This window comes from Sus scrofa, chromosome 2 (genome assembly GCF_054392235.1).
Source record: "Sus scrofa isolate SSC_HxYL_T2T_F1_AM1 chromosome 2, Sscrofa_HxYL_maternal_Yorkshire_Landrace_v2.0, whole genome shotgun sequence".
Lineage (NCBI taxonomy): Eukaryota > Metazoa > Chordata > Mammalia > Artiodactyla > Suidae > Sus > Sus scrofa.
Window position 1 is genome coordinate 136,409,901 of NC_139384.1, and position 144,179 is coordinate 136,554,079.

The 144,179-nt window shown below is 41.7% G+C and overlaps 1 protein-coding gene across 2 annotated transcripts; it reads left to right on the top strand.

The window, feature by feature from the left end:
• Window positions 1–10,439: 10,439 nt before the first annotated feature.
• SNCAIP (synuclein alpha interacting protein) lies at window positions 10,440–76,807 on the top strand (the record flags this gene model as incomplete). Of its 2 annotated transcripts, NM_001105053.1 has the most annotated exon segments (12): window positions 10,440–10,496; window positions 26,557–26,629; window positions 45,216–45,999; window positions 46,002–46,006; window positions 46,009–46,014; window positions 46,017–46,084; window positions 47,697–47,876; window positions 53,490–53,603; window positions 63,340–63,465; window positions 68,543–68,712; window positions 74,790–74,882; window positions 75,740–76,807. In NM_001105053.1, coding segments are annotated over 12 exon segments (2,744 nt in total), but the record flags the coding sequence as incomplete, so codon positions are not given.
• Between the last annotated feature and the right edge of the window lie 67,372 nt (window positions 76,808–144,179).

Here is a 144,179-nt window from a genome sequence, read left to right on the forward strand (position 1 = left end):
GTGAACTCAACTAACAATATATTCATTATTTACTCTGTGTAAGGTGTTGGGTTAAAAAAGCAGCATGTTGTGGAATCTGAGATTATACCTCCTAGCTGAAATCTTAAAGGTACTTAACAATAATTGCGTGTTTTTATCTTATGTTTTTCTTGAACTGCTTTGACACGTACTGGAAATACATTAGCTTAGTATACAGTGTTCAGTTTTTGCACTTTCAGTTGTGGACCTTATCTAATAAAGAAGCACGTTTAGTTCATGTTCCTTCCTCTAAGTGTCTTTAGTGCATTCAGGACAGATAAAAGCATAGGATTAAAGAAATAGTGCTTGCTAAATCATATTCCGTGTGTATTTACAGATGCGCAAATATTTGCTTACTATAGACATTTAGCCAACTATTCTTACTTAATCACTTAAATAGCAAACTACTCTTCAGAAAAAAAGGGGATTTTACAGATAGTTTAATTTCCTGTTTTGGTTATTGAATTGGTACATTTTAATTGGATGAATTGATAAAATATTCATAGTAACGTGCTTTCTGAATTTGGATTTAATAAAAAGAAGCATATTATAATTATAATTTAAAGTGTATGAGCAGTATTTTATTTTTTTATAGTTAGCCAGTGTAGCCATTTGGGCTGCTTCAATGAGTAGTAATTTTAAATATCTTATGATGCACATTTGTTGTATAATCATTGAATTTTGAGCTAATGCTTATTTGATTCTTGCATTTTTTTCTTTATTAGTAGACACGGGACTTATTATACTGTAGTTCTAGTGAGTAGATGTCCCTAAATCAAGATTCTTGCTCTGAACAGACTGCATCCTAACTTATAAACCTGGCTCTCATTAGCTGGAGAAACTTAGAACATCTTTGTTGCCATGAAGTGCTACAGAGAAAGGAATTTTTAAAGTAACCAGGGCCCAAATTTTGTAGGATTTTGTAGGCCAATGTCTGTCCCTTGTATAGCACTGGGAATTAAAATACACACACACACACACACACACACACACACACACACAAACTTAAGACTTTCTGAGGTTCCTGGGTGGTCTTCATGGGAAATGCTTAGTTGAGTCCACTGAGGAAGTTTAATCAGAAGGGCACTAGGCATGGATCTTATATAATGAAGTTAACATCTGTGGAGATGGGGGATGTGGGGAAGAGGTCACCATCTTTTAATTAAGTGCAGATGTAGCCAGGGCTGGGACCAGCCATTGATCTTAGGTAGTAGTTCTCAAATGTGGTTCTGGGACCCAACCCACAGATTTAGCATCATCTGGGAACTTGTTAGAAATGTAAATTCTCAGGCCTTAACCCAGACCTACTGAACCAGAAACTCTTGGGGTTGGACCCGGCAATTTGTTTTAATAAGGCTTTTGGTTGATTCTCATGCAGGCTGAACTTTGAGAACCACTGGGCTAGGGTTACTCAGAAGTTTAATCCTCACAAACGATGAGAGGTGTGGAAACAAAGCCAAGATAACTGGCTCCTGATGTAGTCTTTAATGCTCCCATGCACATTGGTGTTATGTCTGCTTCTCTCTAAAATGGAAATCAGAATGTCATCTGTGTTCCATACATTCTCAAAAATAATTGCCAAACAAATTCACTGTAGAAATCAAGCGATCTTTGCAAAATCAAGAGTAAAGCCCGACCAGTTCAGGTGCGCCAAAAATTTAGAACTTGGACTTGTAGAGTTTCCTGTACATAACTGAGTAGGGGATCCAGTTCCTGAATTATTCCATCGTTCCTTTCCAGAAGCCGGTGCAAGACACGGTTGGCGTGCTCCCAGGCTCAACGTCCCAGTGCTAGATATGTTTCCTTTTCCTTCCCAGATATTTTCTTTTTGTTTGGGCCTCATTAGGTCATAGTTTTGTCCTTGTGGAATTGATAAGTTTTCATCTACAACAGAGAGTAAATCATATTCTCACTGAGTGAACAACACTCCAGTTCACTTTTTAAAAATTCGTTTCCCTTTAACTACCTCTTTCCTTTTCTCTCCCTTAACCTCCTTATTTCACTCACATTCCTGGTGGGATCAGGGTGACAGATGAAATAATATAAGGGAAACTTCACAAGGTTGTCATGGTAGCACCTTGGAGCGGGCTCAGAATTGGTCAGATGTGTCCTGAGGTCCTGGTTTGCCACCACAGAGACCATCTCTCTCTCCTGTCCCGTGCAGGCTTCTCCTCTTCTTCTCCCAGAGGATCCGAGGATCCCTTTAAAATAAAATGAACAGTTTCTTGCTGGGCTCGTTGTGATCTTCTTAAGGAGCCAATTCCATTTATGCCTATTCCACATGTCATTATTTGCTGAGACTGGCATCCCTGAAACTTCCTCCAAGATCTACCCTTGAAGGCAGATACTCCTTTTACCTGATGGCTTTTTAGAGTCTTTGAGAGAGAGGAGTGCTCCTCCCTCCTCCAGGTTAGGTGTTTCCTTAGCTCTGTCACATGAGGCAGACTTTTCCAGCCGCTGGCTGTCCTGACTTCCTTGCTCCATCTTGCTACATTCCAGGTTTTTTTTTTTTTTTTCCTGTCTTTTTGGGGCCACGCCTGAGGCATATGGAAGTTCCCAGGCTAGGGGTTGAATCAAAACTATAGCTGTCGGCCTACACCAGAGCCACAACAATGCCAGATCCAAGCCGAGTCTGTGACCTGTACCCACAGCTCCTAGCAACACTGGATCCTTAACCCACTGAGTGAGGCCAGGGATCAAACTCATGTCCTCATGGATACTAGTGAGGTTCATTACCACTGAGCCACAACAGGAACTCCTATATTCCATTTTGCTTTGGCCTTCTTGAGAAGGGGCATCCAGAACTGAACACAATACACATTTTCTTGTGTTTACATGTGTTTATATTTTTTCTGTTCTACATTCTTTGAGCTTTTCTTACGCAGCTACTCTGAGCATGGCTTCTTCCCTTCCTCTTCCAAAAATTATTTTATTTTATTTTTATTTTTTTGCTTTTTAGGGCTGCACCTGCAGCATTTGGAAGTTCCCAGGGTAGGGGTCGAATCAGAGCTGCAGATACCGGCCTACACCACAGCTCACGGCAACACTGGATCCTTAACCCACTGAGTGGGACCAGGGATCGAACCCACATCCTCATGGATACTAGTCGGGTTTGTTACTGCTGGGCCACAATGGGAACTCTCCCCCAAAGAATTTTAGACATTAAATTCACTTTAAATCACAAACACACACACATGCATTTGAAAAGTACTTTTACCTTAGGGCTCAAAAACTAAGGTCCTTTCAGGCTCTGAGGTTCTGGTATAAGTTAATTCATTCTCAGTGTTAGATTTTAGAAATAATGAAATTACCCCTAAATCATTTTTAAGAATTTTAAACTACAGGCTCGGGCTCAAAACTACAAAAAGACTATATTGTAAATCAACTATACCTAAAAAAAAAAACAAACAAAAACTCTAAAAAGACCAATCTTTATGGGGATTTATCAGAACAATCCTGATCTCTAGAATGAGTTTCTTGAGTACAGCAGTCTTTTGCTGGCCTTTCTAATCAGACATAAAGAAAGGTGGTCATAATCAAATCTTCTCTGAAGATGAAACATTAAACCAGGTGGCTATGGAATATAATACTTTATAAGCCAGTTCAGGGATGCCTGCGGATAAGGCCAGAAGATACACAAAGGTCTCTATACTTTTCTTTCATGATGAAAATCATGCCTCCCATTCTCTTTAGACTCTGCTGGAGAGAGGAAAGTGCTGTTCGTTTGGAGTGATGGCTGGTAAACACCCAACGTGATACAAGCTCACGGAATTCTGACCTAGGTGGTTTAAAGACATGCCCAGGTTTCAGAACAGTCCAGGGGACAAATCAGAAGGGCTCTGGACTTGTTATTGGGAACTGGTTTGTCTGAGCTGGCTTTGCGCCTGTTTAGGTACATGACCTTGGCCAAAACCATCCTGAGTTTTGCCATCCTTAACATGGGAAGGATGTGATTGCAAATCACCATACACACCCACTGCCTCCCTCACAGAGCTGTAATAAAGTCAGTAAAAAAAGACTCGAAAAAAGAAAATGTTTGATATGTTACTGTACCACTGTAGTTTGGACAAGCTGAGGTAAAGGAGAAAAGCAGGTGTATCATCAGAAGCCCGGCTGGGTGTGAGGCAATTCCAGAACCGCTCTGAGCCTTGATTTCCCTGTGTCCACAAAAGAGATTGGAAAGGTATTTGTTTCCTGCGGTCTTTGTGAAACATAACTGAGAGGGCACAGATGAACGCACCCAGCGCGAGACCTTGGTGTGCAGTTTTGCGTCACAAATGGCTGTGGGCATTCAGACTGGAAATGCAGCTCCTCTCCCCCGATGGGAGCTGAAGTAGGCTCCGTGTATCACACTGAAGTTTCCTGTTAGAGGGCCCCTACTCATTTGTACTTTCTCTGAACATGCCAGAAAATTTGCTCTTCCAACTTGTGCTCTGTTGACCCTCTGGCTTTGGAACAACTCTCCTGACCACTGTGCTTGTCAGCCCACCGTGGCCATCACCCTTCAAGACCCTTTTTTTTTTGGAAGCAGAAACAGCTATGTTCAATCAGTGTTACCCATCCTTCTGGAAATCCCGCTTTAGAATTCTCACCGCTAGGCCTTTGCTCATGTGTAGCACTACCTGGCACACTTCCACCTGCCCCTGTAGCTCCCTCACTATTTGTACCCTCACCCTTCAGCTTTCAGCTGGGACCTCACTCGTACCAGGCACACCTCCCTCCTCTCCAAGGTCTAGGTTCAGGCTCTTGCATCTTTATTTGTCTTAACAATGACCACAGTATATGGCAGTGGCTTCTTTCCTTGTCTAGCTCCCCCTTGCACTGTGTGCCTGATACTGGCCTGGAGAGTAGCGTCAGTCTTACCCAGCAAGTACACATGGGAATATTCCATCAATGAAGAAGTGGGTGAAATCCACACATCTTGTGCTCTCCCCATTTACTCCTCATGTGTACTTCTTGGCTCTCCTTCGGATACCTCTTTCCAGTAGAAATTTCTTGCCTCTATCATTTTTCTGCTTCAAGACGAGGCGTTTAGTGACTACCATGCTTCTTGGCCACTGTTAAATCAAAGAGTGAAGGAAACTGAATCCAACATTTGGAATGAGTTACTTCCTTGCCAGCCAAGCTACTGAGCCAACTGGGGACAACATTTCATATATTCCACTTTTTTCCACCCAAGCCTTCCAGTACTTAGTTTATGATTTTTTTTTTGAGCTCTTATTATATGAAAGAAAGTTCAGTATCTATGTGTAGGCTTTCAAACTGAAAGTGCATCCACGTACAAATTTGGGTGTGTCTGTCTGTGTGTGTGTGTGTATGCACATGTATGTCTGAGGGTGTAGGCAGTTGCTGTGCTTTCCCACGAATTAGTGAATTAAAGACTAAAGAAAGAAGTTGTAATGCAAATCAACCGAAGTTACCTCATCACTGAATGTACCCTGCTCATTTATTTTGACAAGCCCAACTAACTTTTAATTACCAGGCCTCCTAGTACACTGGTGAATGTAGTAATAGTGACTCTGGCAGGAGAGGAGAAATCTGTGTAACATGAGCCTTTAGAATGAGTCCACGCTGACTCCTTATAAAAAAGAGTGAGACAATTCATTTTAAGAAGAATTTCAGTAGAGCAGTTGATGTGCTCTGTGACTGTAGTCACAAATCAGTGTGCCTTTTCTGAGCCAAGCACACCAGAATGTGTACATTCAATGAGAGTAGTTGCTCAAAGAAATTTTGTTGGCCACGCCAAGCCATTACCCAACAGATTCTTCAAAGTCTTCATTTGGAATTATTTTCAGAGTCCATTTTCAAGTCACTATTCAAATTTTTTTTGAAATGTCACCTGAAACTTATAATACTGGAGGGTGGAGGTTTATTTTAAAATTGGTGCCTACTTTTCATTTTTCATTTGGACTCCTAGTTACCTGGAGCTCTTTCCTGAGTCGAATCTTGCCTTGAAGGAAGCAGTTAGGCTGTCACTGAGGTCACTCATGAGAAGGTGACATGGTGTTGATAGACCCATTAGGGCGAGGAGCCCCTGCTGTATATTTTAATAGGCACTGAGGAGACTTCTGTGCTTGGCAGTTTATCAGAGCTCTGCAAGAGTAGCAAAAACCCTACAGACATAGTGCACACCGTTGATGTTCATTACTGCTTTATTCTTGTTTTCTCCTCTAGCCAGCATCAATTTGGAGTTTGGGTAAAGTTTTTCCCGGTGCTTTGGGCATACCAAAAAGAAGGGGTCACCAGTAGCTTCTACATGGCATGCAAGTCTCAGCCACTTTGCCCTGCATCCCCACATTTTAATATTTGTATTCTTTTTCCTTCCTATAATTTTTCCTACCTAAAATAGTAAAGCTTGGCCATTGGAAAATGTTGCCTTTCCCTTTCTCTGCTCTCCCACCTCCCTACCCAGACTCTTTCTTCACCTCTCTCCCTGCTTCATAAAAGGTTAAACACACCACATACCTACCTCAGTGCATCATAAGAAATTAAAACTTGCCAGTGTCAGTGAAGAGAAATTAAAAACCCAACTGAGCTTGAAATGGAATGAGTTCACCCGTCAGCAGTCCCTGAGGTAGACAGATCTTGTAAGAGGGGTGTGAGGGGAGGGGGAATCCATACAGAAGAGAGCCCTGGGAGAACCTGGGACAAGTGACTGCAGCTTGTGGGATGAGGGCCAGGGGTGAGGGCGCAGTCCGCATTCATGGACTGGGCTCTGAGAGCCCAGAGGGGTCCAGGGCCAACTATGATGTATAGCAATAAAAATCCCATGTAAAAGGTCTTTAGTGGGACTGCCTTTTCTGGGGAGGCTGAAAAATATTTTCCACTGAGGTGTCAACCCACTCTGGTCGGCCTGGAGCGGGGTTGGACTTTTTGCATCCAAGCTGCTGGTCTGGCCACATGGAGGAGGGTCTCCACCTTTTTTGGGGCTTGTCCTTGACCCAGCTTCCACCCTCCCCGCTCCGGTCACAGCTGTGAAATGGCACCATGTAACCGCGTGACACCAGTGACAACAAGGCAAGGGTCTCTCCTTCCTCCAGTTGTAAAATGAAGGAAACTGTAATCCCTACCTCGTAACATTTTATTATGTTTTGTGAAGGTTTTCTTTTACTCGACTAAGAGATAAAATGGAGGCTCTGGAAAAACTCAAATTGGAATATGCTGGTAGTTTGTATCGTATTTTGTTTTGCTGCTGTTGTGGTATGCGAATTTAAAACAATCGCAGAATACAGATGCAACATTCGAATACAAATGAACTAAATATCGTTTGGCAGGAGGCACCAGTAAGGAAATGGAGGAGGATGGCACTTAGTATTTCAAACTGAATTCCTTGGATGGGTCAAAGACTCAAGGGCCCCCAAGGCCAGGCAGGGAAGAGCCCATGGGGAGGGGGCTGGCAGGCTGGGGTGCCCGTGCTGCCCAGCCAGGTGGGGCAGCTGCAGTGCAGCTCCAGCCAGTTGTCATCATGGGGAACACAGACCTGTGCTGCCAGAGCTTCAGATATTTTTTGAAGTGAAGCCAGAGATCCAGAATTTTATGTGAAATCACCAAAGGTCTGCACGTTGGCAACAGATTCCATTTTGGGGGGAAACACTGCTAGGGCCAAACACCTCACATCTGTGGGCCAGACTTGGCTCATAGGCCTGTAGCGTGTGCCCACTGTAGCTGTGCATCCCACCAGAGCCTCTGTGTCTCTCAGAGAGGGGGGCTCACTGGTCCCCACTGTGAGCTGCTGTGTGGGGTGGGACACAGCCTGGAAAGCATAATGAGAGAAGCACCTGCAGCTCAGCTCGGTTTCCTTATCATGCCGGACCGTTGCAGCAGCTGCTCTAAACCTGACCTCATCCCTTGCCATCGCATCCCTAATTCCTCAGAAGGGAGTGCTAGAAGCTGCCATGTGCTCAGTGGAAGAGCAGATGGGGAAGGAAGAGGCAGCGTAATGATTGTTGGGACAACCATGGACTCACCTCACCCTCAACTGAAAAGAAGCAAGTGATGTTGGGAAGGTGGCCAGGATTGGTGAACAACAGCGATTTTGCACATTATACATAAGGATATAATACTTTCAAAGTGGCACCTTGAAAGAAATACACATTGAAACCAGACAAAAGGAATTGTGTTGTAGATAGAATAAGGCATTTTAAAGGAGTCACCATGGCTCCCCAGGTAGCCCCCCTGTGGGGGTCCATTGGGAAGCAAAGGGGAGTCCTGCCCCTCTTAGACCCCTTGTCTGAGGCTGGAACATCCAACTAGACAAATATGGCCTTTCTCTAATGGGCTGTAACTGTGATAACTCTTTTTTTCTGGCCTATAGAAAAAAGAATCTCACTACCAGGCCTCCATGTCCACATACAAAGATTTTCTACTTTACGAGCATGATTTATATTATCCCCTGGTTATGTTCCATTAGAATGGCTCTGCTCAAGTGGAAATCACTCTTCATGTTGTCAAGAACACCTCAAACAGGGACTCGATTATTTATTATTTTGCTTAGCTTAAGATGTGTTCATTTGCATTTTATATTTCCATATATTTAAAGATGCACTTGGTCTCCAGCCTTGACTCATGTTTTTCTACTTCATGTTGTGTTGCTGTGTTCCTGGTGATACTGTGTTGGCCCATACCCCTTCCTGACACCCAGAATCACCTTTGTGCTACCAAAGCCTTGGGAATAGACTCTGTGAGTCAGCAATTCATTGTGGGGTACAGATTCAGTGAAAATAAATTGGATTGGAAGAAAATCTGTTAGTTGACAAGCTGGAATCCAGTGTCTGGATTTTCTCAGAATCTACCAGAATGGAAGAGAAAGTTACTTTGAGTAATTTGCAAGTATGAATGTGCGTATTTTTCTAAAAAGCTTTGAGAGGATTAGAGGAAAAATGATAATTTTTTTTTTTTTTTTTTACCAGCAGTTTGCTTCAGGACCTATTTTTAGATTTCTATAATAATAAAATTTGGTATATAGATATCAAATGCACATTGGTTTTCTTTGTATTTTAAACCTTACTGTGATTTCAGAAGAATTTTTAGTATTTATTCTAAATGTATAATCTCATTTGCACACAGTAATCCTTTCTTGGATCAACTCTGTATCCACTATAATTAAAAATATGTAAAAATGATACATGCCTTTAGGAAGGGAAGGAAGGGGAAACACTGAAAATTGAGGCAAATGATGGATATGAGGTGTGAAATGGCAGGTGACCTTTCCCCTTTTGTTGTAATTAGGCTATTTGGGTGGGGTTTTTTTAAAACCTCAAAATGAGAAATTGATGCCTTCAGTGTTAGTTTCCTTTTAAAAACCAAGTATTTTTATACTCTTGATCTTGTACTGATAAGCTCATTTTCGTCAGCCTAGATTTATTTTCACTTCCCCATAATGTATTCCTCACACTTTGACAGAGTACCCCTTTGTTAGAGATCCGAAAGAGGAGAAAATAAATTATTTCAGTTACTCAAGTGTGTGTACATAAGACAGTTGTTATAATAAGAGAGCTCAGTTACGGGAAATGGACTCTTTTTTCCATATCTGAGAGTTTGCTCTGTAGAAGATAACCACACAGCAAGGCACTGCCAGAAGCTTTGTATTTCTGTTCTTGACGTCTGTAGGTGCCAGCGCCTCCACCAGTGGTGATGATGATAAGTGATGGGAAAATGAACTGGGAGATGATGTATCTTCCTTGACAGATTTAAAGAACTGCCACAGGCAGCCCCCAGGCAAGTGCTGACTCAGGACGTTCTGGCGCCTGTGTTGGGTCACTCTGGCACCGTCAGGCAAAGCTGTTAGAAGTAGAGGGCAATGTAATAACTCTGTGGTTTAAATCTGTACTTAGATCTTCTTGAGGCGAGAACTGGAGGTTGTACCACAAATTCTGAAATATCCATTGCTGTTGGCTAGTTGGTATCTGCCCTGTCCTTAATGTTGTTAATATGGAGATCCATGTTTCATTACTCCATACCCAGGATCCAAGGATATGCCCACATAAAACACCCGAATGGGCTTGTCCTAAGATTTCAAGGTTTGCTCCCCATCTGCGAAGCCCCTGTTTAAAGCAGGGTGTGGGCTGAGTCAATCTTAATATTGATCTCAAGGGAAGGGTCTGACATGAGTTAACTGCTCTAGCAAAGACAAACAGGTACAAATGACATAAAGCAAGGACCATGGCCACTCAGGGGAAGCTGCCAAGGGAGCCTGGGGGAGTGATGCTTACCGCTTCTGAAAAGCCAGCCTGAGGACGTTCGAAGGGAGGAAGTGTTCTCAAGCTCAGCCCTAGCACTCAATTAGCTTTCCTGTTTTGTCTAAATATTAGTACAATTTGGGATTATAAAACAGCTAACCTTTTTGCTTTTCTTTTGTGCTCCTATTTTGTCCAGGGCTTTATAAGTATTTGACCTTTACTCAAAATGTGCAGAGAAGAATAATGGAAGCCCCTGAATACCTTGATTTGGATGAAATTGACTTCAGCGATGACATCTCTGTAAGTATTGCTACTTGCAAATAATGCTTTCAGGGCGTTCTGCCTTCATCTATCTGGGCTCCTTTCTTTGCTGTAGTTGCTATACACCTAGACTCTTCTAACTATGTGTAGAAATTGACAGCAAAAATCCTGTTGTGGCAAAGTGTGGTTTTAGGGCCCCATGGCCCAGGAAGTGAATCCTACTTAATTTTTCATGAGCTTGGGTGAGAAAGGCATTTACCCCTACTGGACCTCCCCTTCCTAATCTGCTTTATTGTTGTCAAAATTATTCACTGAATAAATTGATAAGGTGTCTGCATATAGTAGGCACTTTCATTAACTTATCTATTTACAAAATTAACCCTATCAATGTCAGTCGCTTTTATGTGACTGGCTCTGCCACAGCCTGCATCCTCTAGCATTCACAAGGACATGGACTGAAGGATGACCAAGTTATTAATTTGTGAACAGTGAGAGGCATCCTTCCAGTCACGGGAGGTGTCAAAACACAGATTGGACACAGGTTGGAAATACTGAGGAAGAGTCGTGCATTGATAAGGAGGGGATGGGCTGACCACTGAGGCCCTACTTAATCTGTGGGCTGATGAACTTCTTGGTTCCCACAATAACTGCAAACTTCCTGCTGCCTCCAGCTTAACTCCTGGCTGCTACGAGTGGATCGTCTACCTGTACCTTGCTTAGAGCTGCTGGGCCACGTGGTCTATTCTGCCAGAGGCCAGCCAGCAAACATGGTGGCCTCTCACACCCTAGCTTAAGTGGGTTGACTCTCAGGGTATGTGTTGAGAAGGTTGTTGTTTCTAAACTAGTGATAGAACTTTTCTTCCCAGGAACACCAAGGGCATGATTTCTGACTTGACTTTCCATGGATTTCTCCATATTTTGCTCGCCACTGGCAGTTGTCTCAAAAACATGAGCTTTGGGAGTTCCCATTGTGGCATAGCGGAAACAAATCTGACTAGGAACCATGAGGTTGTGGGTTCATCCCTGACCTCGCACAGTGGGTTAAGGATCCAGTGTTGCCGTGAGCTGTGGTGTAGGTTGCCGACGTGGCTCAGAACTGGCGTGGCTGTGGCTGTGGCTGTGGCGTGGGCCGGCAGCTGTAGCCCTGATTAGACCCCTAGATTGGGAACTTCCATATGCTATGGGTGCAGCCCTAAAAAGCAAAAAAAAAAAAAAAAAAAAAGTACTCTGCAAGAATTGCATTACTGGGATGCATTCAATGTTATCACCTATTTTATGCAGCCATGGATGAATCTTCATACCTTTCCCTCTTTGTGAATTCAGCCTTTCCCTATTTACGCTTTCACACAGTTTTTATTAGTCTTCATAAAGACCACTAGGAAGTGAGGGTACCTCTCTTCTCCTCTCTCCCTTTTAAAATCATGATGTTTGACTTAAATGTGGATCAGAGCATGGTTCTTTCATAACCATTCCCCTCCACGTGTTTTGAGCTGAGTAGGGAAAAGCAAGGCAAGTGAATGATGATGTGGGAGTGGGGGTAGGGAGGAAGGTGTTTCAAGAAAGGGACACGTGTTATGATTATCAGTTTGGGGTAGCTCTCGGAGTCTATACAATGAAGTTACGTTTTAAGAATGCAGGCTTTAAAGGCACCAGTCTGGGCTCCGGCCTCGTTCTGACCTTTGCTGGAGGGAGCACAGTAACTTCCCCTTTCTGAGATACCCACCTGATTTTTAAAGTTGTTTTGAGGATTGAGTGAAAGAATAATATCTGGGAAACACTTATCTTGGCACAAGTAAGTTGCTCTTAAAACTGGTAGCTTTTGTTATTATTTCAATGAATACTACCATAATATTTATATGACCAATGGTGAAGAAAGAACTCCAGGGAAAAGACCAGGCATCATGTCAAGACTTAAAAAAAAAAAAAAAAATACAATAGAGCAGTTGTATTTATAGAGGAATCATCTGGCAGTAGCCCATAATTTTGATGAATTAGGAATCTCTACTTGAAAGATAATAAAACATGTTAAGCAATAACTGAAGCTGTCTAGCAAATTAGGACACAGGATTATGCAATAGTTGAGCTTCTATAACCTGACCACTCTGAAACATAAATATCTCCATGTGTAATTGTGTAACTGCACTTAAACTTTCCCCTCGAAATATATTCCTATTGTTTGGATCTTTAACCTGCATTTAGACTGAAATCAGGAGGGAAGAGCGTGAAATTGCATAGAATTGTTCCAATAATGATAATGATTAACACTTATTGAGCACTTCCCCTGGGGGATAGTCATTATCTTATTTAATTCTCACAACAATCCTATGAAGAAGGGAATATTACTATCTTTTACTGATGAGGAAACTGAGGTGTGGAAATGTAGTAGAACTTGCCCAGAGTCACCCAGCTAATTAGGAGCACTGTCTCTGGAATATCCACTTTTATGTCTTTTTTTTTTTTTTTTTTTTTGGTCTTATTTTAGAGCTGCACCCTCGGAGTATGGAGGTTACCAGGCTAGGGGTCAAATTGAAGCTATAGCTGCTGGCCTGTGCCACAGCCACAGAAACTCCAGGTCTGAGCCATATCTGTGACCTACACCATAGCTCACAGCAATGCTAGATCCTTAACCCACTGAGCGAGGCCAGGTTTTGAACCTGCACCCTCATGGTTCCTAGTTGGCTTCATTTAATCTGTACCACAACGGGAACTCCTGTTCTTTTATTTTTTTAATAATTTTAATTTTTTTTTCCATTATAGCTGGTTTACAGTGGTCTGTCAATTTTCTACTATATAGCAAAGTGAACCAGTCACACATACATGTATACATTCTTTTTTCTCACATTATCATGCTCCGTCACAAGTGACTAGGTATACTTCCCAGTGCTATACAGCAGGATCTCATTGTTTATCCATTCCAAAGGCAACAGTTTGCATCTCTTAACCCCAAGTTCCCAGTCCCTCCCACTCCCTCCCCTTCGGCAACCACAAGTCTGTACTCCATGTCCATGATTTTCTTTTCTGTGGAGAGGTTCACTTGCACCATATATTAGATTCAAGATATAAGTGATATCATGTGGTATTTGTCTTTCTCTTTCTGGCTTACTTCACTCAGTATGAGAGTCTCTAGTTCCATCCATGTTGCTGCAAATGGCATTATTTTGTTCTTTTTTATGGCTGAGTAGTATTCCATTGTGTATATGTACCACATCTTCTTAATCTATTCATCTGTCAATGGACCATATTGTTCGTGTATAATGACTTCATGGGGAAAGCAGTAGAGATAACCTCTAAAATATTGAAATACTTGTTCTTAGCCTGTTTAGGTAACCTAGGAGCAGTAAATTTACAACTGCCCTCAGGGCTCAATGGAGATAATTCAGATGCTAACGTTGAAAAAAAAACACCCAAAACCCAAAGATGTGTTCAACTTGCTAATTCACTGGTATAACAAGAAATGTAGTTTCCCATAAAGATGCCTGTATCGTTAGGATTCTGTAAATCTCCTTTTCTGGCAGCCCTTAAGCTTCTTCCCTGGTTTAGTGGCGGGAAGGGGGAAGAAGAATGCACAGTGCATTTGAAAAAATGTTTACTGAAAAGATGCCCCGGTTTAAAACTCCTCTTCTTACTCTCCAGCCATACCCCTTTTACGTATTACAGGGTTTCTGTTTCATGATTTTCCCCTCTGGTCCTGAGCCTGGTTCTTGTTTTAATTAAAACACAAGCTGTATGTTGGTATTAAAAGAAACAGCTAGAATTTTTTTGCTTTTACCTAATGAGACAAAACACAGAAGGCAATCAAATTATTTTGAAGTTTCCCAGACTCAAAAATAATGCTCATCTTTTGCAAAATACAGAGTTTAAACTATACATTCTTGTAACGCTGCCATCTGAAAGGGTGGAACCTTGTATAATAACTGAAGATCTGTGAGGGAGAGATGACGACACACATAAACATGGGGCTTTTCAAAGTAGGGCTTTTCTGTCACTGCAAATGTGTTTACAGATTTCCGTCTTTATTCCTATGGAACCAGATCTGTCTTAAAAAAAGAAAAATGCTCTGGAATATTATTTTACCATTGGGTTCTTAGTAGCCGTGATGTATTTATTTTATTAGGAGAGGCCAAATTTGCTCTTCTCAAAAATAGTATCATACATGGGACTGAATAAAGCAGAGGCCAAACCACAGATCCACTGAAGAGCTTCACTTATGAGCCATCAAATGTTGGCTGTGCCACATACCACACTGAACTCTTTAAATCGTCAGTCTTGTTTAAGCCTCGCATCAACTCTGCAAGGCAGGCCCTATTTTTATCCCATTTGGCAGATGAAAAAAAAAAATGAGAATCAGAGAGATAGTATGATTTTTCACAAGGTTACAAAGAGATAAGTGGCAGGGTCAGGATTTAGATACAGATCTGTCTGAGCGCATTACTCTCTCTCTTCTGAGCATCTTGGTTGAGTAGAATTATCCCTGGACCAGTCACCTCATCCATCACTATCCCCAGCTGTCACTGAAGCGATTGCAAACCGCTTCTTGGAAGTGAAGGAGTTGGTGTGTAGTGCAAATAAATAAAATATAACAAACTAAGATAATTTCATTGTTTCTCAACTTTTCCATCTGTAAGGTGATAATAATCCATCTCTACCCATGGTCCCAGATTTCATGGAGAAGATAAGAAAATGTATATCTATGTACATATGTAAATACACATGCTCATATTTATATACAGACACAAATACATGTATATGTATATGCATACCTACATGTACATATAAATATATACATGTACATGTAAATACATGCACACAGGCATATATGCACACATACAGAAATAGAATGAAGTGCAATGATCTATTCCTCAGCACAGGAATTTTTGCTGCTTTTCTGTGTCACCATGACTGCAGCTTTGGTGAAAGTTGACATTTTGGGGCAACTGCATAGCCTTTTTTTGGGTGTACATCAAATGAGATCAAGATACGTAAGTGTCCTTCCACCTGCTTACCCCCTTTGACCCAAGCCCTTGCAACCCAGCCCAATAGCACAGCCTTATGTGGATTCATTTTCCTAAGATGCTTAAACCACTGTCTGGTAGAAAAATAAATTCTTTCGGCAAATAAAATCACTTTCAGTGAGTTTTCACATTTTTCCACAGGGCATCGCTTGCACTAAAATACCTGCCCCCTCTCTGTTTAGTGTGCACCATCTTTTGCTCAGCTCATTCCACTGACACTTCCCAGATTTCATTACATTGGAACCAAGACCTTGAGAAAGGACATGTGGAGCTTATCATGTGGACTCAGGTACTGAGTTGGGGCAGGTAAAGAATACACCTCTTGTTCCAGTCTTAGGTGTGGAAAAGACTAGAAAGATGTCCAAGGTACAGAGAACCTGGCTCGTCTCCTCTCTAGCAAGGAATTGTCTAAAGCCCTGTCGTACTTTCCTCTGTGCTTCCTTGAAGGTGACCAAGACATTTGGTGGTTTCTTTTTTTTTTTTTTTTGTCTTCTGTTAGGGCTGCACCTGCGGCATATAGAGGTTCCCAGGCTAGGGGTTGAATCGGAGCTGTAGCCACTGGCCTACACCACAGCCACAGCAATGTGGGTTCCAAGCCGTGTCTGTGACCTACACCACAGCTCACAGCAACGCCAGATCCTTAACCCACTGAGCAAGACCAGGAATCAAACCTGCAACCTCATGGTTCCTAGTCGGATTGGTTTCCATTGCACCATGGCGGGAACTCCTAGATGGTTTCTGATTGTCTCCATCCCTTCCTCACAGCCCAGTCTGTCAGCCCTGCCCTCGAGCAGTCGCCGTGCTCCTATCTACATTTAAACTTTCCTTAATGTGTCTCAATATGATCTATTTTTGTCACCTGTTCAGAATGTCTCAACTTTTTGTGATGTCTTGTATTCAAGTCTAAATTACTTCTCCTTGGTCCCTTCCCCAGCTCCCCATTATCCAAAGCCCTACACTTGTTCTGACATTGTATGTGTTACCTTGTTTTCTTAATACCCACCAGGAAAGAAATTAGGGATAATCTCATTGAGACAAAATGAATTGTAAATTCATGTCCCGTGACTAGTGTTAGAGTCCAGGTCTAGAACCCAAGTCCCCAGACCCTGAATCTTGGACCTGACTGACATCTCTACCTGAGAAGAGATCTTTCTTCTAGATAGAGTGATTTCCAAGCAGAATGAGCAACTGCCAGATTTTTTTTTTCTTTTTCTTTTTTTTTTTTTTTTGTCTTTCTGCCATTTCTTGGGCCGCTCCCTCGGCATATGGAGGTTCCCAGGCTAGGGGTTGAATCGGAGCTGTAGCTGCCAGCCTACGCCAGAGCCACAGCAACTCGGGATCTGAGCCACATCTGCAACAGACACACAGCTCACGGTAACACTGGATCGTTAACCCACTGAGCAAGGCCAGGGATCGAACCCGCAACCTCATGGTTCCTAGTCGGATTCGTTAACCACTGCGCCATGATGGGAACTCCCAGATTTTTTTTTTAATGGCTCCTCTCTTATCCCGAAGGTAGCCCTGAAGGTTCTCATCATGACTACCCTGAAAGTAGTCATGGCATTCGTTAATTAGATTGGCTGTGCAGGTTATTTATACAGACAGTTTACCATTTATGAACAACTAGATTTTATATCAGTCTATTCAACAGGCATATAGTAAACATTTACAGTGCACCACGCATGGGTTTAGGCTTGGGGTAAGTGACACTGACTTGTTCTGTGCTCTCACAGAGTTTACAGTACTGTATGTTAACAATTGAACATATTATAAAATGTCAGGTTAACTTAATGGTAGGTCACATTTAATTACAATATCAAACTTTTCGCTTTCTTTTCTTTCTTTTGTCTTTTTAGGGCTGCACCTGCAGCATATGGAGGTTCTCAGGCTAGGGGTCTAATTGCAATGTCAGATCTGAGCTTCATCTGTGACCTAAACCACAGCTCATATGGCAATGCTGGATCCTTAACCCACTGAGCGAGGCCAGGGATCGAACCTGTGTCCTCATGGATACTAGTCAGAGTTGTTTCCCCTGAGCCATGATGGGAACTCCTCAAACTTCTTTCTTGAAATCAGTCTTTATATTTTGGTCGTGATTGATTATTGGCTCACAATTAAAACTAGACAATCATTGAAGTCAAAAAAGGTTTATAGTCAGCCTTCTGCCCTACTGCGAGATAACTTTCTTTTATAAATCTTCTATAATTTGTAATTTTTGCCTCAATATTTACCATTGTTTTGGCTTCATTTATTTATTTATTTATTTATTTATTTCAGCCACACCCATGGCACATGGAAGTTCCCAGGCCAGGGGTGGAATCTGATCCACATCTAAAACCTATGACACAGATGTGGTAGCACTGGATCCTTAATTTGCTGCACCACAGTAGGAGCTCCATCTGTTGAACATTTTTGTCAGTGTCCTTGGCTTCAGTTTTAAATGCTCACTTTTGATACTTTTGACAATAATAGTAACATTTATTGATACATTACTATGCATCAGACACTAGTCCTGATGTTTCACATTATTAGCTCATAATCTTCACAGCCACATTCTGATATTGATACGATTAGTACCTGTTTACAGATGAAGAAATTGATGCTATACAGAGATGAAGTCACTAAGATTAATTAGCTAGAAAACTTTGAAACCAGGATATAACATGTGCCGTCTAGCTCTAGAATCCACATGTGCAACTGCTGCATTAAAATTGAGTTCTGCTCGGTCACTTCTGGCCATTCTCATTCACTCACATCTTTTCCCATCTATGACTACTTCTCACAGTAGAGGGAGATCATTCAATACTGTGCTCTTATCAGCTTTACCCAAGTGGGTCTTTGGCTCACTACACATATTAGAGTTGGTCCTGGTATAGTCTTTTTTTTTTTTTTTTTTTTTTGACCACACCTAAGGCATGTAGAAATCCCTGGGCCAGGGCTCAAACCCTCATCACAGCAGTGAGCCAAGCCACTGAAGTGATAATGCTGGATGCTTAACCAGTGCCATAAGAGAACGCCCTGGAATACTCTTAATATGGTCAAAATGAATTACTGAGTTTTCCCAGATACCAACCACAAGCCATGTTTCAGCAAAAAAGACTTTGATGATTATTCATTTTTTTTTTGTACCTCTTGGAACATAAGATAAAAACAGAACAAGAGCAAAAACCAAATGCATTTGAAAATGGGAATGTTTATAATAATTTTCTTTAGATCCTGAAAGGGTAAAGAAATATATTTAAAGCAGACTGGAGGAGTTCCCGTTGTGGCTCAGCAGGTTATGACTCTGACTAGTATCCATGGGGATGCAGGTTCAAGCCCTGGCCCCATTCACCAGGTTAAGGATCCAGTGTTGCTGCAAGATGTGGTGTAGGTCGCAGATGCAGCTTGGATCTGGTGTTGTTGTAGCTATGGCATAGGCCAGCAGCTGGAGCTCAGATTCAACCCTTAGCCTGGTAACTTCCATATGCCATGGGTGCGGCCCTAAAAAGCAAAATCAATCAATCAATCAATCATTAAGACTGAGATAGATATTTGAAAATGTAGATCACCAACATCTTTTGCAGAGATGGAGGTTAAAACTGTGGGAATCATAAGGTCACTGTGAAACATGGAATGTGGAAAGGGAAGAATGTTTTAAAACAAAGGAACTGTACATCCCATGAGGTAGGAGGAAAAAGAGGCTTCTACAAAGGAGACTGGAAAGGAGTTTTCAGAGATTCAAGAGGAAAACAGAAAAAGAGGAGAAAGGATGATTTAAAGAATTTAAAGAAGGAAACGGTCAGTACTGAGAGATAGGTTGCTAGAAAGAAAAAGGTTTGAAAAGTGCCATTGGATTTTCCAGTTAAAACTCATTAGTGGCCATAGTAAGAGCAGTGCCCACAGGTGATGGCACAGATGCCATGCCATTGTGGCTGGAGGAGTGAATGCAGAGGGGAGGAAGCAGAGACAAGAACCAAGGCAGTCCTTTCAGAGAAGATGTCTGTGAACATAGGAGCAGGAAAGTCCACTCATGGCCCACTGAGGAGGCAGTGGGTCTTGAGGTGCTCAAGGTGCTTGTTTAATGTTATAGGATCAGAGCAGGGAACTGATATTAAGAAAGTAGCTGAAGATGGAGTTCCCATCATGGCGCAGTGGTTAACGAATCCGACTAGGAACCATGAGGTTTCGGGTTCAATCCCTGGCCTTGCTCAGTGGGTTAAGGATCCGGTGTTGCTGTGAGCTGTGGTGTAGGTCGCAGACATGGCTTGGATCCCGCATTGCTGTGGCTCTAGTGTAGACCGGTGGCTACAGCTCTGATTAGACCCCTAGCCTGGGAATCTCCATATGCTGCAGGAGTGGCCCTGGAAAATGTAAAAAGACAAAAAAGAAAAAAAAAAGAAAGTGGCTGAAGAGAAGGAGAGAAAAGGGGATGATGGCAGCGCATGAGTCTGATGAATGGAAGAGGAGGAGATCCGAGCACAAGCAGAGGTCAGCAATAAAGGGGTGGAGTGTTAACACCACATCCCCAGAGAAAGGAAAATAGTTTGATGTGCTGAGGACACCCCTTCCTGAATTGAATGGTCAGACCATTGCGGGGGGATCACAATTTTAGGAAAATATTGTGCTTCTAAAAATCTCACTTCAGGAGTTCCCGTTGTGGTGCAGTGGTTAACGAATCCGACTAGGAACCATGAGGCTGCGGGTTCGGTCCCTGCCCTTGCTCAGTGGGTTAACGATCCGGTGTTGCCGTGAGCTGTGGTTTAGGTCGCAGATGCAGCTCGGATCCTGCATTGCTGTGGCTCTGGCGTAGGCCGGGGGCTACAGCTCCGATTCGACCCCTAGCCTGGGAACCTCCATGTGCCGCGGGAGCGGCCCAAGAAATGGCAAAAAGACAAAAAAAAAAAAAAAAAAGAAAGAAAGAAAGAAAAAAAATAAAAATCTCACTTCAGCTGTGTGAGCTTTCACTACTAGGTTCACACGTACACATTTTTGTCATTTTATCGTGTGACCACGGAGATCCCTGCTCAAATTTTGGAAAGCTGGGTGAGAAATCCTGAATTTCAGAATCATTGTTTGGATGACCGTCTTAATTGTTTCTTTTGGAAACTTAATGAGACGTTAGTTGTCAAAAAAAAATCTGTAGCTTGAAAAGGTGCTTGAGATTTTAGTTCTTTCGTTTTCTGTGGCTTATGACCATTGGAGTAACGTCTGCTTGTTCACCCAACTGGCTCCACTTCTCAGGAGGAAGGGCCAAAGCTTTTCAGTCCTGAACAGTTTCTGGGGTGGTCAGAGATCCCCAAAGCCCAATGTAGAAATCACGGTCTGTTATTATGAATCCTGTACATATTCAAACTGTTTTGCATGGCAGGGTGACAACTTTGGCGTAAGCCAGAATGTATAGGATTGTCTTACGTCATAGCAGCTCTATGTAGTTTCCAAAGCTAAGGTTCGGTGTCTGGTCTTGGCCATGGCCTCTCTGGGATGAAGAAAGATGAAGGAAGCCGAATAATGTGCTGGAACAGGCTGGACTGTCCTTTCTTTGCTTCCCAGTCCCAGCATAGCCCGCCTCTTCCTGCCTCATCAGTTCTCAAGCCTTGATCTGCTGAGCTTCAAATCATGAGAGGGATGGAGTTGAGGAGGGAGGGCCTGTGGTACACACACGGAAATGTGTTAAAGGACCGGATCATTTAACATCACTTCACAACTTGCAAGTTGACTTCACATACATTATCTCATATGGTTATCTTTGTTTTCGAGATAAAGGAACTGAGCCCCAGAGATAGGCAATGATTTATTTGTCCAGAAATACCAAGTTAATCAATATCATAACAGGACTCAAATCCAGAGCTTCTGGCTCCAAATCCATTGTTCTTTATACAAAAAGCTAAGGCATCAACCAGCATTCGTGTTGTTACTGTATTAGAAGGGTTTATTCTTTTAAATATATCATGATTACTTTGCTAGACTGATAGTTAAGGGATTTTCTGAGAAGATTTGTGCTATATACATATTAACTACTATCATTATCTATTATCATTGCTACTAAAATTATAGGCTACACAAGAGAATTCATTTTACTCAGTTCAGTAATTACCTAGTGTCCCTGGTAAATAAGATATTGTCCACACCCTCAGTAAGCAGAGAAAGAAATTACACATATAGGTGAAATGTCGTGTGATAGATTCTTTAATGGACCCAACATAAGGAAATAAAGAGCAGTGGTTCTTAAACTTCATATGCATCAGAATCACATGAGTGGTTTGTAAAAACACAGATTGCTGGGCCCTGCCCTTAAAATTTCTGGGATGGGGCCAAAGAATATGAATTCCTAACAAGTCCCTATATGGTGTTAATGCCGTTCATCTGAACACCACACTTTGAAAGCTGGGTTAAGTTCTGTCTAGGAGGGTCAGAAAAGATATTGCAGGGGTATCCACAAGAAATTTAGTATGACTACAGTCAAAAGAGGAGCACAATGAGAGATGTGTCTGAGTTCATGGAGGGCTACATTCCATGCTAAGGTATATATGGCTCTTCTCCTACAGGCTATGCGGAGCCACTGAAGGATTTGAAACAGAAGCATCCTAGTCAAATTTGCATTTTAAAAAGCTTGGAGTTCCCGTCGTGGCTCAGTGGTTAATGAATCCGACTAGGAACCATGAGGTTGCGGGTTCGATCCCTGGCCTTGCTCAGTGGGTTAGGGATTCGGCGTTGCCATGAGCTGTGGTGTAGGTCGCAGACGCGGCTCGGATCCCGAGTTGCTGGGGCTCTGGCGAAGGCCAGTGGCTACAGCTCTGATTAGACCCCTAGCTTGGGAACCTCCATATGCCGTGGGAATGGCACAAGAAAATGGCAAAAAGACAAAAAGAAAAGGAAAAAAGCTAATTAATTCTAGTGTAAATATAGTGTGTGGAGTCAATTCCCACTTAGCCCTAAATGTGAAAGAACTCCTTTGACCATCTATAATATTACGTCTAGGGATCCTAATACTGCTTAGTATTTCAGTCAAACAGTTAATAAGTCATTGTGTTCCATGCCTATGTACAAGTCCAGAATATCCTTTCCCTCGGGCACTTGTGGGAACAGGCACACAGGTGTTGGCAAGCAAACAACAGAACACAAGAGCACAGGGAAGGTAGTTTTGTTTTTGTTTTTGTTTTTTATTAAGGGCAGACAGAAAGTAAGGTCAGTAAGGACTGAAGCAATGGGTCAGCCAGGATTTCACGGGGAGTGCAGAACTCAAGTGGCCTTGCAGAGCAGTGGCATTTGCCTGGCCAGAGGAAGGCATCGCAGGTAAGGAGGTAGCCGGGGGTCAAGGAACTGAAGGGGAACTTAGCTTTGCATGCACGTGGACATTGAAGAAGCATAGACAGCTGTTCACCCTTTGGCAGGGGCTTTTCTTGAGGCCTGATGGAGGAGTGGAAAAGAGGTTTGGATCAAAAAGGATGTTTCTCCAGGGAATTATTTCTAGATTTTTAGAAAAAGAATAAATTAGAGAGCAACATAGAGACAGGAAGTATAATACTCCTCAGTCATCTGTAAGCCCCCTCTCCTCTCTTATCACCCAAGGATAATAGGAATCAAGGGAACAGAATTTAAAGGCTTAGACTGGGGTCCAGAGACAGGAAAGATACATTGGGCTTTGGTTCTGTTAGGACCAAAAGAACAGTATTCACTGCCTTGGGAACTGGGCATTGTCCTAAGAATGAGCTGGATTGGCAACCTGACAGCTCCTTATAAAAGGCCATCTGTCCTGTGAACTGAGATGAAGGCCTGGGATGTCTTCCCTTTCAGCTCTGAGATGCTATGACAGGTCACTTGTGAAGGCAGACATCCTGAGTCATTTGCTTATTCCCAAATGTGCAGACCTGAACAATTTTTTTGTGTTCTGTGAGTTGTGTTTCCTCCATATCACAACTTAACCATCTATACGCCATCCCCTTAAGGTTTACCATCTGTCCAGATAGCAGTATTGGCACAGTATTGTGATGAAACAAATCCACAAGTGGATTTTTTTCCCTTTTGTGTCCTTATAAAGAATGGTAAATTTGTTCACAGTGTAGTTTGGAGTCATTGCTGAATATCTTACATTCCTTATGTGCTTATAACTTTGGTTTTCTGGCCAACACATCATATTATTATTATTTTTTTTTTTTTTTAGATTTCTGCACTTTTTTTTAAAGGAAGGCATTTGTTTGTTTGTTTGTTTGTTTATTGGGCCATGTTGAGCAATGGCTTGATGTGGGATCTCAGTCCTCAGACCAGGGATTGAACTTGGGCTTCAGTGATGAAAGTGCCAAATCCTAACCACTAGACCACCAGGGAACTCCCAGATTACTATACTTTTTTGTTTCCATTACCAGGAGCAGCACATGGACTTTTTTTTTTTTTTTAATCAGTTTTATTATTCCCAAAGAATTTAGATGGTTGCTTTCACAAAAGTGACTTCCTTTGGGAGCTCCCATTGTGGCTCAGCAGATTAAGGACCTGACATTGTCTCTCTGAGGGTGTGGGCTCGATTCGTGGCTCAGGTGGTTAAGGACCTGGAGTTGCCATCAGCTGCAGCATAGATTGCAGTTGTGGATCAGATCCAAGGTTGCCATGGCTGTGGTATAGGCCCCAGCTGCATCTCTGATCTGACCCCTCGTCCAGAAAATTCCACGTGCCACAGGTGTGGCCAAAAAGAAAAGAAAGGTGATGGAGTTCCCGTCGTGGCTGATTGGTTAACTATTCCAACTAGGAACCATGAGGTTGCGGGTTCGATCCCTGGCCTTGCTCAGTGGGTTAAGGATCCGGCGTTGCTGTGAGCTGTGGTGTAGGTCGCAGATGCGGCTCGGATCCCGAGTTGCTGTGGCTCTGGCGAAGGCCAGTGGCTACAGCTCTGATTAGACCCCCAGCCTGGGAACCTTCATATGCCGCGGGAGCGGCTCAAGAAAAGGCAAAAAGACAAAAAAAAAAAAAAAAAAAAAAAGGTGATTCTTGTATGACATGAGTGGAGAGGCCAAGCTGCCAGGTGTGATGTAGGTTGAGGCAGTAGGTGGCGCTCAGCCAGGTTAGGCTTTGCCTGAAGCTCAGTCCCTATACCAGCCAGGCAGCCTGTGTTGTTCAAATTTAAAACCTCATCAAGTTAGTGATTGCACATGATAGACCTTTGAGGTCACAGTGGAAGAGCTGAAGGGGCAGCTAATAAATGTGAGATCCTGGCATATCTGACTGTGGGGTGGGTGGTGGCAGTTAGGATGCACGTGGCTGGAAATGCAGATGGCAGCACACCCGGTTAATCCCATGCATATCATTAAGCCCCTTGAGCAACTTACGGAACACAGTCGATCTCAAATTTTCCTCTTTCTGAAATTTTGCCTTGGAAGGAAAGGGGGAGGAAAAAAAAAGGAGAGAGGGTAAGACTTTGCCGAAGGGTGCTTTCATGGGGCACATGACTGGTGAAACAAAAGGCCCAATTTTAATTGAATTACAGACTGTGTAATTATTTAACCTGTACCAGCTGGTCTCAAGAAGCTACCAGATTTCCTTAGAGAGCTTGTAGTTGGCTAGAAACATAAGGTAACTTATTAGTAACAAGAAAAATGCCCTCCGTACCTATGTTACTCACCCCCCTCCCATTCCCAAAGAGAGTAACCTAAAGGGGAAGAAAAACCCTTGGAGTTCATTTTTGGCTTACGAGGCATTCCTCCCTCCCTGGAGTGTGTGAGTGGGTTTGCTAAAGCACCTGTAGCCTCTGAGGAAGGGCCAACATAAACAGGATGTTATTGCATCAGACAGGTAAGAGTCATTTCTTTAATTAGTCATCTGAGATTTCATTTTTCACTTGGAAGTGCTGGAAATTTAATTTGTTTGTGATGCACAATTGGCATTAGCTTCAAACTGACAATAGCTTCAACGGCCCCTCCTTCTGTCTTTCTGTCTTGATACTGTATGGAAAGCAGGGGGTAGGAGTGTTGGGGAAGGGGGGGGGGCTTGATGTAGACACTGGGCTTCATCTATCAACATCAAGCGAAAACTAAAGCACCTTCTTATTGACAAATGTGTCCTGATTACACAGTCCTCACTCGTAATGCTAGAATAATCCTAATGAGTTTCCCATGATCATTTTTCTTTTAGATTAAATGTTTTTTTCTCAGTCCCCCTCCCAGTTTTGCCACAGTGAAGTAAGCCATCCAGAACCCATGCCAATTTACATAAGAACATTGTTCTTAAAGGTACAGAGCAAAATATTTTTAGGAAGTTGTGTTTTATGAGTTAAAGTGTGATTGAAGACAGGCTCTGACTTGGCCTTTGATTAAAGAAAGAGTTCCTTCTATTTATTTTGTTTTAAAACAGACTTCTCCAATGAAAGATTGATGGGCATCAAATGCCATCCCCATACATCACAGCTATTGATTTTACATTTGTTGTAGCTCTTCTGTTTTATGCCCCTTTATGTCATAATTTGTTGTCCTGATAGCAGGCCCCTGACTTGGCCTGGGACTGTGCCTGCAAGGTGGTTTCTTTCCATTCAAACTAATCTATGCTTGAAACAGATGAGCTTTCAAACACAGAACCGTGCTCCCCTCACTTTTTATAGCATTATTCAGGTATTTCCCATGAAGAGTACAGCAAAATCTGTGGCAAGTGTCATCATTAGGGACGTATCTCTAGTCCAATAGGTAGCTTCCTGGCTGTCCTGGATGCTGCAGGAAGCTGGGTGCTCTTTCTCCTGCCCCCTCCCCCCAATATAGATTCACTCTTAGGATTGAGAATGCAAATAATATGGCCATCTTCTGGAAAGTGTCAAGGTCAGAAAGTTCTTCCATCTTGTACAAGTAGCAGAAGAGAGAGAATGTCTGCTGGCTACAGCCCACCTTGTTTGTTAAAGGAGTGTCCAATCCCCTTTTTAATCTGCATCTACTTACAGGCTTAGAGGTAGAGTCTGGGATGCTGCCAGATCACCACACAGCCCATTCAGGGTAAAACTAGATAGACTCTGCAGAGATACACGTTGTACTCAAATACTATATCTTGTGTTTTGATATTCTGGTCAAACTGAGGGAAGGTAATGCTCTTATTTTAAATTTCACACGCTGTCTCTCCTCTGGCTTCCCATTCAGTATTCAGTCACATCACTCAAGACCATCCCGGAACTGTGCCGAAGATGTGATTCGCAAAATGAAGACAGACCAGGTCAGTTTCGCTCCCCCCATCTCCCTCTCACCCTGACTTGCAGAGTGTAGGGCACTCCTCCTGGAAGCTCTCTCGGCTCACAGAGGTTGCTCCTGCTTTCTCTTTTCTTCTTTTATGGCTTCTCCACTCACTCCCCCACCCTCAACAAACAGATGTTAGGTCATCAGCCAAAGGCCAACTGGACAGGGAGGCCCCAACGAGGACCCAGCTGTATACAAATAAATGCAGGCGATCATTGTGGCAGCTCCAAACCACAGAATACGCAGCAATTATGGAAAACCCGAGAAACCATTGGTGACAAAACATAATGATGCAGGCGCCAATAAAAAAAATGTTGGATGTGTTTACTACCCATATGGCAAGGACAAGACTGGGGGATGGTGCTTTGCCAAAGTCTGAAACCCTATCAGGGATGCGACTTGATAGAATCTGCAGTAAGGCATACTGTAACAGTTAAGATTAAAGCAAAGCTTTGGAGTTTAATAGTGTAAACTAAACAGAGAATTATGGCATATAGATGAAAACCAGCTGGCTGACCTTTTCTCCCTGCACAGCCCCCCCACCCTTGACCAAAAAAAGTACATTCAGGGTTGTTTTTCCCCTCTGTAAATCAAATTAAGCCTCTCTGCTTTTCTCTCTGTGATAGGCAAGAAATGAAAATAAAAGAGGATATTGATGGGAATGATACCATAGCTTTAAACGAAGAAATGCCGTTTATTATTTTTTCCACGTAATTACTCTTAAGGCATCACCATTAACCTTGCCAAAGCTGGACCTCTGATAGTAACAAGAATCCTGAGAACCATGGGTGATGGAAGACTTAAGATAATATGTACCGTGCTTAAAAATAAATAGATGGCCCCTACCTGTGCCGCTACCAGAATTCTAGGCCTTTAGAACTGAAAGGACTGTACAAAACTAGTTTACTTTTCTCCTGGACTGCTTGTTTTCTTTCAACATTTTGTTTAGATGAGATGGGGAAAATAATTACTCTTTCTAGGTGAGTTTATCTCTGTGTTTTCGGGTGTGTGAGTGAACATAATGCTTCAATATTTGGTCAGAAACATCATAGAAGATAGTTGTAAGTCCAAGTACAAGTTTTCATTTACCTTCACTTAAAAAATCTTTTTATTTTAAACACACTCGTCATGTTTCTGTGGGGCTTACAGAGGCTTTGATCATAAGGCTTATCTCCTTAAAAGGCATGGCCAGATTCAAAGTTGAACCTCTGACTGTGATCAGTGATGAAGGCAGGAGACGCCATAGCAGGCTCCCAGCCTCAGCATCCAAAGACCTCCGTCTGAGTCAGCACTCAGCCACTATCAGTTATATAACCCTGAGCCTAGGATTTGTTACCTATAAAATAAACTTCTGTGAATGTCACTAAGCTGCTGTTAAGATCAGAATTTGGTGGTGGTGTTATGAGGTACCTTGTAGATAGAAGGTTTTCTTTTTCTTTTTTTAATTGGAGGTGGGGAGTGAGAAGAAATAATAGCAAACACTTCAGTAGTTGTAAGTTAGAAGCTAGGTTGTAAGGCCTTTGCTTATATTAATTCAGTTAATCCTAAAATCCTTATGAGCCGAGCACTGTTCGGATGTTTACATTAGAGATGGGCAAACTGAGACACAGAGCACAGAAGTTACGTATCTTGATCAGAGTTGCATAGCAGTTACATTGCATAGCTGGGACTCAGGCCTCAGGAAGTCTGCCTCTAGAGTCTGTTCATATATATATATGTGTGTGTGTATGTGTGTATATATATATATATATATGTATGTATATATATATATGTTCATATATATGTGTGTGTCTGTGTATGTGTATATATATATGTATGTGTATATATATATATACATACATATGGAAGTTCCCAGGCTGGGAGTCGAATCGGAGCTGTGGCCACTGGCCTGTGCCACAGCAACGCCAAATCTGAGCCGTGTCTGTGATCTCCACCACAGCTCACAGCAATGCCGCTCTCTTTAACCCACTGAGCGAGGCCAGGGATCAAACCCATGTCCTCATGGATACCAGTTGGGTTCGTTTCTGCTGAGCCACAATGGGAACTCCCTTATCCATTATGTATACTCTCTCTCAGATGCTGGGCTTAGGGAAAATAATTTAATTTTAGGATATTTTCTTTTTAAAAACTTGAAAAGTTAGCATTTTCCCTCACCAACGAAGTGGAAATTTCTTTTCTTTGTTAAATAGCTTCTCTTCCTTACCAAGTTAAGTGAATTAACTGAAGATTTTAAAAATAATTTTCCTAAAGCTGGTTTATTCCATTTTTTCCAGGCCTTGTGACGTCTATCCATTTCCACAATAGGTAATGTTTAGATATTTCCTTTGCGGTGTAGAAGGAGGCCAAGTTCAAGTTTCGATGCTTTTAAACTCACCCAGAGTAGAGATCCAGTGCTCAAGGTAATCACCAGTAATTAGACCTGACAGGAAATGGATATATGAGGAGAAAACTCAAGCCTCTTTAGCAGAATCGCATGTACACCTCCAATTTGATGGACCATTTGGAGGCTGGCAAACCACTTCCTAATAGAGCAAGAGTGTTCCTAGGGAAAGAAACACGTGGAAAAATCAGCCTCTCCAAAGCATTGCTGTAGAATTATCTGTCAGCTCCTTTGAAAGAAATCTCAACATGGTCAGGTTTTCCCCCTCCATTTCTGAAAGAACTGAGGCACTTTCAGTTAATTCTGTGGGCTTTCAGATTAGAAATCACTGCATGTGAGTTTCCATGAGGACATCGTGGCTCAGTGGTTTAACTAACCCGACTAGTATCCATGAGGACATGGGTTTGATCCCTGGCTGGAAACTCACTGTCATAAAGGTTAAGTTTTGTTTAGCCAAAATCCTTGTCCCTCAAATTTCCATCCCTGGATCCTTGGAAGCTTAGAGAAGGACAGTTCTCCTGGGCAAGGATGCCCCACAGTGTCTGGACATAGCAGTCACCCTTGGCTTTGTCTTCTCCAAACCAAAATTTCCTCCATGATTTTGAGTGTATCCTGCTCAGGCTTCTTGCTTTCCTGTGAGTGACTACAGTTTACCAGTGTCCCTCTTAAAAGTGGCACACCCCAAACTCAACCTGAAGTGGCTCCATGAGGTTGATCAGAAGCTGTCAGCCCCACACATCAGCCCCAGGACTTAACACACATCTTTCCTGTCCTCCCTCATGGGCTAGAAAGACAAGACTCCTGCCTGCCCTTTCTGCCTGTTAGGAGGAACCCAAGTACAGATGAGCCTTGTTGGTGGCTCTTGAAAGCCTCTCTGTGAGCCGGAGACACAACCTGGGGCTCACCCCCTTCATCCCTGGGCACCGGGCCAGCCCCACGGTGGACTTTGAGAGAGGCAAGAGGCGAGTGTCACCAGAGACCTGGGACAGCATCCTTGCACCTTCCACTGGCTCACCAGTGCCATGGATCCGCCCTGGGAGGGGCCTGCCCTTTAGTCCAAGGCACTGGCTCCGATTAAAATCTAGGTGTTCCCCTGATAGGGATAATACTTTAAACTCTTTGCCATCAATGACACTAAACTATGACTAAAACAAATTTTTTAAGAGGAAAAGTTTTGAAAAGAAGTATGAAGGAATTGCAGATATCATAGGAAGGCAGGAGGAAGAGGAAGAACTAGGAGTAAGAAGCCTGAGGGCACACTTTGCCTGGAGCTGTATGGGTGTCCTGGGGTCTCTGAGTTATGTCTTAGGTTCTCAGGGTACAGGCAATCAGCCGTGTTTTTGGCACACAGCCTATTTATCCTCAAAATAATTCTCTGAGGCAGGACCAGTATTATGCCCATTTTGTTGATGAGGAAACTGAAGCTTACAGAAGGCAAATAATGCGCCTGGGGTTTTGCTTTTGAAACTAGGTCTCCGGACTCCAGAGCCCCTGTGAAGCTGAGCAGCTGAAGAGCAGGTGCAGTCAGAGGAGCCAGGTGGGGCAAGGATGAGCATCAAGGAGGTTATGGGTGGAAAATTTGCACCTGCAGAAGGGTTGTTGTTTGTGAAAGGTTTGCGTGTATTCTCTGCTTAATTTCTGCTCTTCTTTGTGCTCATGGAGAGCACAAAGCAAGGAGTGTTAACTCTGCTCTATGGTTTTCCCCACATAAGGACTAAAGTACTTTAGGTCAACATGTGGTATTCAAATCAAGCATATTCAATTTCATTGAGTTCGAGTTTTCTTTAATTAATTGGACATTCAAATACACGTTGGTTTCAATTCCTGGTGCTTTAAATGTCTTATGAGTCTTTCAAAATATGCATCTGCTCAGCTCATGGTATAATTTTCTTGTGAAATAAGGCAGATACATATTAATGCAGCTTTACATCAGAGAACTTCCATGTGCCGAGGTCGGAAAACTCAGCTACGTACCAGTAGCAGATGGACCAGGGGTGCGTTTGAGAAGAGATCCTGAAAGAATTTCAATATCTCAATGGTAGAGATATTGAAAAAGAAAATTATACTTTTTAAACTGTTAAAGTCTGATAGTAGTTGTTTTGGATGTGTATTTAGAAACATTGCAGATTTGCTGTATTTTTAGCCCTTGTGCAGCACATTTTGTGACAAACTCTGAACCTTTGAAAATATATGGTTTTCTAAGATTTTCAAGGATTTTTGGCCAGCACCAAAAATAATACATTGACATGAAATTTACTCTCTTGACACTGCTGTGACATGGCTGATGATGCTAAATATATAAACCTCCTGATTTTAGTTTTATTAAGGTTGCATGCTAAAAGCATGAAAATGAAGGTTGATACAGCCGTTTAAATTGAAAAGCCTACTGATTAATCCATTTCACATGATCTAATAAAATGGATTCAAAGAATAAGGAAACATTTACTAAGATCTCAATCAAGAAAATGAACACTTTACCCTGACGTGGCAGACTCTTAACATTTATGACAGAAATCTAATTAGCTACAGTAAAAATATACGTAGAGTATAACATCTAGATGAGAATTTTAGTCAAATCAATTACTTTTGGAGTTCAGTGGGATTGGCGGCATCTCTGCAGGGCCAGGCTGCCTTGCCTCAACTACAGTATAGGTTGCAACTGCTGCTCAGATCTGATCCCTGGCCTGGAAACTCCATATGCCTTGGGACAAAAAAAAAAAATTATTTTCTTTAACAAAACGGTAATTATAAAGGTGATATAATTCCTGTTTTTTAAATGGAAAGTAAAAACTACAATTAACCAAGCCACCAAAACAAAATTACTGCATTTCTCTTATGAGGCATATTTTTTATATGATTGTCATCATAATGCAGGAGCCGTTTCATTCACTGCTTTTACAGAATGTGCATGGCCATCATTGTGAATGAACCACAAAACTTACTCAGGAAAGCAGAGCCACCCCCTTGGTCTGCCTTTAATCCATTAACACTTTATGTTTCTGGGAGAAAGGGTTTAAAGTCAATGTAGGGACAGATAGGAGCAGGGGGTGATTAAAAAAAGTAAAAAAGGAAACGCCGGTAATGTCAGAAATAATGTAAAGGGATGGAATTGGAGAGCTTAAATGCATGGCATCTTGAACCCCTCTTTTCTCTACCTGAACACTTCTTCTCTTTGCTGAATCATAGATAGAAGCCCCCCAGCCCCCTGCTTTTCTAGAAAGTTGCAGAGCTAAGAAGATCAAAAATGAGGCGTATTAGAGGGAGAGAAAACTTCCAGGAAAGGGACTAAGTCTCCTCTCCTGTGTTTTGGTTTTATTGGGCTCTTAAGGAACATACCTCCCACCCTCAACAGCAGTTGAGAAACACTCCTGTCGGTAGAAATGAGCCAAGGGAATCGGCGGTAAGGAAGGATGAGAAGCTAGAAGCTGAGAGCTAACTGTCATGGAGGCAGGAGGGGAAAGAGATGAGGCACAGGGACAGGGAAGAACTGATGCAGGAGCAAAGTGCCTTTGACCTTGCATGTCCTCGTGGTGGCTTCCTTCTTGGAAGTTCGATCCTGTGGAAGGGAGGTGTTTTCCCTGCTCCATCTTCGCAACAAGGCAGAGGTAGGGTTGGGGGTGGGAGGTTGTGACCAGTTTGGGAGTTTCATAGCATCTCTGAGAGCACCCCACTTCTTGCTGAAAGCATATCCTTTTTTCCTTTGTCTCCCAGTGGACTCTTTCTTCACATTTAAAATGAGTGCTCTTTGTCCACTTATCTCCTTTGCCCTGACTCTTCCCTTAAAAAAAAAATCACTTAAAACTCAAATAAATGTGGGATTCCCTGATGGCCCAGTGGGTTAAGGATCAGGTGTTGTCACTGCTGGGGTGCAAGTTTCATCCCTGGCCCGGGAACTTTTGCATGCCAGCAGCATGGCCAAAAAAACGCAAGTAGATAGAAAGAGAATCCTAGAATCTTTTAACTGAAGGGTCCTTGGAGAGAGTACAGAGTCATCTACAAAAATCCAGACCCTTCTATGGCATTGATTGCTCAGGCGCTAGCATCTGACAGTGTGATCTGGGACCAGAACCATTACCACCCAGTAGTTTGTTAAAATGTGGATTCTGAGTCCTTAGTCTAGGCTCTGGAATCAGTGTCTGCATTCTAACAAGCTCTCCAGCTGATTCATCTGTGCATATTTGAGTTCGAGAAGTACTGACCTAGGCACTTTGATGCTAATCCGTTGTCTGTGATGAGCTATCATATCACTCTGTGCTCAGAATCAAGCAGTAGTTCCCAAAGATGGTTCTCAAGGTGCTCAGTGGGAACTTCCCTTGTGCGGCGTGAAATCTCCCAGATCAGCAGGCTTCCTCAAAAGCGCATCTCCTCCTGCTTTCTGCCTGCCAGTCCCATTAAGGAACGTCCTTCAGGTCCTCCAGTGTGCTGTGTTCTTTCACATGACATGGCCTTCCTTTTCTCCTTTCACCTCCAAGTTCACCTCCTCACGGCCTCCTTTACCAGACTTCCTAGACCACCACTGTTCACTGGAAATATAATGCAAGTTATTTCCATAATTTAAATTTTTTCTCATAGTCACATTGAAAATGTAAATAGATGAGATGAATTTAATAATACTTGTTATTTAACCCAATAAGTCAAAACTTTTATCATTTTGACCAGTACCACCAGCCACGTTGGAAGTACTTCATAGCCGCAGGTGTCTAGTGGCTCCTATTTGGACAATGCAAGCCTAGATTACATTCGCACCTCCCCAATTTATTATTTTCCAGCTCCCAGTACTTTTCCACCTCTTTGAATATGTGCATTTTAAAAACTATTAATAATGTAGTTTACTATCAGTTTTCTCTAGTAGTCTCTAAAACCTCTCTGGGGTGTTCATTCCGGTGTTTCCAGTGCCTGGTGCTGATGCTAAATACACATCTGAGGTAGGATGGAGGGATGAATGTGTAAGGAGATGAAAGGGTTTTCCCGCTGTAGCGAAACGGAATTGGGGGCATCTTGGAAGTACTGGGACGCAGTTCTATCTCAGGCCTGGCACAGAGGATTAAGGGTCCTGCATTGCTGCAGCTGTGACTTAGGTCATGCATATGGCTCAAATCTGATCCCTGGCCTAGAAACTCCATATGGTGCAGGGCGACCAAAAAAAAAAAAAAAAAAAACCCACAAAAACAAACAAACAAACAAAAAAACCCAGAAAACAAACAAAGAAAGGTGAAAGGAGACCCACATCTTTGGGTTTTGTATCATAATTGAGGTTTGGGACAGCTGCTTTGGTTCTCTTCATTTGGTTTGACACTTTAATATTCAGTCATCTCCTCTTTTATCTGCACCATCAGTGTCTTTCTCTGTCGACGTCGTTACCCCTCATCACATACTAATTATTTCCTGTCCTAAAAAACAAGCAAACAGTACCACTCTGGTGGCTCCACCCTAATCCTCTGCTCCTTTCTCTCCCCACCTCAGGCCTCATTCGTAGCCGGCCTGCCTTAAAGAGTTAAGGGAACCTCCATCTTCAGTCTTTCACTTCCTGTTCACCTTAACTTGAATATCTTCAGTATGACTTCCACCTTTTTTGCCAAGGTCACAGCTTCCATTTGGTCAAATCCGTTGACAAGGATATTCTCCTCTTTCTTGGTATTGCTGCGTTAATTTGAAGCTGTTGGCCATGCCTTTCTGGAAACGTTCCCCATGGCTTTATTTATTTATTTTTTTATTTAATGATTTTTATTTTTTCCATAATAGCTGGTTTACAGTATTCTGCCAATTTTCTACTGTACAGCAAGGTGACCCAGTCACACATACATGTATACATTCTTTTTTCTCCCATTATCATGCTCCATCACAAGTGACTAGGTATACTTCCCAGTGCTATACAGCAGGATCTCATTGCTTATCCATTCCAAAGGCGATAGTTTGCAACTATTGACCCCAAATTCCCAGTCCATCCCACTCCCTCCCTCTCCCCCTTGGCAACCACAAGTCTGTTCTCCATGTCCATGATTTTCTTTTCTTTGGAAAGGTTCATTTGTGCCATATATTAGATTCCAGATGTAAGTGATATCATATGGTATTTGTCTTTCTCTTTCTGACTGACTTCACTTAGTATGAGAGTCTCTAGTTCCATCCACGTTGCTGCAAATGGTATTGTTCTTTTTTATGGCTGAGTAGTATTCCATTATGTATATATACCACATCTTAATCCATTCACCTGTAGATGGACATTTAGGTTGTTTCCCTGTCTTGGCTATTGTGAATAGTGCTGCAGTGAACATAACGGGTGCATGTATCTTCTTCAAGGAAAGGTTTGTTGGGGTATATGCCCAGGAGTGGGATTGGTAGGTCATATGGTAGTTCTATATATGGCTTTATTATACCACCTCTCTCCTCATTTTTTTCCTACAATCTGACATCTGTTTAGTCTCCTTTACATCTCCTCCTCTTTCTCTGCTTGACCTTTATATGTCCAAGTGGGATGGAAGTATTCAGTAGGATGCTCTCTCCTCTTAGTCTCCAAGTTTCTCTCTCTGGATTGATAGCTCATCCATTTTTTTTCTCTTTCTCTCCATTTTTTTTTTTTTTTTGTCCTTACCCACAGCATATGGAAGTTCCTGGGCCAGGGATCAAACCTGTGCCTCAGCAGCAACCAAAGCTGCTGCAGTGACAACACTGGATCCTTAACTCACTGAGCCACAAGGGAACTCCCTTTTTTCTCCAATCTCTCTTCCATCGTTATGGCTTCAAATGCCCCCTAGTTCCTGCTGCTCACCTCAGTGCTCTGGCCTCCTAATCAGTGACCTGCTCTGCATCACATGTCATGGGATTCTGAGGAGGAATGCTTGAATCCCCATCGCAACTGTTCCAACTCAGACTCCCCCTCAGCAGTCAGCGCTCAATTTGCTAAAACATCCAGGATTCTCCCTCTCCCTCAACTCCAGATCTTTCAGCAGGTCTTGAGTCTTCTGTGCTCCAAGGCTATCCCCATCTGTCCATTTATCTCCATCTTAGAAGCCCCCAGCTGAGCCAGGCCACCCTTATGTTTCACCTGGGTTAACAACCATGAACGAGTCTCTTTTTTTCACCGTCAGTCCTTGCCATCCCATATTTATCACAGAGTAGGCACAAGGATGTATTTTTAATGTAAAACTGATCGTTTCATTCTGTGTGAACTGCCGCTTGCCTAAGAACACCCCATTTCACTTAAGATATGAACCAAACTCTTTTTTGTTGCCAAAAAATACCTAAAGTGAGTTGGCCGCTGGCAGCCTCTTCCAACTTTATCTTTGATCTCCTTCACCCGGGCTCACTGTACTCTAGATATAAGAACCATGGAACCTGCCAGATTCTCTCCTATGTTAGGCATTTGAGAATGGGCTTTTTTCTAGCCAGATCTTTACAAAATCATCTTTTCTCTTGTATTTCCCACCAGATCCTCACATAATTGTCATCTTCTCATCCTCAGATCTTGGCTTCAACATCTTGGCTTCTCAGCTCTTCTCTGTTCCAATACCCAACTTGTTTCCATCAAAGTGCTTTGCATTTTGTAATTTCTCATTCATCTGTGTACTTGCTTGGCTGTCTGCTTGCCCCATGAGGACAGTGATTATGTCTGCTTCATTCCTCTCTGCACCCCTGTAACCATGTGCACAGAGAACATTCAGCAGATGTTTGTGGAGTGAATGGACCCTGTAAGAGTCTTTGAGCATCCTTCCACTTACCTTAGCACTTCTGAACAAGCTGTAATATATTCCTGTATCTCTTGCTTACATTGGATAGAAATTGCCACCTTTAACCAGGATGAGGAATTGGCAGCTGAAGTCAAATTCCCAGTGAGAAGAAGACTGTAAACCTAAGCTAATGCCACTAAAGATAAACAAAGTAGGGAAATTCTTCCACTCAAATATTTTTAAGAAAGGTTTTTATTAAAAACCACTTGTTGCTTCACAGTCAGTGGTTGCCAAAATCTAGGCAGAGGGTTCAGTTTGGAATTTAAGTTAAAATGAATCTAAAATGAGTACAACCAGGTTTTACTACTGGTTTCTGGATTCCATTGCCTACATGTGACTCAAATAGAGAAAATGTGAATTGCATGTTTAGGGAATAATTTTAATTTTGATAAGCCAGTTCTGCAGTGTTATGAAAAGAAAGTTGGAGTCAAGGGACCTTGGCCCTAATTGAGCAGTCAGTATAGAATGTAATTTTCCACATAACACTTAAAATTCCCTGAGTGAGTTCTGCTTTATTTTCAAGTGAGAATACATAAGCACCACACTTCCATTCTCTAGAGTTGCTGTGCAAACATCTGGTAACATCGTACACTTGCTTAGAGTCAGAAACATAGGAAGTTTTGTACAAATATATTGTATTAGCTATTTTATTTTCTTTTTTGCCACACCCACAGCATGTGGAAGTTCTTGGGCCAGTGACAATGCTGGATCCTTAACCACCAGGCCATCAGGGAGCTCCCTGTATTAGATTTTGGAGTGTTAGATGGAGAACATTTTAGGAAAACTCTACTTAAGAAATAGCATTTGGAAGAACTTTTAAAATACATGTAAATCTTTTTTTTGCATTGTTTATAACAGTGCCTATGAAGCATGTAGTAAACTGCAGTCAAAAATGAGGCAGCATGGCTCTCTCAGGCTTTGTCCTAAAGGAGCCTCTGTCTGCACTTGACCTGTACCTGCCCTCTTCTCTCTGCAGAACTCCAGGCAGGCAGGGGCTTGGGTGGGCACATCCATGGGCTGTATTCTAGTTCTTCTTTCCATTTCTTGTCCCCTCCAGACCTTGAAGTCCGTCCCTCTCCACATGGGATCAGATTTCACAGATTCACCCCTTCATTTCTCAGAAGATAGAATTCATGTAGCATTTAGCAAAAAATAAAAAATTAATTAAAAAAAAAATAGGACACTCTTATACCCTAAAGACATATGCCCTTTTTGTCTAAAGCTGTATTCCTAATGTGGATATGTAGCTCCCTATTTAGAAGTAAAATAAACAGGCGTTTTGGGAACCATTGGCTGGAGATGGGGAGTAGAGGGTAGAGGATAGGGATTTTCAATCCCTGCCCCTCCCCCGTCTGCCTCCTGTCCCTGACCAAGGACCAAGTGTTTTGGTGTTCCCTGCCCTTGACAGTAGATCAGCACTGTAAAAGATCGCCACCTTCAGTTAAAACTGGTAAGTGTGTTTCTTTCCAGAAACTGCTGGAAAAAGAGCTTGCTAACACTTTTCAGAAACCACGCTGAACAGACACTCCCCTTTTTTCCTGACTTCTCTGCTTGATGAGTCTTTGCACCATCCCTGATTTGTCTCTCTCTCTCTACAGTTCAGCACTGAGAGAGAGAGAAAGAAAGGAAGCTTGGTAAAGAGGCCTGGAGTGGATGCAAGACTTAATCCACTCAAGAGGTTTTGCTGATGTTAGAGTGAAGGACAGCATGCTTTTTAGATGAAAGAATAACTCTGACACCACATGCTTTCTTCAGAATCACCCATTGCTCGTCTCTGGGAGCCCTGCTTTTGAAGCCCAAGGGTTTAAAGGTGTCAGAACCTCGAGTCTGATTTCATGATAGAACATGCCTCTTTGGTGGAGAAGTATCTTTTCTATCCACAGTAGTAAGGGCCTTTGAGTATATCTGTGAGTTATTAGAGAACAAAGAAATGGGTGCAGATGGGCCACCGAGTGGCATGAGCAGGTCTTGACATATCTGGGCAGGGCTGGAAATAATGAAACAACAATCTGACACATTCTACACCTGCTTGATATCAGTGGTCAACAAGTTTAGAACCAAATCAATGAATCTTTTCCAATAGTACTTTAGCATCTCTGTGTGGACAAATCAGTGGTTAAAATTTTTATAAGAAAGTCCTCTGGACTTGCCCTTTAGTCTTCCAACACTCTCAATAAAGGATTTGTGACAGCAGTGAACGGGATGAGAAAACTCCATGGGAACATTCCAGAAACACACATTCCTCCCACCCACTGGTTCTTCCTGACATCATGGTGGACACAGTTCTCCAAATCAGAGCTAACTCAACCCTCTTTTGTGGATTGGGCTACAATTTAGTCTCCGAGGATGGTACAGAAGAGCACCCAGCACACAGTCTTCACTCAGACTCCATTGCCTTCTCTCTGTTGTCATGAGATGGTCGAGGTCACCGGTCCCCACTACTTAGAGCTCAAGGTGTTTTGTAATAAGAGTGCCCACCATGGATTTCCTTTATGCTAAATTAAGGAAACTCTTGACTCTAGCGTTGACCCTCCTGATCTTTCGTGATATCCCTTCCTTAGGTGCAAAAATGGAAGGAAATGGAGTCTCAGAGAACTTGGAAGGCATGCCGTTGAAGGTGTCTCAGATGCCAGTAGCTCTGGATTTGTAGTGTTATCTACATTTTGGGACAACTATAACTAAAGCTGACCATTTTGTTTCTCAGGAAAAATAGTATTCTTTAACTTTTAGCAATAAACAGAAGAGGAAAACGCTATTTTATACTAGACTCACCCCTTTTCTTTCTCTTCATGATGTCCAAAGCTAATCTTCTAATATGGACACTTAACTCCATATTTAGAAGTAAAATAAATAGCCACTTTAGAAGCCAAGCACTGACGTTCAGTCTTGAAAATTGGATCCACCGTTGCAATAGCAAACTGTCCATTATCTTCCTAAGAAAATACTAATTTATCAGTCCCAGGAGCCAAAAAGTTGTTCTGTGTCAGCAATCAGCTTAGCCTCATAATTATAAATTTGTGAGGATCTGTTGAAAGACATGGATCTAGGAGAATTATAGTGTTTCATAGTGAGTCACTCAGAATAAAGAGCCCTGTTATTTGTAGACATTCCATACAGTCATAGAAATTTAGAGGTGGGTCAGGTCTGAGCAATCATGTGTCTTACCCCTTTATTCAGCTTCTCTCAGATGAAGAAGCTGAGGTCTAGAAATACTTCAATATGCAGCACATCTTTAATAGCTCTACCAACACTGTCTTTGAAATATTCAGCACACTTAGTGTGTCCAGAATGTGGCCAGAGTGACTCATTGTGACAGTATGACAAAACTCATATTTATTTAATATTCTTTGCATCTTCAGTCTAGCGTCTTCCTTCTTTCTCTCCTCCCTTCATTCATTCATTCATTAAAGGGTTTAGCCCTTGAACCCCTACATCTGGGAGATGCCGTGCTAGACAGAGCATTGGTTATAAACACGAGGAGGTTCACAAGCAGTCTTTGCTCTTGAGAGACCCTCAAGAGAGAAGGTGAGGCAGATGCATGAGTGAATTGTTGAAACACTAATAAATCGTTGACTGACTCTAGGTACAGGGAAGTGTACTTCAGGGCACTGGCAAGCAATGAGCAACAATTCCCAGGGAAAGTCAGAGGAAATGTACCAAGAAGGTAACACCTGAGGGGAATCTTGTCAGATGAGCCTACATCTCAGACAGAGAAGGTAGCAAAAAGCATTGTAGAAGAGGGCAAACTCGCCCAATGGCAAGAAGTAGCAAGGGAGGACATGGGGTATCCAGAAAGGGTGAGTTGAGTGCTGGCAGGGAGGGAAAAATTAGTGCCATGGGAATGATGGGCACTGAGATGAGAAGATAAATTAGAAAATAAAATACCCACTACCGACCAGGCTGAAGAATTTAGTTACTATCCTGAAAGTTAGGGTTTCCCAAATCTTCATTGTTTAAGTGTCATACAACTTGGATTACATGCAAAGTCTTCCTCTGTCATTTTTGTTTTACCTGTGAAACACTGTACTCTTATTTTTGACCTCTTTTTCTAAAATTGCTTACTTTTAACCATACATTTTTTTAAAACATTTGTCAGTGTCATAAGTAGAAAATCAATATCACTTGCAATAAATTCGACCTCATTAAAATGAATGTGGTGAAAATAAAGCATTTCTGTTAGCTCTTTGCTTATCAAAGTCTCTGAGCCGAAGGCCCACAGTCTTACTATTCTGAAGGGAGTTTGTAAGTTCTGGAGAGGGATAAAGTCATTGAGAATCCTTAAATTAAGAAGAAGAAAGAGTTGAATGGTGAATATCTTACTTACTCTCTGAGCCATCTGAGGTACTGCAAGGGCATATATCCCATATATTGCTGGGGGGGGGGGGGCGGAGGTGGTGTTTTAGGTGGTACAGGGCCACCTGAAGTTTTTGAGCCAAGAAGTGACAAAATCAGACTTACACCTGTAGAGGGTGTTCCTCAGGATTGAAAAGGGAGACCAAAGAAGTAGATGGAACCCTGCAGAGGCTGTGGGAGGATCCCAGTGTGATCTAGTCAGTGTAGTAAGAAGAAAAAAGGAACCAAACTTGAGAGGGATTTGGGATCAGGTCCCAGTAGGACTTGCTGCCTAACAGGTGAGGGGCAGGGGTCAAAAAAAGAGAAGGGTCAGCAATGCCTTAAAGATGGATTACTTGGGAGCCTGCATACATGGTCGTGTGATCCAGGCCAGGAGGAGTACATTGAAGAGAGACAGTGGAGTGTGCGTGTGTGCGCGTGCGTGTGCGTGTGCGTGTGTGTGTGTGTGTGGGAAGTGAAGGGGGAAGGGAGGAAGCAAGCAAGGATGGAGAATGATAAGGCTCGTAGTTCAGAACATGCTACTTTGTTAACCCAGACTTGGACATCCTGGCTCACGTTAGATCCTTACTGAATAAATGGTGACCTGTGGATGGTCAACACACAGGGGGAAATATCCTGCTGAAGATCAGAGACATTCCAAATACCGGTTAGATTGGAAGAAGTAATTTTGCCTTATAAATCATCAGCCTCAGGTACATTTCCATTTACCTACTGACCATTTAGAAAACCTGTGCCATAATCAGGTAGATAAGCTTAAGGTATATTGGACATATTTACTTATATAAGAGGTTAAAAATGAATCCACGCAACCAAAAAGTCACTGAGAACCTATTTATGTAAAGCAGTTTGCTGGGTGCTTTGAGGGACAGTGAGAGAAATTAGACAGAGACTGTTCTTACAGAGCTTGTAAAGATCTCATAAGGTAACATAAATTTTTCAGGGATTTAAAGTTCAGCAGGTGAAGTATTTATTCGTGATTTCCAGGAAACAAATTTGTCCTGAAAATCTTCCTCATAATCGTGGTTAGTCTGATCTTTGTTTCATGCATTAGAAGAAATGTATTATGGTGTCAGGGTAGAACAGCAGTATCAGTAGAATTTTGAATAGACTGATGGAATTGAAGGTGAAAATCCTGCCGGTCATTAAGAGCCTGTGCTTAAAATACCCATTTTTTTCCAGCTTAGGAGAAATAAACTAATTGAGTTTTGTCTTTTGCGTGTGTGTGTGTGTGTGTGTGTGTGTGTGTAAAATTGTCCTTTTTCTCAGACAAGTATATGACATAGTAATAAATTGGAGCATTCTCCTGAAAACTGTTATCTAATCCATTTTTCATAACTGGGATTTTTCCTGGGAGTCAAGACAGGGACTAGAAAACACAGATTTTACTCTCAGCCTAAAAAGGAGTCATAGGTTTGAACAAGGACAACAAGCCTAATATTGATGCCCATTCTTCAGTTTCTAGGCTCTTCTGTGAAAAGAAGTGTTTTCATAAGACTCAGACAGAACTCATTTCCATGGAGCATTCTTAATGGCTCCTGTCAGAACAAAACAGCTGGGAAACATATGGTATCCATTCCCCTGTATCACTTGGAAAAAATTTCACATGTAAATAAAGCCAACATAAAAGAGTAGCCCTTTGAACCCCCGACCTTATACGATACATAAATACATTGGTACAATGATCTTGTTGTATTGGCCCACTAAGTTATGTGGCTTTAAAATTTTTTATTACATCCTGAGATGCACATTATCAGGAAGCTCCAAAAAATGAAGATAACTGACGAAATATTAGCAAACCCTATACCTAATAATGAGTATGTATCTCAGAAATGTGAAGGAATATATATGTATGTTTCCTACTATATTGTAAGTTTTTCAGAAAATTGATGGGTAAAATTAAAGGCATATTTACATATCATAAACTCTATGTTCACTATGTCTCTGCTGTTTTAAATAAGTAAGTAACCATATGTTCTTGAAAGGAAGAAAGGCTTGGCAAAAATTTCTGGCAGGCATTATTTTTTTTAGCTTTACATTTGGATGGGGGAGGGGGAGGACATATAAAGGATAGAAACATTTTCAAATTTATAACAGACCAAGTGGAATTAGTCTTTGCCTTTGCATATTTACATTTTGTAAATAACTAGAAAATCCCACTCTCATTGGTGATTATCACTCCTCTGAGTTTATTAACAGGAACTTTGTCCCCTGTGAAATTAAGCTGTAAATCCCTGAGAAGGATGCACTTTGGGTATTGAAAAGGAGATTTAAGGCGCTGGAGAAAGTGAGATTCAAATTCAAGCATTTGTTAATTGTCTGCTCTATGCCAAGTACTGTGTACAGCTAAGAACCAGAGCCAGTAAGAGTCAAGGGAAGGAGCAGCTTAAGAGCATCCAGGTATCTTTCTTCCCTTCTGGAACATTCTCTGTTAATACCTATTCCCTATTGGACAGAATCCAGTATTCTCTCAGATTCCTCAAAGTCCTCACAAAAGGACCACTTAGGGCAGACCTTTGAAACAAAAAGCAAAATTAGGCTCCCCTTTGGGGCAAGAACTCACCCACCAACAGGGATATAGTGTTCCGGTTTGGAACACTCACTCTCACCTCCTTACTTTGGTTTCAGAACTGATCCGAATCCTTTTAAAATACATCCCAGTAGGAAGAGGAATGGCCAAGGTTCTCAATTCGAGGAACTTTAAATAATCTGTGTGCTACTTTCACCCCAAGAATCAGAGGTAGCAAGATCCTGTTGCCGAAGTCACAAACCTGATTACAGCCCCATCTCAGGTTCTTTACTTTTCAGCAAAGAACAGACACATACACAGGCTTTGGGGCTAAATACTTTCCACCTGCTGTTGTTCCAGAAGAGGCGAGATAGATGGGAGATCCCCAGCTGGAGGGCATGTCCTGAAACCTCACCCCTTTGAGGGGGGATGGTGTAAACTAAGTGGAAAGGGAGTAGGACTCCATAAATCAGTGGCCTGCAAGTTACCCAGGGTGCTGGGTCATGTGTCTGGCCAGGGGAGTGTCCCACAGAGGAAGCGGTACCATTAGGGCTGAGGGAGAAGGCCGTGGCCCCGTCAGGCTGCACCGAGATTAGCCAGGGGCAGCGGGTCCTAGGAGGCTAGCTGGAGAGGAGGTGGTACTTATCCTTCACCTCTGGATGTGTTGCTGTTTCACGTCACGCTTCATCTCAACCAGACACTGACTCAAAGGCAGACTATACAGTCTTTATCTGAGCTTTGTCCAGAAATGAGAAGAAAAAAAAAAAAAAAAAAGCTAGTCTGCCCACTTCACCTTCCCTTTGCAACTTCCTTCTCCTCCTGTTCGTTTCCAGCTTTCCTAACGAGGGAGGGCAGCACTGAAGCTTGAAGAGCATGTTCTGTTGTGAAGTGTTAGTCCATTAGGTCACAGTGTCCTCTGCCAGAAAGCACCGTGGAAGGCCTGTGCTGGATGGGTTGACTGGGACACTCAGTCTGGGGTAGGATGGGCTCAGCTAGGGCTTATCTCCCATGGTCCAGTCAGTCCTGACCACTTCATTCCTTGCTTTTATTTCCCTAGTCCACCGAACAAGTCACCTAGGGAATCACCCGATAGGTCTCAGTTTAAGTTTGCCCAATATTAAGCAATTGACCCCTTCTTCCTATGAGACGTCTTAAGCTTTAAGGGGGTACATATGTGCACACGTGCGTGTGCCTCTCTTCTCTCCCTGCATTAGTTTGGAAGTTCATTTAACACAGAGGATCCTGTCCTCCAGTTGTGCTTCTCAGGGAGGTGACAAGTATCAAAATACTGTCGGGGAACTGCAGCCATCGGGGGAGTAAGCCTGAGTGTCTAGGTTTGTTTTCTTTCACCATCTGCTTTCACTGGGATTACTCTTGAAATTAATTTTGAGCCAATACGTGACAACTTTCTTTTATCATTCATTGTGTTTCAATGGTAAGTATGAACTGTTCGTTTTATAGTATACATTCTCTCTTAATTTGTCCCCTTATAGCCAGGCTTCCTTTGAGCATAACTTGAGTGGACCATTGTCTGCCTTCCTGGCCAAGATAATTGTCACCGTTTCAGTTTAATAGTCCCCTCTTTGAATTTTTTTACAAACAGTTTCTAGCTCCAGCTGGAATTGTGGTGTCTCAACTCTTATTACGAACGCGCAAAAGCCCACAGGAATCGCTGATGTGTACAGTAAGTTCCGTCCAGTGAAGCGAGTGTCCCCACTGAAACATCAGCCAGAGACTTTGGAGAACAATGAAAGTGATGACCAGAAGAACCAGAAGGCAGAGTACCAGAAAGGGGGTGATTCGGACCCAGCCCCCCAACCCGAGGAGCTCAGCCCCAGAGATGGAGAGGGTAGTCCTCAAAGTAAGAGCACGGAACCCAGCGCCTTGCTGGGTGAACTGGAGCACTACGACCTCGACATGGATGAGATTCTGGATGTGCCTTACATTAAATCCAGTCAACAACTTGCCTCTTTTACCAAGGTGACTTCGGAGAAAAGAATTTTAGGTTTATGCACAACCATCAATGGCCTTTCTGGCAAAGCCTGCTCTGCAGGTAGTGCTGAGAACTCGCTGTCCAACGTGACCCCGTTTTGTGTTCTTTCTCCTGTGAAAAGCCCTTACTTGAGAAAAGCACCCTCTGTCGTCCGTGACCAGCAAAAGCTCTCCACTGAGGAATCCGAGACTTCGCCTCCTCTGGTTAAATGTAGCTCTGCATATGAGTCTGAAAACCAGAGTAAAGACTTCCTAAACAAGACCTTTAGTGATCCTCAAGGTCACAAAGTTGACAAGGCAACGCCAGACTGCCAGCTCAGGGCCTTCCATCTGCAATCCTCAGCCGCAGAACCCAAACTAGATGAGCAGGTCAGTGGCGTGAACTGGACCGGCTCCCAAGGCCCAGAAGAAAGGAGTGAGTACCTGAAGAAAGTGAAAAGCATTCTGAACATCGTTAAAGAAGGGCAGATATCTCTGCTGGTGAGTATCGTCAGATTCAGTATACATATGGACCATCTGGAGACTCCAGTTTTTTTAGCTCCATTCATTCGCAACAGAATGATGATGCTTTTGCTCCTATCTTTATTTAATCTCTTCTTGTGGCTTTAGCTGGGTAATGTGACTTGTGAGTTTGAAAATTAGAAGTTAGGTGGTGAATACAGGGAAAAAACAAATGGCTAGAGAGGGAGTGTTATTTCACTTGAACTTTGCATGCATTCACCTCAAATAAGGAGACATAGTCTAAAACAAAAACAAAACAAAGAAAGCCCAGCGCCTTCTTTATTATGAATCCCAATGTCTTTCTTTCTGCATTTCTAAAGGCTCCAGTGCTCTCACTCACTTATGTGTGGGAATGTCAGTTCCTTTCTGATGGGGGACCTGCCGCCTATGTAAATAGAGGGTCTTCTGTTTCATCCTGATCATTATTCAGAAGACCTGGACCAGGATGTTTGAAAACATTCGCAGATAGAAACTTACCCTAGAGCTTGATTGGCCTCTGACCCATGTGGAGTTTTTATTTAGTTCCAGGTCTGCATGTCTAGGGAACAAGAAGAAGCTTTTCCAAAGACTGCAGACACAGAGTAACATGATGTAAGAAAAGTCTGTTCTGCTTATGCTCAGAGAAAACTAAACTGAAATCACACTCCATCTGCCTACATTGTTCTTTTCTGGCTTCCAGACTTGGATCAAACAGTAGTAAGCCTGAGCCGACACTGTGATATTAATTAAAGTCTCATTCAAGAAAATCATCGCATAGTGGCAGTGTGATTCTACTTAGACCAAAACCAGGCATAGATAAGTACGATGTGCTTGGTCTGTTATCACACATCTTTGCGTTGTGATAGGATGATGTGATTGAACAATGTAACTGAATAAAGTGATTTTTTTTTTTTTTTGGTCTCCTGAAAATGTCTTTTCCATTTCCCTTGACTCTTTCCCTCTATTTTCCTTCGGTTCATTCTTTATTTTTGTCTTGCCTGTGCTTTTATGTTTCCCAAATGTAGCACCTCTCAATGAGCTTTGTCAATGAGTTCGTATTCAGGGGACTGAATGTCCTTAGAGGTGAGAAAATCAAAGACCAGGGAGCCTCCAGATGCCCCCAGGAGTTAGTTTGGGAGAGAAAGTATCTGGAGGTACCCGTGGGAACACTAGCTGCAGCATTCATCACCACGGTCCTAGGCAAAGCAGACAGTTAGGACAAGCAGTTCATTCATTCTAAAGCCTACAACAGGGAATAAACCCAGCCTGACCCTCAGGACTCCAGGAGACAGGACAGGGAACCTCCTAGTTGCCCTAAGTGTCATTGCAGTTGTTAGCCAGCTTGGAGCCTCTATAAGCTCGCTGACTCATCTGTCACCTGTCTCACATGAAGATAAGTCACTTGAGCATTCATGTTCTAAAGCACAGTACAACCAAAACTGTCACTGAAGATCATCAGAATTTATTGCAAGTTCTGACTTATTAGATTCCCACAGCTGCCACCAGAGCTTCTAGAAGCTCATCTCTTCTTCCCAGTGCCCAGAGCAAAAACCCCACAGCATCTCATTCTGATTGACTGACTTAATGTTTTCTCATCTTACTGTGTGTACAGCCGCACCTGGCTGCTGACAATCTAGACAAAATCCATGACGAAAACGGAAACAATCTCTTACACGTTGCCGCGTCACAGGGACACGCCGAATGTCTGCAGCACCTCACTTCTTTGATGGGAGAAGATTGCCTCAATGAGCGAAATGCCGACAAGTTGACTCCCGCGGGCCTGGCCATCAAGGTGACTAGGCTGGGGGCTGGGCTAGGTGACTAGGCTGGGGGCTGGGCTCTCCACAGCTAAAAGCTGGGTTTCTATTTTTTAAGATTCCTAGTAAGCTAAAGTGTTGGAATGGAGAGAGAGAGAAGAGTTATCTGTCTAACAAGCAACACATGAACCCAATGCATTTAAAAGATTAATCATTTCAGTCACTAACTTTGAGATTTTTTTTTTTTGAGACCATATTCCAATTTAAGGGAAGCTTCACATCAGCTAATGAGGAGAGAGGGAAATGATCTGTTGCCATTCTAAGAACTTTTGTCACTCATGGTGACTGCAATTTAAATTCTTAACTGCACCTGGATCTATGTGAGACTGTTTCATTTTTTTTTCTAATGTGCGTACAGTGAGCAAAATGAATGAGGAAAAGATGCATTTTAGGGGATGTTAGCACTCACGAATATTTCGGATAATAAAGTGGGCTTCTAATGGATTATATCTGAAGTTTAAATGTCTGCAGTATCAGGAGTTGTTTAGAGTATCTGTGCCGAGTTTGAGTTTGGCTCTTGCAGAGCACTGTGTGTTATCTGTCAAAAACTACATAAATTAATGCCGACTGGGATAGAGTTAAAACCTAGAAACTGTGATACAGGAAAACACGGTCTTTTATGACACTGCTGTGAGTGCCTCTGTAAAATATAACAATCACTAGAAGGTAGCTATTAAACTAAAATTACTTTTAAGATCTTTGGCAAATAAATGTAGAATTCAGTCACATTTATTAAGAAGCCAGAAGTGAAGTTTAGGGAAATATAGTATGTCTTGTGCTTCTGCATATGTGCTTTGCTTTACATAATAGTTATGTCTTCTAAAAGCTGAATAATCATAATTTTTACAAATGGAATTATACTGAAATTTACTAGGAGAACTTGCTAGTTAAAGAAGTCTCCTTGTGAATTCACTAAAGAACATGTTATACTTGAAAAACAAGTAATTTCCTTCCCCAGTGTACCTCTTGCACGAGTCTGAATTTTTGTATCTTCAGTTTACTTACTATTCAGCTAAATTTTATATATTAAAAACTTGTTTTCTGTTTTTATTTAATTTTACTCAGTGATTAGGTACTGTTTCACGATAGTGTAGAAAATAACATTTTTTGATCAAATAAAACATGGTATCTTCAGAGAATATTAATTTTCCTTTAGTTGTGAATGCTATGTTAAATTAAGAGCTGAACGGCAGGCAGCCATCAAGAAGAAAGAGAAATCAAACGTGAAGTCAGAGTTGAGCATAGAGGAATTCAAAATGCATATGAGTTCCCCAGGTACTGTGTCAGGTGCTGGCCATACAGATTTAAATGCGATTATAGTCCCTTTTCTTAAGGAACTGAATGAAGCCTGGTGGATGAGACAGGCAAGTTATCAATAATGCAGGATGGCAAATTCACGAATCTGGTCCCATCTCAGAGTCCTGTGGGAAGGCAGGGATTGGGTTTGGTAATCAGTGGGCATATGTCAGTGATGAGTAAAGTATTTTTGCAAAGCCAGTGATTATTGACGTTTGCCTTGCTCTTTAGTATTTATAAAATAGAGTTTCATTAGTTGGATTTGGAATATATCCTGACTACTTAGTTGGATGCAGACTTTTTTGATAATTTGTACGCCCCAGTGCTTGTTTTGATAGAGTAGGAATCTTCAGAGTAGGAAGGTAACATAAGAAATTTAGTGGTCATTAAGCCGACCCGGGGTAAACTTCTAGGGTATCGATGTTAAGTGTTGATTCCTTCTTAAACTCCTCCAGTCAGCATAGGCTCTCCTTCATACATTCAGCATGCAAACTTAAACAGCATTTTTTTTTTTTTTTGCTTTAATGATAAATACATATCAAACCCCTAGGACTCAAAAGCTCTTACAGATTTGCAGTCTCAGGCTTTTCATACTTCACTTCTGGACAGTGATCTGAGAAATGGAAGTATTCGTTTGCTCCTTCATTTACTTTAGAATTTTCAAAAGCAGTAAATACAAATATTTTAAACACATGCCACCCTCTTTGGAAATCTGTCCTGATACCTGTCCTGCCTCTGTCCATTCACTGCATTGTGATGGACATTGACGAAATCAAGAGAGTCCTAAGGAGTCATCATTCTTCCATTGTAAGACCTTGTTTTGAACACTAGTGACTAACTAGTAGTGTTTCACCTCATTTAGCACAGTTCTGAGAGCCCTGCTGTCATTAAAGACAAACAAACTTGGTACAGAGGGGCAGAAGTTGTTCGGATAATATGACTTGGCTGACAGGAAACAGAGTCAGAGACTAGGTATCAGATAAAAAGATTACATGAGAAAAGGGGCTCTGAAGTCATACCAAGCCTTAGGAACATCTCTCCCCCACTGTTCACCTCCTTAAGTGGAATATCATAAATTCTGCCAGCTGCATGTAGAATTTATTGAGTGCTTAGTGGGGGACCCAGCACTAGATACTGTGGGAGTTGAAGGCATTATTAAGTGTCCTTTGGGAACAGTTAAGCAAAGTAATTGCAAAGAAGGATTTCTGAAAGGTGAGAGCAGTCTGTTTTCTAAAATGGAGCCACCATAAATTATTTTAAAATATAAACATATTTGGAATGAAATAACCTTAATTCTCTTTTTATGTCTGATTAAAGCCCAAAGACCAAATGCTAGTCTGGTGAGAAAATGACTTCAAGCACATAATCTGCTAATATTCCTTTTTAACATACAAGTGAGTGACCCAAGGCTCAGAAACTTCAGCAGGCAAAAATTTCCCACTGGAATTTAATAACTTTTTTTGTTTTCTTGGTATTTCTAATTATGGCAAGTGATATTGCTTTCAAATTCATAGTGGTGATGTAATATTTCCTTTTGCCTCTCTTGCAGCTTTTTATTTATTTGAATGTTGCTTTCTTGAGTAACTAAACCCAATGCACATCTAACAGAACATTGCACCTAACAACAGCAGAATGTGCACTTTTGTCAAGTGCACATTAAATATTCTCCATGATAGACCATACGTTAGGTCATAAAGCAGATCTCAGTAAATTATAAGGATTCTAATCATACAAAGTATGTCCTTCAACTATAATAAAATTCAATTAGGCATTAATAACAGGGGAATTTACACAAGTATATGGAATTAACATACTCCAAAATAATCATTGTATCAAAGGAGAAATTACAAGGGAAATTGGAAGATATTTGGAGATGAATGAAAATGAAAAGGCAACATACCACTATTTAAATATGCAACTATAGAAGTGCTTGGGAGAAATTTATAGCTATAAATACCTATGTTTAAAAAAAGATGGAGGAGGAGGAAGATCTCAAATTAATAGCCTCATGTACGTCATGAAACTAGAAAAATTAAAACAAACTTGGAGTTCCCGTCGTGGCGCAGTGGTTAACGAATCCAACTAGGAACCATGAGGTTTCGGGTTCGGTCCCTGGCCTTGCTCAGGGGGTTAAGGATCCGGTGTTGCCATGAGCTGTGGTGTAGGTTGCAGACATGGCTTGGATCCAGCATTGCTGTGGCTCTGGCGTAGGCCGGTGGCTACGGCTCCGATTCGAAACCTAGCCTGGGAACCTCTATATGCCGCGGGAGCGGCCCAAGAAATGGCAAAAAGACAAAAATAAATAAATAAATATATAAAACAAACTAAATTCAAAGCAAGCAGAAGGAAGGAAATTTTAAAATTTTTCAGGGAAAAGTAAATGAAATAGAGACTAGGAAAACAATAGGGAAAATCAACAAAATCACATTTGGTCTCAAAAAAGATTTTTAAAAAATAGTAAACTTTTAGTTAGACTGACTCCCCCCCCAAAAGAAGAGAGAGAAGATTCAAATTATCAAAATCAGAAGTATTGCTTCATTTCTGTGTTCCATGTAAATACCCATTTATGTAATTATGAATTATGTAAATTGCAAGGTTCTGAGGGAATGAAGGACGTTGTATCAGTGGGATTTTTTAGTCCTCCTGGAGACACTGTATTCTCCAACTGTGTAGTTTAAGGAAAAGTGTGTATTGAACAGCTTATCCACACAACAAAGGAGAGTGGGGTATAAGGAAAGTGCAGTATATCGGGGAAACAGCCAGAACATAGTTACTAACCCAGAACCTGAAGGAACAGGGGAAGGACCTGAGATAAAGGGCTGAATAGAACTGGCTAACTTTTGACCTTTGCGTGGTGGCAGGACTCAGCCAGCCATTGGCACCCCCATAATGGGGAAACTAGGAACAGAGAGGACCTCAAACTCACCATCTTTTCTTGGTCTCCTGCTACTGCTTTCCATCAGCCAGACCCAGGCAGTATCCAGCTGGCAAGGGAACCAAGCCATATAGATCAGCCTCCCCAGGGCAGCAAGGAGGGCAGAGACTAGAGGAGATAGATCTGAATGGGGCACCTAGAAGCTATTCAGCACCTACCTGATCCTGCTGGATGCCCCAGGCAGAGAGAAGACTTTGCACATGAATAGTTAGAAGGTGACTACTTGAAATTCCATTATCCAAATAGGAGTAAGTGTCTCATTTTTAGAAAAGGCCTCCCTCCCTGACTCCATGCCTACGGTAGTTTTTATCTCCTGCGCTAAGGTCCCACACTGTGCAAACCAAGAAAGCAGCTGCACGTCTCATTTTTCCTACAGAGTTACTGCGAGGATCTAATAGCATAAGGTAACAGGTATTGTGTCAGCACCCAGTAAGCTGGCATGCTTTGCCTCATTTGCTCTTTATAGTAACTCTGTGCAGTGGCTGCTACTAACCCCTGCTATTTCGCAGATGAGAGAATTTGAGTATCAGAGAGGTGAAGTAACTTGTTCAAGGTTCAAGGTAACTAAGTGGTAAATTAAGGATTTAAGTCCATTCCAAATTCTGGGTCTTAATCACCCGATTATATGCGTCCCTGCTGCCTTCCTGATCTGCAGGGTGTGGGATTTGAGTACAGGAGAAAAGTCAGGGAGGCTTCAGTGAAAGTAGCATTTGAGCCAACTTCTCAAGGGAAAAAGCCTATGCTAAGAGTTAATGGATGAACAAAGTGTGGTGTATTCATGCGATGGAATACTTCTTAGCAATTAAAAAGAACAAACTCTTTCCAAACAGTAGCTTGGAAAAATTGAAATCTCTGAAAAATTACACTGGGTGAAAAAAAGCCAGTTGCCAAAGAGTGCATACTCTGTTCTATTACTGTGGGAATCATAGTGATACCTGGGCAAAGGTGAGGAGGGGGTGAGAGCAAAGGGACACGAGAAATGTTGGGGGAGCATGTTCTGTATCTTGATTGGAGTTGTAATTACAAGAGAGTGTATCTTTGTCAAAATTCACCAGAATGTCTTTTTAAAAGAGTACATTTTATAGTGGGCAAGTTATACCTCAATAGATTGATTTTAAAGTAACTGATAAAATTCTGAAAATGTATTTCAGTAAAAATGTTGTGGTTGATTTAGAGTTGAAACTTTTGATCAGAAATAGAATAGGCAATACACATATATTGTAAATGAATTAGGCTAGATATAAACGCTGAAATCCATGTGATTTCTTTCTTTGGTAAAATTTTCACCTGTGTGATGTTTTTTAAACCTGAATTACTTTAAATTTCTTTCTTTCCTTGTGTTTTCTTTTTAATCTAGAATGGTCAGTTAGAGTGTGTTCGCTGGATGGTGAGTGAAACAGAAGCCATTGCTGAATTGAGTTGTTCTAAGGATTTTCCAAGCCTTATTCATTATGCAGGTTGCTTCGGCCAGGTATGAAGAAATTTTTAACTATCTTTTTGTGTGCTGTGTTAGCTACTTCTTTTTAAATTTTTAGTTCATCGGAATCCAAACCTAAGAAATCATCAAAGATGTATTCAAAGATTTATTAGCGATGATATTCATTGTAGCAGTTTTATATGAAGAAATGTTTTAAACAACCTAAATATCCCATGATAGGATAGTCGATAAATAATGAAGCAACATCCATATGATGGAATTATTTGGGGGGGGGTCTTTTTTTTGTCTTTTTTTTTTTTTTTTTTTTTAGGGCTGTACCTATGGCACGGCATATGGAGAGTCCCAGGCTAGGGGTCTTATCAGAGCTATAGCTGCTGGCCTACACCACAGCCACAACAACTCCAGATCTGAGCCATGTCTGTGACCTACACAATAGCTCACGGCAACACCCAATCCTTAACCCACTGAGTAAGGCCAGCGATCGAACCTGCAACCTCATGGTTCCTAGTCGGATTCGTTTCTGCTGCACCACGATGGGAACTCCCATATGATGGAATTTTACAGAACAATATTCATTACATTATATTGAATTAAAATGTATGATACAAAACTGTTCCTGTAAGCTGGTATCAACTTTGAATTTTGGAGAGAGAGAGAAATAGATAATAATACTGGAAAAAACTATGTCACAGCAGGTTTATAGTAGTTATCACTCAGGGTGGAGTTAAAGGTGTCTTTTTTTTAACTTTTTTTTTTCATTTTTGGCCGCCCTGAGCAATATGGAGTTCCCAGGCCAGTGATCAGATACAAGCCACAGTTGCCACCTATGCCACAGCTGTGGCAACTCTGGGTCTTTTAACCTATTGTGCTGGGCTGGGAATCAAATATGTACCCTGGTGCTGCCAAGATGCCACAGATCCCGTTGTGCCATAGTGGGAATTTCACAGTGGCTTTTATTTTCTCTTTTGTATTTTTCACATCTTTCCAAATCTTCTACAATAAACAAATTTAACTTTTGCCAAAAGGAAAAGTGACAGATTTTCTTGAATTCAAAATTAAGAAGAAAATCTTTGGGAGTTCCCATTGTGGCTCAGTGGTAATGAACCTGGCTAGTATCCGTGAGGATGTGGTTTTGATCCCTGGCCTCACTCCATGGGTTGGGGATCTGGTGTGGCCTGAGCTTTGGTGCAGGTCGCAGATGTGGCTTGGATCGTGCATTGCGGTGGCTGGGGCATAAGCCAGCGGCTACAGCTCCAATTCGACCCCTAGCCTGGGAATTTCCATATGCTGAAGTTGCGGCCCTAAAACGCCGAAAAAGAAAAAGAAAATCTTTAGTAAGACATTAAGCAAGAACATCTCTGTCCATTAAAGATACGCGGCATGCTAATTCAGTGAGTCTCAGTTACAACCAAAGTCTGCATTAGGAAATCCCACTGTGAGTTCCTGACGTAGACAAATCGCAATCCAGTGTATGGAGTAAAAAAATCATTACTAACTCAAATTCCTTTGAGAAGGATGGGTATACATTATCTTTTTCTAAAAAAAAAAATCGGAACCACAAAACACCAATCTCAGTCTTAAAAAAAAATAAAGTCAGCCCTGTATTAAAATAGATTTAATCACATTTGTTTGTGGCAAAGAAAATTGCTTCTCATGCATATAACTGTATCCCTTTGGCCTCATAAACTTTCCCAGTGGCAGTAAATTGTGGTATTGTCAACAGGAGATTATGCTTTTTCAAGCATGACAATCTCAAATTGTAAAAATAGACTTGTAGAATATTACCACAGCCTTTTTTTAGTGGAAGTCATGTTAGGTGATTGTTTATTTTCTGCTATGGTAACTTCGATTAATATATATATTTTTATATATATATGTATACGTGTGCCTACACACACACACATATAAGTATAATGTTTCCTATATGTACCAAGCACCATGCCATTGACTTTTGTGTACATTATCTGACTTATTCCTTAAAACAACCTTTTTGGATCATGATTTTATCCCCACTCTATAGATGAGACTGAAGAGAGAATTGTACGAGGCTAGAGTGTAGCCTCTGACTTATAAGAGCAAAGGCTAGATTTCAACTGAGTCCTCTGACTGTGGGGCCAGAATGTTTTGTCTCCCATCTGTGTAGACAATTTGTGTAGCTTGTTTACAGTGGCACTGATAGAGCTGTAGAAGTCTTTTTTACAACTTCACAATACATTGTGAGAGTTAGGGGTGTCTTAACACAGCTCATTGTATGAAACTTATGGAAAGAAGAAAGGAGCAGGAAGCGCATCTAAAATTTGCAAAATCCTCTGCCTTAGAAAGCATCACTTCATTTTCTTTGTGTATTGCACTTATGACCCCCAGCCATGGTGTCCTACAAACAACCTTAAGAACTAATAAGCATTTGGCTTAAGATGTCCCCTCCTTTTTCTTTTTTTCTTAGACTGGCAAAGGGGAGAGTAGTATTTTCAAATGACCGGAAGAATCATAAAGAAAAATAGTCTGCATAAGTCATTCTCACTATGAAAGAAAATTTTATTTATTCTCAAATCGTCTGAATAATTGTTTCAAATCCCTGATTTCCCTTGCTTATGTAAAGCTAAGGAGGAATTTCAGATATCGGTGGAACGGCTGACTACACTTTTGCAAGAGCCTGGCAAAGAAAAGGAGGAAAGGATTGCATTGCTGTTCTGAGACTTTAAGTCAATAATTGGGTATCCGGCCTTCTTTGTCCTGGGAAATGTTCCTTATATGTGCCAGTTTCTCTATTCAACTCTCACAGCAGGCTTCTCATAATTTTGAAACTGTTGGGACAAAACAAAAGAAAGTGCCCTTTCTGGGACTAGTTGGGTGATGGTGTAGCTTACTTGGCTGGACTAGAGGAAAATATGGAAACAAATGACCTATGTGAAGAGCCGTGTCAAACACTTGCTTCATGGTAGTATCAGTCTTCAGATTGTTATTGCAAGCTGATAAGCATTTTTAATGACCTAAAGTATGGCTTTGAGCAGGGCACTCCAGCAGGGCCTTCAGAAGAGCCTTCTTACCCAAGTGGAAAATATAGAAACCCATTAGGACTGCAAATTCTGCCCAGCCATCCTACATCCGCTGCCGCCACTTATGTAACAGATAACCTGTGGAGATGCTGAACTTGGAACCATTACAAGGCTAATATTTTCACAAGGAAGACTGTTATTGAACAGTTTTCTAATGGATTCAGCACATGCAAGTTTTTCTTCATCAAGCAAGCACTTGAGTGCGTTCTGGTTTTGTTTCTTCAGTAAATACCTTTGAAAAGGATAGCACAGAGGAAAATTCTTCTCTTCGTTTATTTTAGTTGCCCTCTGCCCCGCCTATAGATTCCTAAAGAATGGGCTCCATTTGCCTCCCAATTTGTGTCCTTTTTCTTGTAAAAATTACCTTTAAAGACTCCAGAAGGTCAGGGCGGCCCACAATTTTTAGTGGCCTCCTGGAGTGATAGATCTTTGGGTGATAGGAATTGATTTTCCACCTCTTGACACATGAAGTCTCGGAGGGTGCAATTATTTCATTGCCTGTTTGGACCTGGCGGAACTAGCCACGGGAAGCATGAAGGTTACTGAGGGATGCTTGGGTACAGACAGAGGTGTCCTCTGATAGGCCTGCTTTGCTCTCTCTTGAGAGAGATGTTACTGGCGAAACAGTTGAGACAGAAGCGTCTCAAATCAAAGCTGCTGGCTGTGTAACTGGGGCTGTTTTATTTGAATCCGAATGTTCAGATGATCTGGTCCAGGGTCTCAGCAAAGCTCTCATCCCTCAGGTGTTGGGGGGCCCCAGCCTGTTTTGCCTTGGTCACTGGTTCATTGGGCTCTCTGTCACTTTCAACAGGGAGTTTCCCATTTTGTTGTGGAATCTTTCATGGGATTCTCCTACAGAAACAACAGACATCATAGCCTTGAGCATTTTCCAAGAAAAATCACATTTGCCTCCACCGTGTTCATTCTCTATTTTTAATGTTTGCCCTGCTAATACAGGTCAAAAAAAAAAAAAAAAGAAAGAAAGAAAGAAAGAAAGAAAGAAAGAAAGAAAGAAAGAAAGAAAGAAAAAGGCTACTTTTTCAAAAAAGGAAAGGCTCAGCAGTTCCTACGAATGGTCATGAACAGTGACAGGCATGTGGGTAAGGGGGTTGCTTCCACAAGCTCTGTGTTAGTGTTTTTCTACAGTGTAAAACAGAAAATATTTTGTTGACTTTATTATTTCATTGTCGGGGGTAGAAATAAGTAAACAACACTGGAAGTGCTACAATTGCAGATGAAAGCAAAGAGGACAGTCTTTGATTGGCATAAGCATCCGTCTGTTCTCCAAGGACCTTTGAAAAAGCATAACCGACACAGAGCTCCTCAACCCATGGACTGACAGGCAGTTCGTGTGGTTTCTGTGACCCAGGGGGGCCAAAGGGAGTGTGTCTCTTATGGACTCAGGGGACACGGGGCAATGACGTTCGTTTTCAGAAGGCGGAGAACAGAGTCATGGAGACACAGGCTCCTGAGTCACAGTTTAAATTCTAGTCCTACTCTTACTAGCTCAGTAGACTTGGATACGTTTATTTTTCTTGAAAGAAAGAAAAAAGAAGAAAATGTCTCCCCGGACCTCAGTTTCCTCATCTTTAAAAAGGAGATAACAGGAGTTCCTGTAGTGGCAGAGCGGAAATGAATCTGACTAGGAACCATGAGGTTGCAGGTTCTATCCCTGGCCTCGGTCAGTGGCTTAAGGATCCGGTGTTGCTGTGAGATGGGGTTTAGGTCGCAGACGCAGCTCAGATCTGGTGTTGCTGTGGCTGTGGTGTAGGCCAGCAGCTGTAGCTCCGATTGGACTCCTGGCCTGGGAATCTCCATATGCCATAAGTGCAGCCCTAAAAAGCAAATTAATAAATAAAATAAAATGGAGATAATAGAACCTTCCTTACAGGTTTCTCTGAGATTTAAATGAGAAAAGCTACCTGACCACTGCCTACTGCCAGCATGTAGTAGACACATAGAGTGGGTAAATGTCAGCTATTATGGTTATTGAATACCTTCCAATTAATTGTTTTTATTCCTATAAATATTATTTCATTTTTTTTTCATGGTAAGTCAAGTATAAAAGAAACTTGACAAAGAATTATTTAGGCCTTAACCTATTTAATTAATACTGTGATGTATTTTTTTTCACATTTTACTATCTCTAGAGTCTACATTTATCATACAATAAGTGACAATATGAAATTACTGGCCATTTTTAAAAATATATTTAATGTCTCAAAGACTGGAATGAATCTTACGATTGATGGCACATTAGATTTGATGACCTGTGATCACAGACAAAGCTGCCTCCTTTAGAACTTACACAACTGTAGAGATTTTATTGATACCAGTACTAAACCTGTGGCATACTTTTCAATGACATTTTTAATTAGACTGTCCAGCACATCTAAAATAAATTACACATAGTAATTGCCTCTTAAAATAAATTGCCTTGCCTTTAAGAACACACAAAACATACATTAAAAGGGTTACTAAAAGAGCAAAAAATCCACAGAAGAGAAAGCTGGTACATGAAGTACATTTTCACTTGTTAGATGGAAGTTGAATGGGTAGATAGATACGTGGGTGTTTGGATGTAAAACAGAAATAACACAGAAGAGCCACTCAGTCCATGTGACTGCATTGTATGTTCTCTGCCAGTAACGCCTGTGGGAAGATGAAGATCTGAAGTTATTCTTCCTTTAATACCTTCTCCCTCTCTTTCTTCCTTTCTCTCTCTCTTTCTTACACACACACACACACACACACACACACAGGGCTGGGAGGGAAGCGGGGTAGAGATCATGCTAAAAGTCTAAAAGGAGTGACCCAGCACTCCCACTCTTGGGCATATATTCGGACAACACTCTGCTTGAGAAAGGCACATGCACCTGCATGTTCATTGCAGCTCTATTCACAAGAGCCAAGACATGGAAACAACCCAAATGTCCATCGACGTATGATTGGATTAGAAAGATGTGTTATATATACATGATAGAATACTACTCAGCCATAAAAAAGAACAAAATAATGCCATTTGCAGCAACATGGATAGAACTAGAGACTCTCATATTGAGTGAAGTAAGTCAGAAGGAGAAAGACAAATACCATATGATATCACTTATATCTGGAATCTAATATACGGCACAAATGAACCTCTCCACAGAAAAGAAAATCATGGCCTTGGCGAATAGACTTGTGGTTGCCAAACAGGAGGGGGAGAGAGTGGGTGGATTGGGAGCTCGGGGTTAATAGATGCAAACTACTGCCTTTGGAATGGATTAGCAATGAGATCCTGCTGTGTAGCTCTGGGAACTATATCTAATCACTTATGATGGAGCATGATGTGAGAAAAAATAATGTATACATGTATGTGTAACTGGGTCGCCATGGTGTACAATAGAAAATTGACAGAACATTGTAAACCAGCCATAATGGAGAAAAATAAAAATTATATAAGAAGAAAAGTTAAAAAAAAAGTCTAAAAGGAGAGGTGAGCATCATGGCATAAATATCTGTGTCATATAATGCATTCACAGGGACCTTCTTAGTTGGAGAAAACAGCAGTATTTGTTCTGTTCTCCTTACTAGATATTTGTCAAATAAGTCACTGTTTAAATTGTAGGACCATGGACCTCTGCTGGCATGTTCTCCAGAATCAGAGCAGAAAGCATTTCTTGGAGAGTGGATGCTAAACATGCTTTTACCCAGACCAGGGGATTCTAGCCATCTTGTGTCCATCTCAGAAATTCTAAATGTTGGTTATTAGACCAGATGGATAGTCAGCCCATCCCTGTGAGCAGTGCTTCTCTGCATAGTATCATAGGAGAGATTGTTTCCATATAATTTCTCAGTAAACAGGCCACTTGCATGGCTTGTTATTAAATTGTACCCTGCAGAACACAAAGCCGAATTTGAGTTTGTACAAGAACTTGCATTGTTCTGAGCAACAGGTTCTTCCTTTATGTAAGTCTTGCATTTCAAATCTTTAATTATAAAGAATTATCCATGCCGTCATGAAAAGCAGGCAGGTTATGGTAACAGTATGGACCACCCCTGACTGGAACAGCCCGCATACATACCTTCTCCTTTTCTCCCAGATCTTCAAGGCCCTGCAAAATCCAGATTTTTACAAGTGGAAAATTCCTAATCTTAGGACCTATTGTATTTTTGTTTCCTATAACTCCATTACCAAAAGTCAAAACCCTGTGAATTACAGTAAAGGGCATTTTCTGTGCATGTGGAGTAGGCATAGCCACTATAACATACATGAAAGTGTCCCTGATAAGAAGGTACATGCAGAATGTTTCTGAATACCTTGAACTCCTCTCAGCTTTACTTGCTAAAGAAAGAATCTGCTGGAATATCAGAGAATATCCAGTTGTCTTCTTCTGTTTTATGATTTGTAGAGTAAGAGTGTTTGATTGATTCCTTGAAACCTCTTCCACTCTGCTGTTTTAACATTTAATAGCAAGGAACCAGCCAAGTCACCACAAGCTTGACAGTGGCTCCTTGAAGATGGCAGGGCTGTGCTTGCTTCAGCAGCACATGTACTAACACTGAAAAGGGCGGGGCTGTCATTCTCACTGGTGGAGGCACAGCATCCTGCCCTCTTGATGTTTTCATGTCTTAGACATTATCTTCAAACCAGTTGGTTATGTCAGTTATCCTGAGATACGTCTACTCATCCGGATCTTTTCAGGAGCAAAGATCTCATGCTTTGATCATCTGTCTCCAAATAAAAGTAATTCCACTTTCCCCCTACGTAATTAGAAAAAATAAGAGTAATTAGAAAAAATAAGAGAAGTTAGTCTACCTCGTGCATGTAAAACATCCCCTGCTCTGGTCCAGATATCAGTCACAACTTTTTCCAAGTTTTCCTCTAAAGCAGAGGATTAAGCACATCAGCCTATCCTGATCCAGATGCTAACTCCCAGCCCTGGCCTCCAGGCTTGGCTCCACCTCACTTCTGTAGGGGACGTGGAGGGTTTCACTTCCTAGAGATCTGTCTGCTTTTGCAGCTAACGCTCACCCTGCTTTCCCTGCGGGTATTCTCGGTTGGCTGGATGTATTGATTATATTTTCTCTCCTTGCTCGTCAGGGGGGCTTCCTCCTCGCTGCATGTGTGAAAAAAGTGTGGTGCTAATACTCAGGCTGCTCCTGATGTTACAGATGCCTTCATAAACAGTGCCCTGTTCCCCACATGAGGGGTGAAACATGAAAGGAGTTGGCTGTTTTTAATCCAGCATTCCTTTAGCAGATTAGTTGGCATGTTCAGAAGGTGAAGGCAAATTTAATCCAGAAAAAGTATAAAAGTTCATGACCAGTCCGAGCAAATAACTGGAAAAAAAAAAAAAATCCTTTAAAAGGCTAAGGAGAAGTTCAAGACGATTTCAAATACAAGATCATCTTTTTAAATGTCAAATTCCACCCACTAGCTTCACGCTGTTGTTTTTACCACTCTCATATTTTTTTAACATTATATTTAATTTTTCTATTTTAAAACAGTGTAATCCCATCCCCCTGCTTTCTCCTGAGACCAAACATAACATGAAAATACCTCAAAAGATTCACCGGGTAAAATGTGAACAGATTGTGACAGCATACGCTGACTGTTCTGTGTCTTTCCTTTTGAAAGGTTGTGTTAAGGTTTGGGTGCCCTTCCTTTAACATGGAAGAAAAGAAAGCCTTCCCTTTCAAAACACCACCAACCTTTGGTCAGAAAAATCAAGAGGGTCCCAGTTTTACTTCCGTGTCATTGTCTTATACTTGGCAACTACAGATGTTACCTCTTTTTTGTAAGCCGGTTTGATAGTAGCTATGGGTTTAGAACGCACAGTTGAAGCATTATATATTTAAAGTAGAATCTAATTATCTCAGTAGTCTGAGGTCTTATAACAATATTCTTGAAGCCTCCAAATAATATAACAAAGTACCAAAAACATTGCCTTGGAATCAAAAGACTTGGATTCTGATTCCAGTGTTGAGTCTGTGATGTTGAAGAGATGCTCCAACTTTTCTATGAATCAGTTTTTCCACCTATAGAATATGTAAGCAAAACATGAGCTTTTTTTTTTTTTTTTTTTTTCTTTCTTTCTTTTTTTGGCCACAACCACAGCATGTGGAAGTTCTGTTCCGGAGGTTGAAACCCAGCCACCTTGGAGACAATACCAGATCCTTAACCCACTGCGCCACAGCAGGAACTCCAAAAACATGAGCATTTCTGAGATAACTTTCTGTTCTTTGAATTCTCAAAGTATTCCTTTCTTTAATTCTGTCACAGATTCATGCATTTTTTGGTTTATACTGAATGGAAATGCTCTGTTCCTATGGTTACATCTAAGCTTATCCAACACATTGGAGTTTTGTTTTCGTCTTTTTGTTTTGGTTTGGTTTGGTTTGGGTTTTTTTTTTTTTTTTTTTGCTTTTTAGGCCTGCACCGGTGGCATATGCAGATTCCCAGGCTAGGGGTCTAATTGGAGCTTTAGCTGCTGGCCTATACCACAGCCACAGCAATGCACCATCCAAGCCACATCTGCGACCTACATCACAGCTCATGGCAATGCTGGATCCTTAACCCACTGGGCGAGGCCAGGGATCAAATCAGCAACCTCATGGTTCCTAGTCAGAGTCTTTCCCGCTGTGCCACAACAGGAACTGCTCGTCTTTTATATTATAGACTTTTGTACATGACAGGCCATTAATACCAACTGTCCTGGTGTTTGTAGGAGAAGATTCTGCTGTGGCTTCTTCAGTTCATGCAAGAACAGGGCATCTCGCTGGATGAAGTGGACCAGGATGGGAACAGCGCCGTTCACGTGGCCTCGCAGCATGGCTACCTCGGGTGCATACAGGTATGCAGGCCCTGCAGCTCTGAAGCCAGAAATGAGGGCATCGAGTAATAAATCAGAAAATGGGAAGTTTATTCCCTGGGAGAATGTCTGGATTAAATCTGCTTTCTCTATTGCAGTGGATAATAAGGAATCAAACTGACAAAGTTGTATTTCCAGAAACACATGCTGACACTGGCTGTCTGGGTTTCTCCTTGAGTGTCACAGGATGTCATGTTGGGAGGGACTATCCCTGCCCTCTCCCCAGTGCTGAGGACAATAGATGTTAAGTATCCTGTGTTCTCAAGACAGCAGGAAGCCATTATCAGACCACATCTCACACAGGAGTGGGCCATTCCTGCTGTCGTTAGCACACTTTGCCTTCCCAGGTGTCTGAAAAACAGGACTGAATTGTCAAGAATGAACTAGAAGAATTCCTCAGAGTAGGGAGTAGAAGGCCTAAGGAGACAGCTGTGGTTTTCTACCTGTCTTTGTATAGGACTAAACTTCTTAAATGCATTCAAAAACTGATTACAAGGGGCTCGATATTGATCCCCTCGGCCCATAGGCAGGCTTGGCAGGGCCTTGGTTGGCCAGCCGTGCCAACAACAGCCTCAGGGGGCCTAACCCTTTTAGCCCAACATAGCTTTCAAGTATATTACCATGTTCTGTGTGTGCCGTGATGTAAAGAGGTTGGGGGATAGAACCACAGTTGGGGAAAACTCTTCCCCCTGCCTCAGGCCACCTGAGGGGCATACGAGGGGGCTGCCTAGAGAGCATGGAGGTTCCTCAAGAAGGGGAGTCAGCATCTCATCCCACAGCTGAATGCAGAGCTGCACAAAGCTGAGCCAAACCAGGGCCACCATCCTGACCACACACAGTGGGGGAGCCTGCCAGGGCCCTCAGAAGCTTGGGGCACACATGAACGTAAAAACTGGATAGGCCTTTTCACCTAGAAAAGGTGCGACCCCAAATGACAAAACAAAGAGAGAAAATAGCTAAACAGCAGGAGGAGGAGGGACAGAGAAGAAGAGAGGAAAAGATTTGAATGGGAAACAAAGTTTAGAACTGACCTGAAATTTCATTTATGAGTATACATCATAATTACCAGAATCAGACCAATCACACCATTCTTATCGTTAAAAATGACCCAGTGTCCATAGATTCATTCTGTTGGAGAATGGCTTGGATCATCAGTGTCGGAAAATGAGACACGTGAACATGGGACGATCTCGACAAGGCACTTTACTTCTGCAGAAGGGTGCAGGTCCTCAAAAAGCACACACAAGGAAGAAAAGACCCTCCCTGTGTATCCCTAACGCGGGTGATGTACCTGTTCCCTTCCCATCGGCCAGGTCAGGGCGCACGTTCTTCCCGGTTGGCTAATTTGAAACAAACTGTTGCTGGGAGAAGGTGTAAAGAGGAGAGGGTTGCAGGAGGGCATTTCAGTGGAAACCAGAGCACAAATGGAGTAACCCAGACTTCCTTTGATAGAAAAGACATTACGTTGCTTCTCGCCATTCCCACATCTGCCTGGGATGTAGGAAAAGGCCTGAGGATGTACAGCGGAAGGCTGTGATTCAAGAAGAGACTTTCATTCACATCACCAAGTTCCTACAGTTGAGACTGTGTTACGAATACCTGATGCCTCCAAGAAAGCAATACTCTTTTCTACCTTATTAGGTATTGCTTCTTTTCTTCCAAATCCACGTGCTTGTTTATTTAACAGGTACGTACTGAGGTCCTACTGGGTGCAGGGTAGACTGTATCTGAGAGGAAACGGGGCAAAGAGAACTGGTGGCTCAAGCAAGTAGAGGACTCGGGAAATGACAGGAGACGATATGGAAAAGTAAGAGGCAAGAGATGCATACAAACAGAAGGAAGGGCAGAGAAGGGGACACGGCAGAAAGCTCTCCACAGAGTCTCCTTACGTGCGGCTGCTCTTTTTTTTTTTTTTTTTTTTGGTCTTTTTGCTATTTCTTGGTCTTGGGCCGCTCCCACGGCATATGGAGGTTCCCAGGCTAGGGGTCCAATCGGAGCTGTAGCCACCGGCCTACACCAGACCCACAGCAACTCGGGATCCAAGCCGCGTCTGCAACCTACACCACAGCTCAGGGCAACGCCGGATCGTTAACCCACTGAGCAAGGACAGGGATCGAACCCGCAACCACGTGGTTCCTAGTCGGATTCGTTAACCACTGCGCCATGACGGGAACTCCCGGCTGCTCTTTGAAGAGACACGTTGATAGGAAATCGTCCAGGTGTCTGGGAAATTTCCACGCTCTTGTTGGCCACGCGTGCACCTCCCAATATAAGACATCAAGTTGAAAAAGAGTGATGAGAAATTGGCAGGTGTAGAAAAGAGGGAAATTTAAATAATGACCAGCATCTGCAGAAAGATGAAAGGAGCGGCGTGACTTTTTTGTGGAGGAAAAATAAATTGAATGCAAAGGGGACATCTTTCCGTTTCACAAAACACTATCGTATTTAATAGTCTTGAAGTAAACTTTTTTTTTACCAGCTAATAAATGCCTGCGAGCCAAAGAAAACCAGCTGATATCACTAATTCTGTTTGAGATTTCAGTTATTTTTCTTTTCATATGTGAGGAGAGGCGGTCTGTCCTCTCAGAGTGTTCATCCCTCCCCTTAACACAAATGATATTTTTGGCACTAGACACCATGGTTGTGGAAACTTGGATCATCTTAGAAGTGGGTGTATCCACTGGGTGTGAGAATAACAAAAAAAAAAATAGGTACAAAGAGACTGAAAGTAGAAAAGAGGGTGAGCAAGGGCCTTTATGAGATGAGGAGGGGACTGAATGTGGAAAACATTGCAAAGAAAACTGCAGAGGCCAGAGTCCAGGGGAGTGATAACAGTGTGTGTTTATGCTGGGACCCCGAGAGCTCAGAGTGAAGTGGTCTCTGTGACACTCTGTGAGGTGGGTGGCTTTGTGGCAGATTGACCTTTCCTGGTGAGTGGTCATAAACTGAAAAGAAAATGAAGCTCCTTCATGACCCGAGTCTAAGTAGTCTGGGACTTTAAAAATGACACGTATTTCTTGTGGAAAAAAAAATATTACCTGTTACTAAAATAAACCCAGAAGTCTACAACCTCATCTTGATAGTATTAAAAAAAAAAATGTCAGACTATGGCAGTTGATTAATATTGATATAACCACTTGAGGGAATCCAGTGTTATCAGAGCATAAATACAAAAGAGTTTTGATGTTTTTAAAATTAGCAACGTCAACCACGCTCCATCAAACCTCTCTCTCTCCCCTCTCCTAAGATAACCTTGGCCAGATGCCATGACTTTTTGCTTGTGTTTGACTGTTAACATGTACTTCAAACCAATTTAAAAACTCAGTCTTGTTTCTGGTTCAAGGCGTTCTCCTCCCCAACCCAGATAAGACTCGGGGTTGCCGTGGGACTGAGGCATGAACAGCTTTTACACAGCACATTAGCTTCTATTCTCCTCTCTCTTCTGAGCTCCACTGGTGGAGACAAAGAGGAGGTATGGAGAGAAGTCAGCTCTCTCTTTAACTGGCGAAGGTCACACGGCTTCTCCCTGAAAGTTGTCTTGCTTCTTTAGCTCACTGTGGTTTGCCACTGATGGCCTTTGGGGCAGCCTGCAGATGCTGACTCTCTGGTGGGCGTGGGGGATGAGGTTTTCAGAGGGTCCTCTAGAGCCTCCCCACTGATACCAGGAGGGGGCCATCTGACCCCCACCTCACACCCTTCTCCCCATTCAGTTCCCTCCACCTGAGTTGCACCCCATACAGAAGAACCCTTTCCTTTTTAATCAGGTGCTAACCAGCTCCCAGCAAGCCCTTTCTCCAACCTCTGCTTGATACATGGGACACATCCTTGCCTTGGCACATGGTCAAAATGTGTGCTGCTTCACAGCCTCTGTCGTGACAGTTCTGTCCCATTCTTTTTCTCGCTGATTGGGTAGGTTCAGAAACAGATTGCATGTGCTGCCCAAGTAAATAGGAACAGGTAAACAGAATTCCTTCTCCACGAACCCCAACTCCACGAACCCACCCGATGAAGAGGGGCGAAGCCTCTCACCACAGACACTGCCCTGCACAGCTCCTAAAGGAACAGACTCTAAGGAGGCAGCAACCTCCTCCCCATTCCAGTCTCCTCCTGGAGGTAGGGGAAGGGGCAGAGGTGTAGATCGATAGTACTGGGATTGGTCAGGGCTGCATCCGTGTAGGCTCTCAAGGGAGCCATCTAATGTGGACTGCTCAAAGCTCCCCAGAGACCCTCTTTTGTATGCGAGGGTACCAGCCCACCTTGGGCTCTGGTAACTGGTTTTGGCATAACAGAAAAAGTTTTATTCAACCTTCTGTTACAGTCATGTAGCAATAACTTTTCTAAGGAGTTCCTGTTGTGGCTCAGCAGTAGTCAATCTGAGTAGTATCCATGAGGACAAGGACACAGGTTCAATCCATGGCCTCACTTAGTGAGTTAAGGATCCAGAGTTGCTGTGAGCAGACACGGCTCGGATCCCACATTGCTGTGGCTGTGGCGTAGACCAGCAGCTAAAGCTCCAATTTGACCCATAGCCTGGGAATTTCCTTATGCCGTGGGTGCGGCCCTAAAAAGCCAAAAAAATAAATAAATAACATTTATGGATGGACCTAGAGAATATTGTAACAAGTAAAGTAAGTCAGACAGAGAAAGGCAAATATTTTAGGATATCTCTTATATTTGGAATCTCAAATGTATTACAAATGAATCTTTATAAAATAGAAACACACTCACAGACACAGAAAACAAACTTATGGTTACCAAAGGGGAAAGGAGGGAGGGATAAATTAAGAGTATGGGATTAACATAAGCCCACTACTGTACATAAAAGAGATAAGCAACAAGGATTGACTATATAGCACGGGAACTATATTCAATATCTTATAATATTCTATAATGAAAAATAATATGAAAAAAATGTATATACATATAAGTGAATCACCTTGCTGCCTACCCAAGACTAACAATATTGTAAATTAACTATATTTCAATTTAAAAAAGTAAAAAAAAAAAATATTTAGAGAGAGGTCCTGATGCAATCACCTGTTTCTGCATTCTCTGACAGACCCTGGTTGAATATGGAGCCAATGTCACCATGCAGAACCATGCAGGGGAAAAGCCCTCCCAGAGCGCCGAGCGCCACGGACACACCCTGTGCTCCCGGTACCTGGTGGTGGTGGAGACCTGCATGTCGCTGGCTTCCCAGGTGGTGAAGCTCACCAAACAGCTGAAGGAGTGAGTGACCTGTTGGTTCCCTGAGACCCAAGTCTGGCTGGTCATCATGGTGCTTAGCTTCCCGGAGGACCTTGGAACTCTCCCTCAGGCCAGTCGTACATGGAATTCCTCGCTGCCTTCTCATCTTCTTTTCTTCCTCCATCCCAAGTCCTCTGGGCCAGCGCTGATGCTGAAGATGCCATCTCTGCAGAGGCAAAATGATATTTAAACAAACAAAAAGTGCAGGGCAGGCTTCCTAAGCAGGGAACTTAAGCTGCCATGGACAAAGGGACAGAGCCTCTCTCTGTGTTCACATCTTAGGACCAGGTGACGTAGCAGGCGTGGAAAGCACACACAGGCATCGTTCCAAACTTCTGTCCTTAATAGTCTAGCAAATCATAAAGAGCACGAGAGAGAAAAAGGCTAGAGACGGGCCAGTTTCTGTTTTCTCAAAAAGAAAAAATATTTGGGAAATGACAGGCAGGTAACCTGGTAACCATCACTGGCAAATTTATTATAAAAATTAAGTGGATGATTCATGAATCCACAGAACATAAAATCCTCAGAATGTAAACTCAGCGTGATGTTACTTAAAACACTCTTTGTCTACCTAAAATTGCTTCTTTTTTTCCCCTCCATTTTTGGAGCATGTGGAAGTCCCAGGCCGGGGATCCAACTCATACCACGGCCATAACCCGAGCCACAATAGTGACAACACTGGATCCTTAACCTTCTGAGCTACCAGGGAACTCCAAAATTGGTTTTTTGATGAGATTAAGAAATTGGTACATATTGCATATCTAGATGTCAGGGAAGCATATCTAAAGGGTTGCCACAAAATTCTTGAAGAAAGGAGGGCTGGAGGAGAGGCCATTAGGGGGTCTCTAGCAGGCTGAAGGATTAAGAGCTGCTGCCCATCTGAGGGGACTGAGGTCACCCTTGGAAAACACATCAGTCAAATTATAGTGGGTGTAGTGTGAAGGGAATCACTGAAAATCGTGAATGGTACTCAAAGTAATGGTGGCAGATTAGGAGGACAAATTATAAAAATTAAATTTTAGGGGGAAAAAATCCATGACATCTTATTTTAAAATTATAAAAGCTTTTCTTCCTTTTTTCCTGCAAGAAAAGACCTCTGGTTGGTGGGAGGCCTTCACTGGTTAGAAGTGTAATTCATGCAACCATGCAGTAAGTCCTTAGACCCTCTAGCTCTTCTCATATCTGGAGAAACGTTTCTCTCTCTGCTCCTGCTCTCTTGCTTTAGAGGTAAAAGACTCTGCACTCCTCCTCCCTTCCCCCTACTAGTACCTAGAATACACTCGTCAATGAATTTAGGCTTTAATTAGAAAAAAAAAATAAAGTTTAAACTTAAAAATTAGAGGGATTCCTATCCCTCCAAGAGTCCTCTACCCATTTCAACAAGACAACCAAGAGCAGGTGGCTAAGTGAACTTGAAGGTGGTCTGGATGTAATGGAAGGGAAAATGCACACAGATTTATAACTCAGTTATCGTTCCACAGTGAACATTACTTGTGCTCATGTCTTTATGTGCATGTATAGTATTTCTTTCTTTTTTTTTTCCTTCGGGCATATGGAAGTTCTCAGTCTAGGGGTCAGATCACAGGTGCACCTGCCAGCCTATGCCGTAGCCATAGCAACACGGGATCCAAGCTGCATCTGCCACCTACATCACAGCTCATGGCAACACCGGATACTTAACCCATTGAGCAAGGCCAGGGATCAAACCCACATCTTTATGGTTCCTAGTCAGGTTTGTTATCCTGAGCCACAATGGGAACTCCAGTTATTTCTAAAAGTAAGTTCCTATAAAGGGAATTGCCAGTGCTAAGGGCATACATATTTTTTTTCTTTTTTCTTTTTATTACTCAAATGAATTTATCACATCTGTAGTTGTATAATGATCATAACAATCTGACTTCACAGGATTTCCATCCCACAGTCCAAGCACATCCCCCCACCCCCCAAACTGTCTCCTCCGGAGACCATAAGTTTTTCAATGTCTGTGAGTCAGCATCTGTTCTGCAAAGAAGTTCCGTCTGTCCTTTTTTCAGATTCCACATGTCAGTGAAAGCATTTGATGTGGGTGTCTCATTGTATAGCTGACTTCACTTAGCATGATAGTTTCTAGGTCCATCCATGTTGCTAAAAATGCTGGTATTATGTACATATTTAAAATATGATTGGATGTTACCTAATATCCTCCCAGCAATGTTATATGAGCAGACACTCCCCCTAAGTAGTGTATGGATATATCCATCATGAGAAACTTTAAAATGACCCAATGTGGAGTTCCCGTCGTGGCTCAGTGGTTGACGAATCCGACCAGTATCCATGAGGACATCGTGGCTCAGTGGTTAACGAATCCAACTGGTATCCATGAGGACATGGGTTTGATCCCTGGCCTCATTCAGTGGGTTAAGGATCTGGCATTGCCGTGAGCCATGGTGTAGGTTGCAGACATGGCTCAGGTTCTGAGTTGCCGTGGCTGTGGAGTAGGCCAGCAGCTATAGCTGCAGTGTGACCCCTAGCCTGGGAACCTCCATATGCCGCAGGTGTGACCCCAAATAGACAAAAGACAAAAAAAAAATGTGGTATTTTTTCTAATGGTTTGTACTCAGAGAAAAAATCACAAAACCTCCCTCCATCTCTTACCACTGCGTCTCAGAGGCTTTCATGAGCTATAATAGCTGTTTTATTGGTAGACCTCTTCAAGGTCAGGGCCTTGGCTGCACTCTCTGTTGATGATCCTAGGACAAAACACACATGTACGCTAATAGACAACAGTTCTTCCACTGTCTCCAAGCCGAATGCCGTAGACAGTTGTAGGTAGGCCAATGACGAGATCAAATAGGAGAGGTTACGTTGTAGACCCTAGTCTTGTACTTACTAGGTGAGGTTGGCAAAACTAGACATGAACAGAGAAGTTCACTGAGTATTGCCACAGCACGGTGTACCCTTCCGGCTCTAGGGCACCAGTAACCTAGAAAGATGTAGCAGGAAGGATGGAAGGCACTGGTTTTCCAGCCCAAAAATGTGGCTGAGAGACAGTCTCGAATGCCTTTTCCTCCTAGAATATTTTTACCAACTGTACAGTTGATAAACATAGCTGTTATTTAGAAATGGCAACCTTTGGCTCTCTTAGAGATCCTAATCTACAAGCCTAGGTATTGCGGGTTGAATTGGGGTCCCACAAAATGGTCTGTTGGCGCCCTAACCCCTAGTACCTCGGAATGTGAGCCTATTTAGAGGTAGGGTCTTTACGAAAGTAATCAAGTGAAAATGAAGTCGTCAGCGTTAGGCCTAATCCAGTATGACTCATGCCCTCGTAAAAGGGGGAAATTTGGACACAGAGACGGACACACAGGGAGAACACCATGTGACCATGAAGGCAGAGATGAGGGTGATTCATTTACAAGCCAGAGAATGCCAGAGATGGCCAGCAAACCACCAAAAACTAGAAGAGAGGCATAGAACAGATCCTTCTTCACAGCCTCGGCAGGAACCAGCCCAGCCAACACCTTGGTCTTGGACTTCTAACCTCCAGAAGTTTGAGAAAATAAATCTCTGTCATTTAAGCAAGGCAGTTTGTAAAACTTTGTTACAGCAGCTGTAATAGATAATACACTATGCATATGCTCACATACTTTCATATATTCATATTTTACATGCTCACATGTTAGAATTAAAGTTGATTAGAATCTAAAGGATAGAGTCCTTTTTTCCTCCATTCATACCTTGGATTCCTGCCATCAGTCAACCTAATTGCCTCCAAGTAGCTTCCTTGACTGTGTCATATTCGCTTTGACACCTAAAAACCCTTTAAAAGGAGACCATAGTCTTTGTTCCTCTATTTTAGTCCCTCGCTAAATGTTTTTCTAAAAAACTTGACATGCAGCACCAAATTTCAAGGTGGGAAAAGTTCAGTGTTCTTATGTATTTTTGTTTTTTATTCATTCATTTAGGGTCAGCAAACTATGGACTGTGGACCAAATCCAACCCATCACTTGTTTTTATAAATAAGGTTTTATTAAAACAGAGCCATACATCAGTGGGTGATGGTTACTGCTGTGGTGCAGGTTTGATCCCTAGCTTGAGAACTTCTGCGTGCCACGAGTGTGGAAAACAAAAGGCAAAAACCAGAGCCACATGCATTTATTTACATATTATCTAGGCTTGAGTCCATGCTACAGAAGTGGAGCTGAGTAATTATGACACAGAATGTGTGGCACACAAGCCTGAAATATTTATCCTCTGACCCGTTAGGAAAAAGTTTTCTGGCTCCTGCTTTAGATGATTAAGTTTTCCGTATGTGAGTCACAGAATGAGTGAGATAAGATGAGGTCACAGACTTCTCTGGTCTTAGGGATCAAACTAGGACTGAGAGTGACCACTTCTGAGAAAAGGAGAGTCCTTGGGAATGATGGAAGGGTATTGTGCAAGTTTGATCTTACAGAAATAGATTTAGGCGCCCAACAGCTGTTGAGCGTGTGCAGTGACGTTTGACCTGGAGAAGATGGGCTTCCTCAAGCCAGTGTCCACGATTCAGCAGTTCTTTTAAGAACACCGTCACTCATTCGTTAAGTTCCTTGTCCCAGCTCACAAGAGCGGCTACCAGTTTTGATGTTGGGTGGATTCGTTTTTGACTCCTGTAAGAAGTTACCACACACTCAGTGGTTTAAAACAAAAACATTTATCTTACCATTCTGTGGGTCAGAAGACCAGGAAGGGTCTCTCCAGACTAAAATTGAGATATCTTCACTTGCCATTCCTTTCTGAAGGCTTAATGATGAAAGTCTATTTCTTGCTCACTCAGATTGTATGCAGAATCACTTCCTTGCAGGTGTGGGACCGAGGTCTCTGTTTTCTTGCTAGCTGTCAGCGGAAGGTCATTGGCAGCCCCTGGAGGCCACTGCATTCTTTGGCTCACAGCCCCTTCCTCCATCTAGAAAGTCTGCAACGGAGATTGAGTCCTCCTCCTTCTCACATCATGCTTTGCCTCTCTCTGACCTCCTTTTCTGCCTCCTCTTCACTATTATTGACACATGCAGTGAGATTGGATGGACCCAATAATCCAGGGTGACCTCAACTCCATCTGCAACCTTAATTCCCTTTTTGCCAAGCAAGGTAACAGAGTCACACTTTTTAGGGATTAGAATGTGATGGACATCTTTGTGGGGCGGTGGGGTACCTCACTAATGCTACAGAGTTCAGTAAATCCTACTTACTCCTCCAAAATGAGAATTAGTTTACTTTACTTTTGTCAAGTACTGTAATAAGTCTTATGTGTTTTTAAACAAATTTCACGTTCTGTAACCTATGGCTTTTAACCTATTTTCTTAACTTTAAAGCACATTCTAATACAAACACGTCTATATCCAGAGTAAATTGTGTTGCTATTCATTGTTTTTCTTTTATATAGAAAAATTCAAGTTATCGTTTTTAGCCAACTTGGAAGTAATTTGCTTGCTTCATTTTTTTCTGATGGCTAGATTAATACAGTTACTTAAGAAATTCAAACAATTTAGAAAGACTAAGTAACATTTTGGAATATATCCTTCCAGCTCAAAAGAGGGCGGGTAGGAAGAAGAGAGAGAGAAAGAGATTTTTTTAAAAATGAAGTAATGAGATTATACTACAAACAGTATTTTGTAATTTTTACTTAAAGTAAAATACACTGTGTGTGCGTGTTTATATAGATACACTTTATACTGTATACTTTATAGATGTGTATATATACATATATTAGGGAAATTTTTTTCTATATTATAGATATTCAGATATAGCATCACTCTTAATAGCTGCCTTCACAGAAATAATTATAAATTATTTGGTCTTACCGATGAGCATTTAGGTTACTTATCGTTTTTTACTAATGTGAGTAATAAACATCTTTGGGGGTACTTTTGACTGTATCCTTAAAAAAATTTCTGAATTATGAGGATGACAGTTATGTACATTTATGAGGCTTTTGGATTTATTGCAACTTACTGTAAATTATCATGGAAAAATTATACCTACTAATTTATGGAAGTAGTCATGCATCAGGGAGCTTAGATGTTTTGGTTTGTCTTTCCCAGGCAGACAATGCAACGCGTCACACTGCAGAACCAGCTCCAACACCTTCTAGAAGCCCAGAAATCAGAGGCCAGATCACTCCTTTCTTCACCCAGGTAATACCAGGAATGTTGGTGGTTAGAATTCTTAAGTGTCTTTAATCTCTGAGCCTTCTTTTGGACTTTCTTTTAATATCTTTTAAGAAGATAAAAACCTAAAACATCTTATTCTTTTTTTTTTTTTGTTCTTTTTTTTGTTTGTTTTTTTTGTCTTTTTAGGGCCGAACCCACAGCATATGGAGGTTTCCAGGCTAGGGGTCAAATGAAAGCTACAGCAGCTGGCCTACACCACAGCCACAGCAACACAGGGTCAGAGCCTCTTCTCTGACCTACACCACAGCTTATGGCAACACCAGATCCTCAACCCACTGAGCGGGACCAGGGGTTGAACCTGCATCCTCATGGATACTAGTCAGATTCGTTTCCACTGAGCTATGATGGGAACTCCAGAAAACATCTTATTCTTCTAAAGAGAAATAAAAGTGAAATATCATAGGGAAAAAGCACAGATCCTAGGGTCAGAAGACTTGAATTTATCTCTGACTCTGTTGTGTCTTCTTTCCATGACTATAAACTACTCAGTTACTCTTTCAGAATCTTTTATTTCTTCATCCGTGAAATAGCACAGCATTGTTGAAGATGGGATTAGTTCAGAACATTTGTGAATATTGATGTGTAAACAATGCAACGGTAGATAAATTTAGCCGTCATAGCATAAGGTATGAGGCATACGATACTGGTTATGGTTGCCACCATGAACTATTTACAAATTGCTTTAAACAGACATTAATTATTCTTGTTTCAGTCTTTCTGATGTGTAAGTTATTAGCAGCAGTAAAGCCATGCAGTGATTCATGGCTGAGTCATTTTAACCCTCTAGGAAATCATCTCCTGTGCCCTTTATTCTCTTGCAGTTCACCATCTTCCCCAGCTTCCAGAAAGTCCCAGTGGAAATCCCCAGATACCGATGAGGAGTCTCTAGCCAAAAGCAAACCAGGAGTCCAGGAGGGGATTCAGGTTCTTGGAAGCCTGTCTGTATCCAGCCGGGCTAGGGCCAAAGCAAAAGATGAAGATTCTGATAAAATCCTCCGCCAGTTATTAGGAAAAGATATCTCAGAAAACGTCTGCACGCAGGAAAAGCTGTCCTTGGAATTCCAGGATGCCCAGGCGTCTTCAAGAAACTCAAAAAAGATCCCTCTGGAGAAGAGGGAACTGAAGTTAGCCAGGCTGAAGCAGCTGATGCAGCGGTCAATGAGTGAGTCGGACACAGACTCCAACAACTCTGAGGACCCCAAGGGCACACCCGTGAGAAAGGCTGACAGGCCCAGACCTCAGCCCATCGTGGAAAGCGTGGAGAGTGTGGACAGTGCCGAAAGCTTACACTTGATGATAAAGAAACACACATTGGCATCAGGACGCAGGTTTCCCTTTGGTATCAAGGCCTCCAAATCTCTGGACGGCCATAGCCCATCTCCCACCTCAGAGAGCAGCGAGCCAGACCTGGAATCCCAGTGTCCAGGCTCAGGAACTACTCCCCCAAACCAGCCCCCTGCAGAACCCCCTCAGCCCAGCCCCGACAGCACAGCCGCCCAGAAAGTGGCCACGAGTCCTAAGAGTGCCCTCAAGTCCCCATCCTCCAAGCGCCGGACATCTCAGAACTTGAAACTCAGAGTTACCTTTGAGGAGCCCGTGGTGCAGATGGAGCAAAGTGGCCTTGAACAGAACGGCGAAAAGGACAGAGATAAGGGCAGGCCCCTCCCACGGACCTCTGCGGGGAACGAATCAGGGGATCAACTGAAAAGGCCTTTTGGAACCTTCCGATCCATCATGGAGACGTTGAGTGGCAACCAAAACAATAATAATAACTATCAGGCATCCAACCAGCTAAAGACGTCCACGCTGCCCTTAACTTCACTTGGACGGAAGACCACAGACAGTAAAGGAAACCCCGGGAGCTCTGCTGGCAAAGGGAAGAATAAGGCGGTGAGTGTTCTTTGGAGAACCTCCCTTTTATTCTTTTAAATTAATTGAGTTGTTCCTAACACCACAAATAGCTCCCTTGGCCACCTTGAGGGAATCCCCAGAATTCCAAAGGATGCACAGAAAGCCAGATTCCTGTGTTCCTAATGAGCTATATCCTCTGAGAGTACAGGTTGCTCCTCCCTTGGAAAATACATTAAGGGAGAACAATTAAACAAATCACAAGAGATTATGTTCTGGTCCCTAGATTTCCCTAAGTAGTTTAATCCTTGAGAATGAGGAGTCGTAGACTGGGAGGCATTTCTACAAGATTAGACAATAAATCCATGTGAAATCAGGCCCTCCTTGGGCACTGATTCTGCCTCAGGAAGAGTTTCATCTCCTCATGCGACTGGATAGTTTATTCTCAAGCCCAATTAAAGGACACATAAGTAGAAACTCCATTTCCAAAGACTTAACTACTCCACTTTGGAATGACCTTTCGACTGCAAACACCGTAAGGACCTCCACATGGGCATTTTACACCACAAGCCCCTAAGAAAGCTTTAGCGGCCTGAAGCACTCGCCAGCACGCGGGGGATGGCAGAGAGCACTGTGAACTATATTTTATAGTTGCATTTGTTGGAAAACCATGCACTCTAATCTTAAATCCAGTGAATAAGATATACAAACATCTTTTTTTAGGCCATGTTTTCTGCATGCTCTGTGCATGCCATGCCTGCAAAATGGTATAGCAGCCAAAATATGAAACTCTCTGAGGGATGGAAAGATCCAGAATATCCATCGTGCAATCTAGAGAGTCACACCTGCAAAATTTATTATTTGCTGTAAGATAAAATCCCATTATAATGAGGTCTAAGAACTGTCCAAATTCTTTTTGCAATACTAAAATCAAGTTTTAGTTAATATTACTCTAACCCAACACAAATTTTCATTACACATTGATGTCCACTGTGAGTTGTCTTTGTCATAAAAGACTTTAGCATACATTTGTTTCAGCTAGAAAAGTCACACTTGTATCCCAAACACCAGACCTTTTGATTATTAAATAGGTCCACACTTACATTGCTTGAATAAAACTTTCCCAGGTAACTTAATGGGTTCTCTTGCTCAAGAGTCAAAGATGTCAGCAGTTCCCCATGCTGCTTAAAGTGTATCCCAATCTTCTGTCCTTTAATCTCTCTCCTGCATGCCTCCTGTTTATTGAGGCTTGTGCATGTGCTGAGCTTGTTGCATGTGTTCAGATGACTTTTAATTGCACCTCTCTAGGAGATATACGGCAGCTGCATCAATCTTTCCTCTAACACGCTGATTGAAGAGCATCTGCGTAACTATGCACGGTATGTGGTGCTGGGGGTGTATCACACAGCAGTGCCATGCCTTTGCTTTGAATTGCATGACCCTTTAAAAAAAAAATTGGAATATCATTGATTTACAGTGTTCTGTTATTTTATAGTGTATAGCAAAGTGATTTAGTATACATGTATCTCTCTATATATTCTTTTTCAGAGTCTTTTCCCTTATATATTGTTGTGAAATATTGGGTAGAGTTTCCATGCTATGTAGTAGGTCTTTGTTATCTTTTTTATATATAGTTATGTGTATATGTTAATCCCAAACTCCTGATTTATCCCTCCCTGCCTCCTTTCCTCTTTAGTAACCATAAGTTTGTTTTCTGTGTCTGTAGGTCTATTTCTGTTTTGTGTTTAAGTTCATTTGCATCCTTTTTTTTTTTTTTTTTTTTTTAGATTCCGCATATAAGCAATATTGTATGATAGTTCTCTTTCATTGTCTGGCTTACTTCACTTAGTATCATAATCTCTAAGTCTATCCATGTTGCTGCAAATGGCATTATTTTGTTGTTTTTTAAGGCAGTGTAATACTCCATTGTATGTATGTACCACATCTTCTTTGTCCGTATCTATCGATGGACATTTAGGTTGTTTCCATGTCTTAGCTATTGTGAATAGTGCTGCAGTGAACATAGGGGTGCATGTATCTTTTCTAATTATGAATTTCTCCAGGACTGGGATTGCAGGATAATATGGTAGGTCTATTTTTAGTTTTTTAAGGAGCCCCCATACTATTCTCTATAGTTGCTGCACCAATTTACAATCCCAACAGTATAGAAGGATTCCTTTTTCTCCACACCCTCCCTAGCAATTATTATTCATAGACCATTTGATAATGGCCATTCTGACCCATGTGAGGTGGTACCTCATTGTGGTTTTGATTTGCATTTCTCTAATAATTAGTGATGTTGAGCATCTTTTCATGGACCTATTGGTCTTCTGTATGTCTTTTTTGGAAAATGTCTATTTAGATCTTCTGCCCATTTTTTGATTGGGTTGTTTGGTTTTGTTTTTGATATTGAGCTGTGTGGGCTGTTTATATATTTTGGGGATTATTCCTTTGTCAGTCATATCGTTCACAGACATTTTCTCCCATTCTGTAGGTTTTCTTTTTGTTTTGTTTCCTGTTTCCTGTGAAAAAAGCTTAAATAAAAATAAACGAACAGGACCTCCTTAAACTTAAAAGCTTTTCCACAAACTTTTAAATGGTGTCCTGAAGCACTTTTCACAGGCACTGACACCAAGAAGGCAGGAAATTACAACTCTTCCCCCAAATAGAACCAGGCAGACTTGTAACCGGACCTTAGAAAGGGAGCAAGTAATGGAAGGGCTTAAGTCTATCCCCTTCACAAACACATGGTGCCTCAGTTGACCTTGTCTTTCAGTCTTTGTTTTAATGGAGTCAAGTGCCAAGTAAGTATAGAAATTAAGTTTCCTGTCATGGGTGGAATGAGTCAACCTCTGATCAGAATCAACTTTGCAACAAAGCTGAGGTTTTCTTTCATTGCTGTTTATAGACTGAAAGCTCCTTCAGTGACCAGTCGGCTGCCCTCGGGAGAAGTGAGGTCTTGCCATTCCAAAGTGACTCTTGCAATTTGGAACCACGATGCTGGTCCAGAAGCCAGTTAGTGAGTGCCCACCAACAAAACAGTAGCCTTTGTCACACAAAATGTTCAAGATTCAAAAATGTATGGACTGGGTCCATCAAAGAATCACCTCTAAGGTCCCTAGTGGCTCAGGTTCTTCCTTGAGCAAAGTCCACCCAGCATAGCTTTCTTTCATCCCTGGGGATACCCATGACTCTAACAGAGCAAAAACAGGGGAGTTCTAAGAAGAGAGCAGGTGAGGGGAGTTAATGCAGTCAGTGCCTCTTGGCTGCTTTATTTCAAAAGAGTTGAACCCCAACCCCTGTTTTTAAAGGAGACTAATCATTTAAATTAAAAGAAAGCTATGACATGCCTTTTAGCATCCTTCCAAAATCCTCTGAAACATTTGTGTGACTGTGTGTGTCTATGTGTATATAGTTACACACACACATACGCAAGTGAATGTGTTGTGGATATAAATGTTAGTTCAGAATTCTAAGGTGTAAGAAATGTCACTCTTCTTTTTTTCCCTCTAAATCACGTTTAATCTGCTTCAGGCCAGAGGAAAAGTAAATCTCAGTCATTTTCGGAGGTGCCCCTAGGGGTCTCGTTAATTCTTTACGTTGCAGGAAGCCCTTTGGCACTTCAGTATTTACTGGTCACCAGCGTTCTGCTTGGGTCAGATTCACATGTTGCCTCAGTCTGGGCTACTTCTGGCCACACTGGGTCAGGGCATCTTGACCAGTATTGGGAGCCCAATGCCTGGATGAGAAGGGAAATAGGAAAAAATAACCCTTCCCTTCCCAGACATCGGTATTGGCCCACTTCTGTTTCTTCCCCAGCTTACTTTGTATTTTCTGATGCCTGGAAATTTCTGCATTTGCCCTTCAGTGGAAGTCACCAACAATACCCTGAGGCAAGGAAGCAAAAGGCTGGGTGGACTCCTTGGGAGGGGAAGGAGAATACCTCCCATTTCTTCCCTGCTCCTACAGCATAGAAACCAGACAATTAGTATCACAGTAGATTCTCCTGCCAGATATGCTTCATCCTGTCGTCTTACAAGCCAGGGAACAAAGCGAACAACCTACTCTAATAGGATTACAAAAATCGGAGCACAAAATACGGTTAAGAGACTACTCAGATATCTGACAACTGGGTTACCACTTTCCTACTCTGCTTAAGGAACAGTCCTTCTGAAGGCTTCACTGGCTTATGTATTAACAGTTACCTTTGAGTGACAAAAAGAAACTTCAAAGTAAAAATGTTCAGTATATTTAAATAAACATCCTGACCCCTTCCCCTCCCTGCCTTATCATTTGACTTATACTTGATCATGGTTTTAGTTTGGCTTGTGTTTCCTGAAAAGTGAAAATCCACTCGTTTGTTCATGCTAGAGAGGGGGAGTTCCTCTGATTCACTCATCATCACACAGAGGCAGAGAGAACTGGCCCAGTCCACTGCCTAGATAAAGTAAGGATGGATATATCTCTGGCTGAAAGAAAGATTCCTCAGAGACATAAGCTGGTGTGGGAATGTGGATGCGATTCCCATGCTAATTGATTCTGGTGCCTGCTTCGTTTCCCCTGTGGGACCCTTAGAAAGGGCATCCCAGAGAAAGATGCAACAAAGAAAGGGACCCACGTGTCCATCCATCAGTGATGCCTTCAAATCTTGACCCAGGAATTTGCTTGAAGGCCACATGGCTCCTGTCGGGGGCAGGGATTGCCCCAGATCATATAACTTGGGACGGCATTGTCATTGGGTTGGAGCTGCTCTAAACATTATGCCCCTGATGGCCCTAGTGGTGTAGCCCTGGGAGAAAGAGTGGGGCAGTGGACCTTCATTCCAGACCTACGCTGGAATCACATTTTAGTTCCTAAGATTTCTCTTTCCCTAGTAAATGGAAAAGAGGAACAATAAATATAACATTTTAAAGAATGTCAACTCTGTAAGGAGGTTTTGTTTGCTATTTATTTTTCTAAATTGGTCACAGCTTGATAGCAAAGAATCTAAATTTCTTTTCAATGCCCTTTAAAATTGGATTCAACTCTATTACTTTGAATATCTTTCCCAGTGTGTTTCAACTGTGGAGGATGACTTTGTTTATAACAAGCAGATTTATCTTTACTTTTTCTCATAAAAGGACAAGTTAGTTTTGAGTGATTACAGCTCCAAGGGAATATTTGCAATTATCTATCTTAAAATGCCAATAAGACATTCACTTCCCAGAGTTTAAGTCTATCTGAGATCTGTGACACATGCAGTGAGCATTGATTCCGGTCACTGGTGGGCAGAGGGCATTAACCCCTGGCCACCACTGGTCACATCCTCGTTGACCATGTGGCACTGTGGCCCAAGGGGTTAACATTAGAAAACCCCTAGTTCTAGCACCAACATGAGAGGAGACTCCTTAAAAAGACATCAAGCAAGGAGTTCCCATCGTGGCTCAGTGAAAATGAATCTGACTAGCATCCATGAGGACACAGGTTCGATCCCTGGCCTTGATCAATGGGTTAAAGACCCAAGTTGCTGTGAGCTGAAGCACCTTAGATCCCACATTGCTGAGGCTGTGGTCGTGGCATAGGCTGGTGGATACAGCTCAGATTTGACCCCTAGCCTGGGAACCTCCATGTGCCAGCTTGGGTGTGGCCCTAAAAAGAAAAAAAAAAAAAGAGCCATTAAGCAATAAACACCGTTAGTGTGGGTTTTACTGCCAAGGAATTAGCCACATTGGGAATTATACATCCAGAGCCAAGACCTGGTAGCATGGATTTCACCTATATGTCAATATTGTTTAACAGCCACTTCAAAGAGAGTGGCAAGTTTGGCCTGAAATGATATGAGGATATGACGATGGTTACCTGGAGGTCTGAGTTTAGGGTACCCCTGCCACCAGGGCATGCTCGTATGCACGCACACATGCACACACATGCGCACACTCACACATTTCTGTCCTCATTTTCAGGACATACTACTAAACAGAAAAATCAACACACTAATGAAAGACATTAGGGAAGTAGAGGCCCTGGCTGAATCCTGTCCTGATCAGAGTGTAGGCTTCGCCCCACTGAGCAGCATTTCCATAATTATGATGGAAAATGTAGTCGGCACAGAAAGGAATCCCTGATCCTGGTCCACAAAGGCAACCTTCCCATCACTTCTCTGGATATAATAGAAAGAACCACATTTTCATCTAGTCTTAAAGTTTGACCTTAAAGTATTTGTTTTCAACCCGTAGGCTTTTGAAGGATCCTTGAAGGGATAATTATGCAATTGCTTAGTCAGCGGTGTGTTAGGAAGCTAGCTGAGTGAATGTTGCTTGCAGAGTTGTAGAGGGAACCCCTGAGACCAGACTGCATCTTACCAAGGTAATGGTGTAGAAGACTTGTTAGGGTGCTAGTAACAAAGGGTATTTGCTAACGCTAGAGACGTTAGACTTCCTGCCCCGAAACTATAGTCTCAAGTTCTCATCTCTGATCTGAAATTTGTTTTTCTGTGTCTCTGTGTCTACTGTACTGGCTCTGGGGTCCAGAGCCACTGAGTCTAGGAGTGGATGTTCCTGGGGTGACTCACTGTGCTCCAGAAACCCCTAGGGCTTCTCTGGTCTCCGTCTCCTGCCTACCCCCATCCATGTTTCTCTGGTGTTCTGGCCCCGCTCTTGTCCTGTGCACCCCCACCTCTGCCTCCCTAGGGCTCTCATTCCTTTCAGAGGGGAAAACCCTTGTTTCATACAGAATCTTTGTCCCTATGACTTGGAGGGGAAAGGAGACCTCAGTCTTGAACCATTTCTCCAGATGACATCCATTAAGTGGCAGCTCCTTTGAAATGGGTCACAGTTTTGCAAGAATCTTGTGTGTAGAGAAAAGTGCCTGTGTTATGGGGAATCCTCAAAGTGATCGGATCTTTCCAGTGTCTGGGCACAACTTAGCAAACTCATTATAAAAGCTGCCAGAGTTTGCAGGATTGACGAGCGCGTGATTCACAAATGGAGTTTCTTTTCATCAGTTCCTTATACCCTCTGGGGAAAAGGAGAAGGCATATTCCATCACAGGAAGACAGTGGAACAAGATTTAGTATCAAAGCATGATGAGCTGAGACATAGAAAAAGCTATGGAACTAAGTAAGACCCTATCTTCTGTCTTAAAGCACTGCCCTTGGGAGGCAGGAAATGAACATGGGGAACACTCAGCAGCTGTAGGTAGGGGGGTGCAAACCGGGGGATCTGCCTTGGAAACCAGAGTCATCCCACTACAAATACAATATTTGAGCATGCTAATCCTGGTTTAAGTGTAGTCCCCAGAGTTAAGAAGCAACAACTCCCTTCTTCCACCTCCACCTACCTTTCCTTCCCGACCCCTAGAGTCCAGTTTTGATTTGTGTAACTCCAAGGGGGATCAGTACAGGAACCAAGGTCATATTTGCACCTTCTGGCCACCACTAGAGTGTCTTTGCACATTAAAAGAGCAGGGTCTGTCCATAAACTCTCTTAAGGTTGGAGTTTTAAAGAAGCATCAAGTCGTTTGAGACTTAGAAGTATCAGAGACTTGGAGTTTCCTTGTGGCACAGCAGGTAAAGGATCTGGCATTGTCACTGCTGTGGCTCTGGTCACTGCTGTGGTGCAAGTTTGATCCCTGGCCCTGGAACTTGTATATGCCACAGGCACAGCCAAAAAAAAATGTGTGTATATATGTATGTATGTATATATATGTGTGTGTGTATGTATACACACACACACACACATATAAAATGTATTCTATAATATAAATTATATATTTATAGTATATATTATATAATACATATTTTATACTATATTATAAAAGTATTATATACTATATTATATAATATATATTTATATATTATTTACTATATATTTATATATTATATTATATATTATATAATTTTTATATATTAGTTACTATATATAGTAAATATATATATTTATATTTATGTATTTACTACATTGTGTATATATATTACTGTTTATATATAGTTATATATATAGCAACTATCAATATATATACATATATATAGTAACTATATATATAAGTGGTACTATATATGTATATATAGCAACTATAAATATATATACGTATATGTGGTAACTATAAATATATGTAAGTATATATATTTATAGTTGCTATATATATAGTAAATAATGTATATAAATATATATATTTACCCAAACACCTTCCATTATCTTCACTGAGCATCCCCGCCGGCCACAGCCATTTGGGGTTTTCCTTCCCGTGCTGAGAACTGTGCAGCTGCATGACCGTCCTGGATGTCAGACTCCTGGATTGCCAGTACCCTTGTTTCAACGATGTCCTTAGCAATAAGCCACACATTTTACTTGGCCAAGGTTACGCATGTCCCCTCATTCAGCAAGGTCATAATCAAGGGAGCATTAGGAGAGACGACCGTTAAAACACATCAACTCCATGAAACGTACAAGAACTTCCTGAGGGCAGGGACCCTCAGTAGCCCCACCCTCAGTGGTTCCAGTCCGTACCCCAGTGTCTAGCCTGGTGCCTGCACGTGGTTCTGACTTCAGAGTATTGGGAGAGAGGGAGATCTAGAGAGGAAACAGAGGAAGAAGACGGGGGGGGGGGGGGGAATAAAAAGGACGAAGCCTGTCATCCCGCAGAAAGAATGGTACACTCTGTAGAAATCTAGGCCTTTTGATTCCCATCTACCCACCTACGGTGAGATTCTTACTGGGAATTTGAGTATACGTTTTCGTTCTTTGAATCAGAATCATGGTTTTTAGTAGATGGGATTTAGAGAGATGCTCTCAGTGAAGGCCTGAGGGAGATCACCAGAGTAACTCAGTCTACCTGTTTCGGTTATCAGTGGGAAATGCAGTGCCTCTCCGTGGGCTGTTTTAGACAAACCCTCTAAATAAATTGCCGTCTGGTCACCCTGGGCTGTGGAAATGAGGAATCCATGCCTAGATGAGTCAGCAAGTTAGATGACTTGAAAAACTGTTATTTAAATGTAAGCCTTTCCAATTTTGGTCACTGAGAATGTGATTTTATATCCAAAAATGAAATCAAGGAGCTGCAAATTATCTGAATAATTCATGCTCAAATTACCCAAACACTTTTGCATATTTTTTTTTGAATAGTAGTAATTCAGGACTAGGAAATTGAAGGGTTCAGAAAGACTTGACTCATCCTGATATTATTCAGATAAATGTCTCAAATTAACATTTTACTTGGTATGGACTCTAATCGTGCTGAGTTTTGTCCTACAGAATGTGCTTTTAGTGTTTTTGAGCACAGCGCCTCTTATGGTGAAGTAGAAATACTCCATCCATGTCCAAATGGTGATGATATTCTTACTCTACAACTCGAGACTTCTTTTTAATTTTTATTATTCATTTAATTTTTTGTCAAAGTGCTATAAGTACTAGTAGTAATGTATAATGTTAGCTTCATATCAAAAACAGGCTGCCCCTGTACCCCCCCTACCCTGTTCTCTACTCCTGCCCCCTGAATCAGCCACTTGCTTTTCCTTCAGATGTTTTCTCTAGTATTCTGTGATTGTAAATAACATGCTCAGGCAGTCTTTCAATTTTACATGTTATCTCTAATGTCTATTGGCATCCTACTGTCCAGTAGGATGCCTAAAATGACAGCTCACACTTATGAAAACGCTTAACAGTGTACTGAAGAATATTCCAGGTGCTTCATGCATATTGACTGTTCTGATTTTCCCAATGATATGGTAGATACTCTTATCATCCAAATTTTGCAGATTGGAAACCAAGGCACAGAGAGATTACATATTTTGCCCAAGGTTACACCAGAGCTATGGTAATGAATTTTGTAGCCAGGGAGTTCCTGTCATGGTTCAGCAGAAATGAATCTGACTAAGTTTCCATGAAGACGCAGGTTCAATCCCTGGCCTCCCTCAGTGGGTTAAGGATCCAGTGTTGCTGTGAGCTGTGGTGTAGGTTGCACACGCGGCTTGGATATAATGTTGCTGCAGCTCCAATTCAATCCCTAGCCTGGGAACCTCCATATGCTGCAGGTGTAGCCCTAAAAAGACCAAAAAAAAAAAAAAAATTATGCAGCCAGGATTTCAACTTAGCTTAATTCCAAAATTCATGTTCTCAACAATAACCCAGATTTGTCCAGCTCTATTTTGACAACCAATACTGCCCTCCCCCCAACTCCAACACACACACACCCCTGAGTCCTCTTCCCACCATCAGTATAGCTCTATCAGTCGTTGGGATTAAATCAGTATTTGATGTTTATTATTCTTATGGCTATCTAAATACTAATCACAGAGGATCCATGTAGTGTACTATTATTACATTTCCTGATTCATGTAACTTTATTTTTTCCCCTGGAGACAATAATTTTGATTTTTTAGTTTACAATATAATCCTAAAAACTCTGCTAGAGAGAGTTCCCATTTGTGGCTCTGTGGTAACAAACCCGACTAGTATCCATGAAGACATGGGTCCGATCCCTGACCTCACTTGCTTAGTGGGTTAAGGATCTGACATTGCCCTGAGCTGTGGTGTAGGTCACATATCATTGGTTGGATCTGTGGCTGTGGTGTAGGCCAGCAGCTACAGCTCCAATTTGACCCCTAGCCTGAGAACTTCCATATGCTGCGGGTGTGGCACTGGAAAAAAAAAAAAAAAAAAAAAAAAAAAAAAAACCACCTCTGCTGGAGATGGAACCCTCCTTTCAGTGCATTCAGACAAAAGAAGTACCTCTGCCTTTCAGTCTGTTCCTGGAGACACCCTTTTCCCTCTTGCCCCAGTCTGGCCTGTGGCTATCTGGCAGTGCTACCCAGCTGTCATCCTGCAGTTTCCCATATACATCATCCTGGAAATTCCTTTTGCTTCTCTCCTGTATAGAGCCCTATTTCCTGAATCTGTCTTGTCCTGTTTTTGGTTTATCCTCTTGCTTTGGCAAACACATCTTCCTATCCTAGGGAGGTAAAGGAGTGTTAAAATTTTGAGGTCTTGCCTGTCTGAAAGCATCATTGATTTGCCCTCATATAGCTTATGATTATTTGGCTAAGTGTAGAATTCTGGGTAGGGAATTATTTTCCCTCAGAGTCTTGAACAGATTACTTCATTTTTCTCTCAGTTCTAAGCAAGAACTAAGGAAGCACAGTTCCTCTCTAATTGGTAGTCCCTTGGAAGATTTTATAGCTTTCTCTTTATCACCAGTATTTTGATTTCTTGACACTTGGCCGTGATTCCATTTTCATTCTTGGAGTGTGGACACTCAGTGGGCTTTTTCAACCTAGAAACCTATATGCTTCAGTTCTGGAAAGTGTTTTTGTGCAATTTCTTCGGAAATTTTACTCCCTGCAATTTCTCCGTTCACTTTTCTGGAAATGCTGTTATTCTAATGTCCAACACACTGGACTGATCCTTTTCTATTTTTGCATTTTTCTATTTTTAACTATTCTTCTGTCTTTATCCATACTTTTGCTTTTTCTAAAAGTTCTTTCTAGGATATTTGCTGAACTTTAACTTCCAACCTTTCTCATGTTTTATTTCTGCTATTATAGATTTAATTTCTAATAGCACTTTGCTGGTTTTCTCTTTTTTTCTTTTGCACAGCATTTTATATGCAAGACATTTAAATTTTACAATCAAGTGCAAATACAAAGGGATATTTTTATCTTTCCTTCCTTTTTACGGTAGAGGTGGTGTACTGCTAATGCACACAGTCTTGCTTCTTGCTTTTTTTCACCTAACATGTTGGAGGTTTTTATGTATTAGTATAGAGAGCGTCTTCATTCCTTTACATAGCTACATATTATTTCATTATATGTACTATTTTTAATCATTTTACATTTATTGGAATTCTAGTCTTTTTCTTATTGATTTATATAAGCTCTTTATATTACACGTTATAAAAATTAATTCTTTGTAATATGAATTGCAAGCATTTTCCCTAGTTTTTCTTTTCTTCTTTTAATTTTTCATCACCTCTCTATAATACCTCTATTTATTCACTTTAACTTCCATTTCTCTATTTATTTTGGTCTTTGTCATAACAGCACTTTTCTCAAGTGTCTGGTGGTCCTTGACTCATTCATACTTAAGAACGAAACACTAAAGCTGAATAAAAGCTCTGTCTTTATGGGTGAGGCTTATTGACTAGTAGATGTTTCTTTACGCAGACTGGTTAAGTACTAGGCTCTTTTGGGGGGAAACTCACTAATTGTCAGTATTTATAGGACTTTACTTTTGGCACTTGATTTCTTAAGGTAAGGAAACTCCAGTCTCCTTCTAAGGCCTATTTACCTGATTACTAGGTCAAACTAACAGGACAGTTGGGTTCTGTAGGGGCTTTCACTCAACCTCATAGTTTCTACCCACTTCAGTTGATTCAGAGTCTCTGGTTCATGCCTTGCCAACTGTAAACACCGGTCTTTTTTCACATTGGGAAAGGAACAGTCACCTGGCTACACTGGGTCAGGAAGGTAATCTAGGGTATGCACTGCTACTTCCAAAGTTTTGCAAAGAATCTTTCCATTTTTTAGCACCCGTACAGCCCCCACTCTCACTTTCAGAAGTCCCTAGTACTTCTAGTTCCTGAGTTTTGCAGTTCAAATCAGTTCGTTGGGTTCCCTGACCATAGGGGCCTTAGATTTCTTCTTTTCCTGCCCGCTCTGCTAAATCAATTCCACATGTCCATCCAGCTTCTTCATTGGCATTTTGCATGTCATCATCTCCTTTCCTGTTTCCCTTACTCATTTAGGTTGATGCCTTTTTTATTTCTTTACTTTCACCTTAGTGTTGTTTTATAAGAAAGTGATGATAAATGTGTATATTTAATCCATCATATTTAATTTGAAGTTCTTAGAACGTCTTTTAACCAACCAGGTTTTTCTTTCACCCTCTTCCCTCTCTTGGTCATGAACAACTCCCTAAAGTTCTATTCAGATGAATAAATAAAAATAAGAATTATAACTTTCAGATGGTGATGATGATCAAATATTAACTAGAATATTGAGAATATACCACGTGGTATTTATAAATAGGTAGATTTTGAGGCCATAGAACCGCACTTGGGATTCTCCATCCACATGTATCCTCATGTAAGCAAGGACCATTCCTGGAAACAGATGGTTTTTGTCTGGTATAGCAACAAGAAGGAATTTAGTAATATGTAGCTCCCTCAAGCTCAGGAGATAACTCTCTTGATGAGTTTATACCCAGAATGGGATGAATATCTCATGAAAATGAATGCTTCTACCAAGAGAGATATCCATTTAAAAAGCAAAACTCATTGAGCTGGTACTTCTTATAGGTTTATGAGATATCAAGTAATGAGGGAAAAACAGCATTATTGCTCCATAGTTTCTTCTTTTTCTCATAGATTTATCCACTCATGGTCTTTTAACCTGCTCCTACTCAGTAATCTTACACCCAAAGGAAAAGCATTTCCTTTAAACTCTTTAATGCTTAAGCTCACTAGAAAGTAAAAGGTGTTGCCAGGGAATCCAGTGACTACACTTTAAGTATCTATTATTTCCACTCAACCAGCAGGACTGTACTTTTTGTTTGATGGATCAAACTCACCTGAGTATAGAATTTTGCCTAGATTCCAGTCAGCGTGATTGAGAAATTACTTCCGGAGCCAAATTGCAAAGTGTCCTCAAAGTGCGTTATTATATGACCGTTGCTCTTATAGTTTAAAGAGTGGTTTATATGAAAAGGGAATAATTTGCCTACTGGAATGAAGTGTTCTTCAGTGTGGTTTGTGAGAGGATAATTTCCATTTTTGGTGAGCTGTTTAGTGGCCTTGTATTGTAACTTGACCATAGTTTTATCTAATTTTGGCCTTGTGGTTTCTCTTCTGCTTAGGCATAATGACATCAATAGAAAAATGAAGAAATCCTGCAGCATAAGGCACGTGGCTGAGCCAGAGTCGAAAGAACTCTTCTTATAAATCATTTTTTTTATTATCTCTCGTTGCTGCCCTTTGGACACCATTGGAAATTTTGGGACTGTCCTCTGTGGAAATAGAACCATGAGAACAATGCCTCACCAGCAGAAGAACAGACTATCAGGATGCCTTAAATTTATAGCACTAGAGTATAAAAGACACACTTTTGGGTGATATTTGTGTATATAACTTGTTTTTGAAGAGATGCTGTTTAAAAGCATGACTGGGCAAATATATGTTTTTTTAAGATTGGATTTATTCAACCTCCCCCCCCCAGGGCATTCACCAAGCCACTGACACCACTTTGTATTTCATCAATTGCATGAGTGTTTGCGGATGTTGGTTGAACTTCCCTTTCCCCGTAACATGGGCAGTTTTGGCTCAGCTTCTCCTTGAGACCAGGTCAGTGGTATTGTTTTCTGTTAAGAGTGTTTTTTCTGTCATTTCTACTTTTGTATAAAGGAAATAAAACAATGTTAACAGCCACCTGTAAGCGTGGGGCATTTACTTTCTAATAAACCTGTGATGTTCTGATTTCTAAGGGGCTTTAAGAATATTTTGACTGCTGCTATTTTATTTCAGGAACAAACTGCGCAGTTTAGCTGCTTTCCCATAGGGGTCAAATAAAACATTCCAGTTTTTGCTAAATACTAAAGGATCAGACAAGTATATCAAGTCAGTCAGTTCCTTCTGTCTTCTCAAATCACAGCGTTGACATGAGAAAATACTAATGACAACCAAGGATTTAGCCCCTTTTGGGGTCACTTTTTTCTGCCTCTAACACATTATGAGGCCTGTCTAATCCCTTTAGGAGACAGTGTGGAGCCTGAGTTCATAAGAGCGCTATTGTTGCTGCAGCTCCAAACGCACATAAGCAGTAAGTTCCAGATGGTTTTGTCCTATCATGGAAAAATACATTTCTGCTGAAATTTCAAGAGTGTCCAAAGTGTTGGCATGGACTGTAAGAGGCCTGTCAAATGTTAGGTTGAAAGTAGAATGTATTCTTATCAGTAGGAGGGAGCAGTGTATGCTCTTACCAGTTACTAGCAGTGTAACTGCGGTCACCATGGGCCATTCTATATCCTGGTGGACTTTGCCAAACGTAGGCTTGATGAGATACAACGAAGTATAGAAGAAGGAGATAATATTTAAGTGTCTTTTATGTACCGGCCGTGTTTATGTGGAGGTATTGTTACTTGCATTTTCTAGATTAGAAAATTAAACTTCAGAAAATGTATGTCCTGTGTCCAAGGTAACACTACTGGCAAATAGCAGGACTGCCTTTGGTACACGTTTCCTCATTATCCCCACTAAATTATCCATCATCTGTCCTGTACTACACTGTCTCTATGGGGCACTGACCACCTGCCTAGCACACAGGAAGCATGAGCTATGTGCCGTTGGCTCTACTCCTAGACAACTCTGGTCTTGGGCAGTGGATACTGCCTCTTTGATAAATCTGGGAAAGGGAAAGACTGGCTTCCCTACATATCTAGGAGGTGGGGGAGGTAGGTTCCTTCCAGCTTTTAGAGCAACATGTCTATGTATTTACGAGCTAGTTAACTCTGTCCTTGTTCGGTTCCTATGAGTTCCTGTGGTCAGAGCCTGGCACTGTGTGTGGTTCTGCATGTCTTTTTTTTTTTTTTTTTTTTCTTTTTAGGGCCACACCTGTGGCATATGGGAGTTCCCACGCTAGGGGTTGAGTCAGCGCTACAGCTGCCCACCTACACCACAGCCAAAGCAACACTGGATCCGAGCTGCAACCGAGACCTAAACCACAGCTTTTGGCAATTCCATATCTTTAACCCACTGAGCAAGGCCAGGGATAGAACCCGCATCCTTATGGATGCTAGTCAGGTTCTTAACCCACTGAACCACAATGGGAACTCCTGTTTCTGCATTTCTCACGTAGTCTTTTTCTCAAATAAGATGCCCTATTCTGATTTTGGCCCCTTGGGCTCATGTGCCCTCTTTGATTGCTTCCTCATATTTCACTGCTCTGTACTTGGTGTTTGAGATTCAAATCAAGAATACATGGCAAGCGTATGTAAAATGCGGATTCCTGTGTTTTCTGCCTGGTATAGGAGAGGTGACCCTGGAGTCACATGTGAGCCAAGCTTTGGGACTTAGCCCCAGAATGGAGCCTGCAGAGGAAGGAGACCAGAGAGTGCTCTCTGTCCCCTAGGGACCCCACTTTTGTTCCTAGACACAGTGTGTTTTTAAACCTGAAAGCTGAAGATGGCTGGATATCCTGCAGGAATTGTATGAGCCAGACAGAGAGTTCCTCATTAAAACATAGCAAAGAAATTTGAAGAATTTGAAAGAAAGAGATGCTACCTTGACCTAGAAACCAATTTGATTGTTTATGACACTATCACTTTAGATACCACAGTACTAAGCATGGAAGATCAAAAAAGGTAAAATAGGGAAGCTGAGCAGATTCAAATGATTCAGACCACAAGACAATGTATTCTCTATTTAATGATGTTGCTAGGACACGAAAAATGCTGTTCTTAAATCACACATGTATGCCATCTTTACCATCCAAGTTCCTTATGACATGGATAAATTATGTGTGCTTGAAATTAATAGAAATGATGTTTTCCTTACCACAAACTTAGCATTGTGCAGAATTTTAAAAATGAAAACACCAACTCCTATTTCTTTAGGGAAATCGAGACACATTTACATATGAAAGAAAGAGTGTGTTTCCTTTTAGTAAGAACAGCTTTGGGGCCCTGGCCCCACCTCCCTCCCATTGGGCCAGTAAAAAGAGTGATGCTCTATCTGCATGCCTAATTACATCCAGCAGAGCAGAGAACTCTGCTCTGCTGTAAAAAAAAACTATCACAACATCTGTCAGCATCTTTTAAAAACTGGCTGCTTTTATGTCACTAAAGGGACTTGTATTGTCTAAGTTCAACATTTCAAATTAAGAATGTTTCTTAGAAAAGATAACAAGATACCAAGCTTTCACCACTTTGAATGGATTGAATTCCCAGTATTTATTCTCATAAAAACATTAGAATCAAGACCTCAACCCCAGTATGAAAGTTTTAGATGGGTATCATGGGTTGGGCATGTGGCTGAGACTCTGAAAGCATATCTTCAAGAAGTAAGTTTGGAGAAATTTTTTTCTCAAAGTTAATATTCATAGCCAACCTACTGGATGGTACAAGCTGGAGGAAATAACTATAAAATAAATATTTAAATAACTCCCTGAGAGACTCGCTGATACTAAATGGGTTCAGTGTTATTTTGTCACTCCTAAATGCTTAATGTTAAGTTGATAAATTAAGAATTAGGAACTCATTACAAGAGAGTTGATACCATTTTCCCACATAAAAATGGAGTTTGCGTTGTCTGTTGCCTGTAACTCTCTCTTGTTGATCTGTCTATATGTTCTGTGTCATTACTTGTGTTATTTCCCATGATTCTTTAACTGTTGCATAGTTTTATAGAACCTTTCCAAGCATTTGATTCCTGCCTCTTAATGAGATGATAAGTTTGTTGATCTTAATAGGTGGTGGTTAGTGAATATCTACTAGTCATTTTGTCAATGTTCTTGTTTGGTTGGTTGGTTGGTTTTTTGGTCACAAGGCATATGGAGTTCCCCGGGCCAGGGATAGAATCTGAGCTTTGGATGCAACCTATGCCACAGCTGCAGCAACACCTAATCCTTAACCCACTGCACGGGGCTGGGGATCAAACCCATGCCTCAGCAGTGACCCAAGTGGCCACAGGAGCAACACAGGTCCTTAACCCACAGCACAGCAGGAACTCCCTCAATATTTTTATATCCATCTCATTTTCTTCCCCATTCATCTTCTTCCACCCCTTCCGCCTCCTCTCTTTCTGTATGTTTCTCTCCCTTGTTCTCTTTCCTGTTTGCTTTCATCTTTCCTCCCTTATTGTCCCTTTCCTCTACCCTCATTCCCAAGATTTCCAGGCCCTTTATATAAGACCTTCCTTGGAAGAAACCTAGCAAAGGAATTGCAGTAAATAGAAATGTAGGAGTTCCCGTTGTGGTGCAGTGGTTAACGAATCCGACTAGGAACCATGAGGTTGCGGGTTCGGTTCCTGCCCTTGCTCAGTGGGTTAACGATCCTGCGTTGCCATGAGCTGTGGTGTAGGTTGCAGACGCGGCTCAGATCCCGCGTTGCTGTGGCTCTGGTGTAGGCCGGCGGCTACAGCTCCGATTCAACCCCTAGCCTGGGAACCTCCATATGCCGTGGGAGCGGCCCAAGAAATAGCAACAACAACAACAACAACAAAAAGACAAAAGACCAAAAAAAAAAAAAAAAAAAAAAGAAATGTATTAGACCCATGTCTTCAATGAAAAGTAAATCACCTCTCATCCTTGCCAGAACATGTCAGTAGAACACTCATCTTTCTATACACTGATGTAGTCAACACATTGTGATTGAGACATGGCAGGAATCAGGCTCTGTGCTAGGCACTCTCCTTGAATAAAAGCAACTCAGAAGTTGATTTCAACCATCAAGTTGTTCATTTGGAGGGACTTGTGGAAAAAAGATATTCTAAGTGGTTTATAGCAGTGGTTCTCAAACTTTGCTGCACAAGAAAATCACCTGGGTGAGCTTTTAAAAATATGATGCCCAACCTGAACCCCCTAACAAATTCAACTCTCTGGAAGTAGAAGTGGCATCAGCACTTATAAAAACTGCCCCCAGACTGCAATGTGCAGTCACATTTTAAAACCAGTTCCTTGCTACTCAAAGTGTGTTCAGGCACTCTCACCTCTGGCCTCGGCTAGGAGCATATTAGAAATACAGAATCTTCTGGCATTTACTACGGTGCCTATGTTCAGTTTTGTGATGCTATGAACTATTTGTTGAGACAGTAGTCAAGAGACTGCCAAAAAACCCTTCCTGAAGGAGACGAGAACAATGATGTGCCCCTTAAACCTGGGATGGGGTATGGAGAAAAGATAACTACGTGTCCTAAGGACGTGTCATTGAGGTCGTTGCAGTCTTTTGTTTAATGTGTCTATAGACAGAAAATCATATTCAATACTATGATTTCATATGTAGGACATTTAGGAATCATCTTATTATAGAAAGTGAGGCTTCTCTTCTGTACGGAACAGGAAGAAGACAATAATTTTTAAATAAATTCTTCAATGCCCAATCCTTAACCCAATGAGCCATCTTAGGAACTCCAGGGTCTAGTTTTTCAATTGTTATTTCCCTAAGTTTCTGAAAACCCATGTTTATAGAAGTCATCTTATCAGAAATATCCCTACTTGGCAGTGGCATAACCAAATCAAAAGCACACCAAAGCAAAGCCTAAAACCACCACTGTAGGGGCTCCCCATAAGATGCCAGCAAGATGCATGATGTATTTTATGACCTCATTTCACAGCACAGTGCTTATACTCTGTGCCAGAGGTGTTCCTTTGTTTACACAACACACACACACACACACACACAGAATGACTGCCTACCATGTGCACAACTCTGTCCCAAGTGGTGGAAATGTAACCATAAATTTACGGTAATAAAGGCATAGCGTCTTTGAGGATATGTGGAAAGTCTGAGTTGAACAGCATCAATTTGAAAAGGGTAGCAATCTGTTGTGACATTGTGGTCTTAGTACATTTGTATCTTATAAACATTTTTCATCTGTGTTTCTATAGAATGAGTTCTTGCCATTGTTCAGCCAGTTAGGAACAAAGAAGGAAGGACAGTAACAAGGAAGGAAGGGGTTGAATGCTGTTATTCGTGGTAGGCAGTGTTAGTTCCCTTCTCAATATCCTTTCTCCCTTTCTTCCTAATTAAGAGAAGTCAGTTAAATGTTCTCAGGTAAAATTACTTTCCCAGCTGCCCTTGAAATTAGGAATGGCCATGTGACTCCGTTCTGGCTAATGAAACAGCAGAAATCATAAGGTGGTGCTTTAGAAAACTTTGTGGAGGAAGAAGCTTCCCGGGCACTTGTCTTTGCATCTGTTCTTTCCCCTCCGGGGTCGAGCAGCACCTCTTGCAGCCAGGAGAACAAAGTCATGTGCCAAGAAAGGAAGAGAAGGAAAGAGAAGGAACTTGGCCCATGAACAGCCCTACGAGCCCTGGGCTGTCCTGTCTGTTATGTAAGTGAGTAAAATAAGGTCTTTTTACTGATTCAGTTACTGATACCTGGCTTCTCGTAGGAGTAGCCAAATGTAAAACCTAACTGATGTGCTTATCATACGGGAGAGGTAGTATATATTCAATTCACTGGCATAAAGGAACATTTCACAAATTGTGTTCTGTCCACCACTAGGTCTCTGAGATGTTCGGTTCTGCTGCAGGATGAAGTAGGTTTTGCTAGTTTGCTAAACAGTTCACACAAAATCCGGTAACGCACTGTGATCTACCACCTTCAAAGGGCTTATTCTCCCAGCTGCTGGCAGGGCAACTGGCCCAGAGCCCTTGGGCGTTAGCCTTCTTCTCTGGGAACTGCCCTTGGTGGAAGAGAGTCACCTTGTCCACGAGAACCCTTCTTCCCAGAGCAGCCTGTATCAGTGACCAGTGAGGGTGTGGGTAGACAGAGTCAGCTCCTCACCTAACTCCAGACAATTACAAAACGCCATCCTGGTTTCAGAGCTCCCTGTGGGCTTAGTCCAACTTCTTCCTCTGCCTTATCCTGCCCCCTCCCCTGTTGATGGAGGAGCCATTTCTAATAAATTTCCTCCATTCTAATCTCAAAGTCAGAGTCCACTTTCCAGTGAATTCAAACTATGACAGCATATTAGCCTGCTCACGTCTTAAAGAATTTCAGTGTACCAAAGCAACTTGTCTAATTGTGTTTGGAGCTTCACCTTATTTGTAAACCAAAGGACTGTTTTAAAAAATTTACTGGGGAATAGTTGACTTACGATGTTGTATTAGTGGTCAGTTACCCATCCATCCATCCATATATATATATATAAAACCATTCTTTTATTCCCAGAGGACTTTTAGAATACTTTTCACATCCCCCCGAGTTTGGGAACTACTGGAATCAATTTTAAATCATTGTATATATATGGAATTTAGACTATTCTAGAAAAGGCCCCATGTCAAATCAAATTGCATGTGCCACAACAGACCCGCTTAGCCAAATTTCAAAGAAACGCAGCTGAAGTTATATTCTATTTGAATATAGCTTTGTTTGCTAATAATGTCAAATTGATACTTAACATAGCAGCCTGTGGGCATTATTATTATTACCTTTCTCAGGGTCCTTCCTTCAGGTATGGACCCAGATGTAATCCATCAACCTTATTTCCCTGCCGATGGCTGAACTGCGTTCTAATTTCCCAAAGAAATGTCATCTCTGAACTATGGCATTTATCAAAAATCAATATAAGAAATAACCATAAAGAAAAAAGTCTATATTTTTTATAAGACTGTTATTGAAACCATCATATGTTTTAAAAGCCAATGGCTCTATTAGGGGCCATAAAATAAATTCTTCTTAGAGTTAGTGCTAGGAAAAAATCTGCTTCTATAGAAAAACTAGCATACTTCTTTTTATTAGCTAATAAGAACCTTATATAACTTGTGTTTTCCTTTTTGTCTTGCCTGCCAGGAAAAGGCCAAAAGTAAAGCTTGCATTCCATCTCAGTAGCAATCCTTAGCTTAGTTTGTTCTAGTACATTCTTCACTAGGTATCACATAGGATTGATTACTGGACCCGCCACGGATACCAAAGTCTGCAAATACTTAAGTCCATAGTTGGTCCTCTATATTCCCAGTCATGCATTTGTGGATTCATTCAACCGCGGCAGGTGATATAGTACATGATGTGTGGTTGGTGGATATGGAGGGCTGGCTGTGTACCAGTCTTTCCACCTCTACTCCCTCTCTTTGTTCTTACTTCTTCATCCTTTTTTAATAGCTGTGCCACACATCTATTATAAGCCACCCTTAGACCTTCTGAAAATAACTAAGTTGAAATCAATTAAAATGTTCCTGTTATTTTTTTCTCACCTTGCCCCTGCCTCCCTGATCCTTCCCATTCATTTTATTTACCTGATATTGAAACCCACACTGTGCGTGCAAGGTGATGCTAATTCCATGTGTAAAAGAACTGTTACCTCTAGGTGCTTATTGTCTACTCAGGAAGAGACAGATCACATGCACACATGTGTAAAATGCACGATAGGGAACAAGGATGTGTGTGGTGGAGGCTGCAGCGCCAGTGTTGTTGAGAACCTTATATAACTTGTGTTTTCCTTTTTAGACTGTGGTCTGAGGTTCTTCCACCCCCTCTCTTTGCACAGGTATCAGCCCTGCAGCCCCTATGAAGGCTGACTATTCCTGCAGCCCCTATGAAGGCTGTCTATTCCTGCAGCCCCTATGAAGGCTGTCTATTCCTGGGTTGGGTGGAAGCCAGGCATGGGCTCCGTGTTTGCCCTTTAACAGGGGCAGACAAGAATCCTCAGATACTGCGATTGGCAAACGCTGCCCCAATCAGTGTAATCAATTGTCAAAATGAGAGAGATCCGAACACAGCACTGCATGTCCACAGCCAAGTGGCTTCCCTGGTATCTTGTCCAAGTCAGAGAATCTTGGCAAATTTTCGGCCAGCCCTTGAATTGATCAAGCAATGCCTGTTTTCTAACACAGAGACAGCTGGGAAGAGATTCCGATGGGTTCTCTATTTGACTCACCTGTCTTCTTACTCTACCCTAGATGCAGGGCCTTAGTGCTGGCCCCTAAGAGTCTTTTCTGCCAGCACTCCTGTGTCAGCACCAGGGACTTGCCATGGTGCTGGCAATGCCTTAACCCTGCCCACCTCCCTCCAAGAAGCCCTGCTGTGGGGAGCCCTTCAGTTCTGCTGTGGCTACACGTCTCTGTGTTTTCTTAGCCAGTGATCATGCACAGCCAAGGCATTAAAGTCAAAGCATATCTTCCAGTCTCTTTGGGCCCCGCTGTGGCCTAGGACTCCCCTAATCTAGCCAATCTCCCCCAAAATAGACTGTGGTCTGAGGTTCTTCCACCCCCTCTCTTTGCACAGGTGTCAGCCCTGCAGCCCCTATGAAGGCTGTCTATTCCTGCTCCCTCTCCCTTCAGCCTCCCCAGGCCTGTGCCCAGTCACTCTCATGCACAACTAATCCCATTCTGACCGCTGCTTCGCAAATGACCTTAAACTGGCACCCCACTGAATCTCCATCCTTGGGCCTGCCTCCTTTTAGTCTTTCACCCTCTTCAAGGTTCAGCCTTCTTTGGGGTAAGCATTCAGCATGGGTTATCCTTTTCTCTCTACTTTTCTCTCCTCTCCCAGCCTAGGGAGGGTGGAGGGGGTGAGGCAAGGATGGTTCTTAGCAGCCCGTGGGTAGAGGTGGGTAGGGGTGCAGGTCTTCTCTTGGCAAAAATGAACTTGGTGCTGGTAAGTATGTCTCCCGTAATTTATGCCAAAAGAGTCTATTTCTGCCCCCACTTGAGTTTTGCCACAAAAACCCATATTCTGTTCTCTTAACTGGTGGGGCAGGGAGAGACAGCACGTGACTGAGGAAAACACACCCTAACACAGGTAAAACTTATGACTTGAGTTTCAAAGGATGGTCAGTAAAAGGTGAAAAAGAGCTTTCATTCTACCTTGAGCTTCCCTCCTTTTTTTGCATCTCTTGTCTCTTGCAAAAATTGTACTGCTCATAGGTGAGTCATTCACACTTCCCTTCTCTCACCCCAGGTTCCTCCTTCACTTTTCCTTTTGTGAATTAATTTAGCACAGAGAATACGTTAACGAATGACTTACATGTTGTTATTTGTGGCATTTATTTGCCTGCAATTCATCTCGGTTGAAAGAGATCAACTTTCAATTATAAACACGTTTTAAATTGTCATAAATTTGTTACAAGCAGTGAATAGCAGGTACAGGGAATAATTAACAAGTTAGATTGAAAGTTACCCGTCATGTTGTTATTGATGGTGGCTGCCTTTGGGGGCCTGCCTTTTCGTGCAAGATTTATTGTCTCAGGCAATTTCTAAAATGTGTAAAGACTTGAAGGAGAAAGAAACCATTCTATTGTAACTTGTCTGAATGGATTCCTGACATCATGGCTGTAAACCTCTCTGTTTGTCTGGATCTGTATATACATCTGTAAGAAAAATTCTATGATGTCACATTCGGAACAATTGCTGGGTTGTAATGATGTCTCTCCAGGAGGAAGCAATTTATCCTTAAGCTTCAGAGTGATCAGAAGGGATTGGAAAGTACTGCTTTCTGTCTGTACGTACAAGAGCAGCATTCCAAGTGAATTTCTAGCTATCGTTTCTTCCCGGATTTAAATTCTGACAGTGGAGCAAAATCACACCTCGATTTTAGGAACATTTTACCAGAATTAATCTTGGCACAACGGACACATAAAATTGTCACTTTATTTGAATATCCTTCCGCCTCTTCCCAGATGTGTTTAAATGGTTGCACTACCTCTCCAGAGGCCCCTTTGTTTCCCAGACACACCACAAACCTCAAGGAGCCCTCCACCCTGTGCTCTGCAAAGTGCTCGGTCACAGGGTTTCTTGATTGGCTACCTAATTAAGTAAATCTCCTGGCCTGGAGAAAACGGAGTTAAAATAACATTGAGGTCTGTCCCGAAGCCCGCAAATGAGAAGAAAATTTAAAACCAGGGCTGAAAATTTCCTTTGTTGTGCAATGAGTATTGCAGTAGGGCTGTCGGATGGAGTTTCACGTACGTGTTAACATTTTCCTCTGCCCGAGTTCAGACCCCACCGTCTCCTAAACGTTGCAGGTTTGGCTGCTGTTAGTTCCTGAAGGATTAGCCTGTTGGAAACCATCAGCAAGGAAATGCCTCTGCCCACTCTGCCTGCTGTGAGAACTTCTTATTGAAAGGTAAGAGAGCCCTTTGCTTGAAAAGAAAAGCATGGTATGCTGGGCAGAGACCTGAACGATCCACAGCCTTCACGTGTTTGCTAGAAGCAGTGTAGGCACTCCATTCCAGACAGGGGAACGCGCCTAATTTTCTTCACCTAACCTCCGGAGACTGCGATTCCACAGTCCCCCTCAACATTTTTTGGGTTGTTAAAACCATTAATGCCAGGTCTTCCTCCAGGCCTACTCATTTCTGCTGGGCCTGCTTTCTTAGCATTGCACCTTTTAACAATGACCCTGTTGGGAGTTCCCCTCCTGGTGCAGCAATAATGAACCTGACTAGTATTCATGAGGATGTGGGTTCCATCCCTGGCCTCGCTCAGTGGGTTAAAGGATCCAGTGTTGTCGGGAGCTGCGGTGTGGGTCACAGACATGGCTCAGATCTAACGTTGCTGTGGCTGTGGGGTAGGTTGGCATTTACAGCTCAGTTTTGACCCCGACCTGGGAAATTCCATATGCCGCAGGTGCATCCCTAAAAAGACAAAAAAGAAAAAAATGCAAAGACCGTGTTGACTGTAACAAGTACCCAGTCCAGTGCAAACATGAGAAGAAAGAAGAAGAGTCAGATCTCAAATCAGATAATGATAAGAGAGGGAGGAGAGAGTGTTTCCAGTGCCAAGTGTAAGAACTGGCACTTCCTTCTTTAACTGTGAAAGTATATATCCCCTCATAAAGGCATGTTTTACTGGTTGTATGTGGTTGAGAGATGAGAACCACTTTAAGTTAATAAATGGCTCATATTCCCCTTGACCTGTGGAATAAATACTCGTGAAGGACAGACTTCTTGGGGTTGTACCTCATCTTGTTGGTGCATTTGTAATAATTCAGTGCTTATGGCATCATGCCAATTTTTATGATCAATTCATACTCAACAGCCAGCACTATCAGACCACTGGTGACAGATATCCCAGAATGAATTGATTACTGTACTTTTAAGATCAGGTTTAGGTACAGGTCTTGTCCCCTCCAGCCTGTGCAAAAATCTGTTATCTTACCTAGTTTATTTCCACCTTAGTGTATGGCTTGCTAACGTAGCTTACCATATTTTTCTGGGCTCGAGCATTTATAAGAAAAACTTCAGATTTATAAAAGGTTTTGGACATGTGACTCATATAAACTGGAATAAGACCATCGTTGCTGAAACCTGGGGCTTGCTTTGAAGCCTCATTGTACTGTTCTTGTGAAACCATTAAGCAAAATGCCCTGCAGGGTAGGAAAAATTGCATTGAGCAATAAAATGTCAACAAACTGCAGAATTTGAACATCAAGCACTTTCATCTAAACATGCCCTTCTCTCCTTTCGCTTGGCAAGGGTTTGGTTTTTAAAAAGTAATAAACTCGAGCACTCCAGTTGACCTGGGCTATGTTTAAGAAATTAAACCCTAGAGCCAGAAGCATTATGACCTTTAATGTGGACTCCCTACCTCAGAAAAACCATAGAATGAGAAATATAAACAGAAAAGGAAAACAGAAATTCATGTCTCAATTGTCTTGGTTTTGGATTTTTTTTTTTTTTTCACAAGGCTACACAACAAAACTCTTGGCCAGAAGGAACAATCTTCCATCTGTTTAAACAGGTGTCCGGTACTTACCGTCCCATGAACAGCAAATTAATACAATCAGAGCACAATTTCAAAAGGGTATGAAGGAGGAAAACCTATTCCTAAGTCTGCGTAACCTTTATAAACCTGGGGCAGACACAGTTTGGTCTCAGAGCAGGGTTGCAATCAAGAAACCGATTCCTACAGCCAAAAGTAATTTCAAAAGGACTCAAACCCTTCTGTTTCTTAAAAACCATCAAGGGTATCCAAATTCAAAGGCTGGAACAATATTTATTAAAACCCCCTTTCGTCTTCTACCCCTCTCCCTCCCCCTTGCTGCCGGTCCAGATCATTTCAATTCACAATTCCCCATAACTTCTCTCAACACATCCTTCTCCTTTTTCTGCCTTTCCTCACCTTCTCTTTTCTGCATTGCTTGATTATGCAGATTGACCTTACCTCTCTCCTAGGAGAAGAGAATACCTATTTGTAGAAAGAAAAGAATCAGGAAATTCATCTGGTAATTGGAGAATTCTCTTTGGCTGGGTAGGGTAGGAAAATAGTGAACATCCCGCATTTGGTCCCAGCATAAGTGTATCATGAATTAAAAACTACTGAAAAGTGGGAGCTGTATCTTCCCTAGATCCTTAAAACAGAGAGCCTAACAATCTGAGAGGCGCTGTGTAGGTACATTATGTTTGCACAGTTCTGAAGAAACTAGAAAAACCTAGAAAAACTTCCGTTCATTAAGGCACAGAGAAGATCTCTGTTCTGTATCTCAGAAGAGTGAAGTTTTCTGTTGAAAGTATGGAGCTGATAGATTACCAGATAGAGGTCTAGAATTTCTTGGAGAAGGATGCAGGAGACAGGATCAATCATGGACACACCAGGAAATTTTCATGTCTGCCTGCAGAGACCATGTGACAGTGGTTTAAAGTAGCAAATCAGGGTTTGCCCATACATGGCTGGCATTAGTTTTCTTGAAAGTTCTCTTCGAAAAATTCAGAGAGTATGAACCCAAATACCTTTAAGAGTCAAGCTGTGTCCTAATCAATGACACTGGCTAAGTGGGAACTATGACAAAGAGGAAAGGGCATGCTCGATCTAAAGTAAGTACTTCCTGGAGTTCCTGTCATGGCTCAGCAGAAATAAATCTGACTAGTATCCATGAGGATGCAGGTTTAATCCCTGGCCTTGATCTGGTGTTGCCGTGAGCTATGGTGTAGGTTGCAAGACATGGCTTAGATCCTGCATTGTTGTGGCCATGGTATAAGCCAGCGGCTATAATTCCAATTCAGCCCCCAGCCTGGGAACCTCCATATGCTGCAGGGGCGGCCCTAAACAGCAAAAATAAATAGATAAATAAATAAATAACTTCCTTTCCATTATTTTGTATCATGTGGGAATGCTGGTCCAGTGTCCCCAGACTCCCACTTTTCTAAGAGAGTCTGAAAATCACTATGCTATGTGTGGTACCCCGCCTTATGATTTCAATGCTGGAGGTTTAATATCTTTCATCACTATGAATGCCAAATAGCCACATATATGGACTAATGTAACCCACAATCCACATCAACTATGAGAAAAAATTAAGAAGTAACAAATATACCAACAAATATATCATTTCACATCTTTACCTGATTTAATATGAATTCAGTAGAATTTTCTGCAAAAACCATCCACCAGCAAATAAAAGCATTTAGAGGAAATCAAACAAGTGCTGTTTTTGCCAAATACATTAATTCAACCATGTAAAAACTGTAGACTTAAGCCCAGGAAAGAGTCATTATGAAAAGAAGAAATTACCTTAAAAGAAGATGTCCTTACTCAGAAATTCCTTATGGAAAATTATACAAAGAAAACATTCTTAGGTGCACAAAGATTGATATATGAGGATATTTATCACAACAATGTAACTGTGAAAAGTTTGAAACAGCTAAGTTATCCAATAATAGAAGCTTCACTAATGTGCAAAACCATACATATTAAAAATAACACTGCAGATAATTATTTAATAGAAAAATGTTCTTGATTATACTGTTAGGTAAAAAGCAGGTAACATATACAAATAAAGTATAATTCCTTTTTTTCATATATGTTTTCATATATGTTTATATTGCTGAGAAACAAGCTGTTTTTATGAATTGAAAAACTGAATATTGCTGGGATGTCAGTTGTCCTAAATTTACCTGTAGCTTCAATACAATTTGAATCAAATTCCTGACAATATTTTATTTTTTAAAGATATTATCATGTTTATTTTAAAACGTATGCAGAGGAGTTCCCTTCGTGGCTCAGTGGTTAATGAACCTGACTGGTGTCCATGAGGATGCAAGTTCTATCCCTGGCCTCACTCAGTGGATTAAGGATCCAACGTTGCCATGAGCTGTGGTGTAGGCCATCATCTGCAGCTCTGATTAGACCCCTAACCTGGGAACCTCCATATGCTGTCAGTGTGGCCCTAAAATAGCCAAAAAAAAGTATATAGAAATGCAAAGGAGCTAAAAAAGCCAAAATAATTTTGGAAAAGCAGAAATTAGGGGATTTACATTCCTTGAGTTCATGATTTGCTGCAAAACTATAGAAATCAAAACAATTGTTTTGGTTTAAGGATAGATTTATAGATCAATGGAGCAAAATAAAGAGTCCAAAAATAGACCCATATATATATATATATATAGTTAATCAACTTTTAAAAAAAATTTCCCAAAATAATTCAGAGGGAAAAGGATAGTATTTTCAACAGGAGGCCCTGGTACAATTGGATATCTGTGTGGATGTGATGGTTATTTTCATGTGTCAACTTGGCTGGACCATGGTATCCAGATATTTGGTCAAACATTATTCTAGATGGTTCTGTGAGGGTGTTTTTTGGATGAGAATAACATTGAAATTTATGGACTTTGAGTAAAGCCATTTGCCCTCCGTAATGTGAATGGGCCTCATGCAGTCAGCTGAAGACCTGAAGAGAATTAAGACTGACCTCCCCTGAGCAAGAATGAATTCTGCCAGCAGCCTTTGAACTTGAACTGCAACTCCTTCTGAGTCAGCAGCCAGTCCGCCTCCCCCACTAGATTTTTTTTTTAATGCAGAAATGAGCATTTATTTTCTTCTGTTTTTTAAAAAATTACAAAGCTTTTCAAATGTCAGTCAAAACTGAAAATTCTGACAGCACTGTCTAGTTCTGGGTCAGAAAATACGAGCTCTACCCTAAATTGGAACCCAGAATTGCCATGTGGCATGGGCACACTGTTCCTTTCTCTTTTTTTAAATTTTTTTAATTTGTTATTTCCCCAATACATTTTTTTTTTCTACTGTACAGCATGGTAAACCAGCTACATATACATGTATACATTCTATTTTCTCACATTATCATGCTCCATCATAAGTGACTAGACATAGTTCCCAGTGCTACACAGTAGGATCTCATTGCTAATCCATTCCAAAGGCAATAGTTTGCATCCATTAACCCTAAGCTCCCAATCCACCCCACTCCCCCCGCCCCCCGGCAACCACAAAAATCTGGCTGCAACATCTGTCACCCCATTGATCACCAGGGTTGATTCGGCTGGTCTGGCTGGTGAGGCGGGTCCCCTTCTTTCCTCACTGCTCCATGTCCGTCCCTCCCAAGGCAGCATGCTTGGTTGAAAAGGACAACCATCCCTGATAGAGGAGGACTGTTCTTTGGTCAAAGGTATATGACTACCTGCACTCCCCTGGTAGAACCTCCAAACAAGCGCTCACAAGATTTTGACCTTGCCTCTGCAATCTCATTAGCCACTTCCTAAAAGAAATCTAACACTGGAGGTAGAGATAGACATATAGATAGAGATAGATAAACTTTAGATGTGTGTTCTGTTCATTCTCTGGCGAACCCTAACTAAAACAGTAGATAAAAGAAATTTGAATGCTAGGTCATAAGAAAAGTTAACTGAAGATGGAGCTGAGACCTATATATAAAAGTCTGAAATATGAAACTTCTAGAATAAAGCTTACGATAAAAATATTTGGGTCCTTGGAGTGCAAGCAAAGATTGTTGTACTTAGGACACAAAATAAAATGATATAAAATGAATAAAATGATAACTTGGATTTAAGCAAAGTAACGATCTTTTGCTTTTAAAAAGATACCATTAAGAAAAGAAAAGGTAAGCTACAGACAGCATAAAATATTCACAGTAGGTATTTCTGACAAGGGATTAATATCCTGCATATATGAAGAATTCTATTCAGTTATAAGAAACCGAACAACCTCCAAAATAAATAGGCAAAATTTTGAACCAGTACTTTGCAAAAGAAAATACACACATGGCAAACACACACTTGAAAAAAAAATGTTCAATACCATTAGTCATTAGGGAAATCCAAATTACAACAAAATGAGACACCATGTAGTCCCTAGAAAGGCTGAAATTAAAGACTTAATACTACGCCAAATATTGTCAAGGATGTCAAGCATCTGAAATTCTTATACTGCTAGTGGGAATGCAAAAATGTACAGAAAATCAGCAATTTCTTACAATGTTAAACATGTACCAACTGCATGATCCAGATTTACTCAAGAGAAGTGAAAACATGTATGCACAAAAATCTTACAAGCCCATAAGAGGGCATTTGCTCATGGCCTAGCAATTAAGGATTCAGCATTGTCAGTACTGGTTCAATCCCAACCCTAGGAACTTCCAGGCATATAAGATATTTATATAAACTTTAATCATAGTAGCACAAAAGTGAAAGCATCCCACATTCATACAATGGAATACTAAAATATGCAACATAATTTAGTCTCAAAAACATTATGCTGAGCAAAAATATTCTGACACAAAAGAAAATATGTACAGTGTGATTCCTTTATACACATTTCAAGAACAGACAAAACCAATGTAAAATGATGGAAAGAATAGTGGTCGCCAAGAGTATGGATCCAGCTGATCAGGAGATTGAGTACATAGTAGCATGTAGGAGATTTTCCATGGGTTGCAAATGTTCTACAGCATGATTAGGGTTGTTGTTACATAGGAGAATATATTTTTTTCAAAACTCACCAAACTCTACAGTAGAATTTATGTATTTTATTGCATGTAAATTACATCTCAATAAATGCAATGAAGTCAGATCTTTAAAACATATTTTCTGGAATTTCCTGTCGTGGCTCAGTGTTTAATGAATCTGACTATGAACCATGGGGTTGTAGGTTCGATCCTTGGCCTCAGTCAGTGGGTTACGGATCTGACGTTGCCATGAGCTGTGGTGTAGGTCGCAGACACAGCTCGGATCTGGCGTTGCTGTGGCTCTGGCATAGGCTGGTGGCTACAGCTCCGATTAGACCCCTGGCTTGGGAACCTCCATATGCCATGGGTACAGCCCTAGAAAAGGCAAATAAAAAAGACAAAAAAAAGAAAGAATTTTTTTCTAAAGACTGTCTTACTCCTGCCCCACAGCTGTGCAAGTCCTCTCACATATTCTCATCCCCGACTGCAAACCAGCACAGCCTTTCCCTATTTTCTAGGGATCATATTCTTTCAGATTCTAGAAATCAGTCTACACTCCCCCAGCCTTTTTCTGCTCCACTAGATGAGGTGCTTCCAGGAAGTGATCTTAGATCTGGTGATGCATCATAGTCACCTGAGGTGTGCATTAAAAATCCAGACTCCTGGACCCTTTCCCTGGAAATTCTGATCTTCAAGGTCTGCTTTAACTCCAAGGCATATGCTCTGTCCTAGGTTCACTGCTCACACCCCAAAGGAACTCGATATCAAGTCACTGTTGCAAGGCTCTCTGCTAAAACTCAGTTCCCCCTCAAGTCCAGGGCTACCATTGGACACTGGCCTCACTTTTTTAATAAGTGCCTTTTTCCAGTGTAAGCATCTTGAGTTATACAATGATGTCACTTTATCATTTTTACACCAAATTATGAGGGCCCTGATACAAATTAACAACCTTGTCTTTTTGTAGGCCCTCTCCCCTTGGTAATCTCAAAACTCTCCAGGAAAGTTACATAGATGCTGAAATCCATCCTACTCCTCATCACCACTTGTCTTTGAAATCCAGGATTAGGGATAAAATCCTTTAATGGCAAAGTGAGAATGAGGGTCTCTGCTCTGGCTGCATGTCAAGATAATTTCTAAGAGATGCTTACTACTTAGTTACTTTATTAAGTCAGAGTACATATTTCTGCACCCTGTTCCTTAAGACCATAAAAATTGCAATGTTTAGGAAATACCATTTTCTGAAAACCTTATTTGCTAGTTTGATCTGATTAGAAAAACGTCAAAGATTGTACCTCCAAACCTATGAATATCAGGAGATACATGAGGCTCTTAGCATGTAGACAGCCATGATTGCTCACTTAGGATTCCTACCAAGGCATGCTTTTGTTTATTGCATCCAAGCTTGCAGGGTAACTTTTCAGGGCAGTAGGCTTTGTGTGTCTGTGGATGTGTGTGAGAAAGAGAGACTACAACCTTAATTCCATGAATGTCAGCTCCTAGAAGACTAGGAAAGACATTGGACCATTTTTACAAAATGCAAAATTTCTTTAGGTCCCATTAACCCTTTAATATGAATGCTTTTAACTGGTTGGGCTACCATGAGAATGAGGGTATTGGAACTCCAGCTGGGTGAGAAAGCAACAAGATAAATCTCTCTGCAGAGCAGTAGAATAGTCAGGGAGGGGAAAGATTTAAAAGGCAAGCAGCAGCACGAGGAAATTCAATAGCTAGACTGCAATAAATGGGGTGAAAAGTGGACTCAGGAAGAAAGAGGTGTGTTGGAATGCAAAACGCAAGCCTGACCTTCTCTGCAACTGTGACAGCTGTTAACTCTAAAACTTCTCTACCTGTTTGCCAACAAGGGCACTTTGAAAAATAGGGAGCACACCTTCCCTGGTTTAGCCCAGTTTCCACTATGAAAACACTCTGATTCTTTTTTATATCTTCCCTGGCTTTTTCCAGTGGAAAAGAGAAAAAAAAAAAAAAGACACAAGCTTATTACTTCCCTAAACATTCCCTCTCGTCAGTATGATATTGAGAGAATTCCCCTAGTCTAGGATCTCAGAGAATTCCAGCAACATCTTATTTCACAACATTGATGGCCCTTAAGATTTTAAAGACTTGTAAAATTTTAGAACTAGAGAAACCATTGGAAATTGTCTAGTCCCAAATCTTAATTTGAGGCATTTAATCATTCATGCAAAAATAGGTATTGTTGGAATTCCTGGTCATAGCTCAGTGGTTAAAGAACCCAACTAGTATCCATGAGGATGTGGGTTCAATCACTGGCCTTGCTCAGTGGGTTAAGGATCTGTCATTGCCCTGAACTGTGGTTTAGGTCACAGATGTGGCTCGGATCCAGCGTTGCTGTGGCTGTGGTGTAGGCTGGCAGCTACAGCTCCAATTCAGCCCCTAGCCTAGGAACTTCCATATGCTCTGGGTGCAGCCCTCCCACCCCACAGAAAAATAGATACTGTTAAGCCCCCACTATAAGCCAGGAATCAGAAAGAGACAGAAACTTGGAGTTTCCATCATGGCTCAGCAGTAACGAACCCGACTAGGATCCATGAGGATGTGGGTTCAATCCCTGGCCTCATTCAGTGGGTTAAGGATCCGGCATTGCCATGAGCTGTGGTGTGGTTTGCAGGCTTGGCTCAGATCCTGCTTTGCTGTGTTGCTGTGGCTGTGGTGTGGGCTGGCAGCTAGAGTTCTGATTTGACTTTTAGCCTGGGAACTTCCATATTCTGTGGGTGCAGCCCTAAAAAGCAAAAAAAAAAAAAAAAAAAAAAAAAAAAAAAGCAAAGCAAAGAGAGAGACGGAAACTTGACATGGAATACCACAGTCTCCTTTGCTTACCTACTCTATGTTGGTGGTTGTAAATTTTTCTCATTCTGTGTTGTAAGATCTTTAGTAACTAGCTACCATATTTCTTACATTAATTCCTTAAATTATTTCTACATCTATCTCTTTTGGACTCTAGACATATAATACTAGAGACATAGTGGTAAGGTAAAACATGAAAATCCTGTTCCAGGTGAGCTTATATTCTAGAGGAGAAAACATAATCAATGAAAATAAATAAATGTACACAAAACATCAGATATTGAAAGTCAAAGAAGAAATAATTAAATAGAATGATAGAGATTGATTATGAGGCTGGTGACATGTTTCTCAAGAGTGGTTAGGAAAGGCTTCTTTGAGATGGTGATAGCTGAATAGACATCCAAATGAAGTAGAGAATGAACCGGGTAGAAATCTGGGAACAATGTTCCAAACCAAAAATGCTGTGTTGGAAATGAGCTTGCCATCTTTAAGAAATGGAAGAAGAGCCCCTGGTGGTGTATACAGAGTGACTGAGGCAGTGATAGGAGAAGAGGGTGAGTTAATGGGACAAATCATGTAGTTATAGAGCCTTAAAGGGAACGTAGGAACAATTTAAGTGATTTTACAAAGGCAGAGGGGTAACTTGTCCTGCCCCCCCCCCCCACTCCATGGAAGCCTTTGAAGGTAATTAGAATCACCCTAAGTTTCTGAAGTCAAAGACTATCTTTATGATATCACATTGTCCCAGTAGCAAACAGTATAAACTAGACCACCAGCATACAAGCAGATTGAGAGCAAGATAACTAATCTCCATGACTCATAGAATGACTGATACAATCTGAAGGGGAAAGTACACAATGAGATGTAACTCTAATTTTTAAAATCATGGAAGACATGATTGAGTCACAATGGAATTATCCATCCTTTTCTAAATATGCTTTTCTGGTAAAGCTATGGTCAATCTTATTTTTATAGATCTGTAAAAAAAAAAAAAAAAAAAAAAAGGCAATCCCTTATGAGCAATTGCCAAATAGTAAGCCTTCAAGGAATGGCCAGAGAAGAGCCTGGAGTAACTGGCACTGGGAGGCCATGCCCAGTTGGTAACGCAGAGCTGAGTCCAATGACAGGCCAAGAGGGTAGAATACATAGAAAACACGGCACCTATTAACTTGGGTCACCATCCAGATCACAGATCACATTGGTGAAACACAAACAGATCGTGCTTTCCACAAACTACACAGCTTCTTAAGTGGGACTATAAATGCCACTCCTTTCAAAGGTCTGTCTGATTGGCACAATTGCTCCAGAGAGCTACTTACTGAGAATAAGTGGTTAGTTTACTCTCTGAGGTTTAGATAACATGTCTCACAAAGAATTGGTCCAGAAAGGGGAAATTCCAAGGCAATTACAAATAATTTAAAAGGGGAGTTCCCATCATGGCTCAGCAGAAACGAATCTGACTAGCATCCATGAGGACGCATGTTCCATCCCTGGCTTCGCTCAGGATCCTGCGTTGCTGTGATCTGTCAGGTCTCAGATGCGGTTCAGAGCTGGTGTAGCTTTGACTGTGGCGTAGGCCAGTGGCTACAGCTCTGATTCATCCCCTAGCCTGGGAACCTCCATATGCTGAGGGTACAACCATAAAAAGGCAAAAAAAAAAAAAAAATTTAAAAGAAATGCAACCATTTTCTGAATGTTGATTTTGTATCCTGCTACTTTGCTGAATTAGTTGTTCAGTTCAAGTAGTTTTTGTGTGGAGTCCTTAGGGTTTTGTATATATAGTATCGTATCATCTGCATAGAGTAACAGTTTTACCTCTTATTTTCCAGTTATTTCTTATCTTCCTTTTATTTCGTTTGTTTGTCTGATTGCCGTGGCTAGAACTTCCAATACTATGTTAACAACTCATACAACTCAATAGCAAAAAAACAAACAACCCAATTGAAAAATGGGCAGAAGACCTTCGTAGACATTTCTCCAAAGAAGATATAAAGATGCTCAACAGGCGCATGAAAAAGATGCTCAACATCGCTAATTATTAGAGAAATGCAAATCAAAACTACAATGAGGTACCACCTCACACCTATCATTAACAAGTCTACAAATAGCATATGCTGGAGAGGGTGTGGACTGGAAGTTTGGGGTTAGTTGATGCAAACTATTGCATTTGGAGTGGATAAGCAATGAGATCCTGCTATATAGCACAGGGAGCTATAGCTAGCTAGCTATTTATGATGGAACACAATGAAGGATGATATGGAAAAATATATATATAAAAGAATAAATATATATATATACACATTCATGACTGGGTCTCTTTACCGTATAGCAGAAATTGACAGAACATTGTAAATCAACTATAATAAAAAAATTTAAAAAACAAAGTTAAAACTATTTTTACGTACTTCACATGTAATCAAGTCAATTTTGAGCATTAAAAATGAAGTATACAACTGATTAATAAAATTAATAAAATATCAATATCAGAATTCCCATTGTGGCTCATCAGGTTAAGGACCTGACATCTCTGAGAGGATATGGGAATGATCCGTGGCCTCCATCAGTGGGTTAAGGATCTAGTGTTGCTGCAAGCTGCGACCTAGGCCTAGGTCTCAGATGCAGCTCAGATCTGGTGTTGCTGTGGTTGTAGTGTAGACCAGCAGCTGCAATTCTGATTCAACCCCTGGCCCCAAACTGCCAGTCCATCCCACTCCCTCCCCCACCCCCTTTGGCAGCCACAAGTCTGTTCTCCATGTCCATGGGTTTGTTTCTTTTCTGTAGATAGGTTCATTTGTGCTATATATTAGGTTCCAGATATAAGTGATATCATATGGTATTTGTCTTTCTCTTTCTGACTTACTTCACTGAGCATGTGAGTCTCTAGTTCCATCCATGTTGCTGCAAATGGCATTATTTTGTTCTTTTTTATAGCCGAATAGTATTCCACTGTGTATATATACCACATCTTCTTAATCCATTGATCTCTTGTTTGATATTTAGGTTGTTTCCATGTCTTGGCTATTGTGAATAGTGCTGCAGTGAACATAGGGGTGCATGTATCTTTCTGAATGAATGTTTTGTCCAGATATATGCCCAGGAGTGGCGTTGCTGGATCATATGGTAGTTCTATATTTAGTACTTGAGGTATCTGAGGTACCTCCATACTGCTTTCCATAGTGGTCGTACCAATTTACATAAACACCAACAGTATAGGAGAATTCCCTTTTCTCCATACCATGTCCAACATATTTTATTTGTAGACTTGTTAATGATGGCCATTCTGACTGGTGTGAGGTGGTACCTCATTTTAGTTTAGATTTGCATTTCTCTCATAATTAGTGATGTTGAGCATTTTCATGTGCTTGTAAGCCAGCTGTATATCTTCTTTGGAGAAATGTCTATGTAGGTCTTCCACCCATTTTTCAATTGGGCTGTTTGGGTGTTTTTTGTTGTTGAGTTGTGTGAGTTGTATATATAGTGGAGATTAAGCCCTAGTCAGTTACATTGTTTGCAAATGTTTTATCCCGTTCTGTAGGCTGTCTTTTTGTTTGTTTGTTTTTATGGTTTCTTTGGTTGTGCAAAAGCTCATAAGTTTAATTAGGCTCCATTTGTTTATTTCTGTTTTTATTTCTGTTGCTAGGGAGACTGACCTAAGAAAACACTTGTACAGTTGATGTCAGAGAATGTTTTGTCTATTTTCTCTTCTAGTTTTATGTTTAAGTCTGTAAGCCATTTTAAGTTTATTTTTGTGCATGGTGTGAGGACGTGTTCTAATTTCATTAATTTACATGCAGATGTCCAGTTTTCCCACCACCTCTTGCTGAAGAGACTGTTTTTATCCATTTTGTAGTCTTGCCTCCTCTGTCAAAGGCTAATTGACCATAGGTGTCTGGGTTTATTTCTGGGCCCTCTATTCTGTTCTATTGATTCGTGTGTCTCTTTTTATGCCAATACCACACTCTTTTGATTACTGTAGCTTTGTAAGTCTTAGAAAGTTATTCCTCCTGCTTCCTCTCCCCCCCCCCACCAGGATTGCCTTGGCAATTCTGGGCCTTTTATGGTTCCATACAAATTTTTGGATTATTTGTTCTAGTTCTGTGAAAAATATCATGAGTAATTTGATAAGGATCACATTAAATATGTAGATTGCTTTAAGTAGTATGGCCATTTTAACAATATTAATTCTTCTAATTCAAGAGCATGGGATGCATTTCTTTCCATTTCTTTGAATCATCTTTAATTTCATTTATTAATGTTTTATAATTCTCAGCATATAAGTCTTTCATATCCTTGGTCAGATTATTCCTAGGTTAGTTTCTTTTGTGTGATTTTAAATGGTATTATTTTTGTTTGTTTGTTTTTATGGCTTCACCAGTGGGATATGTAAGTTCCTTGGCCAGGGATCGAATCCAAGTGCCAGCTGAAGCAATGCCAGATCCTTTAACCCACTGCCCTGGGCTGGGGATTGAACCTGCACCTCCGCAGGGACCTGAGTCACTGCAGTCAGACTTAATCCACTGTGCCATGTCAGGAACTTCCAAGGTATTGTTTTTTTTTTTTTTTTGTATTCCCTTTCTGATTGTTCATTGTTGGTATATAGAAATGAAACTGATTTCTGAATGTTAATCTTGTATGCTGCTACTTTGCTGAATTGGTTGATTAGTTTGAATAGTTTTTGTGTGGAGTCCTTAGGGTTTTCTATATATAGCATCATGTCATCTGCATGTAGTGACAATTTGACCTCTTCCCTTCCAATTTTGATACCTTTTATTTCTTTTTCTTATCTGATTGCTGTGGCTAGGAGTTCCAATCTATGTTGAATACAAGTGGTGAGAGTGAGCATCCTTATTAAAAATTTTAGTGGGAAGGCTTTCAGCTTTTCTTTGTTGAGTATTATATTGGCTGTGGGTTTATCATAAATGGCATTTATTATGTTGAGATATGGTCCCTCTGTACCCACTTTGGTAAGAGTTTTTATGATGAGTGAATGTTGAATTTTGTCAAATGCTTTTTCTGCATCTATTCAGATGATCATGTGGTTTTTGACTTTTCTTTTGTTAGTGTGATGTATGATGTTAATTGATTTGCACACGTTGAGCCAGCCTTGTGAACTTTGGATGAATTCCACCTGGTTGTAGTGTTATGAGCTTTTGTATATAAGAAGCAATCATTTTTCTTGTCCTACATTAGCTTCATATTTCAAGGAGCTCACAGGAGAATTGTGGCAATTCAAAAGAATTCATGTTTAGTAGAATGTTTCCTGATGCGTGTTTATCTCTTAGAAATACTTAAGTTATTGGTTAAATTGAGGCTTCCGTTTCTATTCACTGTCTAACAGTTCATATGTCTCTCCATGTTTACCTCGAGTTTTCTCTGAACACCCCATGCCCTAGAATCTTTTCTAAATTCCTTAAGAATCATCTTCGCCCTCATTTGTCATTTACTGCATGCTATTTTACAAGCTATTTCCTTCTTCCCTCCCTCCCTCCCCCTGTCTTTCCTTCTGCTTCGTCTCCCAAAATCTATTAACCATTTACTCTGTGTGAGCACTGTATAATCTCTTTTCAGTTTCTAATTTAATATTCATAATAACTCTATTATATATTCTTTCCTAATTAGTTTTTCTCCTTCTTGGATACCCAGATTATCTTATTCCTCTTTGGGTCCTATTCTTCCGAAAAAGTAAAATTTTAACCAAAATCCCTGTACAACTAAAGAATACACTAATGTAGCTTACTCCAATGTAATTAAACAATTGATTTTGGCATTCTTATTCAATTCAATTTATGTCCTAGTTTTGTAAGTATCATTATGCATGGCAGATCGTAGAGCAAAAGGAAAGGTTTTTATAGAAAGGAAAAGGGTAGGGGGAGAAAGAGAAGAGGGAGGAAAATGACCCATATGTTACCTCATATTTTTGAAAAACCACAAAATATGTCTCCTGTTTCTATGCCTCTTCCCCTTTCCTTTTCTTCTAAATCAGCCAAGAGAAGAATATTAATTTCTTGAAGCATGCTTTTCAATGTAATTATATTAAAATGTTCATATTCTCAGAATGAGAGAGAAAGAGAAGGGAATGTGGGGTGAGATGGTGGAGGGAGATGGGGAACATTCCTTAAGCCCTGATCAGCAACCCTACAAGGCCATTTTCTCAAAAATATAACTTATTCCAAGAAATGGTTCCTACTTCACAAGCCATTTAAAAACTCTGCTGCTAAATCAGTTTGTATCTGTCCTAAGCCCTGAATCCCAAAGTCTGGGGATTCAAATCTTGGCTTCAGAAACCACAAGTGACCTGTGGGCTCATAATGGGAGGTGAAGGATGCAGTTCAAACCCCAGAGCCGGCAAAAACAAGGCCTAAGTCTCTTTATGCTCCCTGGGATACTGATCCCATCCTATAGGAATGTTGAAAACATCAGCTTTCCCAGAGAGAGACCTACTTTTAGGTGATGCGATCCAAGCCAAGCATCTTTACGTGGCTAGGGACAGAGCCAAGAAAATTTCTGTCAGTTCTTATTGAACTTTTTTGGTCACCAGAAATCTGTTATTACAACAACGAAAAGAAAATTAGGAAAATTCATAGAAATGAATTTTCTGAAATGGTAATAATAACTGCCTTTTAAATATATTCCACGTGTCAGGAATTAATCAACTTTATAGTTTGTCAACTATTACAACAACCAGAGAAAATATTTTATGGACAAGAATATTGGGTTAAGAGATGCTGAATAACCTAATAAGTGGTTAGGGATTAGAACCCAGGTCTATCTGAGAGTTTCTCAATGAGGGGCAGTTTTTTCCACCTAGGAAACATTTGATAATAATGTCTAGAGTCATTTGGAGTTACTCTAACTAGAGGGAGTGCTATTGTCATCTAGCAGGTAGAAGTTGGGTATACAGCTACACCTCCTGCAAAGCACAAGACTGCCCCCGCCACACAGAATTGCCCAGTCCCAAATGTCCATAGTGACAAGGCTGAGAATCCCCACCTCCCCATCTATCTGACTTGACTCTAAAGTTGATTTTGTGCGTTGCAAAGCATCCAGCATCTAGATATACAGGGAAATGCGGATGAGATTGCAAAGGTGTGGCTGGAGGCAAAAGAGGATGAAGGCAAGTCTTTGGCTTGGAGTGGAGATTTCCATTCATTTGTAAGGGAGAGGTGGAGTGTGAGCAGGCAACAGAATTCAAGCCCATAAACATGTCATCATTCAAATTAACTGTCCCGTTTGTCATCTGATGAACACTGCCCGGCATGGTGGAAGATCCTGAAGATGCTGCCAATGGCTCTGAACAAAACCAAGCATTCCAGTCCAAGGAACCTTTAACTCTGTCTCCCTCTGACTATCGTCTGCCTGCCTTGAGATTGTCAGAGTAACCAAGGCAGCCCATTAGGCCCTCTTATCGCAGCACCCATGGCTGGCTGGGCGTGAGCCCCAGCAATGTCTCCTTCATTACGGGCCCAGCCTCCGGCTGTCAGCACCTGGCGCTGGGCCAGCAGGGGCCCTAGGCAGGGTGACTGGTACCAGACACCCAGGCCTGTTCTCTGTCCTCCCATTAGTAATAAATGGCTTTCCTGGCTCTGCCAGTGCATGGATCATAGACTCCCTGTAAGCCAGACAGCCATTTTTCTATGCCTGATTGCAGCATGAAAAGCAGAAGCTTTCTTGGATTATAGTTGAGTGAAAATGCTCTCTCACATATTTTCTCCATCATTATCCTGTCATAAATCAATCTACTGAGCAATGTCTGTACCTTCGCAGTGAAGATTTCCTCAACCCCTCCAGACCTGGGCTGTGCCAGACACATTGCACAGGCAATTCAGTAAGACCCTTTATGCCATCTCCAGCACACCTTCCCCTCTGCTCCTAGTGTCAGAGGCAGTTCTGTCCAGGCCCCGAGCTCTTCCCCCAGATCTCCATCCTCCCCCAGGGCAGCTGGTGTCTGAGCTTGTGAGGGCTCTCCTGCCCATGGCTGCATTCTCAATGCTTATCAGTGGACCTGGTACCAATGGATGGATCAGATTCTATTAGTTAAATGAATGAATGGGATGCTTATGTACAGATATCCTTCAGAGCAGTTTCTTCTATTGACTGCATTATGACTTTTGGATGTCTGGCTCATCTACAATCAAAAAGCTCCAGGAAGGCTGGGACCATGTCTGCGCTTCTTTGTATTCCCCATAGGTGGTCCATTTTCGGAGTTAAATGGTTGAATGAGTGGAAATAATTAATTGAAGCAGTGAATGAATCAAGGTTTGAGACTCTCTTTATATTTGACTTCCGACATCCAAATGGCACCCGAGGTTACATAACTGTATGTGTTTCTCAGAACTCATAGAGCTGGATACACAACAGGATGAATTTTATTCCACATAAGTTAAGTTCTTAATAAAAAAGAAAATTTTAAATGTACCACAAGAAATAAATCCCTTTTCTTAAATATGTGATTATGACCATTATAAAAATTTAAAAGTCAGTTTTCTCCCTTAAAAATATTATACAAAAAAAAGTGTGTTATTGCAGATGCATCACTTCACCATGTTCACTCTAAAAGAACCTTTCATAACCATCTTTGGATTGTGACCTTATTTCATAGACAAGCCCTTGGTAAAAACGAGATATTTCTAGTTTCTGAAGGCAACATTCAGCTATAGATACGTCTTCAGAGAGTAAATGTTCTTTTAGCAGATGTCACTCTGCTGGATTTTTTAAATGATCTGTGCTAAAATTCCTGAGTTGTAAAAATTATGTTTTGCTTCAGGGATTTATTTACCTCTATCCTAACATATTACATCATAAAATAACATGCATAAACTGCCAGGAATAGCTTCCTAGGGACATAGAGACTTAGTAGGGTACTATATGAACAGAATACTTCCCAAATTGCAAATATTTCATAATTTAAAAAAAAAATCCCCAATTTAAGAATGGAAAAGGTAAACAATAAGCAGAACACTAGAGATTATATCTTTGGTACAAAGCAGTAAGAGTTGTCATGGTCCTTCTAATAGTCTTCCATTATTCGTCCAGCTCACGTTAAAATCACCCATCTCTAAATTCCTTTGGCACTTTTTGTTTATATCTTTTGAGACTGGGATCCTCAGCCTAAGGCAGAATCCATCTGGACCACATATAGAATGAATACAGTACAAGTGGTGTGTGTGTGTGTCCTTTTGTTTGACTTGTAGTTTTTTAAAGTTTTGAATTTGTCATTAACATTTCCAAAATGGGCAAATTTCCTCTACAAATCCAGTGTTCCAGTTTCTCTTGAGAAATGAGAAATATCGGGAAATGCTCAGTCCACATTCCCACATGGCTGGAGCCAAGTGGCGGCTGCTTTCTCTAGAAGGAGCCTGTGCTAGTTGGCTAGTGTCTCCACAATTGGCTAGTGTCTCCACAATTATTTGTGCTACCTCTCTGGTCCTGGTGGACTTTGAATGTGCCACCCCATGCTTAAGCATGGGCCAGGTGTATGGAACATTGTACAAACCCACTCAATGTGGGAAAGCAGGCAGAGATGGCTCCCTGTCATGTTGGATCAAAGAACCTAGTTGTGAGTGTGGTCAAAGCCATGAAGCTGAAGGGAAGGTCCACAGACCTAGAAGATCAGGGCATGAAGGTTGCAGGGGGCAGTAGGATGATATGATTGACGGTGGATAATGATTCCGCAAGAGTGGAGAAGGCAGTTGTTGGACTTTACAACATGCTGGTGTCATCTGGAGCCCACATGTCACATCCATGACAGTCTATACCACAGTGCTTTCCTTCTACAAAAGGAAGCAGGAGTCCCACGGGAGTTATACCTTTCTTCAAGGGCTACCAGTTCTTGTCAATGTCACTGCCATCTTCCAAGGCAAGAGCAAGGGCTCTGGAAGCAGCCTCATTTTCACCAGTTACTCATATCCTATCCTGTGTTGGCTTTCAGTAGGTGTTTTATTTCTTTACAAGGGTAGTTACTTTCTGTCGCCAGGGAAATGCTTTACATCTCTCTTGTTACTTTCTATGGCAAACCACTATGTGTTAGCCAAACAGCCCATACTCCTTATTTGTTCTAAATTGAATCAGCAGGCTATTGTCAGTACCTAAGGAAGATCAGAAAGACAAAATGGCAGGATCTGCATGGGGGTCATATAACAGTCAGCTTGGACCGTGTCTTGCTCTCCAGGATAGCCCAGACCTGTTTGACCCCTGCCAGGCTGGAGAGTCCACAGAGAGAAGAAATCCTTTTAGATGCCTATCTAGAAGCATTCCAAAAATTGTTAGGTAGTAATGAAACTGGTGCCCGGTCTAATCCTGATTACACCTGAGCACAGGTATTGAATGGCTCTAATATTTGAGGCTAAGAGGCTTCTCAGGTGAGTCTTCTCTCTGAAGATTGTAGAGTTTCAGATAATTCCCAGCCAAATGTCAAAAGAGATTTGTACCTGCACTCACATAGGATTCTAGTAGAAATGAGCTCGAGCATCTATGATCAAGAAGTTTCTCCTGTTTCTGTAAACACTGGTTTATCAGCCCTGCTGTTCTTTAGTGCACACCCTGCCTTCTAATTACGCCCTAATTTGGACTATGCAAACATCTAACAATTCTTCCACCAACAGCTTTTCTAATTAGTAAGGAAATCAGTGGCAGATGTGAAATCTGTGGGATGCTGAATGTAAAATGTTAATTAATTTTTAAAAAAAAACGATGAAGCCTCTTGAAAAACCTTTCCTGAGAAAACTTCGAGTGATGCCCTCATTAACACAGACCCTGAAAGAGCTTTTCCTTTGATCATGCTGCTCTTTGAGTCTTACACTTTCGGGACTCTTCTCTGGACTGAAGCTCTTTGGGGAATTTATGAACTCTTAAATCAGTGCTTAAGTGGACCCAGAATTGGTTATTCTAACCCCTTTGACCCTATCTGACTCTGGTGATCATTGGGGATCTTCCCCACCCCCACCCCTAGCCCCACCCTCACCCCCAAGATAATGTGAGAAAAGCTGTAAAGTCTGTGGGTTTGTCACAGTCGTGAAGGAGGGGCAGTGTCTCTCCTTAGGAACTTCATCTTATGTTCCAAAAGCTTCCTGGAGTTGCCCTTGAGAATTTGTGCAGCAGAATTGCCCCCAAAGATAATATAATGAGAATAATCATTCTGCCTGCAGGTTTAACATGCCTCATGCTACAGGGACCATCTGGAAACCAGCTTGGTCAGTAAGTTAGGTCCATCTAAGTGGAAAAGGGAGTTGTAAGACCGAACAATGGAGATAGTTATTTGTAGTCACCCCTACAACAAAATTACTAGAAATTTTTATCCCTAGAACCCAGAAGGGATGAGGCATTCTCCTTACAGCACGTGAAGTTCTCCTCTGAGGTGAAAAGATTCCAGTTCTGCCTGCATTTTGCCTGTAGCATCCCCTGCTGTCCCTTCGGAGGACACCAGCTGGCTTTGGCCTGACGTGGCATTCTTTTCTAGCTGCATCTCAGCTGCTGCATCCTTCTAGCACTTCTCCTGCAGAAGTTAAAGGAAGGGTCCACATTGCGGGGGTATAAGAAGTCTCCCAAATCAAAGAGCTCTCTTTTCATTTTCTTGTACAACTCTTTTGATTGTAGTCACTTTCGTTTTAATCAAATTTTCCCTCATTAAGACTTAAAAACCTTTATTCAGAAATCATAAAAATCTTAACACTGCATATGTTCCCAGCTATCAAAGCACTTGACATTGAATACTTTTTGTAAGCCTCTCGACAACTCTTCCTAGTGCTGTTATCATTGCCACTTTACAGGTGGGAAAACTGAGGCATTGGCAGGTTGAATGGCATGCTCAAGTCACAGAGTGAGTCACAAATCTGGGATTCAAACTCAGATCAACTGGCTCCAGAGTCTATGCTCTTGATTGAAAAATGGGACAAGTAACACTTCAGGTTATACTGGAAAGCTCCCCTCCACCTCATTGCTATTTGCTGTCCCCACTAGATACGTCTTCCCTGCCTTCTAGATATGCCATCCATGCCTGCACCTCCTCAGTTGCCTGCTGTACTCCCCTCACCATCCCCACACCCCTACTCACTAGAGATGTGTATCCTCAAGGTCTGGCTCATGGCCACTGCCTGACCCTATTATTTCCAGATGGGCTCTGAGCCTCAGACAAATAGAACACCACAAATAAAGAGGCAGGTGTCTCCTGGTGGCCCCCTCCTTCCCTTCCTGAAGAGAGTCCCTTCATATATGTCACAGAGACCGACCCCTTGTAAAACTTCCTTTGATGTTGGCTTGGGTTCACATGTGTCCGTATGTGCACACCTGTGCGCTGGTTTTGGATCTCCGGGGCATGGCAAGGGTAAGTGAAGGAGATTTTGAAGAGAAGGCAGGTTTGATATCCTGGGGAGCATTGCAATTCATGAAAACACTTGGTGGGACTTAGAAGTCCTTTCCCCTTTTGTTGTCTTGAGTCTCGAAAGTCAGTCAGGCTGCTCTAGTTTTAAAAATTCTCAGTTCTTAAACTGCCTTTTTTTTTGGTCTTTTTGTCCTTTTAGGGCTGCAGTCGCGGCATATGGAAGTTCCCAGGCAATGGGTTGAATTGGAGCTGGAGCCACTGGCCTAAACCACAGCCACAGCAACTCCAGATCTGAGCCATGTCTGTGACCTACACCACAGCTCATGGCAATGCTGGATCCTTAACCTACTCAGGAGGCCAGGGATTGAACTTGCAACCTCATGGATACTAGTCAGATTTGTTTTCCCTGAGCCAAGACAGGAACTCTGTAAAATGCTTTTTAGCCAGTATACCTTACCAAATTTTGCATGAAGGTGCAAAAAAAAAAAAAAAAAAAAAAAAAAAAAGAAAGAAAGAAAAGGAAAGGAAAATCCAGCTTCATGCAGGTATGTAGAAATCCTCCTAAGGCAGTGACTCTCAGCCTTGGCTGCACATTGCTGGCAGCTGGGGAGCTTTTATAAACCTCAATGTCAGTCCACACCCCAGGTCAGTTACATCAGAACCCCAGAAGTTGGAGCCAGGTTTTGACATTTCTTAGAGCTCCCCAAGAAATTCTAATATACAACTAATTCTGAAAACCCCACTTTTATAAGGAAAGCAAGCTTCCTTTTTGCTAAACCCCATTTCTTCTGAAATTACTTTAGGAGCTCCCGTTGTGGCTCAGCAGTAATGAACCTGACTAGTATCCATAAGGACACAGGTTTGATCCCTGGCCTCACCTGTCTCCGTGGCTTAAGCATCCAGCATTGCCACGAACTGCGGTATAGGTCACAGATGCGGCTCGGATTCCACATTGCTGTGGCTGTGGTGTAGGCTATCAGCTACGGCTCCAATTTGACCCCTAGCCTGGGAATGTCTGTGTGCAGCAGGTGCAGCCCTAAAAAGACCAAAAAATAAAAAATAAAAAGTATTCTAGAGTTAGCAAGCTTTCTCCCTTGATGCAGAGCTCAGTTCTCCTCTCAGAGCAAAAAGCTTATCTTGCACCGGAATTGCTGATACGTATGTAATATAGATTGAGGGTTTCCATTGCACAAGTATGGATGTACTTAGTAGTCCCAAGAACACTGTGAGGATGGGGGAATGTTCTTACTCCTGTTTTACAGAGGAGGCGACCAGGCTCAGAAAAGTCAAATAATTTGCCCAAAGTCAAACAACAGAAAGGTGCTGGAATCAGGATTTGACTGAAAAAGTCAGACTTCAGAATCTCCCTGAGAAGGAAATGTCTAAATTCTTCTAGTGACCAAGATCTGGGGAATTCTTAATATGTTTTTCATGTTTCGTACCACCTAGGATCTGATTTTAAAGTATGAGCTGTGGAGAATTCCCTCTGCAGCTCAGCAGTAATGAACCCAACTAGCATCCATGAGGATGCGGGTTCTATCCCTGGCCTCGCTCAGTGTGTTAAGGATCTGGCATTGATGTGAGCTGTGGCATGGATCACACAGGGGACTTGGATCTGGCATTACTGTGGCTGTGGGGTAGGCCAGCAGCTACAGCTCCAATTCGACCCCTAGTCTGGAAACTTCCATGTGCCATGGGTATGGCCCTAAAAAAAGACAAACATAAAATAAAACAAGGTATAAGCTGTGGATCCAGACAAGGTAACTGACACCTAATAGACATATCCTCACCATTTCATAGCTAATACATCTTTTGCAGATGCCTTTGGCTTGTGGGGAAAGCTGTCTCTCTCATCATTCCCAGTCCAGTGCCCTCTGACCAGTAGCACATGGTCTCCGTGCAAGTGCTGAGGGAGAGTATCTCATCCTTTGCTCTAAGGCCCTCTGGTTCATGCACCTCTCACCCTCTTGTTACAGAGGAGAATGCAGACACAGAGAGTTTCAAAGATGCACAGGATGCTTCATAGTAGACCATGGAGCTGACATTGAACCCCAGGCGTGTGTCATTCATTGCTGGTGTTCCACGGCCGCCCCAGCTGAGGTGCCCATTAGACTCTTCAGAGGGAAAGAGTGGGAATTTTTTTTTTTTTAATCAATGGCCGTTCAGCTTCTCAGAAAAATAGGGATGGCCACAGGCTTTGCAGGAATCCGGAGATAGTACAAGTGGTCACCAGAGGGAGACAGAGCTTGAGACATCACAGGCTCTTCTATTTCAGCATCAGTGCAGAACTTGGCAATGTGCAGAACCTGGAGGAAAACAGCTGCTGATAGAAGCCTTTGTCTGGGTTTAGTTTCTCCTTCTCTGCTTTCACCCCTCCCTCCTCCTCTTCCTTGCCTGTTTCTAAGTTGTAAAGAGCAGCTTTAGCAGAGTGTACAATCCAAGGAAGTCAATCGCCTCCCTCTGCCCAGAGCCACATCACCTGAGATCTGAGAAAACACTGCTTTTCTGAGTTAAAAGGCACTGACAGAGTTTCTATAGCTCCTGTGTCAGATCCTGAGGTTCTTCACAGAAACACAGAAGCAACACTAGATTAAAAAAAAATTTTTTTTTTTGAGAAAAGAAATTGAATACTGCCAAGGCAGAGAGTTTGATGTGGAATTAATCTGTAGGATTTTCTTGCCATAAAACTTTAAGTTGAATTTTTAAATACCTAAACATTCTGTATAAATAACAGATAGGTGAAAATATACTCATAAAAGTTTTCTTTTTAAAGTTCTGATCAACTCATTTCTAGATTTTAAATTTACTCAAGGCTTGTCGTTAGAATATTTGCCATACAATGAGAAGGAAAGGAATTTTTTTAAACTCCTTTTATTTTTTTAGTTTTTTTTTTTTTATTTGGCTGCAGCATGAGTGGTTTGATGTGAGATTTCAGTTCCCAGACCAGAAATTGGACCCAGGCCTTGGTGGGGAAAGTGCCGAATCCTAACCACTAGGCCCCCAAAGAAATCCCAGGAATTTTTTTTAATTGCTAGGATTAAAATAAAATTTTCTCTTGATTCACAGATCTAATTAAAGAAGGTATTTAGCCTATTGACACTAAGCCCCTAGAGAGGAGAGACTTAGTTTTATCATAGACCATCTGCAGTGGGTCTCTAAGTGTGTGAGCATGAGAAAGGTGCTCTGAAAATATTTACCAAATTGATTAATGAAGCAAAGATTTAGCATTACCTGGTTTCTTCTGCACAGACAGAAGATCTAATAAAGAAAGGCTGACCCCCCCACACACCACCAGGTAGCCCATCTGAGAAGATAGGGTTGCAAGAGCAGGACTCAGAGGTGACAGTAGAGAACGAGCCAGTGTTGGAGCAGTAGTTTTTCCTCTCACTATATCTGCCCACCCATTTGTTCCAGCCAGGGGATCCCTGGTTAAAAGTAGCAAAAGCCGCGCAACCTAGGCTAAGGGAGAGGAAGGATATTGTATTGGAAAGACTCAAGGACTCTTCACCGAACTCATGGGTGGGGAAAGAGGAATAGCAAAGCAGTCAGGAACCAAACCAATCTCCACCTGAGCCCTGCTTCCTACCCTCCTGCCAAATCATCTGTCATCTTCTCACTACACATCTCCTTCTCTCTTTTTGTCTCTTCTTCCCTTTACTTTGCTAAAGTGATGCTTTATGGACTTCACTCTATGTGTAGAAAAACAACCTCATTAAACAATCCTACCTGTTCCCTGAACTCACGGTCCTGACAGTCCCTGCCCGGTTTGCCCAAACAGAGAATCTGGCCCAGGTTGGATCAAGGGCTAAACTTTGATCTAAACAGATGTGGCTGCAGGAGTGAGACTGCTTCCCCTTCAACTCATTCAGTGGGCACCACCCCACCCACCTAAGGACAGCCCACCATGTCCATGCGCCTCTCATGGGGAGATGCTGCTGGTCCATGGACTAGCTAAAGGGGACACTTCCTTCCAGCCTAGTCAACCTTGATGGAATGGTATTAAAACACTGAGGAAAAGGATTCAATGATTGGAAGTGTCTCCACTGAAGCTCCTGTATATAAAACAACAGTGTTGGCTCATAAATTCTTTCCCACAAACAGATGGGTTGGTTTGATGCTAGTTTTGTAGGATTACCCTGAATTGCACATGAACATATCTGGCAACATCTGGAGGCATGTTTCAAGTTGCCTGTGACTGTATATTTCATGTGTGTGTTTCATTTCTGTAGCATTCAGAATGTGTGATCACAAAATTACCATTTCAGAGGTGTGCTTTTCTTCTGGGCAAAGAATGAGGGGGAGTCTTGAGTAAGAAAGCACCTGTTGTAAAATATGTGAAACAAAGGCGTGGTTAAAGCCAAACAAAACATCTTTGGTAGCGGCTGAGGGAGATCCATGTCCAAGGGGACGGCATACATTTAGTGAACGCTGAAGGGGTTCTGTGCTTTAAACCTCCTCTATGTGGTTATGCACAAATGTCACAATGAGCCCCAAAGAACTAAAGCACCTAGGAGTCCTGAAGCACTGTTACTCAAGTTGATGAATCCAGTGACAATAACCTAGATCACTGAAAAAAAAAAAAATTTGACCCAGGTGAATATTCCGGGAACTTGGGGTTCACAGATGCAGAGTATTGCCTGTGGAATGGATAAGCAATGAGATCCTGCTGTGTAGCACTGGGAACTATGTCTAGTCATTTATGATGGAGCATGATAATGTGAGAAAAAAGAATGTATACATATATGTATAACTGGGTCACCATGCTGTACAGTAGAAAAAAATATATATTGGGGAAATAAAAAATTGAATAAGTAAACCACACTCAATGGAAAAAAAAAAGAATAAAATAAAAACCAGATTTCTGTAGTCCATCTTATAGCCCAGACTTTATACCAGTGGTATGTCATCTACGGCCACTTTTCTGTTTGAATGGTGTCTCAAGACAGGATTTTGCAAGTCCTTCATCACCCAACCCAAGGATAAGGTACTGTCACAAGACTCAAATGCCTCTAGCAAAATAGCTCACAATCATCAAAAATCATGAGCTATAATTTGCATAAAATCTTGTCTTCTTGTTGCTTTATTTATCACCCTGTAAGGCAAAATGTTATGAGAAACAACTCTTGAGACACCTCAATAATTTTTATTTTATTTAATATTTCTCTGCCTAAACATTTAAAAAACAATAATGATATGTGCAGAAGCCTCATTAGGTAGGTAGTACTATTTATCCTTATTTAGCAGATGAGGAAACCGAGACCCACAGAAGTTAAGAAACATGTCCAAGGTTACAGGCTAGTCAATGGTTTAATAAGTAAAGGTATTAGACGGTAGCTTTTAAAGCTTCCTTTCCTCGAACAGTCTTGCTCAATGTCCTATTACAATCCTGAAGTCCTTTCCTATTCTGTTTCATTCTCAGCATTCCATAAGGTTAGCCTTAAGTAACCTTATTTCCTGTTTACAGTTAAAGAGATAGGATCCCAGACGTTAAATGACTTTGCAAGGCTCTGAAAGATAAAAAGAAAAATAGTTAGGACTCTGACTGGGCTTTCTGACTCCTCCAGGTTTAGTACTCTTATTACTACTCCACATATCTAATGTGACCTTCTGGTTGTCAACTTGCTAAAATGACAAGGCCCTCCTAACCTGAAGATTCCTGGTGTAAATAAGTGCAAATCTTGCTACATAGAAACCACTTACTTGGTCTCTTGAGCTAATTCTTGTTGGAAAGAGGTGGCCTATCAGTAGTTGAATTATTTTTCTAGCAGAGATGACTAAAACAATATTAGAATAATAACTAATTTTTTCAGACGGTCAGAGATGCCTACTGAGCTCTGATCCCCTTCCCTTTCATCACTATGGCCCACCAAGTGAACACCTAAGCTCAAAGTGGGCTCATTCCACCAGTGAGATCTGTGGCCACCCTAAGCTCAGAAGCATTAAACCACATTGTGTTGAGGAAGGGGACCAGAGGCAAGTCATAGGAGCTCCTTGGTGTGCTTTCATCTTGTGGTTGTTTCCCAAATTATTTGTCTCAAATTAATTTCCCAAATTATTTGTTGAGTCACATGCTTCTTAATTTTAATCTTTTGTATTTCTCAGGTGTGTTCTCTAAGTCAAGAGGCTAGAGCTTATTATAAAAGGCTTTGTGATGGAAATACTTTTGCAGATTCATAGTTCAGAAAGTAGAAAAGCCACATTCCAATGGTGGGGAATGGTGTATATTAGAGTATGAACTTTGAGCTCTAGATGGCAAGAGCTTGAATTTAAACAAAGAGTGATGGCTACTAGCTATAATTTGGCAGAGGGTTGGAGAAGGGGTGATTTATAGTCAGGACAGATATTAAGGTTGTGGGTCTACTTATTCCCTCCTATGCTCTCTGTTAGGACTATGGAATCCAATATGGGCATGAAAAAGAAAAGCCACCCAGTACCATCAAGGAGTTTTGGGCCAGACATTCCATATTCAAACTGTGTTCTGCCTTCCCCTTGCTGTGTGATCTTAGTCCAGTAACAGACTCCCTGAGATTCAGGGCACTCATCTGAACATTTTTCATGCCTCAGTTACTGAGATATCTATAGAACAATCTCTCCATGGCCACAGCTACCTTTTGCCCCTGTTTCCTGAGGAATGGCAAGTCTGTTTCTTCTCATGCCACCAAATGGTGTAGCCACATTTTGCTGTATTGAAAAGGATGTTGGGTCATTCCCAGGCTCCATGATGGACTAATAACTACGTGCCATGAAGGAGTCATTTATTTGCCTTCTCTGTCCCAGGTTAAGAAAACATGTCTAACAGTTTCAGTTTCCCATTTTATAAAGAGGTGGCTTTCTCTTTCAGAAGTCACATGAGAATCAACAGATATGCTTTCAGACTTTTAATGGAATGGTAGCCATGACCATGGCATTGTGCTTTGAGCCAAAGTTGGGAAAGCGCTCATGTGTCAATAGCACCATGGATTTTTATAGGCCATCCTTTTAAAACGATCCCATAGTAAATCTTTTTCTCCTCAGTCAGGACATCCTGCTCATGACAATATTACAAATGTTCTTTAACAAGGAAGACTTCCTGAGCACATTAGGTTAAATAGGATAAGTTAGATAAATGTTTGTTTCTTGTTGAGTTTATTGGGCTCTGATTAATTTTTCTCAAACCCTAATGAAAGATAAAAATAACTCTGGGTAACAGTTGGGTGGATGGATGGGCAGACTATCTCTTCTCTCTTTGCTCACCCTGTCATGAAAATGTCATGTTGGAAACCCAACCCCAGCAGAGAAGGGGTGGATGAATAAAGTGGAATGGAAACAGGAGTCCTAGATTCAAGGTGAGGGTAGCACTTTAGAGTAGGGCTCCCATCCAAGGGGGGTGGTCACAACCTAGTGGTTCCTGGGGAGGAAGCGGAGGTCTAGCGAGGCCCTCCTCTGATGAGGGATTATGGCATTAAGTCTTCACACAAGTTCTCCTTTCACATCTTCACTTTATCACTTATTTGCTCCACTAGCTGATTTTGATCATCTACTACATGCCAGGAATTAGGCTCATTGAGGATTAAAAAATAATTTGGACTGCTCTCCGAGGGTTCGCAGTTTAGACAGGAGGAACACATATCTAGCAGTAAATGCTCCAGGGAAGTTATACGGGTCTGCCTCGTCAGGAATAAATTCTCAGTGCTGAGATGACTCATGAGTACATTTATCACAGACTAAGAGCTACTGCTAGAGAGAAACAAATATTTATGATGAGTTTTTGTTTTCCAGAATTATTAGATCATTGGCTTTTCCAAACAATTTTTATGACTCTGAAAATAAGTTTTAAAGGACTTCTAGCCAGCATGTCTTGTTTAATTCGGGTCTCATTTATGTGCTCACTCTTCAGACAGACCTTAGCAATATTGCATTCACATTTAGCTAACTCGGTATCATTTGCATCAATCCAGGTCTCTTTATGCGAGAAGTCCTCATGATTATGTCAGTGTTTCTTATTTGGGGTTAGTTATGTGTTTGTCTGAGGCCCTGTTCTCTCCATAATTAGAGCTATTTGCTTTGTTGCCATTTTAATGCTTCTGGAGATATTTTTTGTTTTACCTCCAGTTTTTCATCAGTAGGCCCATTCCTGCACAGGAGTAAGCCTTTAATCCCATGTAACTACTTAGTTCTGGAATCTTAAACAACATTTATAAGTCCTTTGCACTTGGTGGAATTTTTCAGGTAAGTGAAAGGGATTCTTTCTCTGTCCTTATTTTCTTCAGATCCATCCCCTTGACCCAATTCATAGCTTATCATCCTGCTTATCTGACTTTTTCTAAGAGCAAATAAATACCAGTGCTCTTAGAAAGTTTTAATCCAAACTGAAGAAAGCCTGCCAGGGGTTAGGGATGGGGTGTGGGGTGGAGGAGGAAAGTGGGTATGGTTGTGATATTGTTCTGTAGTTTTGCAAACATTACCATTGGGGGAACTGAGCAAAAGGTACATGGACTCTTTCTGTATTATTTTATTACAACTGCATGTGAATCTACAGTTATGTCAGTAAAATTTTCAATTAAAAATTTAATTTGAAAAAATAAAATAAAATCTATTGCTCAAAAAAAAAAAAAAAAAAAACTTAAGAAAGTTTTCTTAGTGGGAATCAGGAACTTTCTCCAGGCCTGGGATGCTGGTGTGAGCTCTATGGCAATATCAGGTAGTGATGACTATGAATTTGATGGCAAGCTACTTCAGGCAGAGACATATGCTACCATCTTGTACCCTCTGCACCTTGGCCCCGAGTCTGGCATGTGCTACAAATGCCACTGTGTGCCGAACTGATTGTATTCTTTTATTGCATTTTAATATATTTCAGAGGAATGAATAATAGTGGAGAGAATTTTAAAGCATTTGTTTTGTTATTTCAGTTCAAAATGCTTTGCCTATTTACTTGCTTTACAGTTTCTGTAGTAAGAAAACCTGGGCCTTTTGTCTGGAGCTTATGTTTATGGAATCATAATGTAAACCTAGTGCTTTTAGTAAGAATTATATTCCTAAGGAATTTCTTTGAACCAAAATATCAAGGAAAAGCTAAAAGAAAAAGGTTCATCTATGAGCTGTTGATTAGTTCTCTATTAGTGGAAAACTCAGTGACTTAAAACAACAAATACTGGAGGGAGTTCCCATTGTGGTGCAACAGAAGCAAATCTGACTAGTATCCATGAAGATGCAGGTTCGATCCCAGGCCTCGCTCAGTGGGTTAAGGATCCAGCGTTGCCATAAGCTGTGGTGTTGGTCGCAGACATGGCTCTGATCCTGCATTGCTGTGGCTGTGGCAGAGGCTGTCAGCTGTAGCTCTGATTAGACCCCTATCCTGGGAACCTCCATGTGCTGTGGGTATGTGTGTGCATATATATGTATATTGCTTTTAAAATTATACATATATAATTTCACAGATTCAGAAATATAGGCATAGCCCAACGTGATTGCCTCTAGCGCATGGTCCTTCACTGGATCAAGCTGTGATCTGAGGCTTTAGCCATTTCAAGGCTTAAGTGATGAGGGTGAGCTTCCAAGCGCACTCAGGGCACCTCAGTTCCAGGCTGACTGTTGGTTGAAGACATCAGTTTCTGACCACGTGGGCCTCTCCATAGGGCTGTTCCCAACATGGCAGCCGGCTTACCTCAGAGGGAGGAAGAAAGAGAGTGAGAAAGTGCACAAGACAGAACCCAGTCTCCAAAGTAACATCTCACTTTTCTGTTTGTTAGAATCAGGTCACTAGATCCAGCCCCCCCTGGAGAAGAGAGAATTTACACAAGGGCAAGAATTCAGGGCTGGGGGGTTCATCTGGAGCCCATCATAAGGCTGCCTACTACAGGTTTGATATATGTGTGTGTAAGCAAATTATATATATATGTATGTGTATGTGTGTATATACATTATGCATATGTGTATATATACACCCATACACATATACATACACACATCTTTGCATATACATACATATGCCTAAACACACATACACACAAAGGGGTGAAATTTCAATATCCTTCAAAACAAGATTCCAACTCTAATACCATAGGATGCTTCCTGAAGCTTCATCTATCCATTATATGGCATCAAACACATTTTTTTTTTTTTGAGAGCCACACCTGTAGCATATGGAGGTTCCCATGCTAGGGGTCCAATTAGAGCTACACCTGCCAGCCTAGGCCACAGCCATAACAATGCGGGATCCAAGCCACATCTGCGACCTACACCACAGCTCATGGCAACACCAGATCCTTAACCTACTGAGTAATGCCAAGGATCAACTTGCATTCTCATGGATACTAGCTGAGTTCATTACTGCTGAGCAACAATGGGAACTCCTCATCAAACACATTTTTGATAGACAGGTTTATGTTTTTAGGAGATCCACTGCCTTGAGATATTTCTCAAATTTGAAAATAAAATATTTACTTCTGTGCATTGAAGGAAACATGCAATCAATTTTTTTTTCTTCTTGGGAAATGTAAATGTGACGTTCATGTTTGTTCTTAGATAAACCAAACCTTCTGGGTTAATTTTTTTTTTTTTTTTTTGAAGTCAAATGAGTGAGTTTTCCAATAGAATAATTATAAAAACCTTCCTGGGTGGTAAATAGAATAAGCTGCTTTTAGGAAGTACTTAATATTCATAACAATAATGTTAATAACAGTACTGAACATAGAAGGCAGAATGAGCTCTGGATTGGAATTTATTCAAATCCTTTCTCTTAAAGGGATAACCCAAGTTGCAGTTCCCTTTAGTCTTAAGTTCTCCAGAATCAAGCAGAGAGCAAACAACAATCATGAAACAAGATGATTTTTAAGATTGGTGCAAAGGGCCAATGAGAAGGAGCCGAGGAGGAAGGATACTGGCTCATTGGGCTGCACACTTTTGCCACTTCCTGGTCCTTCAGATGCCTAACAGGTCCCCGCATGCGCACAAGCTCCCAGCTGCCTCTGACTCCGCACCTCCCTCCCACCCCAGACCTCACAGGGTGCTGCTGCTGCTCCAAGGTCCAAGTGCCCACACGCCTTCTGAGAGCCTGGTGCTCGCTGATGATCCTGTTTAGCCCACTCTTCCTGTGGTATCCCCAGGGCTCCTCTCCTGTACTTCACTGAGGACTCCTTCTAAGTGCCACTTTCTCGGAGAAGATTTCCTGTTACTGACGCAGAGCCCTTATTCGGCTTTGTCTTAATAGCGCTCCGCTCCAGATATATTGTATCTCACGCGTTTAGCATCTGTCTCTCCCAGCTGGACCATGGGCTCTCTGAGACCAGGGAGCTCCGTTCATTCACTGCTGAATTCCCAGACCATGGATCAGTGCCTGACACATAGTAGGCGCTCAGTCTTCTTCTTCTTTTTTTGAAATAAATGACTGTTTAATTGTTTATTCTGTGCCAGACATGGTGACCAGCAGTTTTCCTACAATATTTTCTCTAGCCCCCACAAGAGTTGTCAGGAGACATCTTGTTATCATTATCCCTATTTTAGGGTTGAAGAACTCAAAGAAGTTAATAAATTATCTAAGACTGCCTAACAAGTCGGTGAGTGATGGGGCTGGGGCTATGAGCCCAGGACTGTGTCAGGCTGTGCCCTTAGCCAATTGCCCTCTTTGAATGAAATGATTATACAAATACAGTCAGCCTTGAGGTAGTTACAGAAACTTCTGTGCAAGTATATACATCAGTAGGACTTTGCCTGGTCCCCATTGGTAAAAATGCGACCTAAATAAGATAGAAAACCACATCCAGGCCAGTACTGGCAGATTCTGTCAGTACTGTAATTGAGTTCATTCCCTCCCCAGAGCCCCATCTTTCCTCCTTTTCAGGAAAAGAGCTATCAAGGAAAATTTGGGGTGAATTTTCTCTAATTTGAAAATAAAGGGCAGAAAACTCTCTTGGTAATTGCAGGATTGATGAGAAAAATATTTCAAATGACAAGTTTGTTTCTGATGCCAGGAGAAGGCTGATGATTCCAGAATTACCAAAGGCAGGGATTGGCACTGGGTAGGAAATGCCTGGCAATCAGATTCTCATTCCAAAAGCCTACCACTGCACAGTCTGTGGAAGCACATTAGATTAGAGAGCTTGAAGAGGTCCTGAGGACATAATGGCTTAGTTTTGGTTTTTGTCCTAGCAGATCTTTATTACTTGCTCTCTGAGTGGCAGGTACCATGCATTGCATGTTACATGCAAGGTCTCCTTAAACCCTCAGTGAAAAGAGGGTTTCGAGAGAAGACAACTATGGTGTGTTCATCATGTAGAAACACCAACATTTGCTCATGATATTCGCCACTGAATAGGTAGTAGTTACTGAACACCATCTATTTCATCTCTGGAGTTAGATGCCAAGAGCTTCTGCATCTGACTACCATGGTGTATGTAGAAGCAGCACGAAGCCTAGGTGGAGTCCAGTGTGGTGTCAAGTCCTCAGATTGACGTCAGCAGAGCATTGATGGGAGGGACTCACACCGGAAAGATCTCTTTGTATGCTCACTCTGCTTTCATCCTCTCATTAACTAGTACCTCAGAAGTGTTTGGCCCAGGCTACAGTACTCAGCGAAGTAGTGATTCTTCATAATGGGGTCCTGGGGGAGAACATGCTAGATTCTTAGGGCAGGGCTCCTGGAGAATTGGAGGAACCCATTATGTCTGGGTCCACCCTCGTCTGGGTAGGGTCACAAGGTTTTCAAAGATCAAGAATAATTTTGTAGTAATATATAAATGAAAGACACAAGGACACAGGATGCTCATTTTTTTTTAATACAGGAAGTGGAGGTGGGTCGTCAAGCGCCCAGAGATAGAAACCTCGAACAACTGCCCGGTGGCCGCCTTCAGTTCTCGTAGCGGCCAGCAGAGGGAGCTGGTGTCATGCACATGTGGTTAAGGTCCAACCTCTCTAAGCTTCAAGTTTATAGTCTTCCTAGAAAAAGAGTTGATAGGGGGAAGACAGTTCAGATTAAAGGCAAAAGCACTAGACTCAGAAGCAGGAGATTTAAGTTTCAACCCCAGCCCTGTCCCTTGGCAAGTTGCTCTCTGTGAATCTGTTTGGGGGGTCTATCAAATCAGCGTTTTCCATTTCTGAGTACTTTCTCTATGCCAGACCCCTGCTAGGCCTTTCCACGAGCAAGAGCTCAGATCCTGCCTCAGCCACACATTTGGTATTTGGGTGATTTGGGACAAGTTAATCTCTTGAAACCTAAGTTTCCTTACTTACACCTTAGGGATAACAAATCCTCATAGGTTCACTCTGAGGATTAAATTAAGCAAATGTATATAAAGTTTTTAGCACAGAATCTGGCACATATGTGTCAGTAAATGGCAGCTGTCATGATTCACTAATTTCATTTCATCTTCACAGCAGTCCTGCAAGGTAGTTAAGTACTTTTTCCCCCAACATATAAGTAGGGAAACTGAGGCTCAGAGTTCAGAATGTAGCTTTGTTGACCCAACTCAAAAGTAGCATCACCTTAGATATTATATGCTGTATTTCACTGTTCCATCTTTCAGAGTATAATTCAACAATGGAAATAACCCAGGTGAAAGCAGAGACAGACTGGCATTCACAAGATGTCCAAAGCTAAGTAAGCCCTCCTTAGGGTGAGACAAGCTCATGGTGTGAAGATCAGCATCAACGTTGAAACCTGAAGTTTGGTACCAGCTGTTGTAAACCAAGCTCGTAGCGGCTTTTTCTTGTCTTGACCCACTTTCTTTAACTCTTCTTTCATTCTTCTGTGTTGAAACTAACCCTCAAAGAAGATACAAAGCCATCTTTTATCTAAAGATCTCTAAAAAAGAGGGAGTTCCTGTTGTGGCTCAGCAGAAACAAATCTGAGTGGCATCCATGAGGACGCAGGTTCGATCCCTGCCCTCACCTTGCTCAGTGGGCTAAGGATCCAGCATTGTTGTGAGCTGTGGTTTAGGTCTCTAATGAGGCTCGGATCTGGTGGTGGTGGTGTGATTGTGGCATAGGCCAGTGACTACAGCTCCAATTCAACCCCTAGCCTGGGAACCTCCATATGCCATGGGTACAGCCCTAAAAAGACAAAGACAAAAATAATAATTTTAAAAAATAAAAAAATAAAGCTCTCTAAAGGAGCTGTGTTAAACTGAGGGCTATTGGATGAAGTCTGACAAAATGTCATTCAGAAAGTTTCTGCTCTACCAATGTACCTGCAACTTGCTCTTCACTCACTGCGAAGGATGGAACCCTCCACAGGGTCAGGGTCTCCCCATGGTTGGATGGAGTCATGACTCAGGAACAATAAAGGCCACCATTTACGGCTCCTGCTGTTTTACCTCTGTGCCCAGCACCCAACGCATACTGTCTTTAAAAAATTTTTTTTATTATAGTTGATTATTATTATTATTTTATGACAGTCTTCTGTTGATTTCTGCTGTATAGCAGTGACCCAGTCTCACACACACACACACACACACACACACACACACATATACACATATATATTCTTTTTTTCACATTATTCTCCATCATGTTCCATCACAAGTGAGGCTGGATATGGTTCCCTGTGCTGTACAGCAGGATCTCCTTGCTTATCCACTCCAAATGCGATAGTTTGCATCTACTAACACGTATTGTTTTCAATTCTCCCAACAACCAACCCTGCAATGTTTGCATTTTCACCCCTGTTAGACATTTGAGGAAACAGAAGCTGAGAAAAGTTGTGAGCCCTATAAGGGACTGAACTGAAGATTTGAACCCAAGGTTGATGGGCCCCATAATCCATTGCGCTTTCACCCCTCACATTGACTTCCTGGCTTGACTCTGGAGGTGGAATTTATTCTGCACCTCCAGTAACCCCATTCCTTTGGATAGTCATTGGGTTTTATTTTGGTTTGTTGTGTTTTGATTTTTATAGTCAGTATACATTCTCAACCCCCTTTATGCTTTCTACTAGGAGAAACCTGGGATATGTTTCTTTGATTCTCATGCTTCAGAGTCCTGGATACCATTTGTACTCTGGATGCACTAAGATGCATTCATTTGGAAAGTGGATATAATTCTTCTCCACCATTAGTGGCAAAAGAGGCATGGGCTGCCCAGAGAAAAGGTTTTGCAGCAGCCTCCATGCCCCCCTACCCAGTCAATGCTGAAGTGAATCTGTGAGGTTGCAAAGAGTTCTCTGCCGAGCCCTGTCCTCTGGGTGGTGCACCACAGCCAAGACAGTGACCCTGGAAGCTAGGAGCAGATGCCGAGTCTTTCTAATCATTTTATAAGAACCTAGATCTCGGCTTGAAATACTTAAACTTATTTCTCATTTCCAGTCGGAATCCTGACCAGTATTAGTCTTAGCTTCTTCTACATACTTCTTTTCTTCTAAATGCTCCCTAAATATAAGTATACTCTTAGATTCCAGATCCGCCCTTTTTGTCTTCTTACTTAAGACACTTCCCAAAAGAGGACCTAGATCTACAGCTTCAGTTATAATCCATATGCTCTTGATGCTATTAGTTTCTAGCCTGACCTGAACTGTGAGCTCCAGGACGCACAGCCAGATCTGCACTGGACATGTTCACATGAATATCCCACACATATCCAGTTCCAGGCACTATTGCTGTACAGCAAACCAGCCTAAAATGTAGGGGCGTAAAATAGTCATTTTATTATGCTCATAGATTTTGTGGGTCAGGATTTAAAAGAGGACACCACACGGATGGCAGATCTGTAATTTATTGTGTCGGGGGCCTCAAGTGGGGAGATTCAAGGTTGGGACAGTGACAGTTTGGACCTGGAGTCATCTGGATGTCTGATGGTTAATGTTCCTGTTGGCTGGACCTCAGCTGGGCTGTTGCCTAGGCAACCGGCCTAGGTGGCTCTTCACGTGGTCTCTCTAGCTGGTGCTAGTGTGGGCTTCCTTACAATATGGCAGCCAGGTTCTGAGAGTAAGCATCCCAAGAGAGCAAGGTAAAAGTGCATGAAATGTTTATGATGTAGCCTTAGAAGTCACGTGGCATCCATTCCAGCAGATTCTGTTGGTCACAGCGGTCACATGGAGCCACCCAGATTTAGAGGGAAGGGACAGGCCCTCATATCTCAGTGGTGAACATATCAGAGTCACAATGTAATGAGAGTGTGAGATAAGGTTGAGACCGTCCCTGGAAATGTGATCTCCCACACATCAATAACTCAGGATGTTCAAAACCAAAATCACCGTCTTTCCTGCCCTCCAAATCTGCCTTTTCTTTATTCTTTACCTTAGTGGCTAATACTCCTCTGCCTCAGTTGCTGGAGCTAGAAACTTGGGAGTCAATCTGGAATCTTCCCTTGCGCATCGTACGAAACCCTTTTCTGAGCCCACTTCATTTCTTACCTGATTCTTCCACTTCTGCCTTCTAAATACATCGGGAACCCATCTCCTTTTATCCCCATAGCCTCAGTTCGGGACCTCACATTAGGCCCCCAACGCTCCTTGTTTGGCTTTCCCTTCTCCACCGACCTCCAGCCTCAAACCCATGTCCTGAACTGCTGTCAGGGTCTTTTTGTAAAATTCGGGTCTGATCAAGATACCCTTTTCCTGAAAACCCTTCACCGGTGCCCCCAGATTCCCTAATCTGCTGTGTCACTCCCTCCACATTGGCTCCTTGTCCACTTCTGCTCCCACGCTGATCGCTCTGGCAGACCCATCTTTACTGTCCAACTCCATCAACCCATTTTCAGTTCCCCAGACTCTCTGCAGACTGTTCCACTGCTGCAGGGCCCTTTTGTGCAGTGCTCTGTTTGCTCTGCTCTGTCTGCCTACCTGCTCCTTGTCATACAAGACTCAGCTAAGTAAATCCCTCCCCAGGAAGTCTTCCCACTGTCTCTTCCCGCAGGCTGAGTAGGAAACCTTCTTTGGGGTTTTGGCTCCCTTTTTCTCTATATTTGGCCAAACCACTGGTTTGCTTTGATTTTGGCCACCTTCCAATTCTGATTGCTCTGAGAAAACTGTTCTATAGAATATTAAAGCTGGAAGGAATCTCCGCAGTCATGAAATGTGCCTTCCTTTCTCCTTACACCTCCTCTAAAGTGAGCATCTCGTAGTCTTTATCTTTAGCATCTCAGGGCATGGTATGTGGTAGGTGTTCAGAATGCTATTGAATTAAATATATGTCTGAACTTTGTACAGCTGTATTTGGATGTTATGGTTTTGGAAACCATACCTGTTGTCAGCCAGGTTGGAGTTGAGACGTAGGTTGAGAATTTTGTCTTTGGACCCCTGGGAAGACACCCCTCCCTACCAGCGATAAAGGAGAAGCAGATTTTTTTGGCTTTTAACAGATCTTCAGTTTTCCCTTACTTATTTCTCCAATAGAAACATAATTCGTGATTGATGTAGGCTTTTTCTTTCTTCCTTCTTTCCAGTTTTGTCTTATTTTATGTCTTCTTCCTAAAATGAGAAAATAAAAAAAAAAATAATCACAGGTTTCACTGTATCAACTTTAAACATCCAAACCAAAGAAGATCTTATTTTCTCTCCTCAAGAGTATTGAATTTCTTCTTATAATGTCACTGAGGCAGGTCTTTTATATGGTCCAAGAAAATCACAGTATTTCTTCAAGGTAAATGTAAATGTTTTCATATTTTATGAACCAGCCATCTACATCTCTGATAAAACTTTCATAAGCTTTTAAATTCCACATCTAGCTCTTTAATCTCAAAGTGTTCTTGACAAAATCAAGGTGTTTTTAATAGTGAAGCGATGGTTTTTACTTCCCAGAATGAAGAGGAAACTAAATGTTCAAAATAGAAGGGAGAAGGTGGTGGGAAGGAAGCTGCTGGTTCTTTTCCTCTTCTATAGGGGAAAAAAAAAAAAAAGAAAGCAGAGATGGGCTCTGTCGTGACCCCCAGCATGCATCAGGTTTGCATGCTGTCACTATAGTGATGTATAGGGTCCAAAAAGAATTCTAGGAAACCGCTTGGACCACTTTCTCCAGTGGGACAAAAGAAGGGGTGGCATCTTTTCCCAGGCTGAGTTCCAACTATGTTTTAAATATTGTGTAGAAAAGTAGTTAATTCTTGTGAGAAGGGAAGGACAGGCCAAGAAGCGTAAATGGCTTTTACAAAATTATAATAACTTAGCCTTGCAATACAAAAATAACACTACCTTGTTGAAATTTTAGAAAAATATTAATGACAACAAACAACAAAAATCTCTGAAAATCCCACCACTCAGAGATAATGATCCTTAACATTTTAGTGCATATCCTGTTAGCTGTAAGTTTCTCACTCTCTCTCCCCTTCTATCTAGCCCCCTAGTTTGTGTGTAGTGTGTGTGTGTGTGCAGAGATGTGTATAAACTTGGACACAGTCTGTTAACAAAATACGACCATTCCCTATATATTATTTTATAATCTGAGTTTTAGCCTATTTTTGGTAAACAGTTTTCTATAATTATATTTAGTGGAAGCATAGTTCTTCAGTGTGAAAAGGTAGAGAATCTAGCCACTTCTCTCTTGTTGCCCAGAAATGGCATTTTTTTAAAAACTGAAGTATAGTTGATTTATAATGCTGTGTTCATTTCAGGTGTACAGCAAAGTGATTTAGTTATAAATATATATATATGTTACATATATAATATATATAATATGTAACATATATGTGTAATATATATATTATTTTTCAGATTCTTTTCTACTATAGGTTATTACAAGATATTGAATATAATTCCCTATGCTATATGGTAGGTCCTTGTTGTTTACCTATTTTATATATAGTAGTGGGTGTCTGTTTATCCCAGACTCCTAATGGCATTTTATGGTAGGATTTTGAGCATCATCGACTAGCCCAGAAGGCTATTTTTGGTGGAGCTGGGAGGAGACTGAGCAGCTTAGGGGGACAGAAGTCTGGTCATTTCTACCCCACATGGATTCCCCTAGTGGGCGGTCCTTTGTCAGAACTCCTGGCTGTGCTTGCAGAAACTTTGTCAGGTCTGGTGGCTCCACATTTAACCCTGCCTTCTCCCTTTCCCTTTCTCAGGTCTTACTGTGTAAGAAAGCTTTTGCCCTCTTAACTCTGCCTCAGCATCTGCTCCCTTGAGAACCCACTGAGACATTCCCCTTTTGAGTTCCAAGAAAGTTTATTTCTCACTTGGCTCATGAGTAGGATTGCTAATTAAAATACAGGGCAGCCAGTTAAATTTAAATTTCAGATTAAAAAAAACCACAGAACTTTTAAAGTCTAAGTATGTCCCATTCAAAATCGAGAACATACTTATACGAATGGAAATTATTTCCTGTTTATCTGAAATTCGCATTTAACTAAAAATCTGTTTTGTTTTGTTTTTTAATTTGCTAAATCTAGAAAATTCCTTCTGGAGTCCACTTTCTGCCTTTGTAAATTGTCTCATCAAGTAGAAGATGTAAGATTCTTGAGACTACGGATCCCAAGTCTCAGAATTCTTTGTTTCCCCAGAGGGTCTTCATGGAGCAGTGCTTTCTAACTGAGGGGTCCTTGAACAGTTCCAACAGGCCCACAAACCTCCCAGAAAATGAAAACGATGTTTGTGTGGCATTTGTTTATGACTATCTCAATATTCCTTGGTCCCCACAAAATGGTGAAGCCTCCTCACAAAAAAAGTTACTGCTCTTCTCATTTTACGGGTAAGATTCAATAGAAGAGATGCATAGGAGTTCCCGTCGTGGCACAGTGGTTAACGAATCCGACTAGGAACAATGAGGTTGAGGGTTTGATCCCTGCCCTTGCTCAGTGGGTTAACGATCCGGCGTTGCCGTGAGCTGTGGTGTAGGTTGCAGACGCGGCTCAGATCCCGCGTTGCTGTGGCTCTGGCGTAGGCCGGTGGCTACAGCTCCGATTGGACCCCTAGCCTGGGAACCTCCATATGCTGCGGGAGCGGCCCAAGAAATAGCAACAACAACAACAACAAAAAGACAAAAGACAAAAAAAAAAAAAAAAAAGAAGAGATGCATAAAGTCATACAAAAGATGAACCCAGTATGAAAGCCATATTCTTAGGCACTGAAATCTTGCAGTCCTTTCTACAGGAAGCACATAACATACCTGAAAGACACCTGGAAGTTTAGCTTTTGTGTAGAAACAAGCTTTTTGTGAAAAGAAATGGCAGACTCAATGTTGCTTTGTGTGGGAAGCCCCCATAGACACTTCTAAACTGAATGGAGAAAAATGGTGTGTGTTATGGACTGATGGTGTCCCTTCAACTCATATGTTGAAGCCCTAAACCCCTGTAGTGGTGATAGTAGGAAGTGGGCCCTTGGGAGGTAATTAGTTTTGAATGGGTTTTGGATGAGGCCCCATGATGGGATTAGTGCTCTTATAAGAAGAGGAAGAGAGGAGTTCCCATCATGGCTCAGCATTAATGAACCCAACTAGTATCCATGAGGATGTGGGTTTGATTCCCAGCCTCACTGAATGGGTTAAGGATCCAGGATTGCCAAGAGCTGTGGTATAGGTCACAGATATAGCTCAGATCTGGCATTGCTGTGACTGTGGCATAAGCTGGCAGCTACAGCTCCAATTTGACCCCTAGCCTGGGAACTTCCATATCCCATGGGTGTGGCCCTAAGAAAAGACCAAAAAAAAAAAAAAAAAGAAGAAGAAGAAAAGGAAAAGAGACCAGAGCACTTTCTCTCAACTGTATGAGGATAGGGTGAGAAGGTAGCTCTCTGCAAGCCAGGAAAGGGGTCTCCGCCAAGAACTGAATCTGCCCACACCTTGATCATGAACGTCTCAGGTTCCAGAACTGTGAGCAAAAACTATTTGTTATTCAAACCTCCCTGTCTGTGGTATTTTGTTGCAGCAGCTTCAGCTGACTAAGGCAGTGAGTTTCTGACTGCCTCTGGGTCTTGACCATCACTGCATTGTGGCATGAGACCTCTGTGGGGAATAAAATAAAGATTAAGTAATTAAGTGTAGGATAAGATTCCTTGCAGTTGAGCCATGTGTAGATGGGGCTGTTGGCAAGAAGTCCACTTGCATTTCAGTTCTGTC